Here is a 118,705-nt window from a genome sequence, read left to right on the forward strand (position 1 = left end):
GCGGGGGGCTGCCACCGGAGGCCTGGTGCGTGGAGGAGACACCGGATATACCGGACCATGGAGGCGCACTGGTGGTCTCGAGCACCGAGCCTGTACAATCCTACCTGGCTGGATGGTCCCCGTAGCCAGGCCAGTGCGGCGAGGTGGAATAGACAGCACTGGGCTGTGCTGGCGAACCGGGGACACCATGCACAGGGCTAGTGCCATGTACCCCGGCCCGAGGAGACGCACTGGAGACCAGATGCACTGAACCGGCTTCATGGCACCTGGCTCGATGCCCACTCTAGCCCAACCGATACGAGGCGCTGCTATGTAGCGCACCGGGCTATGCCTGCGCACCAGGGACACCGTGTGCCTCCCGGCATAACACGGTGCCTGCCCGGTCCACCTCTCTCCACGGTAAGCACGGGGAGTTGGCGCAGTTCTCCTGCCTCCTCATACCACCGCCGCTCAGCTTTAGCTTCCTCCAGGTCTGCCTTGGGATGGCGATATTCCCCAGCCTGTGCCCAGGGTCCCTTACCGTCCAAAATCTCCTCCGATGTTCAGGAGTCTTGCGATTTCGGCCGCTGCCCGTTACCATGCTGCTTGGTCCTTGATTCTGTGACGCTCGTCATTGGAGTAAGGTGAGGACCAAAGCACAGCGTGGTAAGTGTTCATCATATATTTATTAAACCGAGAACACTAAACAAAATAACAAAGGATAAACTAAACGAAACAGTTCTGAAAGGTGACATACACATAACAGAAAATAATCACCCACGAAACACAAGTGGGAAAAGGCTACCTAAGTATGATTCTCAATCAGAGACAACTAACGACACCTGCCTCTGATTGAGAACCATACCAGGCCAAACGCAAAACACAACATAGAAAAAGGAACATAGACAACCCACCCAACTCACGCCCTGACCATGCCAAAACAAAGACATAACAAAATAACTAAGGTCAGAACGTGACAGTGGGTATGACATCTCCGATGCACTTGCAAATGAACTCGCTCACTGAGTCAGCGTATACATCAATGTTATTGCCTGAGGCTATCCGGAACATATCCCAGTCCACGTGATCGAAGCAATCTTGAAGAGTTGAATCCGATTGGTCAGACCAGCATTGGATGGACCTGAGCACGGGGAGTTTCCTATTTTAGTTTCTGTCTATAGACTGGGAGCAACAAAATGGAGTCATGGTCAGATTTGCCAAAGGCAGGGTGGGGGAGGGCTTTGAATGCATTGCAAAGTTAGAGTAGCAATGATCCAGAATGCTACCAGCTCGTGTTGCGCATTCGATATGCTGATAGAATTTAAGAAGTCTTGTTCTCAGATTAGCTTTGTTAAAATCCCCAGCTACAGTTAATGCAGCCTAAGGATGTATGGTTTCCAGTTTACATAGTCCAGAGAAGTTCGTTCAGGGCCGATTAGGTATCTCCTTGGGAGGATGGGGGGGGGGGAACAATGCGGTCAGCATTTGATTGTAAGGAATTCTAGGTCAGGTGAATAAAAATACTTGAGTTCCTGTATGTTGTTGTGATTACACCGTGAGTCGTTAATCATAAGGCATACACCCCCGCCCTTCTTCTTACCAAAGAGATGTTTGTTTCTGTAGGCGCGATGCATGAAGAAACTAGGTGCCTGTACCAACTCTGACAACATATCCCCAGTGAACCATGTTTCCGCGAAACAGAGAATGTTACAATCTCTGTCTCTCTGGAAGGCAACTCGTGCCTTAATTTCGTCCATCTTGTTATCTAAAGATTAGACATTGGCGAGTAATATGCTCAGAAGTGGTGGATGGTGTGCTCGCCTTCTGAGTCTGACCAGTAGGCCGCTCCGTCTGCCTCTCATGCGGTGACCTCGTTGTTTTGGGTCGGCCTCTGGGATAAGATCCCATGTCCAGGGTGGAGGTCCGAACAAAGGATCCGCTTCGGGAAAGATATATTCCTGGTTGTAATGTTGGTAAGTTGACATCGCTTTATTATCCAATAGTTATGCCCGGCTGTATGTATTAACACTTGAGATTTTCTGGACTACAATGTAAGAAATAATACATAAAAAAACAGATAACTGCATAGTTTCCTGAGGACCTGAAGCGAGGCGACCATCTCTGTCGGCGCCATCTTGTAAGAATATGTTATATTCTACTCAATCCATAGACGTCATTAATGTCATTCAGACTGATTTAAAGTTGATACAACTGGATATGATAGCTGAGGTTCATAACTAGGTTCTGAACTAATATGTATACCAAACTTTTGGGTCCATACACAGATTGGCTAGATAGCTAGCTACACATCCATAGGCATACAATTATTTTTATCCTCCACTGCACAAGAAGCAAGAAGATAGTTAGCTAGCTATGTTATTTCAATTATCTGCATTGCATGGCATATCAGAAAGGCAAGCTTACAGAATTGTACATTCAATTTGTAGTAAATGCTTTAGCTAGCTAGATTCTTTACATCCACTGTTTTACAAGACAACAGCCTGTTTTGCTGGTTGTTTCAGGAGTCTCTAAAACATTAAACAACCAGAATTATAAGTTCATACTCATGTCACAACACCCATAAAGCTAGTCAGCTAGCTTCTTAAATCGCAGTTTTTGGTAATTAACTTTATGATTGACAAACTATTATGCATATTTTTATATCACTAACATATTCCTGTCAACTGTACATTTTTTGCATGATTCGTTGTTGTTATCACTTACATTTGCTAAAATCCTAGTATTTTTGTCAGTCATCTTGCTGAAGAAAGTCTCCAGCCTTGGGTCGCATAGCGTCAAATTCGTCATGGGAACCACTCGATATGATTGGTCATCTACTACCTTATACACACAAGTGTAAAGGGATAAAGAATATGTACATAAATATATATGAATGAGTGATGGTACAGAATGGCATAGGCCAGATGCAGCAGATGGTATCGAGTACAGTATATACATATGAGATGAGTAATGTAGGGTATGTAAACATCATATTAAGTGGCATAGTTTAAAGTGGCTAATGATACATTTTTTACATCAATTTCCATTGTTAAAGTGGCTGGAGTCGAGTCAGTATGTTGGCAGCAGCCACTCAATGTTAGTGGTGGCTGTTTAACTGTCTGATGGCCTTGAGATAGAAGCTGTTTTTCAGTCTCTCGGTCCCTGCTTTGATGCACCTGTACTGACCTCACCTTCTGGATGATAACTGGGTGAACAGGCAGTGGCTCGGGTGGCTGTTGTCCTTGATGATCTTTATGGCCTTCCTGTGACATCAGGTGGTGTAGGTGTCCTCACACTCAACGTCAACAAAACAAAGGAGATGATTGGACTGCAGGAAACAGCATAGGGAGCACCCCCCTATCCACATCAATGGGACAGTAGTGGAGAGGGTAGTAAGTTTTAAGTTCCTCTGCGTACACATCACGGACAAACTGAATTGGTCCACCTACACAGACAGGGTTGTGAAGAAGGCGCAGCAGTGCCTCTTCAACCACAGGAGGCTGAAGAAATTTGTCTTGTCACCAAGAGCACTCACAAACTTGTACAGATGCACAATCGAGAGCATCCTGTCGGGCTGAGCACTGATGGAGGGATTGTGCATTCCTGGTGTAACTTGGGCAGTTGTTGCCATCCTGTACCTGTCCCGCAGGTGTGATGTTCGGATGTACCGATCCTGTGCAGGTGTTGTTACACGTGGTCTGCCACTGCGAGTACGATCAGCTGTCCGTCCTGTCTCCATGTTGCGCTGTCTTAGGCATCTCACAGTACGGACATTGCAATGTATTACCCTGGCCACATCTCCTTGCAGCATGCCTAAGGCACATTCACACAGATGAGCAGGGACCCTGGGCATCTTTCTTTTGGTGTTTTTCAGAGTCAGTAGAAAGGCCTCTTTAGTGTCCTAAGTTTAGTGACCTTAATTGCCTGCCGTCTGTAAGCTGTTAGTGTCGACCTGTCCACAGGTGCATGTTCATCAATTGTTTATTGTTCATCATACAAGGATAGGAAACAGTGTTTAAACCCATTACGTTGAAGATCTGTGAAGGTATTTTTACGAATTATCTTTGAAAGACAGGGTCCTGAAAAAGGAACATTTATTTTTTTGCTGAGATTAGTTCCTCTATGCCAAAAGTCCTAGTCACTGTGCTGCCTAGGATCTGTTTTACAAGACTAATGGCTGCTCCTGTCTCACTCTACAATTAGAGGAACTAAATATTAGCTATGAGTAGTTATTGCAATTACAGTGATTTCAGAAGGTATTCACAACCTTGACTTTTTCCACATTTTGTTTTGTTACAGCCTGGATTTTAAATGGATTAAATTGAGATGTTATTTCTCTGGCCTACACATAATAATCCATAATGTTAAAGTGGAATTATGTTTTTTTAGGTGTTTACACATTTTTTAAAATGTAAAGCTGAAATGTCATGAGTCAATAAGTATTCAACCCCTTAGTTATGACCAGCCTAAATAAGTTCAGGAGTAAAAATGTGATTAACAAGGCACATAATAAGTTGCATAGACTCATTCTGTTGGCACTAATAGTGTTTCACATGATTTTTGAATGACTACCTTATCTCTGTACCCCACACATACAATTTTCCCAAAGTCGAGCTGTAACTTTCAAACACAGATTCAACCACAAAGACCAGGGAGGTTTTCCAATGCCTCGCAAAGATGGGCACCTATGAGTAGATGGGTAAAAAAAGCACACATTGAATATCCATTATGGTGAAGTTATTAATGACACTTTGGACGGTGTATCAATACATCCAGTTACTACAAAGATATAGGCAAATTTCTAACAGTTCCCAGAGAGGAAGGAAACTGCCATGAGGGCCAATGGTGATTTTAAAACAGCTAGTGTTTCATGGCTGTTATAGGAGAATACAAAGGATGGATCAACAACATTGTAGTTACTCCACAATACGAACCTAAATGACAGAGTGAAAAATATTCCAAAACGTGCATCCTGTTTGCAATAAGGCACTAAAGTAAAACTACAAAAAATGTGTCAAAGAAATTAATTTTATGTCCTGAATGAAACATGTTATGTTTGGGGCAAATCCAACTCAATACATCACTGAATACAAAAGGTCAAGAGAAGACCCAGATGCAGACAGTGTCGAAGTAACAGAGGTTTTTTACTAGATAAGAGGGCAGGCAAAACTACAGGTCAAGGGCAGGCAGAGGTCAATAATCCAGGGTGGTGTGACAAGTTACAGAACAGCAGGCAGGCTCAGGAGCAGGTCAGGCAGAATGATCAAGACCTGCAAAACTAGAAAACAGGAACTAGAAAAAGACAGGCATAAGGGGGAAAACGCTGGTAGGCTTGACAAACAAAACTAACTGGCAACAGACAAACATAGAACACAGGTATAAATACACTGCGGATAATGGGGAAGATGGGCGACACCGGTGGAGACAAGCACAAAGACAGGCGAAACAGATCAGGATGTGACAAATTGTAATCATGGTGGTGGCTGCATTATGTTATGGGTATGTTTGTCATCGGCAAGGACTAGGGAGTTTTTTTAAAATAAAAATAAATGGAATAGAGCTAAGCATAGGCAAAATCCTAGAGGAAAACCTGGTTCCGTCTGCTTGGGACACAACTTTCCCTTTCAGCAGCACAAAATACTGTATATACTGGAGTTTTTTTGGGGGGGTAGATTAGCTTTAATATTGCAAATAGATTGTGTCTTCCATCAATGTAATTGTCTGCATCATTTGCAATCCTCATATATATATTTTTTTTTAAATATCTAAAATGTATATACAGTACCAGTCAAAAGTTTGGACACACTTACTCATTCAAGTGTTTTCATTTATTTTTACTACTTTCTACATCGTAGAACAATAGTATAGACATCAAAACTATGAAATAACAAAAAAGTGTTAAACAAATCTAAATATATTTGAGATTCTTCAAAGTAGCCACCCTTTGCCTTGATGGCAGCTTTCCACACTCTTGGCATTCTCTCAACCAGCTTAATGAGGTAGTCACGTGGAATGCATTTCAATTAACAGATGTGCCTCATTAAAAGTCAATTTCTGGAATTTATTTCCTTAATTAAAAATCCTTGCTTTTTTTTTTTACTACCACAAAGTGAAATAGTAACAATTTTTTAATGTAATTTATAGAATACTGTAGCTAGCACACTTACTGTACAAATACAGTATAATGACACCTCAAGAAGGTTCCCTCAGCTTCAAAGGGCCAATCCGCAGTTAAAACCATAACGAAGTGTTCAGCCCACCTCTGATTTGGTAATAACATTAGGCATTGGCCTGGAGTAATATTACCACTCTGAAATTCTTAAACAGATCTAAAGATAAAAGGATTGACCATCCATGATTTCAAAATTACAATGTTAACAATGATTTGAGGCTATACAGTTTATGTTAACATATGCAATGTTTACAAACATTGGAGTAAAACAAGTTTATATTTTGGTTCTGAAAGGGTGTGACAGTTGAACTAAGCTCATGAGGCATAAGTTATATTCTTCAAGAATCAATGGGTATACAGTACTAGTCAAAAGTTTGGATACACCTACTCATTCATTGTTTTGCTTTTCTTTTTACTATTTTCTACATTGTAGAATAATAGTGAAGACATCAAAGCTATGAAATAACACATATGGAATAATGTAGTAACCCCAAAAAAGTGTTAGATTCTTCAAAGTAGCCAACCTTTCCTTTGATGACAGCTTTGCACACTCTTGGCATTCTCTCCAACAGTCTTGAAGGAGTTCCCACATATGCTGAGCACTTGTTGGCTGCTTTTCCTTCACTCTGAGGTCCAAGTCATCTCAAAGCATTTAATTGGGTTGAGGTCGGTTATTGTGGAGGCCAGTTCATCTGATGCAGCACTGCATCACTCTCCTTCTTGGTCAAATAGCCCTTACACAGCCCGGAGGTGTGTTTTGGGTCATTGTTCTGTTGAAAAACAAATGATAGCCCCACTATGCGCAATCAAGATGGGATGGCGTATCGCTGCAGAATGCTGTGGTAAAAATCACTGAGTTTCACCAGCAAGCACCCTCACACCATCACAGCACCTCCTCCATGCTTCACGCTGGGAACTACACATGCGGAGATCATCCGTTCACCTACTCTGTGTCTCACAAAGACACGCCGGTTGGAACCAAAAATCTCACATTTGGACTCCTCGAACCAAAGAACAGATTTCCACCGGTCTAATATCCATTGATTGTGTTTCTTGGCCCAAGCAAGTCATTTAGTAGCGGTTACTTTGCAGCAATTCGACCATGAAGGCCAGATTCATGAAGTCTCCTCTGAGCAGTTGATGTTGAGATGTGTCTGTTACTTGAACTCTGTGAAGCATTTATTTGTGCTGCAATTTCTGAGGCTGGTATCTCTAATGAACTTGTCCTCTGCAGCAGAGGTAACTCTGGGTCTTCCTTACCTGTGGCGGTCCTCATGAGAACCAGTTTCATCATAGCGCTTGATGGTTTTTTCTATTGCACTTGAAGAAACTTTCAAAGTTCTTGAAATTTTCCGGTTTCACTGACCATGTCTTAAAGTAATGATGGACTGTCATTTCTCTTTGCTTATTTGAGCTGTTCTTGCCATAATATGGACTTGGTCTTTACCAAATAGGGCTATCTTCTGTATACCACCCCTACCTTGTTACAACACAACTGATTGGCTCAAACGCAGTAAGAAGGAAAGAAATTCCACAAATTAACTTTTAACAAGGCACGCCTGTTCATTGAAATGACTTCCATGTGACTACCTTATGAAGCTGGTTGAGTGAATGCCAAGCGTGTGCAAAGCTGTCATCAAGACAACAGGTGGCTATTTGAAGAATCTCAAATATTAAATATATTTTGTTTGTTTTTACACTTTTTTTGGTTACTTGTCACACTCTGACCATTATTTGTGTTGTTTGTTTCTATGTTTTGTTTGGTCAGGGTGTGATATGAGTGGGCACTCTATGTTGCATGTCTAGTTAGTCTGTTTCTATGTGTTTTGGCCTGATATGGTTCTCAATCAGTGGCAGGTGTTTGTTGTTGTCTCTGATTGGGAACCATATTTAGGTAGCCTGTTTTGTATTGTGGTTCGTGGGTTATTGTCTATGTGAAGTTGCCTGTGTCTGCACTCGTTGGTCATAGCGTCACGTTCGGGTTGTTGTTTTTGTTTCTTCGTGTTCGTCCTTCAATAAAAGAACAATGTATTCTAATCACGCTGCACTTTGGTCTCCCCTCTACGACGATCGTGACAGAATAACCCACCAACAATGGACCAAGCAGCGTGGTAACGGCCAGCAGCAGCAGCGGCAAAGAACGCAGGACTCATGGACTTGGGAGGAGCTTCTGGACGGCGAAGGACCCTGGGCACAGCCAGGGGAATATCGCCGCCTCAAAGCAGAGCTAGAGGCGCCGGTATGAGGAGGAAGCACGACGGCGTGGCTGGAAGCCCGAGAGGCAGCCCCAAAAATGTATTGGGGGGGAGGGACACAGGAAGTGTGGCGAAGCCAGGTAGGAGACCTGCGCCAACTTCCTGTGCTTACCGGAGAGAGAGAGAGGAACCGGGCAGGAACCGTGTTATGCGGTGGAGCGCACTGTGTCCCCGGTGCGTGTGCATAGTCCGGTTCGGTACTTTTCATCCTTGTATCGGCCGGGCTAGAGTGGGCATCGAGCCAGGTGCCATGAAACCGGCTCTACGCATCTGGTCTCCAGTGCGTCTCCTCAGGCCGGCATACATGGCACCAGCCTTACGCATGGTGTCCCCGGTTCACCAGCACAGCCCAGTGGGGGCTATTCCACCTCGCCGCACTGGCCTGGCTACGGGGAGCATTCAACCAGGTTGTGCAGGCTCGGTGCTTAAGATCTCCAGTGCGCCTTCACGGTCCAGTCTATCCGGTGCCACCTCCACGCACCAGCCGTCCAGTGGAAGCCCCCCGCACCAGGCTGTCTCTCCGTCTCATCCCTACAGGTGCTCCCGTCTGTCCTGAGCTGCCGGAGTCTCCCGTCTGTCCTGAGCCGCCCGAGTCTCCCGTCTGTCCTGAGCCGCCCGAGTCTCCCGTCTGTCCTGAGCCGCCCGAGTCTCCCGTCTGTCCTGAGCCGCCCGAGTCTCCCGTCTGTCCTGAGCCGCCCGAGTCTCCCGTCTGTCCTGAGCCGCCCGAGTCTCCCGTCTGTCCTGAGCCGCCGCAGCCGCCAGTCAGCCAGGAGCTGCCCCTCAGTCCGGAGATGCCCCTCAGGGTCTTAGTCCCAAGGTCGGAGGCGAGGGTCGCCACTCTAAAGAGGCCCTTGAAGAGGGAAATTACTATGGTGGAGTGGGGTCCACGTCCCGCGCCAGAGTCCGCACCTTAGGGGAGGGAACTGTCACTCTCTGACCATTATTTGCGTTGTTTGTTTCTATGTTTTGTTTGGTCAGGGTGTGATATAAGTGGGCACTCTATGTTGCATGTCTAGTTAGTCTGTTTCTATGTGTTTTGGCCTGATAGGGTTCTCAATCAGTGGCAGGTGTTTGTCGTTGTCTCTGATTGGGAACCATATTTAGGTAGCCTATATTGTGGTTTGTGGGTTATTGTCTATGTGAAGTTGCCTGTGTCTGCACTCGTTGGTCATAGCGTCACGTTCGTTTTGTTGTTTTTGTTTAACTGTTCTTCGTGTTCGTCCTTCAATGTATTCTAATCACGCTGTGCTTTGGTCTCCCCTTTACGACGATTGTGACATTACTACATGATTCCATATGTTATCTCATCATTTTGATGTCTTTACTATTATTCTACAACGTAGAAAATAGTAAAAATAATTAAAAACCCTGGAATGAGTAGGTGTTTCCAAACTTTTAATGTAGCAACTGCAGATTTCCCCCTTAACCATTAGTCTCTATCTGTCTTAGCTTGTCTCCCTCATCAAAAACAGATTTGCTTGAGCCAAGATAATATCATTGGAATAAGCCAGTTAACCAATTAATTACTGGTCATGTACTAACTGATACATTTATATTGCTGACATTACAGCATTGATTTTGATCATGCCATGATGCTGGTTAATCAAAGGCACAATAGAAGCTAGGCGTTATCAGAGGAAGCAGGGGACATAATGGTATCAGCTGTGGAGATGCTCCCACACACCCAGTCTGGCCATACTGATATGAGTCCCTCTTGAATAGCTCAAAGAAGAAGTTGCCTTTATGCACAGATTTAGGACCAGCTTACCTTCTCTCCAACCTAACTTTCACCATTTGATGGTAGAACTTAATATTGTTTCAGATCAGTGCTTATACAAGCTAAGATGACAAGGGGGTATTAAACAAGTCTAGTCATAGGCCTACTTGCTTCCGAGTAAGTGGTTGTCAATCTAGCTAGTCACATTGGGTCGCATTCAAACTTGATACACTATTTGAACTTTATTAAAAATACTCCATTGCTTCCAAAATCTAGTAATATTGTACACTAACTCACATAAGAGTAATGTCTCATTGGATTATAGTAGCAGGCCTCAAAGTGTTCCATTTGGTAATTATGTATTATTCTTTGGTATTGTTGCAGGTAAAGCCTTTGGCTGTGTAGGGGGCTACATTGACAGTAGCACCACCCTGGTGGATACGGTACGCTCCTTCGCTGCAGGCTTCTTCACCACCTCACTGCCTCCAATGGTCCTGGCTGGGGCCCTGGTGTCTGTGAGGGTCCTGAGGAGCTCCGAGGGCCAGTTGCTACGCAGGGGAACGTCAAACCAGAGGAACGAGGCAGCTGCTCCTGGAGAAAGGACTGCCTGTGATCAAAGGTAAGAGATACTATAGCACTGCTACTACATCATTTATATCTATGTTGAGACAAGACACCATTGGATAGGTTGTGCATTATGGGTACTGTGGCACATCATGCTCCAATAACTACTACCAAAGATGATGGATAAATGAAAATGTCTTACTCAGGCTGTTTACCATTGGAAAAAATTGTCACACTTCCGGACTACTTAAGTGGTGGCTCTCCCATAGACACTAATGCAATAGAAACTGGGTATTGTCTACTTAGTTAAAAAAATTAGCCAGTGAGATGTCTCGCTTTCTCTTCCATCGCTGCTACTACTACATCATCCCTATAAGGGTAATGCATTTTCTATTACAACTACAGCCTTAAGCAGTGGATATGTGTCTGGTTAGACTGTAAACTCTCCTTCCAGACCCATATCAAACATCTCCAATCCAAAGTTAAATCTAGAATTGGCTTCCTATTTCGCAACAAAGCATCCTTCACTCATGCTGCCAAACATACCCTTGTAAAATTGACCATCCTACCAATCCTCGACTTTGGCGATGTCATTTACAAAATAGCCTCCAATACCCTACTCAACAAATTGGATGCAGTCTATCACAGTGCAATCCGTTTTGTCACCAAAGCCCCATATACTACCCACCATTGCGACCTGTACGCTCTCGTTGGCTGGCCCTCGCTTCATACTCGTCGCCAAACCCACTGGCTCCATGTCATCTACAAGACCTTGCTAGGTAAAGTCCCCCCTTATCTCAGGTCGCTGGTCACCATAGCATCTCCCACCTGTAGCACACGCTCCAGCAGGTATATCTTTCTAGTCACCCCCAAAACCAATTCTTTCTTTGGCCGCCTCTCCTTCCAGTTCTCTGCTGCCAATGACTGGAACGAACTACAAAAATCTCTTAAATTGGAAACACTTATCTCCCTCACTAGCTTTAAGCACCAACTGTCAGAGCATCTTACAGATTACTGCACCTGTACATAGCCCACCTATAATTTAGCCCAAACAACTACCTCTTTCCCAACTGTATTTAATTAATTAATTTATTTTGCTCCTTTGCACCCCATTATTTTTATTTCTACTTTGCACATTCTTCCATTGCAAAACTACCATTCCAGTGTTTTACTTGCTATATTGTATTTACTTTGCCACCATGGCCTTTTTTGCCTTTACCTCCCTTCTCACCTAATTTGCTCACATTGTATATAGACTTGTTTTTTTTACTGTATTATTGACTGTATGTTTGTTTTACTCCATGTGTAACTCTGTGTCGTTGTATGTGTCAAACTGCTTTGCTTTATCTTGGCCAGGTCGCAATTGTAAATGAGAACTTGTTCTCAACTTGCTTACCTGGTTAAATAAAGGTGAAATAAAATAAAATAAAATAAATATCCTATCTGTGTCAATGTCACCCCAGTCATGTGTCATTACTAGGGCCCTGCCTTTTTCTCAACTTCTTGTTCAGTGGGTAGTTTTTCCTCCTGCACCAAGAAATGTATTGTTCCTTCTCAAGCCACTTGTAAAATACATTTTTTTAAATTGCCACATCTTGTTAGCTGAATCAAGAAAATATATATCTGCGTACCACAAAGTAAGCTTCTAAGCATGTAGATTGTCTGTGCACCTCTCATCTAACTGGGTCATTTATATGAGTTCTGTTGGAAAGCTTTTTTTGACAATTAGACCCTAAAGGGGATGTTCATTTTCTAAAGATTTGATTATCTGACTTAATTATCTGATGTGTTAATTACCTAATGATTAGGGGGGTTTGGGAGTGCCTGAAAAAGCCTGCAGTGACACCTTGAGTATAATTGTAGGTTGAAGATGTTGTAGTAGGCCAGGTAGTGGAGAAGAATGCAGGGCCCTAGTCATTACTACTGTGTGCAAGAGGTACTGTATCATGCCAGCTTTGTTATTCCACAAGTATAAGCAGTGTATTCTGAGAGTATTCTGATTTGCTTTTTGTGATACGGAGTAACATAGCGTGTTAGTTTTTCAATTTAAGTAATCAGTTCATTCATTTAAAATAATATATTTTGTAAATAATTCAACAAAGTAATTTATTAACACTACCAGTAAAATAATACAACTTAAAATCTGCTATTCAGTTCTTTTGAAATGTTCTTATGTCCATAATGTTTCTTAACACCTGCATCATGCATCTGTTTTTAGTAACGCAAAAGTAAACACAGTAAATAACGTTGTAACGTAACAAGTTACTTTTAAAACTAACGTTACCAACATGGGTATAAAACTTACTGGTATAACTACCCCAGAAACAACATGGCATTTATTATCAAAGGATTTGACCACCCAGTGCCAGCCTGTTGACTATATGCTCTCTTGCCAACCCCTTATGGAATTCCATAATGAGTTGGCAAGAGAGCAGAAACAGACTGGCAGCCAGGCTGATCATTCTCTACATGACAATGATATGTAAGGACGTATGATAGACTCACTGAATATGTGTGTGTGTTGGTAACGCGGAGCTCAACTCCAAGGTGTGTGACATCTTGCTAGAGACACATCTACGTCCAGGCCATCAACTACCCGACCGTTGCCTAGGGTGAGGAGCTACTGTGTCTGGCACCCTCCCCTCACCATAACCCTGAAATGATGGAGTACTTTGTGTGTGAGTGACCAAGCCACCTGCTGCTACTGCTCTAACAGGGTTTACAATAGATCTGTGCCTATGTCCAAAAAGCATCTCCGCGTAGGAGTGCTGATTTAGGATGATTGACAGAGGCTTGTTTAGGTATGGCAAGAGGTGGGGCTGCTTCTTAACGGGCCAACGACTGTCTCCTGCACCTTCTGTGAACGCCCACTGCTCTTTGACCTGATGAGTAAGTGGGAGAAATCCTACTTTGGCAACATGGAGCCTCAATACATAACTGTCTCTGCATAGTAAAAACCAGAGAATGATTTACATTAACATTCCCATATATTAGCATCATTATCATTAAATTATCCCTCTTATTCCATACCAGGTTTCTTTCGAACAACATACGTATTATACAGACTACACATTCTAATCTTGTTATCTCATTCAGTATTTATTTTCTGTATTTGGTGTTTCTAAAGTAACCTGCCTTCCCCAAAATGGATATGAATACATCTACAGTGGGGAGAACAAGTATTTGATACACTGCCGATTTTGCAGGTTTTCCTACTTACAAAGCATGTAGAGGTCTGTAATTTTTATCATAGGTACACTTCAACTGTGAGAGACGGAATCTAAAACAAGAATCCAGAAAAACACATTGTATGATTTTTAAGTAATTAATTTGCATTTTATTGCCGTGGCTACGATCCACGGTCCGGAGCTTCCGGTGACGTTTCACAGTCCGGGGCCTCTGGCGACGATCCACGGTCCGGTCCCTCTGGCGACGATCTACGGTCCGGTCCCTCCGGCGACGATCCACGGTCCGGTCCCTCCGGCGACGATCCACGGTCCGGTCCCTCCCGGGATGACCCACGGTCCGGTTCCTACGGTGACGATTCACGGTCCAGAGCTTCCGGCGACGATCCTCGCACCAGAGCCGCCACCAAAGCTGCCGTATCTGTGAGCGGAGTGGGTACTTTGCCCCGCACAGGAGCCGCCCCCGACGTTAGATGCCCACCCGGACCCTCCCCTAATGAGGCCAGAGTCCGCTTCTTTGGGGAGGGGTACTGTCACGCCCTGACCATAGAGATCCTTTTATTCTCTATGGTGGTTAGGTCAGGGTGTGACTAGGGTGGGTTATCTAGGTTATTATTTGTCTATGTTGGCCTGGTATGGTTCCCAATCAGCGGCAGCTGTTTATCGTTGTCTCTGATTGGGGATCATATTTAGGCAGCCTTTTTCCACTGGGTTTTTGTGGGATCTTGTTTGTTTGTGTGTAGTTGCCAGTGTGCACTGCATTTGACTTCACATTTAGTTTTTGTTCTGTATTGTTTTGGTGAGTTTCTTTAATTAAACATGTGGAACTCTATGCACGCTGCGCCTTGGTCCGTTAATTCTACAAACGACCGTGACACCCATGCTTAAGTCAGAGCACTCATTAGAGAGAAAAGTTTGCATGTCTCAGGTCTGAATTTGCCCCTTAGAAAGTAAAACCTGCACATGGGCACTTTCTAAAATAACTATTTAACCTCACGGTGATATTTTGGTTGTATAGATTTCTGTATCAATTCTCAGATGCTGTGCTCTGGTATTCCGCAATTGTAAATGACAAATTATGATTTGTCTCAATGACATTGAAGCTGAATGAACTAAACACAATCAGTCTTTAACTTGAATGTAACAAATTGAATATAAAAACAAGTAATTGGTGTCGAAGACATTTGGTTTATTACACATGAATTCAAAAATACACAAAAATAAAACAAAAGTTGTTGTGTGTAGTTGCATCTTTACAGTCTTACTAGTTATGTAGTAAAATAGTCCAACGTAATTACACAGAAATAACCTGTGTTACTTGTTTGTTCCTTTGGGATTCTTTCAACCACCACAAGGCACCATATAGGCCAGGTATCAAGTATATTTAATTGAAGTAAGCACCCAGGAATATCCATTGTTTCCACGCCATTTCCTATTAAATGTCAGGAATGTGATTGCAAAATACTCACATATTACAAATAAATTCTATGACTTTTCCATGTTTACAAAAATACTACCCAAGGGAAATGCTCATTATTTATTCTATTAGCCCTCATTCTGAATAAGATATAAATGCAGCTTCCCCTTTGATATTCTAAATATTTTTGCGGTAGCAATCAACTGAGGTTTAGTGTACATAAAAACAAATTGTCATAGAGTTACTTTAAGTGAGCTTTACTTGGAATGGTTTCTTCCAAAGTACAGTACAATGGTATCTCAAGGGACAAAGGCACTACAAAGGTACACTAATCTAGTGTACAATGCAGGGGCTGCAGTGCTCCCGCTTGACCCTGGCCCTGAGCCTGCGCAGCTCCATGTGCTCACTGTCCACCAACAGGCCGCTCTCGGTCAACCTCCAGGCCTTACTGAGCTGCTGCTCTCCGTAGTGCTGCAGGGCCATACGCAGGAAGCACTCGGCCAGGCGGGACCTTCCCAGCCCGGCCTCCACACACTGCAAAGCCTGGCCCCGGTGGAGCTCCAGGGCCCGGCTGAAGTCGTCCAGGGCGGGCCCCTCGTGGGAGCACAGCACCAGGCTGCGGCCTCGCTGACACAGGTCATCTGCCCAGACGTGAGGCTCGTCTGGGGCTCCGGAGACTGTAGCGTCGGAGGGGTCACCGTGGCTCTGGATGACCCGGTCCAGGTCGGCCACAGCCCGTTCATGCAGGTCGAGCTGGGCGAGGCAAGCAGCCCGTTGGCGCAGAAACTGCGGTCGAAGCTCTGCCGCGGCTCGCACAGCCACAGTCAGAAGGGCCAGGGCTTGCTCCCAATGGCCACTCGCTGAGACACTGCCTGCTTCCTGGGCTGCTGCCTATGGTAACATAGACATAATTGTGTGAGTACATATTATGATGAGTTGACTGTTACATCTCGTAAGAGTTGATTGGTTTTTCTTGTAAGAAGAGTTGCTTTGTCTTGCGTGGGGGGAAAAAGTGATTATAAAACAGTTAGCAATCTGATTTGTCGATAGGTGTTTGTCTTTGTTTTTACTTGTGCCATGCGTTTCCTGTGAATCGGGGGAATGAGGGTCAGCATGAAGTCCAGAGTAGAGGGTTCCTTTTCGGTCAGCTTGCTCAACCTGGCGCCGCCTCCGCGGTAATTCTGCTGCCAGGCCTCCACCACGCCCACCCTGGCCTGAGCTGCAGCCTCCCGGGGATCCTGGCCAAACACCTGAGCCAGGTGAGCTCCTGCTGATTTCACCTCACCTGGATCACAGGGGCAGATATTTCAAAACAGCTACATGTACTAACTGTGCACAGCTTAGCACTTCCAGTTTACTTTCAGAAGCTACCATTCTTCTGCTGTACTTTTAAGTATCTTCAATCTACAAATGAATCTGATCCGGTATCATATAACAGCATCATCAAGAAAAGCAACTTTACAAAAATATACTCCAACAAAAACCTTCCTAAAAGTAGGCCTGCTTAGACACTGTCCATACTGTGTCATGTCTAGGGCAGAACAGGACAAAGGCTAAATCCCAAGTCGACCCATAAAACCTACGCCCTATGCACCTACGCCCTATGCACAAATCTCAGATTACTTCATAGGTGTAATCATAGGGCATATGGTCTAGGCTGGGATGGGCAAAAGTCATCCAAAAAGAGCACTCACTGATGATAGATAAGTGAGAGTCTGTCAGCCAAGTGCCAATCTCACCTTTGGCCAGTAGTATATCTACGTAGAGGAGATGACATCTGGTGTCTCGGCAGTCAGTCCTCATCAGGACTCCTCCAATTAGAAAGGCCTCTCGAAGCTCTTCTTCCTGGCAGGGGACGGACTTAGCCGCCAGGATCTCTGACAGATTGGTCCGGCAGTACTGCTGCAGCCAATCACAGACCAGTTTCCTTGCCTTATCTTTGAGCGATAGGATGTCTTTGGTCACGGCGTCCATGCTTATTTGAAGTGCTGCCAGTATATCCTGAGTGCATTCCTTGAAAACAAAGACATTTTTATAATCGTCTTGAGATTATCTGTCAATCAGAAGCTGTCAATGTGGATGTAGAGCCCTTAAAACAATTGCTTTAATGCTGATGCAAAAAGCAATATTAGCACTGCATGTACAGCAGGATAAGTATCCCCCATTTTTGTGTCCTAGTACCTTCTGTTGGTTTAGCATGAGATAGGTGAAGCCTCTTCCACAGAGGGCCTGTACATGGTCAGGGTGCTCTTTCAAGATGGAGCTGAAATCAAAGATGGCCGTCTTGCGTTGGCCCAACAAGACATAGCACCTGGCCCTTTCCATCAATGAGTTTGCTGCCTCACATCCTGCAAGTAGTAGACCTTACATTAGTTGTATTGCCTATAATGTCATGAATGTTAGTGTATATAAAATACACACTGAGTGTACAAAGAATTAGGTACACCTGCTCTTTCCATGACAGAGACTGACCAGGTGAAAGCTATGATCCCTTATTGATGTCACCTGTTGAATCCACTCAATCAGTCTAGATGAAGGGGAGGAGACATGTTAAAGAAGGATTTTTAAGGCTTGAGACATGGATTGTGTATGTGTGCCATTCAGAGGGTGAATTATTTAAGTGCCTTTGAATGGGGTATGGTAGTAGGTGCCAGGCACAACGGTTTGAGTGTCAAGAACTGCAACACTGCAGGGTTTTTCTCGCTCAACAGTTTCCTGTGGGTATCAAGTATGGTCCACCATTACCCAAAGGACATTTAGCCAACTTGACACAACTGTGGGAAGCATTGGAGTCAACATGGGCCAGCATCCCTGTGGGACGCTTTTGACACCTTGTAGAGTCCATGCCCCGACGAATTGAGGCTGTTCTGAGGGCAAAAGGGGGTGCAACTCAATATTAGGAAGATGCTCCTAATATTTTGTACCCTCAGTGTACATTGTACTATTATGACCTATTCGAAACATAACGACGAAGCTACACTAAAAAAGAGACCCTTTATCAAGTGTTTATGATTCAGAGATGCATCTACTGCAAACAAAATACAGTATAAACCTAATTTTAATCTGGCAGCATTACTTAATTTGAAACTTAATTTGGAAAATCTGAATTTTGTCAAGGGGGAGGTAAGTTTCTATTACAAAAGAGAATGGAGGATAAATGTCACAAAAGCAGGAATTCCTAACTATCATGGAGGAGCTTCCTATACAACAAAACATGTATCCAAAATTATGACCTATGCTTGACCAAATGACAAGAGCCAATCACCAGAGGCCATGATGGCGATGGACAGATAGGCCACGGCCTGCCTCAGGGTGCACTCGCCTTGCAGGCCCTCCAGGATGCGTTTGGAGGCAGAGTGGCAGTAGCCCTGCAGCAGCAGCCGGTCCTTTTTAGACGCCACGGCCAGCAGGGGGCGCAAGCAGCTCGTATCACCACACTGGATCAGCTTCTTCAGCAGCTGAAAGAAGAACAGACAAAGCATGAGCACAGAGTTAGTTGATAGCAGTCATTAGCTTTTTAGTTTATCATGGCAAATTTGGGAACATTTGTCCACAATTTCAAAATGTGCATATCATTCTGGATAGCTGTAACAGCATTTGTAAAGTGTGAATTTATACACATTTAAAAAGTATAATTTGAACACAATGTTACTTAGGGCCAAGTCAAGTGTATTGCTGGTGCATAATAACAAGTGACTTTCAGTATCAAAAGGTATTTTTGTAGTCATATTGGGGTCTCCTGACAAGTGTTCTAAAGACATCTTATACTGTAGGTAATATTTTTTTGAAATGTTAGGACGATTAGAATGACTGTTTATGTTGGAAACACCAAACATAATAGTTTGCCCTTTCACATAAAGCAATGTTTACATAATGATGGACCTGGTTGGCATCATAAAGGAAGCCCCGGTGCAGTTGTAGCAGGGTGAGGCGGGCCAGGATGGGTGCACGTGGGCTAGTGGGCCCAATGGCCAACAGCAAGCGATACGCTTCCTCCATCCGGCCCAGCAGGTACAGGGCATCAGCCACCAGGATCTGAGGAGCGTCAGCACTGGGCTGTAACTCCATCAGCAAAACAGCCAGAGAGTGGACTCCAACTGGTGTCCTGCCAAAGAGAGAGATTCAATCACGGTTCAATCAGGGTATCAGCCGATACTGAAATGACATTCATTAAAAAACCCTCACTGAAAGTCATGAAGATCTAATTGAATTCTAATTCAATAAAAATTATACAAATTGATACAAACTCTCTGACAGACAGGGTTTAAGAATGAAAAACGAATATAAGATCATTCAAGCACTGTCTAAAGAATAGCCAACTTGTGGGTTATAGCCTGATTCACGATGCAGCCTATTTTATGAGATCTTTCACATTAAAGTACCCCATGTGTGACATGCAGAAACACCAGTGTTAGGGAGTAGGGAACTACATGTAGTTCAATTAGTAATTAAACTACATTTTGCAGTAGCTTGGTGGAATTTGAAATAAATTCCAATTTTGGTAGTGTTTTCAGGAGTTAATTACTTTTTTGCCATGTAACTGTGTAGCTAACTACTGGAACTACACACAATTGTTTTTGCAAAAATAAGAAAATATGGGGGAAATATAGGCAATAAAGGTTTTTGCATTTAATAGACTAAATTACACATTCTGTTAATACCTGACCCTAGAGTGAACTGTTTCTTGCAATTTGTAGTCTGACATTTCATATTAAGATTTGATAATTTTTCCCCAAGTAGCTTGGATGTCGAACTACTTTTTCTAAGTAGCTTTAGTTTAGTGAACTATATTTTTATTGTATCTTAACTTCTTCTAGTGTGAAGTAATTGGTAGTTTGGTAAACAATGATAACAGAGTAGCTTCCTCAACACTGAGAAACACATGCGCTAGCTACCCTTCTTTGTAGCCATCTTTTGTCTGCGTAGGCTGTAGCTGTTTGGTCTGCTGGTGCTCTTGCTGTTCCAAGGGACTGAGGCTGGAGCTGTGATCTACGGTCCACTCCTCCAGCATGACCCTGGCCTGCTCCAACAGCACGGTGAGCAGCAGCCCGCGGCAGTTCCAGGGAACCAAGCAGCGTACGGTCAGCGCAGTGTCCTGGGGCTGCAACCTGCTCGCCGTCACATAGTCCAGGGCTGTGAGGTAGTGCAGGCCCCCCATCATGCGCAGGACGCCCCTGCCGCACAGCGCCCGCACACAGCTGGAAGGGTGGGGTGCCTTGTGCTCGATCACCGTTTGAAAGTCCTCCAGGGCCCCCTTGTGGTCATCTGAGAGAAGACGGGAGTAGCCGTGCAGCACCTGCACTGTGTTCTGGTAGCTATGCTGAGTGTGGGAGTTTGTGTGGGTCGCCAGCTGGCTGCAGATGGAGAGGGCCTCTCGGAACTCGCCCCGCAGGAGGAGGCACTCGGCCAGCCGCACCCGCAACTCTCTGCTGCCCCCGTTGGGCTCCAGGTGGCACAGCGCCCAGAGCTGGGCGATCACTGGGTCCAGCAGCTCCACGCCCTCAGAGGACCGCAGGTCAAGACGGACCAGGACTGTCTCCCTGTACCCCAACAGTCCTCTCTCTGCCTGCTGACGCAGTTGCATGCGGGCTGCCGCTCCTGTCCCCTGGTCCACGAAGAGCCTCTGGAACTGCAGTCGTGCTGTGGCAGGGTGGACTCCAAAAGCCTCACCAAGGTCCCGGCTTGACTCCGTGGCTCGCCCCCCTGTGGAGAAATGGGCGGCCGCTCTACCGGTCAAGAGACTGGCTCTTCTTTCTGCTGGCATCCCCTTAACCACCTTGCCTGTACCTGACTTTGGTTGTGATTGTGAATGATCCTGCAAGGCAACAGAATAAACATCTGCGCTCTCTTCGAACTTGCCTAATGAAAATAAGAAGGTTGCTTGCAGCTCTTGCACATCTGTGTCACCTGGCGAAACAGCCATTAAGAACTCAAGGAATTCAGAGGCAGCTTCTGCTACAATGCCGATGACCTCACTCGCTCTCTCCCTAGACTTCATTTCAGTATTTTTTGGCAAAATCTGCTCAGAGAAGGCCTTCACTATCTTGGGCAGGTGCTGAGCTTGTCTACCCTTGACCAGTCTTACAGTCTCCAATTTATTGTCTTGGAAAGCCTTGAGATAAAGCCTAGGGCCTTTGGGACTGTAGGGGTCTGAGAGCAAGCAGGTGAGGGCTCTAGTTAACTCCAAAACCACACAAGTGGAACCCTCTCGACATGGGTTTTGCTTTCCTTCGAGCAAAGCTGAGCAGCGTACAACAATCTCGTCACAGCCCTGACCGGCACCCTGAAGTATGGACTCCATTTTGAAAAGAGAGGCAGACACATTGTTTGGGCTCAGTGTTGATAGGAACACAGCTGCCAGGCCTTTGTTGAGGCCCTCCATGGAGGCCTGGATCTCCCCATGACCATTGAGCCAGGTCTCCAGAGTGGAGATTACCCTAGCCAACCTGGAACCCCCTAGGCCTCGCATGTGACCAATGGTGGATCCAGCATGGCTCTTGAAGGCAGATATGTACAGAGCAGTGGCTTTCCCCAACTCTCCAGTCTCTAAGAGTTTGTCTCCTTCTTGGCACAGGTCCGCCCCTCCTATCCCAGCAGGTCCCAGGGCTGTCATGATCACGCCCCCCTGCTCTCCAGTGATTAACACTAGTGTTCATATGGCTGTCCACAATTGGGGGGAAAAACACATGTTATATAGAATCATAGTTTAAAATGAGAGATTATTTTTTATTAAAATACCACAACAAAATTGACCAGAATAACCAATGTGAACTTGAAATATGAGAAGTCAAACTTAGCATAAGTAGCCAAGCTCTTAGGGCAATAACACAAAGAGCTGTACCGCAACTATAGTAACACTATAGTGGCTCTAGTTCCGCTAATACAGTAACACAATTGAGCCTGTCAAATTATCTCCAAAATATTTCAAAGCTATATGTTAAAGTTGAAATGAATGATAAAGCACACTCTTAAAGGGGCAATCAGCAGTAAAACATGTTTTACTTATTAATTAATTATATGTACCCATTCATTATTGAAGAATATAACTAAGAATATAACTTAATATAACTTAGCTAGTTCAAATGTCATCCCCCATCAGAACCCAGAATATAAGCTTGTTTTATTTCAATGTTTGTAAACAAAGTAAATGTAAACAAACACTATATAGCTTCAAAACATGGTTAAAACTATAGTTTTGATATCATGCATGGATGGTCAGTCCTGCATCCATAGCTCTGTCTATGAATTTGAGAGTGGTTACATTTCTCCAGCCCTATCCCTCATCTTTTTACAGAAAAAAGGTCAGGGATCTGCTGTTGTTACCACTGCTGATTGCTTCTTTAAAGTTGGATGACTGAGAAATATACATTTGGCTTACCTTTACCTTTAATCATTTTGCGAGCTCAACTTTCTGTTTTATGAATAAGGTACATTTTCCCCAGAGAAAAATGTGTGTCAAGGCAAGCTTGCTCAGTCCCCTATGTTTGTTACAACCCCCACTGTCTTCCTAGGTTTTCAGACAGTTCACTTTGTTTATTTGTTACTTGTAGCTGCTGTCTCTGCAAGCTACATAAGTTATATACAAAAAAGGAACTCTAGCATTAGCTAGCTATTCTTTATAGTAACTGATATATACTTTGACCTACATTTCCTCAGTGTGTTAGCTAACCAATTTGTTGGCTATTAAAATTCAATAGGCAAGAGACTCTCAAGAACACAATACACATTGCTGTGCACTGGCCCCATTTTTGTAATTCAATACAGCGCAGCCAACTACTGGTATCAAGTAAACTACTGTCACTAGTTTTGAGAAAGTCTTACAAATGTACTTCTAAGCATAGTGCATGCTAATACAGGCTAATATTAGGATGATTATGTCTGTAATAAACGCGCGAGCCAGTACTACCTATTGTTCGTGGCAGCGTGTTTCCGTGGTTACTATGGAAACCAAACGCTCTGACTGCTGCACATTTCCAGCATAGATGAGGTTGTACAAAGATTTAATCCATTGATTTGAACGCCTCCGTCGTCCGTTCAAATGTGTAAGGTTTCTCATTTCCGATTGCCCTGTTTTTGATGTAGATAAGGCGTATTTTGCCATTGAGATCTGGAAAGTATTTGCGTGGGCTGCTTGCTTCTTTCTCACTGCTAGCATCTGAGATGATTAGCATCTTTCTGTTCAGCCATGCTTTGTCTGTTTCTGTTCTTCCTTCTTTCTGCCCATGAAGTCGTGCGATCGCCTTCTGTTATAACCAACAGACACAGCCAGGGTTGCCAGGTCTAGCTAAATGTCTAAGCCAATGAACACACAAAACCAGCCACAAGGCTTGAAAACGTTTTTATTTTTTTCATTGCAGCAAAAGAGGAGTTGCCACATTTATCCAATAGGTGTCTCCATAATGACAATCTACACTGATTGCAAAAAACATTAAAGGACACCTTAATATTGAGTTGCACCCCCATTGCCCTTTGAACAGCCCCAACTCATCTGGACATGGTGTCAAAAGTGTTCCATAGGGATGCTTCACCATCTGGCAGTCTGACGGACTAATCTGGGTTTGGCGAATGCCAGGAGAATGCTTCCTGCCCCCAATGCATAGTGCCAACTGTAAACATTTGGTGGAGAGAAATAACGGTCTGGGGCTGTTTTTCATGGTTCGGGCTAGGCCCCTTAGTTCCAGTGAAGGGAAATCTTAATGCTACAGCATAAACTGACATTCTAGATGATTCTGTGTTTCCAACTTTGTGGCAACAGTTTGGGGAAGGCCATTTCCTGTTTCAGCATGACAATACCCCCGTGCACAAAGCAAAGTCCACACAGAAATGGTTTGTCAAGATCGGTGTGGAAGAACTTGACTGGCCTGCACAGAGCTCTGACCTGAAAAACAGCCACAGACCATTATTCCTCCTCCACCGAACGTTACAGTTGGCACTGTGCATTGGGGCAGGTAGTGTTCTCCTAGCATCTGCCAGTCCCAGATTTTACTGTCTGACTGACAGATGGTGAAGTGTAATTACTCATTACTACAGAGAATGCGTTTCCACTGCTCCAGAGGCCAACACTTTACATGTGGTTTTTATATTTTTGTTCAGTATAGTATGATATGTTACCTTTTGATATGGTTACATAAGACAGAAGGTTACCTAAAGGTGTAATATGCAGAAATCGCTTCGCCATTTCCTGGTTGGTTGCTAAAATTCAAAATGGTTTGCCTAATTTCAGTTTATGTGAAAAAACAAGCACTCATTCTGTAGAGAATCATTGTACCATCTAAACCGCTATGAAAATTATTTTTCAAAACCTCAAATATAGTATTTTCAGCTGTATGAAGCTGAAATAGTGCACATAGAACAGATCTACCGCTTCTTAGATTTGCTTTCAATGTGAATGGCAGATCTATAACTCAACATTTCTATGTGAATTTGGTCAGGTTGCCCAAAAAAGTTACATATTGCAGCGTTAAAGCAAAAACATATTGTACATTTAGCAAATTTCTAACATATCATACAAATTGTAATTCGTAACATATAAGAAAAATTACTCTCATGGACATGTATGTGTCGGTTGTTTTGCTCTAGGACGCCCACAAGCGTCACAGGACTCGTCTGAAGGTTCCCTGGTGCCAGTTGAAAAAATGAATTGAAGTACAGTACCAGTCAAAGGTTTGGACACGCCTACTCATTCTAGGGTTTTTCTTTATTTTTACTATTTTCTATATTGTAGAATAATAGTGAAGACGTCAAACCTATGAAATAACACATATGGAATCACGTAGTAACCCAAAGAATGTTAAACAAATCCAAATATATTTTATATTTGAGATTCTTCAAAGTAACCACCCTTTGTCTTGATGACAATTTTGCATTCTCTCAACCAGTTTCATGAGGTAGTCACCTGGAATGCTTTTCCAACAGTCTTGAAGGAGTTCTCACATATGCTGTGCACTTGTTGACTGCTTTTCCTTCACTCTGCGGTCCAACTCATCCCAAACCATCTCAAGTGGGTTGAGGTTGAGTGATTGTGGAGGCCAGGTCATCTGATGCAGCACCCCATCACTCTCCTTCTTGGTCAAATAGCCCCTACGCAGCCTGGGGGTGTGTTGGGTCATTGTCCTGTTGAAAAACAATTGATAGTCCCACTAAGCGCAAACCAGATGGGATGCATATTGCTGCAAAATGTTGTGGTAGCCATGCTGGTTAAGTGTGCCTTGAATTGTAAATAAATCACAGACAGTGTCACCAGCAAAGTTCCCCCACACCATCACACCTCATCCTCCATGCTTCATGGTGGGAACCACAGATGCGGAGATAATCCGTTCACCTACTCTGCGTCTCACAAAGACATTGCGGTTGGAACCAAAAATTTCAAATTTGAACTCATCAGACCAAAGGACAGATTTCCACCGGTCTAATGTCCATTGCTTATGTTTCTTGGCACAAGCAAGTCTCTTATTATTATTTTTGTCCTTTAGTAGTAGTGGTTTCTTTGCAGCAATTTGACCATGAAGGCCTGATTCACACAGTCTCCTCTGAACAGTTAATGTTGAGATGTGTCTGTTACTTGAACTCTGAGGTGCAATCTGAGGTGCAGTTAATTGCCAATTTCTGAGGTTGGTTACTCTAATGAACATATCCTCTGCAGCAGAGGTAACTCTGGGTCATGAGAGACAGTTTCATCATACCGCTTGACCGTTTTTGCGACTGCACTTGAAGAAACTTTCAGTTTCTTGACATTTTTCGCATTGACTGGTCAAATAGCTTGTAAGCTTAAAGTAATAATGGACTGTCATTTCTCTTTGCTTATTTGAGCTGTTCTTACCATAATACTTTTTTGGTTACTACATGATTCCATGTGTTATTTCATAGTTTTGTTGTCTTCACCATTATTCTACAATGTAGAAAATAGTAAAGATAAAGACAAACTCTTGAATGAGTAGGTGTTTCCAAACGTTTGACTGGTACATTCAGTCAATAAAGAATTTGAGAATCATTCATTGAAACCATGAGCTGTATTACCTGCTCGGGCTCTAGTGGAGTCACAGTTTCGCTTTGCATTGGCAAAATATGTGTTTCATGATTGCTGCTGCTTGTTCCACTCCGAGAACGTTTCTTTGTGCTTGATAAGCATATGATTTGTCACCGAGATTGTTGTAATCTCTGCTCGGCATCAGACTAATTTTGTGCTTCAGTTGCTCTTCTCTACTTCGATAAGAATTCACGAACTGGCATTCATTCTACCAGCAGGCAGCGCTCTGACTGATGTGTAGCTACTTTTCTCCGTAAAATGCAAGATTAACTACAAGCAAACCATTATTAGGAAATGTAGCTGGTTACATTCTTTATATGATAAAGATTGGAAATATGATAGCCATGCATCATTTTTGGATAAAAAAATATTGTTTTTATATTGTAAGCTCATTTACTTGAGTGCAATGTTCCCTTCTATTTTTTCAGCACTGAGCAAATTTCAGGTCTGCTGAGCACAAACTTGAAAGTTGTGAAAATTCTGTGCAATTTCCAGCTTACTGTGAACACCGAGGCTGTACTCGCTTTAAGTTAAAATTTTAACATTGGCCAAGTAGGCTACTGTGGCTATTTATTCATAATGTGGGCCTAATGTGGCATACCACCAAAAACAATGAAGAAAATGCATCCCATAACATTTTAACATGGAAATAGCTGTTCTATCATTCAACCTACAATAGCAGCCAATGTACGGTGTTCAATGTAGGCCTACATTCCATTATACTTTTTGGAGAAAAAACATGCAGGGCTTGACAGTAACCTGTTTATCCACTTGTCCTTTAGATAAGGTGACTGAAAATGTTGTGTTTGATGCAAGAAACTACTATAGAAAATAAAATTCATTTTTATTCCCATAACATTATTACAGAGAATCAGACAAATAATGCTACCCTCTGCCTATTGGTTATTTAGCTTATTCAAGCCTGTCTCAAAATACAACACTGCCTCTGTAAAACAAAAAAACACTCTTTGCCTGACTCGCTTTTCAAAGATGTCTAGAAATGTCTAGACGTCTTTTGCTCTTCTAGGAAGCAATCACTCCCCTTTTGCTAACTACAAATGCTATATAACTGGGCTAATAATTCACTAACTAGAAAAGGATAGGAACATAATGTGCACAAGTGGCTACATGCAGCTCTCACTTTTATCTCAAAACAAGTGCATCTACTCACAACTGCTCATGCTGTAAACACAGTCCAGTTCAAAGTAAATGGCACAGATCCATATATGGTCTATTTGCATATAGGTCTACTGCAACTCTAATTGGTTATGCCACACCGGTCTGAGTAGAGTACGGGCTGAGTCGTGTGTGACAATGCAATGGAATCCTACTCCGATGCGTTCTGCCTAAAACCAAAACTCTTGCATAGTTTGTTTTGTTTCGATATGTTGCATTGAAAGTGACTAATATTGCGTTGATTCGATCACAATCGACAGAGTAAAGGGAATAGTGTTAGTGGGAATAGTGAATAGTGGGAATAGTGGGAATAGTGTTAACAGAAAACTCTAGAACAGTGGTCACCAACCTTTTCTGAGTCAAGATCAGTTTGAGTCAAAATGCAAGCCGAGATCTACTGCTCATATTTTTTTTTAACACAACTTAAAAAACATAAGCCTATGTAACATTAACAAATTAATAACAGTACTGTAGCAATGAGGTTTGTGCAGTAAACTATAGGCCCAATAAATTATCATTGCAAAAATTGTAGGCTATATCAACATAATCTCACACTCAATTCGTGCAAATATGTACAAAAAGTACTTCAGCATATTTTGTGTGTTTTTCTGCATTTTTGTGTGTCTTAATTTGTTTGAAAAGACACATTTTTGTGCCACTCAATTCGTAGGAAAATACAAAAAAATTGTGCAACTTCACAAAATACATTTTTGTATTTCGGAATAAACTTCGGATTAATCTTTTGAAAGTTATTAGAGCAATGCATGATGGGCAATGATGTTCTAAACTAACTTTTGTGTTCCACATTTATTTACAGTGCATTCGGAAAGTAGACCCTTTGACGTTTTCCACATTTTGTTACGTTACAGCCTTATTCTGAAATTGATTAAAATTTTGTTGTTTTTCTCATCAATCTACACACAATACCCCATAATGACAAAGCAAAAACAGATTTTAAAAAAAAAATGTTAGCAAATGTATGAAAAAAAAATAAAAAATGAAATACCTTATTGACATAAGTTTTCAGACCCTTTGCTATGAGACTCGAAATTGAGCTCAGGTTCATCCTGTTTCTATTGATCATCCTTGAGATGTTTCTACAACTTGATTGGAGTCCACCTGTGGTAAATTCTATTGATTTTGACATGACTTGGAAAGGCACAAACCTGTCTATATAAGGTGTGTATAAATCATCATTGTAAAATAAGAATTTGTTCTTAACTGACTTGCCTAGTTAAATAAAGGTTAAGCAAAAAATACAAAATAAGGTCCCACAGTTGACAGTGCATGTCAGAGTAAAAACCAAGCCATGGGGTTGAAGGAATTGTGCGTAGAGCCCCGAGACAGGATTGTGTTGAGGCACAGATCTGGGGAAGGGTACCAAAATATTTCTGCAGCATTGAAGGTCCCCAAAAACACAGTGGCCTCCATCATTCTTAAATGGAAGAAGTTTGGAACCGCCAAGACTCTTCCTAGAGCTGGCCGCTCGGCCAAACTGAGCAATCAGGAGAGAAGGGCCTTGGTCAGGGAGGTGAACAAGAACCTGATGGTCACTCCACAGAGCTCCAGAGTTCCTCTGTGGAGATGGGCGAACCTTCCAGAAGGACAACCATCTCTGCAGCATTCCACCTATCAGGCCTTTCTGGTAGAGTGGCCAGACAGAACCTACTCTTCAATAAAAGGCATATGACAGCCCACTTGGAGTTTGTCAAAAGGCACCTAAAGGACTCTCAGATCATGAGAAACAAGATTCTCTGATTTGATGGAACCAAGATTGAACTCTTTGGCCTGAATGCCAAGTGTCACTTTTTTTATTATTATTATTATTATTTTTTACCTTTATTTAACTAGGCAAGTCAGTTAAGAACAAATTCTTATTTTCAATGACGGCCTAGGAACAGTGGGTTAAATGCCTGTTCTGGAGGAAACCTGGCACCATCGCTACGGTGAAGAATGGTGGTGGCAGCATCATGCTGTGGGGATGTTTTTGAGTGGCAGGGACAGGGAGACTAGTCAGGCTTGAGGGTGAGATGAACAGAGCAAAGTACAGAGTGATCCTTGATTAAAAACCTGCTCCAGAGCGCTCAGGGCCTCAGACTGGGGCGAAGGTTGACCTTTCAACAGGACAACAATCCTATGCACACAGCAAAGACAACACAGAAATGGCTTGTCCATGAGTGGCCCAGCCAGAGCCCAGACTTGAACTTGATCGAACATCTCTGAAGAGACCTGAAAATAGCTGTGCAGCGACGCTCCCCATCAATCCTGACAGGGCTTGAGAGGATCTGCAGAGAAGAATTGGAGAACCTCTTAAATTACAGGTGTGCCAAGCTTGTAGCGTCAAGCGTCATATTTTTTTGCAGGTCTCTGTTTCCCCACATTTATTGATTAATTAATTTCCAATCGTGAAATGTATCCACATTCCCCTATCAAATACCTTAATCGATACCACAAAAAAAGACAAAAACAGAGTTTTACTCCAATCTGGCAGCCATCATAAAATCTGACATAGCACCAGTATCCCAAAGAATTGTGCAAAATAAGTATTTCGGTGATAACTTGGTTGATTAACAATATTGGGTTAACACGTTTTTTGTTTTTATATAAATACATGTACGACGTAAAAAAAGTCAGTCCATTGCCCAAAATGCATTGCTCCAATAACTTGTGTGTATTTTCACAGGAATTAAGCCACACATAAACACACAAAATCTGTTGAAATACTTTTTGTACATATTTCCACGAATTGAGTATGAGATTGAGATTAACAGAAGAAAGGAAGACAAAATAAGGACAGAAGAAAAAGGAAAAGAAAAAGGACAACAAAGTGAAACCTCTAAAGAAACAAGAGACCATAATACAAGAAACAGCACTATAGAGAGATAGAACAACAACAACGCAGCCACTGCCAGCTAGCCTACTTCAGCAGTACTGTATCATTTGAATTATTTTAGTCAATAAGATTCCTGCTACGTAAACTTAACTTTCTGAACATTCGAGACGTGTAGTCCACTTGTCATTCCAATCTCCTTTGCATTAGCGTAGCCTCTTCTGTAGCCTGTCAACTATGTGTCTGTCTATCCCTGTTCTCTCCTCTCTGCACAGACCATACAAACGCTCCACACCGTGTGGCCGCGGCCACTCTAATCTGGTGGTCCCAGCGCGCACGACCCACGTGGAGTTCCAGGTCTCCGGTAGCCTCTGGAACTGCCGATCTGCGGCCAACAAGGCAGAGTTCATCTCAGCCTATGCCTCCCTCCAGTCCCTCGACTTCTTGGCACTGACGGAAACATGGATCACCACAGATAACACTGCTACTCCTACTGCTCTCTCTTCGTCCGCCCACGTGTTCTCGCACACCCTGAGAGCTTCTGGTCAGCGGGGTGGTGGCACCGGGATCCTCATCTCTCCCAAGTGGTCATTCTCTCTTTCTCCCCTTACCCATCTGTCTATTGCCTCCTTTGAATTCCATGCTGTCACAGTTACCAGCCCTTTCAAGCTTAACATCCTTATCATTTATCGCCCTCCAGGTTCCCTCTGAGAGTTCATCAATGAGCTTGATGCCTTGATAAGCTCCTTTCCTGAGGACGGCTCACCTCTCACAGTTCTGGGCGACTTTAACCTCCCCACGTCTACCTTTGACTCATTCCTCTCTGCCTCCTTCTTTCCACTCCTCTCCTCTTTTGACCTCACCCTCTCACCTTCCCCCTCTACTCACAAGGCAGGCAATACGCTCGACCTCATCTTTACTAGATGCTGTTCTTCCACTAACCTCACTGCAACTCCCCTCCAAGTCTCCGACCACTACCTTGTATCCTTTTCCCTCTTGCTCTCATCCAACACTTCCCACACTGCCCCTACTCGGATGGTATCGCGCCGTCCCAATCTTCGCTCTCTCTCCCCCGCTACTCTCTCCTCTTCCATCCTATCATCTCTTCCCTCTGCTCAAACCTTCTCCAACCTATCTCCTGATTCTGCCTCCTCAACCCTCCTCTCCTCCCTTTCTGCATCCCTTGATTCTCTATGTCCCCTATCCTCCAGGCCGGCTCGGTCCTCCCCTCCTGCTCCGTGGCTCGACGACTCATTGCGAGCTCACAGAACAGGGCTCGGGCAGCCGAGCGGAAATGGAGGAAAACTCGCCTCCTGCGGACCTGGCATCCTTTCACTCCCTCCTCTCTACATTTTCCTCTTCTGTCTCTGCTGCTAAAGCCACTTTCTACCACTCTAAATTCCAAGCATCTGCCTCTAACCCTAGGAAGCTCTTTGCCACCTTCTCCTCCCTCCTGAATCCTCCTCCCCCCTCCTCCCTCTCTGCAGATGACTTCGTCAACCATTTTGAAAAGAAGGTCGACGACATCCGATCCTCGTTGCTAAGTCAAACGACACCGCTGGTTCTGCTCACACTGCCCTACCCTGTGCTCTGACCTCTTTCTCCCCTCTCTCTCCAGATGAAATCTCGCGTCTTGTGACGGCCGGCCGCCCAACAACCTGCCCGCTTGACCCTATTCCCTCCTCTCTTCTCCAGACCATTTCCGGAGACCTTCTCCCTTACCTCACCTCGCTCATCAACTCATCCCTGACCGCTGGCTACGTCCCTTCTGTCTTCAAGAGAGCGAGAGTTGCACCCCTTCTGAAAAAACCTACACTCGATCCCTCCGATGTCAACAACTACAGACCAGTATCCCTTCTTTCTTTTCTCTCCAAAACTCTTGAACGTGCCGTCCTTGGCCAGCTCTCCCGCTATCTCTCTCAGAATGACCTTCTTGATCCAAATCAGTCAGGTTTCAAGACTAGTCATTCAACTGAGACTGCTCTTCTCTGTATCACGGAGGCCCTCCGCACTGCTAAAGCTAACTCTCTCTCCTCTGCTCTCATCCTTCTAGACCTATCGGCTGCCTTCGATACTGTGAACCATCAGATCCTCCTCTCCACCCTCTCCGAGTTGGGCATCTCCGGCGCGGCCCACGCTTGGATTGCGTCCTACCTGACAGGTCGCTCCTACCAGGTGGCGTGGCGAGAATCTGTCTCCTCACCACGCGCTCTCACCACTGGCGTCCCCAGGGCTCTGTTCTAGGCCCTCTCCTATTCTCGCTATACACCAAGTCACTTGGCTCTGTCATAACCTCACATGGTCTCTCCTATCATTGCTATGCAGACGACACACAATTAATCTTCTCCTTTCCCCCTTCTGATGACCAGGTGGCGAATCGCATTTCTGCATGTCTGGCAGACATATCAGTGTGGATGACGGATCACCACCTCAAGCTGAACCTCGGCAAGACGGAGCTGCTCTTCCTCCCGGGGAAGGACTGCCCATTCCATGATCTCGCCATCACGGTTGACAACTCCATTGTGTCCTCCTCCCAGAGCGCTAAGAACCTTGGCGTGATCCTGGACAACACCCTGTCGTTCTCAACTAACATAAAGGCGGTGGCCCGTTCTTGTAGGTTCATGCTCTACAACATCCGCAGAGTACGACCCTGCCTCACACAGGAAGCAGCGCAGGTCCTAATCCAGGCACTTGTCATCTCCCGTCTGGATTACTGCAACTCGCTGTTGGCTGGGCTCCCTGCCTGTGCCATTAAACCCCTACAACTCATCCAGAACGCCGCTGCCCGTCTGGTGTTCAACCTTCCCAAGTTTTCTCACGTCACCCCGCTCCTCCGCTCTCTCCACTGGCTTCCAGTTGAAGCTCGCATCCGCTACAAGACCATGGTGCTTGCCTACGGAGCTGTGAGGGGAACGGCACCTCAGTACCTCCAGGCTCTGATCAGGCCCTACACCCAAACAAGGGCACTGCGTTCATCCACCTCTGGCCTGCTCGCCTCCCTACCACTGAGGAAGTACAGTTCCCGCGCAGCCCAGTCAAAACTGTTCGCTGCTCTGGCCCCCCAATGGTGGAACAAACTCCCTCACAACGCCAGGACAGCGGAGTCAATCACCACCTTCCGGAGACACCTGAAACCCCACCTCTTTCAGGAATACCTAGGATAGGATAAAGTAATCCTTCTCACCCCCCCCCCCCCCTTAAAAGATTTAGATGCACTATTGTAAAGTGGCTGTTCCACTGGATGTCTTAAGGTGAACGCACCAATTTGTAAGTCGCTCTGGATAAGAGCGTCTGCTAAATGACTTAAATGTAAATGTTAAATGTAATTGTGTTGGATATATGATCACACTTGTAATAGTTTCTGTTGTTGTATTACTTGTGAGGCACAGCTGAGTGAGCATACATTTAAATAATGTGCTTTTTATTTTACTGGGCTGATGATGCCTGTATCTGATGGAAGGAGAGAGCAGCAAACTGAGTCAGCCTCTCAACATCCCGCCGCTCTCCCTTTCCTCCACTGACACTGACCAAAGGCACACCATCTTCCAGTTGTTGGAGACACTTGAGTTTGCACTGCATTATTTCTGCCTCATGCACAAATTCATGCTGTTACTCCTATGAACAGAAGACCCAAGTCGCTAATAATAACAACAACGCAAGCCTTTAGATACACTTTCCTACTCATTCATTACTGCCGCAGTGCTTGTTGTAGCACCCCTACTCTGTGCTGTATTTGTCTTTACACAGAAATCTCACAGTATCAATTTTGCTGTAGTTTTCTTTTATGCCTACGATCTGCAGACATCCCGAGACAAATAAAAAAAAATAGGCACACATGGCTTTATCAATGTTTTTTTTTACAGAAATGTTTGGCGATTGACTCAAGCATGCACTTTCACACAATCGTGACAAGACTGAGAGACCAGACATATGCTCCAAATAAAGGACAATGACACAATTGACATAAAACGGGTAAATATACTGAACAAAATATAAACGCAACAGATGTTGGTCCCATGTTTCATGAGCTGAATTAAAAGATCCAAGAAATGTTCCATATGCACAAAAAGCTTATTGCTCTCAAATTGTGTGCACAAATTTGTTTACATCCCTGTCGTTTTAGAGAATTTGGCAGAACCTCCAACCGGCCTAACAACCACAGACCACGTGTAACCACACCAGCCCAGGACCTCCACATCTGGCTTCTTTACCTGCGGGATAGTCTGAGACCAGCCCCCCAGGCAGCTGATGAAACTGTGGGTTTGCGCAACCAAAGAATTTCTGCATAAATGGTCAGAAACCATCTCAGAGAACCTCATGTTCTCATGCTCGTCGTCCTCACGAGGGTTGTAACCGACTTCAGTGGGCAAATGCTCACTTTGTGCACAATTTGAATGCACAGAGATACCGTGACGAGATCCTGAGGCCCTTTCTTGTGCCATTCATCCGTCGCCATCACCTCATGTTTCAGCATGATAATGCATGGCCCCATGTCGCAGGATCTGTACAGAATTCCTGGAAGCTGAAAATGTCTCAGCTCTTCCATGGCCTGCATACTCACTAGACATTTTACTCGTTGAGCATGTTTGGGTTGCTTTGGATCAACGTGTACGACAGCGTGTTCCAGTTCCCGCCAATATCCAGCAACTTCTCACAGCCATTGAAGAGGAGTGATCCATGATCTCGCCATCACGGTTGACAACTCCATTGTGTCCTCCTCCCAGAGCGCTAAGAACCTTGGCGTGATCCTGGACAACACCCTGTCGTTCTCAACTAACATCAAGGCGGTGGCCCGTTCTTGTAGGTTCATGCTCTACAACATCCGCAGAGTACGACCCTGCCTCACACAGGAAGCAGTGCAGGTCCTAATCCAGGCACTTGTCATCTCCCGTCTGGATTACTGCAACTCGCTGTTGGCTGGGCTCCCTGCCTGTGCCATTAAACCCCTACAACTCATCCAGAACGCCGCTGCCCGTCTGGTGTTCAACCTTCCCAAGTTCTCTCACGTCACCCCGCTCCTCCGCTCTCTCCACTGGCTTCCAGTTGAAGCTCGCATCCGCTACAAGACCATGGTGCTTGCCTACGGAGCTGTGAGGGGAACGGCACCTCAGTACCTCCAGGCTCTGATCAGGCCCTACACCCAAACAAGGGCACTGCGTTCATCCACCTCTGGCCTGCTCGCCTCCCTACCACTGAGGAAGTACAGTTCCCGCGCAGCCCAGTCAAAACTGTTCGCTGCTCTGGCCCCCAATGGTGGAACAAACTCCCTCACGACGCCAGGACAGCGGAGTCAATCACCACCTTCCGGAGACACCTGAAACCCCACCTCTTTCAGGAATACCTAGGATAGGATAAAGTAATCCTTCTCACCCCCCTTAAAAGATTTAGATGCACTATTGTAAAGTGGCTGTTCCACTGGATGTCTTAAGGTGAACGCACCAATTTGTAAGTCGCTCTGGATAAGAGCGTCTGCTAAATGACTTAAATGTAAAATGTAAATGAGTGGGACAACATTCCACAGGCCACAATCAACAGCCTGATCAACTCTATGCGAAGGAGATGTATCGATGACCAACAGATGCATATCTGTATTCCCAGTCATGTGAAATCCTTAAATTAGGGCCTAATGAATTTATTTCAATTGACTGATTTCCTTATATGAACTGTAACAGCAAAATCTTTGAAATTGTTGCATGTTGCATTTATATTTTTGTATAATTAAATAAACCACAACTTCATTATCACAGCGCAGTTTGTGAGCTCTCCAAACGTGTACACTACCAGAATGAGAACGGTATGCAGTATTAATATATTGAATAAACCGAAAAGACCATAACCAAACATTCTAGATTAATGGGGAAGTGGCAATGAATAACGGTAGCCTACATTTAGTACTGCTGATACTTTTGATACATTGTGGGGAATTCATAAACATTGACAAACCGAGAGAGTGAGCATGGAGAGCGACCTAGCGCTTTGTTGCAACACAGTATTTGAAAACAATGTGATCTCTGGTTAAGACCGATTTTTGACGTCTGTTCGAATACTCATGTCCATCCCTACTCAGTTGTCCTATGAAACTGTGGTGATGTCATTGGTTGTGGCTCTCCACTGCAGCTGCTCCAGACAACCCTGCAGCTGGTAGGCACAGCCAGCCAGGTCCATGTAGAGCAGGGCTGAGTATACGTCCTCCAGACTTGCAGTCGGGCCCTGGCTCCACAGCCGCAGCATCTGGTACTGCCTCTCAATAGAGCCCAGGCCTGGCTCCAGCTCCACACGCTCCAGCTGCCGGTCGGTCAGGGAGAGCACGCGCAGGAATTCCTTCCATCGCCGCAGAGGCACCTCCTTGATGATGGCATATAACACCGTCGCGGGCCAGTGCTCCTCCTGGGTGTCCTGGCGAGGGACTGAGGAAGAGAGGGGGAAGGGAGGAAATCAGGGCCAATATTCACAAAGCGTCTCATAGTAGGAGTGCTGATCTAGGAAAAGGGTTCCTGTGTCCATGAAATTGTATTAATTATTATCTAAAAGGTAAAACTGATCCTAGATCTGTGTTCCTACTCTGAGAAGCTTAATACGGGCCCAAAATGGTAACCGGTCGGAGAGATTCTTGTAAAGTAAATTCTTGTAAAGGAAAACTATACCTAAAAACAAAATGTTTTTCTTGTCAGCAATCAAGTTTTCAAGATATGTAATGTTCAAAATAAATAACATGATGCTAAATGCATCATACAGGGATTATTTGTGTATTTTGAAAGTTACATATCTTGAAAACTTGATTGCTGAAAAGAAAAACATTTTGGGACAATGTTAACAGTGGACTAATGAAACGGATATCAAAAGATAGTTTTTAGGTGGAATTTTCCTTTAAGTGAGCAAAGAAGTAATAGAGAGTTTGGGCAAGATTCAATCAATGTAATCAGGTCATGTATGAGGAAACCTCTTTGTGCTGTGAGGGTGCGTTTTAGGAGTGAGAAAGTGCTTTAACTTGTCTTGCTTGTGTAAATTATGAGACCTGATAAGTGTGATGCTCATAGTTTATTTCTAACAAGCATTTTATTATTTCGATTTGCACACTATGCACACTCCTAGTCCAGGAGATTTGTTTTTGAGGGGGAAGTCGCAGTCTGGACCCCAGTTAACTGTTGTAAAGGAAATGACACGCAAGCTGAACTATACCACGCACCATAACCTTACAACAACAACACAGGAGACTCTGAAGTTGACAAGCATGTGGAATTTTCATGTAAACTAGAAGTGGCCATACTATTTCATCTTAAAGATAAAAAATAAAAAACTTAAAAACGTGGCCTTAAATTTGAGGTTAGAAGATCAAAAACAGGATGTAAAGTCTCAGGACAAACCTTTACATGTATCCTATTTTGTCACTGAAACTACTGTAACCAACAAGCTTTGATGCTTGGTGTAGATACTTCTGTGCATATTTTCAGTGGAACGGATGTTGGAATCAGGGTGTAATTTGCAAGAAGGATAAAGGCAACAACCTTACATGTTAAAGGCCGATCAGTTGAAGGCTGCTTTTTGCTATTTGATTTGCCAATTAATCTGAACCTCAGATTCTTTCTGATTCATATCACCAAAGTTTTGCCGTTTCCACCTACACATGCACCCACATTTCCACGTGACTGACAAAAGATATGTTTTATGTTGACACGCTGCTGCATTTAAGGAAAGGCGGTTGTTTTGAGTACACAACAGCACATATTCTACCCACATCAAAGTGACAGGACAGGTAGTACTATGCTGTAGGGTACACACCTCAGAAATGTGCTCGATGGGATTTGCTTTTGCTTCTGATATGCGAAACACCTACATTATATCATATGCGTTTATTATAAATCCAAGCTTATGCACCCAACCTTAAAGTCATATTCCAGGCTCCTTTTCACTTAATTAATCACCTGATTTACTTAACCCTTTACACTCGTACCCATATACGGGTTGAAAATGGCAGATTTAGGCACTAATAAGCACCTAAATTGGAACAAAGTGACTGTACAGTAACATACTATACATGATGTCAGAGGTCTGGGCTCTGCACTTCACAGCTCTGTTTTCACTGAAAGCTGTTCTGATCTTGAGCACCGCACTCAACAAGACGTTGCCCCCATCCCTGAATTGCCTTGTAAAAGCCTAACACTGTAAGATCATATTTTCTGACCGCTAGTCATGTTGGTAATAGGATAAGATTTCAAATCATGCCGACCTGATCATTGTGTGATGGTGGGGATTCAGGGTTGTATTTCAAAACAAAACATCTACAAGTGTGCCTGCTCTAGTTCCTCAACAGCACAGCTAGGAGAGCTAAAAAAAAAAGTACCTTATACTTCAAGACTTTTCTTTGAGTCATAAAAGTGCATTGAAATTGCTTAGGAACTGTGCACACTTTAGAGAGGTTTGTGGCCACTTGGAGACACCAGTTACTCCTCTCATTCAAACCCTTATTTGCACCTACCCCACATTTTCCAGGAATAGTCTTATTTTGTTACGGAATGTATCTAGAGTATTTTCAGATTCCGCTGTCTACAAATGTGGCAAAGTACACTAAATGTAAAATGCACATAAAATCAACAGCGTGATGTTTGGATTCAGTTGTTAGGTTCTTATTTTTCAGAGTAAATAACTCACGGACACTAGAGAAGTTTTAACCAAGCTTGAATTCTTCCCAAAGGTTCTGTACAGCTGTAATTCAGACAACCCAACATTTTTCCCATCCAGATACATTGGGGCAAAAAAGTATTTAGTCAGCCACCAATTGTCCAAGTTCTCCCACTTAAAAAGATGAGAGAGGCCTGTAATTTTCATCATAGGTACACTTCAACTATGACAGACCAAATGAGAAAGAAAAATCCAGAAAATCACATTGTAGGATTTTTAATGAATTTATTTGCAAATTATGGTGGAAAATAAGTATTTGGTCACCTACAAACAAGCAAGATTTCTGGCTCTCACAGACCTGTAACTTCTTCTTTAAGAGGCTCCTCTGTCCTCTACTCGTTACCTGTATTAATGGCACCTGTTTGAACTTGTTATCAGTATAAAAGACACCATAGTATAAAAAATCATAGTTGAAGTGAACCTATGATGAAAATGACAGGCCTCTCTCATCTTTTTAAGTGGGAGAACTTGCACAATTTGTGGCTGACTAAATACTTTTTTGCCCCACTGTATATGATTTAGTATATCTAAAGACATGATTAAATCAAGAATAGGTGACAATATTAGCCTATCACTTGTGAATTATATTGAATCATAGTCGCACACCTCATGTAGCCTAGACCATAGGCCTATATGATTTAATAAAGTGGGCAAATAACTTGTCATAATTAAGCACATTAATCCACTTTACAAGGGGTGTAGAGCCTAACTGGCATATATAAGCAGTGTGTGAGTTTCAAGTTTGGGGAAGATAATTTTCACCATAAAAATGTCTTTTTTGATAATGGTGTTTTTCGCCAATGGAACATCCGCGCTTATAGCCTACTACCATGTGCGCATTGCTGCGCTTATAATGGGAAGAAAGCCTAATAGTTTATCAACATTTTAAGCTACAGTAAATTTTCTGATCTGTTGCGTCAGCCACATTGCATAAAAACGTTTTTGTTGATGCTAGTGGTTGCATTAATTTGGGATCTATCGCATCCCACAACTGTCCCAGACTATGTTTGGAATATTTTTTTATTGCACAGAATAGGTCAAATTTTGTACTATGGGGGATAGCAGATTGACATAGGCTAGTGCTCTTGCTGTTCGTTAGGCCTACTCATCTTGTTGGCTGACGAAAAGTAAATGTGGACAGTTCTTCCAATATCTTCAATATGCACCTCGGGAATTGGATAAGGACACGCAGTTACATTCCCAAAGTGTCTGTCTTAACTTGTAGCCTGTGAGAAAGATCTGATCACATGACAGAGAGCCTGTGCGTGAGAGATGCTTCAGATTGTGCAGCACTCAGAGAGAAGGGCACAACACAGCACTCTGGGCTGCAAACGGCATGGATTTGTTTAGGGTGCATTATGGCCACAAAGGGGATGCCCTCGTGAAATTTGAGGCATTATCAAGTGCTTGTCAAATTGTGAATTAGAGACTTTTGGAGTGTGTACAGCCTGCGCAAAAAAACAAACAAAGCAGAGCTCATGCCTTTCAAACAACTTTTTTCAAATCATCATTAGAGTCTCATCATGCAGCCTTACAATACATTTAAAAAATCTAAACATATATCCCAATGTTTGTAGAACAACTAAAGTTACATTAATAACTCAAAATTAAGCATATAGGAGTATCTATTTCTTTGTTTACCGCTCAAGACAGAATAGCCGAATGTGCGCACTCCCTCAAATCGTTTGGAGAAAATATTTGTTCAATTATATTTTTCCTTCTATAAAATAATTCCATGGAATTACAAGCAAATCTTGTCTGCTAAATGAACTAGTGTAGCCCAAAGCCATTTGGCATAGCCACATCAGGACCTAACATAAGGACAACTCAGAGTGTGCTATTCTTCTCTACTTCATATCATGCTTCTTTAGACCTGTCTAAAATAAATAATGGATTTATTGAGAAGGTGTAGGTTATATTACATGGGGTTTACATGTGTGGAAGCCAGGAGATGCTAAATATATTTATGTTAATTAACGGTCAATTACCGTGAGGCAGACAGTTATTTGCTTGACAATCACCGACTGACGAAATTTTGTGACCGCCACAGCCCTAGTCACATCCCTCCAATAGAGTTCCAGGCACTAGTATAATCTATGCCAAGGTGTTTGTTGGTGTTTCCTTGATTTTGTCAGTTTTGAAGATAGACAAACTACATCAAATACTTACCTCTGGGCTCTCTGTCTGGCAGCAGGGGTGTGGCAAGGGGGTCAAACTCAGTCTTGGCAGCACTGTGAGCGAGTGTCATCATGGGAATCCCTTCAGTAATGTTCAGCGTCTTGGAAGGGACAGCAGACAGACAAAACTCCTTAGGATCTGTCTGGCTAAGCTGAGCAGCAAAGTGTCCATACACACATACAGTATAGGTATAGTAACATATCAAAAGAGATACTGATCATTTGCGGAACTAGATTATTCTTTACAGGTTTACAATCAGACAAAGACAAATTATATATATTGATGCAAACATAGCCATGCTGTACATTCCAACTCTAAATGTAATGTAGGTTTTGCACCTGCTAGTCAGGACTGGCCTACAGGTGAATAACATATTTTTGCTCATGTTCATTATAGTTTGTATCATCTGCTTCCTTTCTAACACTATCGCTGATCATTATCCAAATGTAATGTAAGAAACTGATACTAACCAGTGAAGTTGGGTAGTTTTGCTGATGATGAAGCTGATCTGTTTGAGTTAAAGACAGATGTTATCAGTTTCCTGCACCAACTGTTGCAGTGAATAACTTGTGTATTCACACAAGAGCTCTTTAAGATTAAACATCATTTTAAAAAAAAAAGAAGAAAAACAACCAAATTTGAGGTTTTAAGTCCATAACAATGCTTAAACAGCATTAGGAGACCGCTTTTGAGGTCTGGGAAAAATCTAAGAAATGTATATTTTTGAGTGTAGTTACCCTTTAATTCATGTGGGCAGGCACCTAGCACTGTTGTTTGGTTAGCGGTGTTTCTGTCGCACGAGATGGAGTTTTCAAAACAAATGACCACTGGATTGATGAAAATAATAAAGATATCATTCGGCAAGGTAGGCTAATTTGAATCTAGATAACATTTCATTGAAACAGTTTTTGGGAAAGCCTTTCCATCTACCACAAGATGGTTAGGCCTATCACTAGCATCACTATATTTGTCCTGTTCCTTAATGGTTTGAAACCTGGACGTTTTACCTCATTATGAGGCATGTCTTACCTTGTTTCAAAGTATCCTATAGCCAAAATCCTACCATAGAAACATGGAGGCAATTATTTTCTAAAGACTTCCTCATATGCATACAGTACTCTATATATTTTCTTTAAACTTTCTTTCATTGTCTAGTAGCCAAAGTCCTTATCCTAGTCATATTAGCAACCCAGGAGAGTTGTTGCATCTTTAGATCGCCCCTCTTTCTAAATGTCTAACAGATATTTCCATATATGTCCATGAAACCGCTTGCAGGTACGTACGCATTTAGAATGGAGTTTTCCGCGAATTGCATTTTAGAACATTCGCTGTGTGCACATATTTGCGGCTAAAATGTGAAGAAATAATAGTTGATCAATATTTTAAGCTAAACATTCTGATCTATTCCATCAGCCTTATTAATTGAAATGGCGTATACCTCCACTACACTACTACACCACACTTTAGATCGCCCCTCTTTCTAAATGTCTAACAGATATTTCCATATATGTCCATGAAACCGCTTGCAGGTACGTACGCATTTAGAATGGAGTTTTCCGCGAATTGCATTTTAGAACATTCGCTGTGTGCACATATTTGCGGCTAAAATGTGAAGAAATAATAGTTGATCAATATTTTAAGCTAAACATTCTGATCTATTCCATCAGCCTTATTAATTGAAATGGCGTATACCTCCACTACACTACTACACCACACTACGATACGCATCGTGGGGATTAAGAAGTGAGTATACACAATGCAAACTGACAAATAAGTGGGTATACAGCATATATATACCCTCCACTACACCACTGCTGCTAATAACATGATTAAAGTTGGAGTGCTAAGAATTACGCAGTCAAACACAAACGCAGTCACACACAACTAATAACACACAAATAATTATACATTTTCATGTCTTTATTGAACACACCGTGTAAACATTCACAGTGCAGGGTGAGAAAAGCATGTGAACCCTTGGATTTAATAACTGGTTGACCCTCCTTTGGCAGCAATAACCTCATCCAAACGTTTTCTGTAGTTGTGTATCAGACCTGCACAACGGTCAGGAGGAATTCTGGACCATTCCTCTTTACAAAACTGTTTCAGTTCAGCAAAACTCTCGGGATGTCTGGTGTGAACCGCTCTCGAAATCATTCCGCACCATCTCAATTGGGGTTTAGGTCAGGACACTGACTGGGCCACTCCAGAAGGTGTGTTTTCTTCTGTTGAAGCCATTCTGTGATTTGATTTACTTGTGTATTTTGGGTCGTTGTCCTGTTGCATCACCCAACTTCTGTTGAGCTTCAATTGGCAGACAGATAGCATTACATTCTCCTGCAAAATGTCTTGATAAACATGGGAATTCATTTTTTCCATCAATGATAGCACGCTGTCCAGGCCCTGAGGTAGCAAAGCAGCCCCAAACCATGATGCTCCCTCCATCATATTTTACAGTTGGGATGAGGTTTTGATGTTGGTGTGCTGTTAGTGTTGTGTTCCTTCCAAACAATTCAACTGTATTTTAATGTGTCCACAGAGTATTGCACTGTGGAACATCCAGGTGCTCTTTTGCGAACTTCAGAAGTGCAACAAAAAAATGTTTAGACAGCAGTGGCTTCTTCCGTGGTGTCCTCCCATGAACACCATTCTTGTTTAGTGTTTAACGTATCGTAGACTCGTCAACAGAGATGTTAGCATGATCCAGAGATTTCTGTAAGACTTAAGCTGATACTCTAGGATTCTTCTTAACCTCATTGAGCATTCTGCTCTCTGCTCTTGCAGTCATCTTTACAGGACGGCCACTCCTAGGGAGAATAGCAACAGTGCTGAACTTTCTCCCTTTATAGACAATTTGTCTTACTGTGGACTGATGAACATCAAGGCTTTTAGAGATACTTTTGTAATGCAAGTCAACAATCCTTAATCTTAGGTCTTTTGATGCAAGTCAACAATCCTTAATCTTAGGTCTTCTGAGATCTCTTTTGTTCGAGGCATGGTTCACATCAGGCAATGCTTTATGTGAATAGCAAACTCACATTTTGTGAGTCTTTTTTATATTGCAGTGCAGCTCTAACCAACATCTCCAATCTTGTCTCATTGATTGGACTCCAGGTTAGCAGAGTCCTGACTCCAATTAGCTTTTGAAAAAGTCGTTAGCCTAGGGGTTCACATACTTTATCCAACCTACACGGTGGATGTTTAAAATAAGTAATCAATATAGACAAGAAAAATACAATAATTTGTGTGTTAGTTTAAGCATACTCTGCATGTCTATTGTTGTGACTTAGAAGAAGATCAGATCACATTTTTTTTTGTTGCCAATTTATGTAGAAATCCAGGTTAATCCAAAGGGTTCACATACTTTTTCGTGCAACTGTATATGTATTACTGTATATATCATTTATATCAAAGTACCACCCTAAGGGATCCAATCTCAGTAGGCCATTGGTTACAGTGTTGAATTCACAAGCAAGTCAACTGGGTTACTGACTGTCTGAATATTTTATCATTACCGTTGGCTGAGGTGTCCCTTGTAGGCAACTGGAGTTCCTTTTCAGGGTTTGCGCAACAGCCATGTTCCCTCCATCCTCCCTTAGTCAGTACCAGGAGACTGGCCATTAACAGAGTGGTGACCAGGAAAACCAGAAGGACATACATCATGGTGTGGAGGAGATGATCTGTTGAGGATACAGATAAGCATTAATTGGCATTTATTTCATACCACAAAAAATAACTCTACTATCTGACTACGTTTAAGAGGGATCAGAAGAATGTAGGGTGGAGAGCTAAAAGATTCAACTACAGCAAATTGTTGGCATGGAGGAGAAATTATACTTACTGGAGAGAATTTTACATCATAGTAATCGCCAATATGATGCACTAATGCTGTACTATGATTAATGCTATCAAGTAACACCTGCAATAGTTACCATTTGAGTTGACTTACATTGTTATGTCAGTTATCATAAGTGTATTATAATTGTAAAAAGTGTTTTAAACTACTTGGTTCTGCTGGTTGTGTCTCAAGGCTGTCTGAGTGTTAACAATAGGTGCTATGTAAGGATTATGAAAGCTTATGAAGGCTTCATGAAGTCACTGAAAGAACTGAAAGATCTGTGGAAGCAAAGGTATTGGTGGAACTCACAAGTGTCTGTATTTTTGATGAAGGTGGGGTTGGATTTTGGATTTTGGAGATTGGGGGTTGAAGTAGCCGTGCACTCTTTCCTGAAATATGACGACAGAAAAACACAAGGTCACTCACATTAAAACCAGAAGGGATTTCCCAGACAACTATTTCACATTGACATTCATAACTATTTGTTTGATATGACACCAATAACATTTTTAAGTGAACATTTAAAGAAGGGACAAAGAAAATGACATATGGATCAAATGTTTACAAACTGTTAATGAAAGGTTTGCATACAGATGTTTTTTATATGTTGAGCTTTTGCGTTGAACAAAATCCTTTCTATAAATATATAGTGCCTTGCGAAAGTATTCATCCCCCTTGACATTTGACCTATTTTGTTGCATTACAACCTGAATTAAAATAGATTTTTATTTGGATTTCATGTAATGGACATGCACAAAATAGACCAAATTGGTGAAGTGAAAAAAATAACTTGTTTAAAAAAAAAATTAAAACTGAAAAGTGGTGCGCGGATATGTATTCACCCCCTTTGCTATGAAGCCCCCAAATAAGATCTGGTGCAACCAATTACCTTCATAAGTCACATAATTAGTGAAATAAAGTCCACCTGTGTGCAATCTAAGTGTCACATGATCTATCACATGATCTCAGAATATACACTGCTCAAAAAAATAAAGGGAACACTAAAATAACACATCCTAGATCTGAATGAATGAAAAATTCTTATTAAATACTTTTTTCTTTACATAGTTGAATGTGCTGACAACAAAATCACACAAAAATTAACAATGGAAATCAAATTTATCAACCCATGGAGGTCTGGATTTGGAGTCACACTCAAAATTAAAGTGGAAAACCACACTACAGGCTGATCCAACTTTGACGTAATGTCCTTAAAACAAGTCAAAAGGAGGCTCAGTAGTGTGTGTAGCCTCCACGTGCCTGTATGACCTCCCCACAACGCCTGGGCATGCTCCTGATGAGGTGGCGGATGGTCTCCTGAGGGATCTCCTCCCAGACCTGGACTAAAGCATCCGCCAATCCTGGACAGTCTGTGGTGCAACTTGGCGTTGGTGGATGGAGCGAGACATGATGTCCCAGATGTGTTCAATTGGATTCAGGTCTGGGGAACGGGCGGGCCAGTCCATAGCATCAATGCCTCCCTCTTGCAGGAACTGCTGACACACTCCAGCCACATGAGGTCTAGCATTGTCTTGCATTAGGAGGAACCCAGGGCCAACCGCACCAGCATATGGTCTCACAAGGGGTCTGAGGATCTCATCTCGGTACCTAATGGCAGTCAGGCTACCTCTGGCGAGCACATGGAGGGCTGTGCATCCCCCAAAAGAAATGCCACCCCACACCATGACTGACCCACCACCATACCGGTCATGCTGGAGGATGTTGCAGGCAGCAGAACGTTCTCCACGGCGTCTCCAGACTCTGTCACATCTGTCACATGTGCTAAGTGTGAACCTGCTTTCTTCTGTGAAGAGCACAAAGCGCCAGTGGCGAATTTGCCAATCTTGGTGTTCTCTGGCAAATGCCAAACGTCCTGCACAGTGTTGGGCTGTAAGCACAACCCCCACCTGTGGACGTCGGGCCCTCATACCACCCTCATGGAGTCTGTTTCTGACCGTTTGAGCAGACACATGCACATTTGTGGCCTGCTGGAGGTCATTTTGCAGGACTCTTGCAGTGCTCCTCCTGCACCTCCTTGCACAAAGGCGGAGGTAGCGGTCCTGCTGCTGGGTTGTTGCCCTCCTACGGCCTCCTCCACGTCTCCTGATGTACTGGCCTGTCTCCTGGTAGCGCCTCCATGCTCTGGACACTACGCTGACAGACACAGCAAACCTTCTTGCCACAGCTCGCATTGATGTTCCATCCTGGATGAGCTGCACTACCTGAGCCACTTGTGTGGGGTTGTAGACTCCGTCTCATGCTACCACTAGAGTGAAAGCACCGCCAGCATTCAAAAGTGACCAAAACATCAGCCAGGAAGCATAGGAACTGAGAAGTGGTCTGTGGTCACCACCTGCAGAACCACTCCTTTATTGGGGGGGGGTCTTCCTAATTGCCTATAATTTCCACCTGTTGTCTATTCCATTTGCACAACAGCATGTGAAATTTATTGTCAATCAGTGTTGCTTCCTAAGTGGACAGTTTGATTTCACCGAAGTGTGATTGACTTGGAGTTACATTGTGTTGTTTAAGTGTTCTCTTTATTTATTTTTTAGCAGTGTATATACAGTTGAAGTTGGAAGATTAAATACACTTAGGTTGGAGTTATTAAAACTCGTTTTTCAACCACTCCACAAATTTCTTGTTAACAAACTAAAGTTTTGGCAAGTCGGTTAGGACATCTACTTTGTGCATGACACAAGTAATTTTTGCAACAATTGTTTACAGACAGATTATTTCACTTATAATTCACTGTATCACAATTCCAGTGGGTCAGAAGTTTACATACACTAAGTTCACTGTGCCTTTAAACAGCTTGGAAAATTAATTCCAGAAAATTATGTCATGGCTTTAGAAGCTTCTGATAGGCTAATTGACATAATTTGAGTCAATTGGAGGTGTACCTGTGGATGTGTTTCAAGGCCTACCTTCAAACTCAGTGCCTCTTTGATTGACATCATGGGAAAATCAAAATAAATCAGCTAAGACCTCAGAAAAAGAATTGTAGACCTCCCCAAGTCTGGTTCATCCTTGGGAACAATTTCCAAACGCCTGAAGGTACCATGTTAATCTGTACAAACAATAGCACGCAAGTATAAACACCATGGGACCATGCAGCCGTCATACCGCTCAGGAAGGAGACGCCTTCTGTCTCCTAGAGATGAACGTACATGCAAAAATTGCAAATCAATCCCAGAACAACAGCAAAGGACCTTGTGAAGATGCTGGAGGAAACAGGTACAAAAGTATCTATATCCATAGTAAAACGAGTACTATATCGACACAACCTGAAAGGCCGCTCAGCAAGGAAGAATCCACTGCTCCAAAGCCGCCATAAAAAGCCAGACCACGGTTTGCAACTGCACATGGGGACAAAGATCGTACTTTTTGGAGAAATGTCCTCTTGGCTGATGAAACAAAAATAGAACTGTTTGGCCATAATGACAATCGTTATGTTTGGAGGAAAAGGGGGAGGCTTGCAAGCCGAAGAACACCATCCCAACCATGACGCACGGGGGTGGCAGCATCATGTTGTGGGTTGCTTTGATGCAGGAGGGGCTGGGGCACTTCACAAAATAGATGGCATCATGAGGAGGACAATTATGTAGATATATTGAAGCAACATCTCAAGACATCAGTCAGGAAGTTAAAGCTTGGTCGCAAATGGGTCTTCCAAATGGACAATGACCCCAAGCATACTTCCAAAGTTGTGGCAAATTGGCTTAAGGACAACAAAGTCAAGGTATTGGAGTGGCCATCACAAAGCCCTGACCTCAATCCTATAGAAAATGTGTGGGCAAAATTGAAAAAGCATGTGCAAGCAAGGAGGCCTTACAAACCTGACTCAGTTACACCAGCTCTGTCAGGAGGAATGAGCCAAAATTCCCCCAACTGATTGTGCGACGCTTGTGGAAGGCTCCACGAAACGTTTGACCCAAGTTAAACAATTTAAAGGCAATGCTACCAAATACTAATTGAGTGTATGTAAACTTCTGACTCACTGGGAATGTGATGAAAGAAATAAAAGCTGAAATAAATACTATTACTCTGACATTTCACATTCTTAAAATAAAGTGGTGATCCTAACTGACCTAAAACAGGGATTTTTTACTAGGATTAAATGTCAGGAATTGTGAAAAACTGAGTTTAAATGTATTTGGCTAAGGTGTATGTAAACTTCCAACTTCAACTGTATATAAACACACACCTGTTCTGAAAGGCTGCAACACCACTAAGCAAGGGGCACCACCAAGCAAGCGGCACCATGAAGATCAAGGAGCTCTCCAAACAGGTCAGGGACAAAGTTGTGGAGAAGTACAGATTGGGGTTGGGTTATAAAAAAATATCAGAAACTTTGAACATCCCACAGAGTACCAGTAAATTCATTATTTAAAAAAAATGAAAGAATATGGCACCACAAAAAACCTGACAAGAGGGGGCTGTCCACCAAAACTCACAGACCAGGCAAGAAGGCAATTAATCAGAGAACCAACAAAGAGACCAACGATAACCCTAAAGGAGCTGCAAAAAGCTCCACAGTGGAGATGGGAGTATCTGTCCATATGACCACTTTAAGCCGTGCACTCCACAGAGTTGGGCTTTACAGAAGAGTTGGCAGCCATTGCTTAGAGAAAAAAATAAGCAAACACGTTTTGTGTTCGCCAAAAGGCCTGTGGGAGACTCCCCAAATATATGGAAGAAGGTACTCGGGTCAGATGAGACTAAAATTGAGCATTTTGGAAAATCAAGGAGAATGCTATGTCTAGCGCAAACCCAACACCTCTCACCACCCTGAGAACACCATGTTTTTCAACGGCAGGGACTGGGAAACTGGTCAGAATTGAAGGAATGATGGATGGCGCTAAATACAAGGAAATTCTCGAGGGAAACCTGTTTCAGTCTTCCAAAGATTTGAGACTGGGATGGAGGTTGCCCTTCCAGCAGGACAATGACACTAAGCATACTGCTAAAGCAACACTCGAGTGGTTTAAGGTCAAACATTTAAATGTCTTGGAATGGCCTAGTCAAAGCCCAGACCTCAATCCTTGAATAGGCAAAAATTCAGTGGTGAGCTGTGCCAAGCTCATAGGGACTTGCACCTATAATTGCTGCAAAAGGTGGCTCTACAAAGTATTGACTTTGGGGGGTGAATAGTTATGCACGCTCAAGGTTTTAGTTTTTTTTGTCTTATTTCTTGTTTGTTTCACAATAAAACATATTGTGCATCTTCAAAGTGGTAGGCATGTTATGTAAATCAAATGACACAAACCCCCCCCCAAAAATCTATTTTATTTCCAGGTTGTAAGGAAACAAAATAGGAAAAATGCAAAGGGGGGTGAATACTTTCGCAAGCCACTGTACACCCACCCCCTCAATCTTAGTGTCAAATCTATGACTACCGGTAGTTATGATTTTTACTGAAATCCAAAGGGTTGAAAATGTATCTTGTATCTGTGATACGTGGGTGTGCCTTTAGAACATTGATTCTCAGAAACCCGAGAGTACCTCACAAACATAGGATGTTCAGGAACTTCAGATCTTATAAAGCTCCGCTTTGAGGGGAAGTCCTCAACCCACTGACCTCAACGCATGCCATTACAAGATCTGATTGATCTTTCAGCAGCATCCAACAAATAACTGTGCTTCCTTGTTGTGTCAACAACAGAACACGTTCATTCTCTAGTACACTGCAATAAAACCCATGGCTGAGTCATTTCAGGGATATCAAGTCTACATCAAAATAACTATGGGTTTTGAGGGGTTTTGCTAAATAGTAGGGATGCATCCCAAATGGCAACCTGTTCCCTATATATTGCACTACTTTTGACCAGGGCCCATATCAAACGTTGTGCACTATATAGGGAATAGGGTGCTAGGTCTCAATGTGAAACAATGTAAATGTGTCTGAGGTGATTTGAAAAAAAATCTATGATGTTCTATGGTCATTGCCAGTGTCAAAATGTTATGGTTTGGTGAGATTGGAAAGTATGTGAGCATTACTCCTTGTTACTACAGAATATTGTATTTTCAGAGCTAAACAAAAACAGTGGTGCATATGTTCAGTTTACTAAATGTATAAATATTGTAGAAGCTGGAATCTGGTGGTCGTACGCTTGGCATGGTTGGCATCGCTTCAACTCGTCTTTGTTAATGTCTGACTTACACACGGAACCTGAAGGGAAAATACAGGGACAATTCTGAGAATAGACAGTATCATGAACACATTTATCGTGAACACATATTTGTTCATTCAAAAACATTGTTTCTCTTATTCCTTCCAGTTTTGACACTGCTTACATTTTAACATGTTATTTTAAAACATTCAATGAATGTCATGGAGAAAACTAAATGAGGCCTTTGGTCTTTGGTCAAGTAAAACCTGACCATTTCACTAATCTGTCACTCTTTGAGAGGTGAGGGGATAAAATTAACATACATTCTATACACTGAATATACAAAACACTAAGAACACTTGCTCTTTCCGTGACATAGACTGACTAGGTGGATCCAGGTGAAAGCTATGATCCCTTATTGATGTCACTTGTTAAATCCACTTCAAGCAATTTAGATGAATGGGGAGGAAACAGGTTAAAGAAGGATTTTTAAGCCGTGAGACAATTAAGACATTGATCATGTATGTGTGTCTTTCAGAGGGTGAATCGGCAAGACAAAAGGTGTAAGTGCCTTTGAACAGGGCATGGTAGTTGGTGTCAGGCATAGGGCTGTTGCAGTGGCAGTATTACTACCACATCGGCGGTCATGAGTCATGAAGGCAGTCAAAAAGTCCACGTGACCATTTAGTCACGGTAATTAGGTTTCTCCAAGCTCTGATGCTGCTGATGGTCATTAGTAGCCTACCAAACTTGCTAACTGGACTCCGCACTCTATTGTCCCTTTAGTCACGCTGACATCAATGCATTTGAAAATCTAATCAAACACTTCAATAGGCTATGCAATTGCGTCATAAAACAGTGATGGCCTCTACTGAAAAGAGGAGGATCTATAGGCTAGGCCTACTATATTTATTTTTCAACTTTCCTAATATTAAGCACATTGCATATATTTACAACAGGAGTAGAGCCTACCTGGCTGGCATGAAAATAAACCACAGGGAAAACGTCCTCCATTCGCTATAGGTGACATCAGTGGTGATTTTAGCATGTAAATCTTGGTGTGTTAAAAATATACAGTGGGGAGATGCAATAAAATGCAAATGAATTACTTAAAAATCATACAATGTGATTTTCTGATAATTTTTTTAGATTCCGTCTCTCACAGTTGAAGTGTACCTATGATAAAAATAGCAGACCTCTACATGCTTTGTAAGTAGGAAAACCTGCAAAATCGTCAAGTGTTTCAAATACTTGTTCTCCCCACTGTATATAATTGTGGGATGCCTGCCAGAAAATACACTATACAACACTAAACAATACGTGAATTGCACTATAACGGTGACAAACTGTGCCCACAAGCTGTTCGGACCTACATAAATCTGTTCCAACAGCAGAGCCCCAACAGCAGTCCCAACACCTTACCACTGCTACACCTGGCTATCAGCGGAGCCTTGTCGGGCAGCGAAACAGTTCATTCAGCCTCATTTACTGCCTTTAAAAAAACATAGCTGATGTGGCTGACTTGCTTATTGAGATGTGCAATCTATGGCATTAGGGGACGAAAAGTGGATAAGAGGCTATCCGTAATTTCGATTAAGATATTAATGAGCGAGCTAGGACGGATGTAGTCAATAACTATTTGTTCAGCACTTTTTAAATGTACAGTGACAGAATTCAGATCATGGGCCGGTTCTTACAGTATTCTCCCTGTACATCAAGTCAGAACCGTAGGATAAATAAAGGGGGCATATAAGCAGGCAATGAAAGCTCTTACAATATTCAATGATTACATTTCTCTAAAACAGATTGTAGGCTACATGTACACCACCAAGTCAGAACAATGGGATAAGTTATGAGGGGGAAAGGGAACAAATTATTAGGGTGAGGCACATTGGCTACTAACAGCTTACAACACAATATGCACTTAGTATTACTTTCTTAGCTACAGTATACATATCTCCTTGGCATATTACATCATTTATGTAGCAGCATACAATACATTTTTGGACTCACCAAAGCACTGCTGTGCTCACTTGAACAGGAAGGTGGCGCGGCAGTCCTTCATGGGCAAATTTTGTCATCAAACTTTGTCATCAAAGTCTGGCATTCTCTGGATATATGGTGCTTTCAAGACAATTGGGAACTCAGAAAAAAACATGGTAGAATCATGATGACGTCAGTGATCTTCAGGTCGAAGCACTAGAAAGAAGCCCAAGTTCCCGATTTACAATTCTGAGTTGGATGACCTGTCAGAAAGTATCTTCCCAGTTGGAGCTCATTTTTCCAGAGTTCCCAATTATCTTGAACTCACTGAAGTCAGATTTGGTTCCGAGTCAACAATTGTTTCGAGTGCGGCAGAAATCATGCTTCATTGACAGCATGACCGATGTTGAATGTTCATCATTTTAAGCTTGGAAAAGAGACTTGCTTGCTTTGCAATGCTTGCAGTTAGCCACTGATTCCTTCCGAACCACTCATTGTTGAATTTGCAATTTCCAACTTGTGTAATGTTTATGTCCAAAGCCTGATGAGCACCAATGCGTTTGATCTAAAACTTCTCTTCATATGGCAAGGATCAAAAGTAGATTGCCGATTCATGATGATGACTGCTAACTAAGATTTTGAAAGAATGATGTTTGCATGATCAGTCCAATCAAAGCTGTACAGTGTTTCTTCTGACACATTGGTGCGGCTGGCTTCCAGGTTAAGTGGGCATTGTGTCAAGAAGCAGTGCGGCTTAGCTGGGTTGTGTTTCGGAGGATGCACGGCTCTCGGTCTTTGCCTCTCCCTAGTCAGTATGGAAAACTCAGCGATGAGACAAGACCGTAACTACCAATTGGATACCACGAAATTGGAGAGAAAATGGAGATTTAAAAAAGAAATAAAAATAAAAAACTACTGTAGATAGAACATGATTTGACGTCATTGTATTTGTGGCCAATGACCTTCAGCCTTCTTGGATGGGCACTTCTAATGTAACTCTATGGCGATCTCTACCCCCAGACATTACCAACACCTACAGCTCCGTATTTTTCACTGGCTGCCCCCCACCAACGCAGAAAGCACTGAGCTTGGCTGAAGCATCTGCATTTTGGAGCTACCTTACGCATAAAGCAAAAAAGAGACCATGCAGCTTTATTTACTCAATGTATTATTAGAATTTTTGGGGACATTGTTTGCAAAGTGATATGTGACATGTACAGTTGTCAAAATAGCATGCAAAACAGTCAAGCCCCCCTGCCCTGAATGACAGGTCGCCACTGGATGACATGTATTTTTTTCCCACTGCCCCTGTTTTGAGACAGGTGCATGATAATGTTCCATTCTTACTCAAAACAAATGTACAGTACAGGCAAGATTAAAGCAATAATAGTCTGATGGATAACAATATTAGCCTTTCACATGTGAATTATATATTATCACTGATGCCCAGCATAAGAAACAATGCCTTTTTTTGCGACTTTTTCGAATCATAGTTGCACACTTCATGTAACCTAGCCCAATGGCCTATTAAAATGGCCAAATAACTTCTTAAAGCACATTAAGCACGTTAATCCGCTTCACAAGAGGTATAGAGCCTAACTGGTATATATAAGCAGCGCGTCAGTTTCAAGTTTGGGGAAGATCATTTTCACCATAAAGATGTACTTTTATAATAAAACATTACATGCATAATCACATTTTTTTTTGTCACTTTTGATATTAAACATTAGCGCTTAAATCCTACTGCCGTGTGCGCATTTGTGCTGCTCTTATAATGTGAAGAAATAGCCAAATAGTTTATCAACATTTGAAGCTAAACATTCTGATCTGTTGCGTCAGCCTCGTTGCGTAAAACGCTTTTTTTTATGCTAGTGGTTATATTAATTTGGGATCTATCGCATCCCACAACTGTCCCAGACTATGTCTGGAATATTTATTTCTAGTCTAGTATAGGTCAACTTTTGCACTATGGGGGATAGTAGATTGACATAGGCTAGTGTTCGTTAGGCCTACTCATCTTGTTGACGAAAAGTAAATGTGGACAGTTCTTCCAATATCTTCAACATGCACCTCGGAATTGGATAAGGACGTGCGCAGTTGCATCCTCAATGTGTCTGCCTTCACTTGTAGCCTGTGAGAAAGACCCAATCACGTGATGGAGAGCCTTGTGAGTGAGATGAGAGATCCTTTCTAGCAGGCAGCATTTAGGGAGAAGGGCCACAAAAGGCATGGATTTTTTTAGGGTGCATTATGGCTACACAAAGGGGATGCTGCCAGTGTCACGCCTTGGTCATGGTATTTTGTGTTTTTGTTATATGTTTGGGTAGGCCAGGGTGTGACATGGGTTTATATGTTGTTTTCGTATTGGGGTTTGTATAGTTGGGATTGCGGTTGAGTAGGGGTGTTGTTAGGCTGGGCTGCCTGAGGCGGTTCTCAATTAAGAGTCAGGTGCTTCTCGTTGTCTCGGATTGGGAACCGTATTTAGGTAGCCTGAGTTCGCGTTGTATTTCGTGGGTGATTGTCCCTGTCTTTGTGTATTCACCAGATAGGCTGTAATAGTGTCACGTTCCGTTTGTTGTTTTGTGTTGTATAGTTATTTCATGTATCATGTTTTTTTCTTCATTAAAGTAAAATGAGTAACCTACACGCTGCATTTCGGTCCGACTCTCTTTCCACAAACGAAGAACGCCGTTACAGCCAGGAAATTCGAGGCATTTTCAAGTGCTTCTCAAATTGTGAATGAGAGACTAATGAAGTGTGCACAGGCTGCGCAAAAAAACCTAATCAGAGCTCATGCCTTTCAAACTACTTTTTTCAAATCATATTAGAGTTGTATCATGCAGCCTTATAATGTAGTAAAAATCTAAACATATATCCCAACGTTTGTAGAACAACTAAAGTTACATTAATAACTCTAATTAAGCATATAGGAGTACCTATTTCTTTGTTAACCCCTCAACACAGAATAGCCGCATGTGCGTACTCCCTCAAATTGTTTGGAGAAAATATCCTTTCTATCTTACTCAGCTTTGTTCAATTGTATTCTTCTTACTATAAGATAATATAACAATGCCATGAAATTCTAAGCAAATCTTGTCTGCTAAATGAACTAGTGTTGCCCACAGCCAATTGGCATAGCCAGTTTAGGACAACTCAGAGTATGCTAGTCTGTTCTTCTTAAATAGACAACATTTTCTTCATATCATGCTTCCTTAGACCTGTCTAAAATAAATCATGGATTTATTGTGAAGGTGTAGGCTATATTACACAGATTTATTAGACTTTTTAAAATGTAGATGTTCCAATGGTCAGTATCAGTGGCTTATGGTGTGGAAGCCAGGAGATGCTAAATGTGTTTATGTTAATTAACGGCTTTTAAGAACTGCAACGCTGCTGGGTTTTTCACGCTCAACAGTTTCCCATGTGTATCAAGAATGCTCAACCACCCAAAAGACGTCCTGCCAACTTGACACAAATGATGGAAGCATTGGAGTCGACACGGGCCATCCCTGTGGAACGCTTTCAACACCTTGTAGAGTCCATGCCCCGATGACTTGAGGCTGAGGGGCGGTGCAAGGCAATATTAGGAAGGTGTTCCTAATGTTTGGTATACTCAGTGTATAGATACAGTATATACACTGAGTGTATAAAACATTCGGAACACCCCAATCCCGTCAATTCGTCTGAGCAGGGACTCTACAAGTTGCCGGAGGCGTACCACAGGGATGCTGTTCTATGTTGACTCCAACCTGTCTCCTCCCCTTCATCTATACTGATTGAAGTGGATTTAACAAGTGACATCAATAAGGGTGCAGTGAAATGTGTTGCTTTACATGGTCAGCCACAGTAGTGCGGCATGCCTGGATCAAACTAGGGTTAAGAGCTTTGCTTAAGGGCACAGCGGCAGATTTTTTTACCTTGTCGGCGTGGGTATTCGAACCAGCAACCTTTCAGTTTACTGGCCCAACACGAACCACAAGGTTACCTGCCGCACTATTATTGAGGCATTATTGAGGCTGCAGGGAATGCAGCAGGACTATATCCAGTTTGCAGAACATTTTGAATGTCATAAAAGAGTTATACTTACAGAGACTACAGTTTTTGCATTTGGAGCATGATTCACAGTACAAGTCCTTGTTGAGGATCGTTGGGTAGAATCCCTCTTTGCAGCCACATACAATGTCACTCTTGGGCTCACAACCTTTCTTCTCCTCTTGAGATACTAGGACAAAAAAACACCGAAGATACTGTCTGTCTCACTCTCATCGCAAAACATAAACACCCAAGGGGAAAAATATACACTTTCTTCTTACACGTATGCACGCACACACACGCGCGTGTATGAACAATCATTATTGCACTGCGGTTCAGAAATGGACACTTGAATATGAGTGAAGAATGCATACCTCCTATATCACATTTTCTACAGCGATGACAAGTTGACAGGTCATTTACTATCGCTGTGAATGTCTGGCCGATACATTTTCTGCATTTGGAGGTATTCGTTTCTCTGTGAAAGCCTGAAAGACATGTTGAAATACGGTACAATGTATATGTATCTTCACCACTGTAATTTATTGCCTAAAATTATCCACTGTTTAACATCAAGATTGTAAACATAGTTACGGCAAAATACAATATACTGTAGTTTGGAACTAACAAGCTCCACTGCTGTTCATTCTCAGATTCTAATTGTATTATTCAGTGTTGCTTACCTGCTGGACATTTGTTGCAGCTACTTTCCGGGTCCTTTTTTAGCATCTCCTCTGTGCAACTCTGTGTAGAGTCGAGACAGGCTAGAGTCAAAACCTGGCAGACAAAGGCGAGACAGAGGTTTGTTAATGATGGTGGCGCATGTTAGTGGCTCTTACCGTTGTACTGATATTCCTTTACATAAATGTGTATATTTTGATATGACCTTACGAATACTCTGATTTCAACATCAAACATGTAGGATACTTTGATCATTGGGAACACTTCATAAGTGGCCAGTCAGAATGCCTACATTGTAATTGTAACAGTGTAAAAACACTGTCATGTAAATATTGCCTTCCACGTCACTGCCTTGCTAACACGAACGACAACTATTGTCACCAAGCATCATCATATATGAAATAATTGTCTGTCATTACAAAAATAAAATAATCTGCTACAATATCACTTTACGTATTGGTTATGATGGCGTTATATAAGCGTTATGACAGGCCAATAACAATTCATAAATTAAAAAAAACAAACATTTTTTCTTAATTAATGTATAGGAATTTCTAACAATAAAACTCTAATATACATTAAAAACAAGATTTTTATGATTACAATAATACTTACCAACACACAGAACCACATTTTGAAAATAAGTGAAATGATTAAGTGTGGGCAGTCATTTGCTTCTCTCATTTGAAATCAATGAACGTTCTTATCTCAATCATAAAACATAACTTAAGATAAATATTAAAAAGCCTGTGACGTCCAAAAATTACAAAGTGAATCAACACAAAATGTTTGCGGCATTGTAGCTAGCAATCTGCCAATTTCCTAGATAGAATTCAACCAAAAAAACTAAGCTGGCTCTTGATACTCTAAGAGGAGTTAGAAGTAGGTCAAAGGAAGTCTATAGTGTCAGCTCTTTCAAGACTTCGGAGAACTGGTTAGGCGACAGGAAACCCTGTCAAAAAAAAATGCCTATTTCCATTGGTGGTACAACCATACGTAAGCAAGCAGTTCTACTTAATTTTGTAAAGCTGCCATTTACTGTACATTCGAAAAATACAAAAAAAAAGATACTTATCCACAATAATCTGCTGTGTGATGACACACAGTAACTTAATTTGTATGAATGGAATGACCCTTGCCTAGGTAGACTTGTTGCCAAGTTAGGCCAAGTGGGAAACCCAGGTCCAAGACCTGAAAGAGGGAGTTGCACTGTCACGATTTGCTACACTGGTGTCAGAGCGGGACGGTGCACATGACGCCATCGGAGAAAGATGAAGGGGGATACTAGTCAGTTGTACAACTGAATGCATTCAACTGAAATGTGTCTTCCGCTGAATCAGAGATGTGTGGACATCTTAATAGACATCCACGTCTTCGGCACCCGGGGAACAGTGGGTTAACTTTTATCTCCCTCACCAACTTTAAACATCTGCTATCTGAGCAGCTAACCGATCGCTGCAGCTGTACATAGTCCATCGGTAAATAGCCCACCCAATTTACCTACCTCATCCCCATACTGTTTTTATTTATTTACTTTTCTGCTCTTTTGCACACCAGTATCTCTACCTGCACATGACCATCTGATCATTTATCACTCCAGTGTTAATCTGCTCAATTGTAATTATCCGCCTACCTCCTCATGCCTTTTGCACACAATGTATATAGACTCTTTTTTTTCTACTGTGTTATTGACTTGTTTATTGTTTACTCCATGTGTAACTCTGTGTTGTTGTCTGTTCACACTGCTATGCTTTATCTTGGCCCGGTCGCAGTTGTAAATGAGAACTTGTTCTCAACTAGCCTACCTGGTTAAATAAAGGTGAAATAAAAAAAAAGATATATATTTTTTAAACTGCCTTGCTCAGGGGCAGAGTGACAGATGTTTACCTTGTCAGCTCAGTGATTCAATCCAGCAACCTTTTGGTTACTGACCCAACGCTATTATACGCTACACTGCCGCCCCAAAGCTTGTACACATTACCGCCTTTAAAAAAGAAATATATACATATATATACTTTAATTTATTGAACTGCATTGTTGGTTAAGCACCTGTAAGTAAGCATTTCACAGTAAGGTCTGTTGTATTAGGCACATGACAAATACAAATTGATTTGATAGTGAAGCATACAATCTCTCCCAACTGGGATAACCCTATTTGAGCAATGGTTAGTGAGTGTGCCTACAGGTTAGGAGACCCAGGTTCAAGTTGCCCTGTCACCGTTTCCTAGTTCACTCACTTCTGACACCAGCGTAGCAAACAGTGATAGTGCAACTCCCATTGCTTGGTGTCCCAGCCTGTGTGTCAAGCCAGCCACGATTCAGGAGTCAATTCTCCACTGATAAACTTGCATATTACAGGGATACTGTGTGCAATACTAGACTAAATAATTTCATTACTCTAGTATCCCCAGGAAGGCCATCTTCACTGTCCTTGGACTGTATGCTATCCAACATTTTAATGATCAAACAATTCTATAATAAACAATAGTCACTAGGCTATAGTTACTAGTGGAACAGATAGTATGGAAAAAGTCAAGTGGCAGTGTAAACAGTTTTGATAAGCTCAAGAAGTCATTAATGTATGTATCAAAAAAAAGCTTGACACATTCTCAAAATGATGCTCACTTTTTTAGTGCGGTGTAGTTGGCTTTATATTAAAGATTTTGGACTTTGCTAGTCAATACCTCTTCAACGGAACATGTCAAGGTGATATAAATGTCATATATTAAACCAGCTGACGATGTAGAACAAGTTACACCCACTGTTTTTGCTGTTCCGTTCCGTTTTCAAAAAAGTATTTTATGTTAATTTCTATGGCTGATTCTCCCTGTAGTCTAAGCTAAGGGACCATCTTAAAAGGGAAATTGAAACTTATTGTTAATGGAAAAACTTCAATTGTAACCACATGACATTGAAATCTCAAACCAACTGTAATACGTCCAGGGACCTCTCCAATCCATGGCAATTAGTTTTGTATAAAAATAAAAAAACTTCCTAAAAACCTCAATAGCTTCAACCCCATATCACTTGCCTGAATACAACCAACTGTTATTGCTTCAGGGACCTCGTCTGTACAATCTCTGGCAATAACTTGTTTATTCTTTGACATTGGCTGTTTAAAATAAATGTTATATCATTATGTAAAAAATAATACTTGTTTAAAACTTCAATAGCTTCCACCACATGTTACTTGCATGTATTCAACAAACTGTTATTGGTTCAGGGACCTCATCAATACAATGAAAGACAATTACTTTTATATTTTTGGACTTTGGCTATATCCTATGGATATAATTTAATTATATGTAAAAAATACTTATTTAAAACTTCAACAGCTTCCACCCCTAAGGACATGAATAAAACCAACTGTTACTAGTTCAGGTACTTTGTTTGTACAATCTACGGCAAATACTTTTGTATTTTTTCTATTCTGATATTTTCTATGATATTGGACGGACTTTAAATTAAAAACACTTCCTTAAAGTGTCAATAGCGTTCACCCCACATGTTATTGGTTCAGGGTCGCTGAACAATGTCAAATTGATTTGAGAGCAATATGTAATGTGTTTGAGAAGCTATATTGACATTTTTCAATAAACTGCGGCTAATGGGCAAAAGTAACTATGACCCTCTTTAGATAGCCAAATGGTGACATGCTGCTTTGAAACGGCCAGTGGAGCGAAAGCTGGACTCATTCATACAAGTCATATAGGGGGGAAATAATTGAAGTTAAGGAAGTACTTGTCATGTACAAAAAATTGACATGGTCAAAAAGCCCCAAAAGTAATTTCAGTGGATTGGAGGGAAGAGGTCCCTCAACCAATAACAGTTGTATTCATATGCAAGTCATATTGGGTTGAAGCTAAGTTGTATGGAAGTATTTTTCATGTAAATTCATAAAAAATAGCAAAGTCAAAAAGTACAAAAGTAATTGCTGTGGATTGGACAGACGAGGAACCAATAACAGATAGTCATATGGGGTGAAAGCTATTGATGTTTGAAGGAAGTGTTTTTAATTGAAGTGATATGGGGTAGAAGCTATTAAAGTTAAGTATTATTTGGCATATAATGAGACAAATTTAATTTCAATTGCCAAAGTAAAAAAATACAAAAGTAATTGCAATAGATTGTACAGACAAGGTCCCTAAACCAATAGCAGTTGGTTGTATTCATGAAATTCATCTGGGGTTGAAGCTATTAAAGTTAAGAAAGTATTTTTGAAGTAAATTAAATGTATTGAAAATAGCCAAAGTAAAAACAGAAAAGCAATTGCCGTAGATTGTACAGACAAAGTCCCTGAACCAATAATAGTTGGTTGTATTTATGTAAGTCATATGGGGTGGAACCTATTGAAGTTTTATGCAAGTATTTTCTTTTTACATATAATGATAAATATTTCATTTAAAATAGCCAAAGTAAAAAAATACAAAGGTAATTGCCGTAGAAAGGTCCCTGAACTAATAACAGTTGTTTTTATTCATGAAAATGCTTAGGGGTAGAAGCTACTGAAGTTTAAAGCAAATATTTGATTTTTTACATATAATTAACTTAAATTAATTGAAAAGTCATGAAATACTAAAGTAATTTCCGTAGAGCAATGTTTCAGCTACATTTGAACTCCAAAAACAAAACACCATACCAATTGCAAGAACAACTTGTAACTTGTTCACTATCGTCAGCTGAATCGGAATGTCATTTATATCAATTTTGCACGCACCGTTTAAGAGGTATTAATGATCAAATTACGAAACTTTAATATACATAAAAAGTACACGGGACTGTCTATTTTAGTAATGTCGCAAGTGACACAGGCGCGTTTGGACTCCTGGACATGATCAATGTTTGTGCGTTGTCGTTTAGCATTATAGCCACGCTAAAAACTATTGTTTTTGATGGATTCAGATTAAAAATAACCAGCCTTCAGTCAGTTTGCAGCAGCTAGGGTGTAGCGGCACCCAGAAGTGAACAAAGCGACCCGGAAGCGCTGAACCAATTGGAGGCAGGCAGAAAGAACATCAACATTTTATAAAGCCAGACAAAATCTGCAATCGGGACATCAGGTCTGTCTGCAATTATTTGATGTTATTTGTAAATGTATTTCTGAAAGTCGATAACCTGCAAATGTATGCATTGTGCAGATATGTATGCATTGCCCCTCGGTTCGTCAAAAAGTTGCAACGTTCAACGCATTTTTGTTAAGATTGGGATAATGTATTTTAAAATATCTGTCAGCGTGCGGTTGTGACCTTTACGCATAGATGATGTTGATTTATTAAAAAATGTAGGTGCAATGCTCGGGCATTTTACCTATTTCCGTGTTATTTTGCAGGGCATGGTTGTTGTAGGAAGTGTCCGTTTTTTAAGAGGTGGAGAGGCCGGGCTATTCTAACCTGCAATTTGTCGTAAACAAACATTCATGTTTTTGACATAAACACACCTTTGTGTCAAGCGGGCTCCTTTTAGGAGCAAAAGAAGATGCTCCTAATATTGGGATCTGCAGAATATGGCGTCTCGCCTTATAAAAATGAGTCAGGCTGCCATTTTTGTTTCTCTTTTGTCTGGAATTTTCTTTAAATAAAACTGTCTTGAGTGGTATTGTATCGGATGGTCGCATCGTCAAATTATGTCACTGAATTCCAGAAAGGTCGAAGGGCACACGTGTTAGCCTAACAAAAGTCTAGACCACCAAAGCAAACATGTTATGAGGGAAAAGTTGCCAAAATTACCCTACGTAACTCATATTTTACTGGAAATTAATTTTGGTAAGAAATAATTAATACAACGATGACATTTAACCTATTCTGATTTCTGCCCAAAAATGTGTGCTCAGCCATCTTTAGGCACAGTTAAATAAACATTTAGGACTGGGATAAAGAATATTGAGAGTAGGCAAATAGAAAATGCCTGACAGGTGTGAACAGTGAAAGTTTTCATCTTTGACTGCATTCTTATCATGTCTTGAATGGTAGGCCTTTATTTCACTGTGTAGTTTGAACTGAACATAATAGGTTTTTTATACAAAAATGCTACCCACAAACGTATTATTGGGACTGTGTGTGAATTGTTCTGTTTATTATCTAAATACCACAATAAAAGTATTATATGAATACTTTATTATTGACATGTTATATTTTGTAGAAGTATTACTTTTATGTAACATAAATAATGTAACAACTTTAGTTATAAAATGCACACAATAACCAAATTCACACAGTCACAAAAATGCAATTGCATAAGCCATATAGTACAATACTGCTATGTTGGTCTTGGGAGGTGGACCTGAGTATGCGTCCTATTAACGTTATTGTACTTTTTTCATTCTACTACTGTAACTTTACTCTGATTTTAAGAAACAATGTATCTTAATGTTCAGGTAGGGATCCATACTTCAGAAAACAAAGGCAAATATGAGGTATTCTCTAAAACAAAGAGTCACCGGAATTAAAAAGTATATGGACATATAAACTGACACTGTTTTAATCTAAGTAGTTTTAATAACATCTGTCAAAAATGCTTTGTATATTTTGTATTTGAAATGTATAGAATACTGCAGTAAAATGTGTGTTTCTGTCTCAGGATGGCTGAGCCTCGATTCAACAACCCCTACTTCTGGCCTCCGCCTCCTTCCATGCCTAGCCAGGTAAGGACATCTTCCTTTTTTTCTGTTCTTCCATCTAGGCTGATATTATGCATCTCATTATTTTCTCAGACGTATTTCAATCTTAAGAATGTCCATATAGGTATTAACCCAGCAACAAAAGTAGGACTATAATGGGATCATCTTTAGCTTGATGGTTGATAAACTGGAGCTGTTTTCGGTTGAGCGTGACCGTTTAACCCTTTCAGCTGGATAACCTGGTGCTCATCAACAAGATCAAGGAGCAGCTGATGGCTGAGAAGATCCGACCCCTGCACCTGCCGACCAATTCAGCCCCCTCTCAGCAAACCCTGCTGGTGGCCTCCTCCCCCTTGGATGGGGGGCAGCACAGCATGCTCATGCCCAAGTCCCAGCAGGGCCAGCATCACCCCCAGGGCTCGGTCCAGCAGCCCGACATCGCCCTGCACGCCCGCACAGCCTCCAGCTCTGTACCAGGTAGGTACTGTAACAGTGTTTGCAATCTGCTGTCTGCTCACAACATAGGTGCACACTGGAGACACCACTTGGCTCTGGTGATGCTTGAGACCTGTTCAATGGTGCATCTCAATAGTCTTAAGGGGTTTTGCCTCCGCAACTCCTCTGCCTTAATTTGAGAACGCATAGATGAAAGTCATATGGTGGATGCCTACCAGTCCAGTTTGAAATAATTCCCATTTTATTATTGAGCATTGTAAGATTTCAGGATGGATGCTGAGTAGAAATTGGTGCTATTTATAAAGTCATTTTCTCATTTGTCCCTCAGTTAGATCAGTTAATTGTATTGCCTTCAATCTCTGATGCAGAAGTGAATATGGATGACAAGTCAGCAGTGAAGGTTAAAGGACTGTGGGATGAGTGGCACATGCGACAGATCGTTGAGCAGCCCTCTAGAGTCAACCATCGGTCAGGTAATAACCACACCCCCTTTCTCATGGGAAACATATTTGTACAACCATTAATGAAAACATTCAACAGCCATGTACTACACGCCAAGGGACCAGACAAGAGCCAAATACATTTCAGTTAGTTTGCATAAAAGCTCAGTCTCTCAGCAAGCTAAATCGCTAACTTTTTGCATGGCTTATCATTTGTAAGTCTTCATGTGCCCATACACAGGTCTGGCCCCTATGTCCCGGCCGGACAGCCACAGCACTTCAGAGGCCCTCACCCCCACCTCCAGCAGCCAGAACCGACTGGGAGGGACCCCATCGGTCAACATCATCTCTGGGCTGGCCAGCGGCCCTGGCATGGAACAGATGAAGAGCGGGGGCCTGGCTGGACTCCTCGGCCCACCACCCAAGACTCCCCGTGGGCGGAAGAAGATCAAAGCGGAGAGTGGAGGGCCTCTGCTGGTCGTGCCCTACCCCATCATGGCCTCTGGCGCCGACCAGGGCTGTATCACCTTCCCTGCCAAAGAGGGCAAAACCTACAGGTATGGTTACTTCAACAACAAAAAGTTTTAGTTTCGCTTAGTTTAAAGTCTTATCTCTTAAATAAATCACCCATTTTCAATGTTTTTTGACCTACTTGAGATATGTTATATGCACATATCAGTAACACTTTACTTTAAGGGGGTACATACAGTACAGTAAGGCATTCAGTCATGACACCTTATTGGGTGTTGCAGTATCATTCGTAACAGAACCTTCATCCGTGACATAAGATTTGACTCAGTCCCATTTTCTTGTATCCAGATGCAAAGTGTGTCCGCTCACCTTCATGTCAAAGTCAGAGATGCAGATCCACTCCAAGTCCCACACGGAGGCCAAGCCCCACAAGTGTCCCCACTGCTCCAAGTCCTTTGCCAACGCATCCTACCTGGCCCAGCACCTCCGCATCCACCTGGGAATCAAGCCCTACCACTGCTCCTACTGCGAGAACTCCTTCCGCCAACTCTCGCACCTGCAGCAGCACACCAGGTCAGTTGAGTTCACCTTCATGGAATAGAAAGCGATGGAGAGAAAAAAGTTGTCCACCACAATCCACACCATATGAAAATGTCTGTCTGTCTCTTCACAATGACATTGACAACATTAAAAATATATTTTAAACCGGAGCATTCCATTGATGTATTGCTGGAATGTACAGTAGCTTTCCATCATTAACACTGACATTGGGTAGTACTGTGGAATGTATGTATCCATTATTTTACAACTGTCATAATATATAGTATGTTTACACCATATTTCACCATATGTTATTTCGTAATTACATTATATTTTCTGCTGTACTTGCTCAATAAACCATAATATTTCAGTTAATTCTCTCTCTAACATGCATCTATCATCATCCGCATGTGTCTTAGAATCCATACTGGTGACAGACCCTATAAATGCGCGGCCCCTGGATGTGAAAAGGCCTTTACCCAGCTCTCTAACCTCCAGGTCAGTAGTAGCTACATCATAACAGGATTATTTACTAATCTTTTACAGTCCTTCTCCCAGTCTTGAATGTCCCGACCCAGCCGAGGCTGCGGATCCGTTGGTAACCACTTCGTCCTGCCCCCCTGAATCCCTTTCGCCCAGAGCTTGAAGATCCAAATCACTTTCTGCACGTGTTTCTATACCTCTACTTGATGCACACATTTTTGTGGTTACCCTCCCTTCAATTTCTCATTGTCAATCGTGAATGATAAATCCTGTTTTACCACTGAAATGTCCATGCAGCATCTGCATACCAACCATTTGATCTCAATCAGTTTCATGGGGATATGCATTTAGATCTTCTTGAGTTATATCGTGTTGTTTGCGAAGTAGCCTACAAGGCTGTTTTGAATAATGTACAGTGAGGGAATTTTAGAACAGAGTGTGTTAACAAACTGTAGCATAGCCTAGCTGTGTTTAGTTTCAATCGAAGCACATATTTTGCATAGTGGCGCACACTGTTGAGTTTGGGCCACATGAAAAAAAATGCGACCATTAGCGCAATCATCTTTAAAAATAGAAATTAGGTGGTGTTTCTTGGCTTACAGTAACATTATACTATGCTATTATATTTGGTCATGTTATTAAGCAATAAGGCACAAGAGGAAGTGCTGTATCATGAATACAGTCACAGGTAAATGGTGTTGTTTAGCCCGACGGGATACAGCACTGCCTCAAGTGCCTTATTTGCTTTTATAAAACTGTTACCAACATGTTAAAATAGTAATGTATTACATATTTTGAATGAATTCATAGAATTTCATTCTTTCACCAGAAGATATAGTCCGGACAAAAGTTTGGATATTTTGGGCATGTTGCTACATGCTACATTCGTTATTATTTTTTATTTTTTTTTCATATTTGCTATGCCGATGCAGAAGAACTGGTCATCCGTTCTAAACAAAATGGTTGCCATGCAGGCTGGATACATCATGTTCTTGTCACTTGCTAGTGACGTTGATAATGACGTTGAATTTGAGTGAATTTGACTGGCTCAGAAAAAGTTGTCTCTTGTCGCCTGGGCACCGTTCACTCTATGTATGGTACTACAGAGATCGAAATTCTAAAGTGAAACATTTTTTTAGAGGTCGGACAGGCAGACAGCGAGGATTATATTAACTGTACCAAACTAAATGCTAGGCTGGAAGCAAGGGGAAATAATGTTTGAGTTGAGATGATTCGGACAGCAGCATGAACATGATATTCTTATGGAGGCATAGTCATACTTTTCAGATGGGAATTTTAGCAGGCATAGCTGTGTCTGTGATGGCCAATATAGCACTGCAAGGAAACGCTGCTCGTGCAATCAGCATCCAGGATCCAACCAGTTTATAATGATTGATTCAGCTTTGATCTAACTTTATTAAACAAGCACCATTCGTCAGAGTAGAGCAGAGAATCCCGCACATGTGCATAATCTCCGGGACCTTTAGCTGTCGGGAAGAGGGGTCCAGAAAAGTTGGGATCCACAAACACTTCGTAACGTTAAAGGTGGTACATGTAACAATTCAACCTGAAAGTAGTCCTAAATAGCAATGGTATACTGCCAAATTAAAATAATAAAATTCCATGAGAGATTATTATTCAAAAACGTCAAGGAAAAATGTATAACAATAGACCTAAATTGGATATCATTGCTGAAAATGTCAAGCAACAGTCTACTCAACCATACCATAACAACTTTACTGGAATGCTCTGAATGATAGTTATCCTGCAATGAGTGACTAGGTTGCTCTTACCTCTTCTCTCTCTCTCTCTCTCTCTCTCTGCCCCACTCTCTCGCGCTATGTAGTCCCACCAGAGGCAGCACAACAAAGACAAGCCGTACAAATGTCCCAACTGCTACCGTGCCTATTCAGATTCAGCATCGTTACAGATCCACCTGTCAGTGCACGCCATCAAAAATGCTAAGGCGTACTGCTGCAACATGTGTGGCCGGGCATACACCTCAGTGAGTATTCTAACCCACTGTTCAGTATTAGGTGTTTGTAGTAGTGTCAGCAAATACAAGGCATTGCTATGGTCCTGGTCAATTGTAGTGTCTGTAAACATTTGCTCAAGCCGGACATTATGATAACTAAGCACGATTTAAGCTCACCCCATGTAGAAATAATCTACAGTGGTAAAATAATATTGTGAATATTAATTGCTTCCTGACTTTTACAACATGTGCATGCACGAGTTGTAACTGCATTTTGGAACCAGGGTTGCCAACATGCTTTTGTGTCGGGGATACAAACTGGTTTTGAGTCGTCCATTTTGTGTCTTTGCAGGAGACCTACCTTATGAAGCACATGTCAAAACACACGGTAGTGGAGCACCTAGTGAGCCACCAGTCCCCCCAGAGGACTGAATCCCCCAGTATCCCAATACGCATCTCTCTCATCTGAATTCAGCATTACTGTATGTTGTTGTATTCTTTTTCTATGGAAGGCTGACGTTTAGGGGCCCTGCACATAAGTCCATCGACCCAAGGCCTACATATGCATCACATGACACCTGACATTCATTTACAAAACCTTGTTCCATTTTTACACAGATTGGGTCGGTTAAAATAAAAACGAGCATAGCACCTTCTTTGCAAAGGTTTATGTCAATGGGAACAAATGTCGGATAATGTCTCGTGTTGGACACAACTGAGCACTTACAAAGGCTTTATGCAAACGGTCTTATGCATTGGCCCTTAACATTTTAATGTTACAAAAAAATTATTCCATTCCATTTATTATATATTTTTTCAATATTTTTCCTTATACCTAAACTAAATGGATTCATATTTTCTGGGTGTGTTCTGGCGACATCCAAAGATCATTTTAAAGCGCTCTCAGGCCTTGTGGTTTTGGATCCAAATGTTTTTCTATCTTTTCCGATGGAAATGCAAAAATATTTACTTGAGGCAGCTAAGAGTATTGACTGTGTCTAATCAAAAGTCTGATGTTTTTTGGTGATTTTTTTTTTTTTGTTCAAGCAAAGTTTACAGGGTCAGACTTCAAAAGCAGCATTTTAGAGAAAAGCAATTGGAACTATGTAGACAATTAGATTGTCAGGTTGTTTCTCATGGTGGAATGGTGAAACAGTGCACCAAAATGTAAAAACAAAATAATGAATGTTTACCGTTTCATCAAGATCAGTTCAATTGTCATGGTTAATATAATCAAGATCATATGGGTTATATGATCAGACACTAATTAATTCAACTGAATTGTTCAAATCAACAGAACTTTTCAGACGTTTTCCTTGTGGCCAGGTATTACATATGTGAGTTGGTGGCTTTGCACCTACGTGAGGCTAGTCAAGATTCATTGGGAAAACAAGCTAACATTAGCTAGTGCGTCAGCTTTATGGCTTTACTTGGTACTGCCCTCAATAGGCCTACACAAAGCTATCAAGATGAGCATTACAAATGTTATGAACAGTCATGTCAGCTTTTGTAAAGTAACTTCTGATGGTCATCATAACATAACACAAGCTGTTGTTAGCAAAGGTGATAGAAAAGGAGAGTAATGCTTTCTGTCATGATAGTTCTAAGTCACAACCTCTTATGTTGACAAGTTGGTAATGTGGTTAGGTCTATGTTACTAGAGTAAACTACATTTCTATTCTGAATATATTTAGAGAAATATATAGCAAACATACATTTATTGGAGGTGAAATATTTTGTATTTTTATTGACTTCTACTTTGTTATACTCTCACTGGTGTCACATTACACTTCACAATCATATCACCAAGTCAAGTTAAAGCTATTTCCCAGCCTGGTTACAGAGGCCTGTGCTGCTTTAAAAAAAAAGAGAAGTAAATTACATAGTTTAAACATGACAATGATATTTGAAAGTACATGGTTGGACCAAATAGTTAGCCAATATTAACCCTAATCCCACTACATGCAGGATTGTTTTATCTTGATTTGTGAAACTAATTCTCAACAGGTTTACATTTTAAAGTGCAGTCAGTATGAGTTTGTTCAAACCATATAACTTCATATGATGGTAGTGTTACTGCAAGTGTTTCTTTCATCATGGTATGCACACAGTATTGTTGTATTTTTACTGTAATTTTACCTTCTGGTTGCTCTGGATGGTAATAGTAGCCTGTATTCTTCAGGTTACTTAGGACAAGGTGCTAAGGCTAGATGTTTATTTGAGATGGAACTGAGAATATTGTTAAATACATTCATAGTATGTTTTAAAAAAAATACAATACAAGCCACTGGCCTGGAAATAAACATTTATGCCAACAGACTCTGCCACTTCAATTTACTCTCTTCCGAGAAAAAAATTGGTCAATGTACCATTTCATAACGGTTTTGTACAGGTATGTTTATGTATGAACTTACTGTAATGATTTGTATTTCTGAATATTGATACTTTTTATAAATATTCATGTTTTATATCAGTTATTTACGTATAAGCCTTAACAATCTTATCATTGAACTACCATTTTATTTCCATATTCAGTATTGTGTTCTTCAGTATTTGGTCTTGTAAACATTTTGTTATTTTTCCGGATGGAATATCCAAACTGTAATCTGTATATGAATTAACTGTTAACCTATATTCTCTATGAAAAGATAGTGCAGATTTATTACACCTTTTCTTGTCTTGCTTTGTGATTTCATATAAAGTTTCTAAATAACTCAATATGCACACACAAGACAGAAGTAAAACTAAGAAGATCCATGTTTAAAAAAATAAAATATCTTTACCTTGTTTAATAAACAGACTGTTATAAACACACTTTAAATTGTACTGCATAACTTTGATGAATAATTTAAAACAAAACCATTTGGTATTCTCCATTCAATATTTATCAATAATTTTCTTCCAGGATATGCCCTGGGGTGTATTCACTAGTAGGAAAACAAAAAGAAGCAAACCACTAAAATGGGGAGCGAATAATCTGAATTTGTCCAATAAGAAACCCCTGTTTTTGTTGACAAAACGTTTCCTACTGTTGGGCAATTATGATTACACCCCAGGTGTGCTTAAACTAAACAAAAGTATCAAATACACATGGGAAGATTCAATTACCTTTATTTATGAAAATACAGTTGAAGTCAGAAGTTTACATATACCTTAGCCAAGTACATTTAAACTCAGTTTTTCACAATTGTTGACATTTAATCCTGGTAAAAATTCCCTATCTTAGGTAAGTTAGGATCACCACTTTACTTTAAGAATGTGAAATGTCAGAATAATAGTAGAGAGTGATTCATTTCAGATGTAATTTCTTTCATCACATTCCCAGTGGGTCAGAAGTTTACATACACTCAATTAGTATATGGTAACATTGCCTTTAAATGGTTTAATTTGGGTCAAACATTTCGGGTAGCCTTCCACAAGCTTCCCACAATAAGTTGGGTGAATTATGGTCCATTCCTCCTGACAGAGCTGGTGTAACTGAGTCAGGTTTGTAGGCCTCCTTGCTTGCACACGCTTTTTCAGTTCTGCCCACAAATGTTCTATAGGATTGAGGTCAGGGCTTTGTGATGGCCACTCCAATACCTTGACTTTGTTGTCCTTAAGCCATTTTGCCACAACTTTGGAAGTATGTTTGTCCATTTGAAAGACACATTTGCGACCAAGCTTTAACTTCGTGACTGATGTCTTGAGATGTTGCTTCAATATATCCACATAATTTTCCTCCCTCATGATGCCCTCTATTTTTGTGAAGTGCACCAGTCCCTTCTGCAGCAAAGCACCCCACAACATGATGCTGCCACCCCTGTGCTTCACGGTTGAGATGGTGTTCTTCGGCTTGCAAGCGTCCCCCTTTCTCCTCCAAACATAACAGTGGTCATTATGGTCAAACAGTTCTATGTTTGTTTAATCAGACCAGAGGACATTTCTCCGAAAAGTACGATCTTTGTCCCCATGTGCAGTTGCAAACCGTAGTCTGGTTTTTTTATGTCGGTTTTGGAGCAGTTGCTTCTTCCTTGCTGAGCAGCCTTTCAGGTTATGTCGATATAGGACTCGTTTTACTGTGGATATAGATGCTTTTGTACCTGTTTCCTCCAGCATCTTCACAAGGTCATTTTCTGTTGTTCTGGGATTGATTTGCACTTTTCGCACCAAAGTACGTTCATCTCTAGCAGACAGAATATGTCTCCTTCCTGAGCGGTATGATGGCTGAGTGGTCCCGTGGTGTTTATACTTGCGTACTATTGTTTGTACATATGAACGTGGTACCTTCGGGCATTTTGAAATTGCTCCCAAGGATGAACCAGACTTGTGGAGGTCTATAAAAACAATTTGGAGGTTTTGATTTTCCCATGATGTCAAGCAAAGAGGCACTACGTTTGAAGGTAGGCCTTGAAATACATCCACAGGTACACCTCCAATTGACTCAAATGATGTCAATTAGCCTATCAGAAGCTTCTAAAGCCATGACATAATTTTCTGGAATTTTCCAAGCTGTTTAAAGGCACAGTCAACTTAGTGTATGTAAACTTCTGACCCACTGGATTTGTGATACAGTGAATTATAAGTGAAATCATTTGTCTGTAAACAATTGTTGAAAAAATTTGTTGTGTCATGCACAAAGTAGATGTCCTAACTGATTTGCCAATTCTATAGTTTGTTTACAAGAAATTTGTGGGAGTGGTTGAAAAACAAGTTTTAGTGACTCCAACCTAAGTGTATGTAAACTTCTGACTTCAACTGTACATATTCTTCTTATCTGTACATCAGTACCTAAAAAAATCACAGGTTATTTCACTGAACTTTTCAAATAAATTGCACGTCTCAGATTAATATGATTGTACATAGTAAGCATTATGTAATCCCTTTGTGGTTAAAAGGATTCTACTAGTCTTTATCACCCAATTTCTTTAAATCTGTAGCGGGAAAAAAATGTACTTATCAAAAGCTGTCTGTACTCTGAATATGGTATTTTCTAAGCCTATAAAGCAGTCACTATCATCTACAAGATATTGTCACTCCCACAAAAGTGGCATGAAACAAGCAGTTCTCTCTTTTTAATGGTACCGTACCTAAAAAAAATCCTGACCTTTTAACTTCTTTGGGCTAGGAGGCAGTATTCGGAAGTTTGGATGAATGAGGTTGAAATGACTGTCTATGGGAATATCAATGGAATTCCTCCCAGATTGCAGTTCCTAGGGCTTCCAGTAGATGTCAACAGTCTTTAGAAAGAGTTTCAGTCTTGTTTTTTCACAAATGAATATAGTTTTTCTAGGTGGCTCCCATTTCGGCTGTAGTATTGTGGCGCGTGTGGATAAGAGCGAGCACTTCGTTATTTATCTACAGTAATGAACATACTATTTGTCTTACATATGATTGTTTATTTAAATATTAGGGTACCTGAGGATTGATTAGAAACATTGTTTGACTTGTTTGGACGAAGTTTGTTCACTTTTGAGATTCATTTGTATGCATTTTGAACGAGGGAAACCGTTGGATTACTGAATCAAGTGTGCCAACTAAACTTTTATTTTTTATTATATTTCACCTTTATTTAACCAGGTAGGCAAGTTGAGAACAAGTTCTCATTTACAATTGCGACCTGGCCAAGATAAAAGCAAAGCAGTTCGACAGATACAACGACACAGATTTACACATGGAGTAAAACAAACATACAGTCAATAATACAGTATAAACAAGTCTATATACAATGTGAGCAAATGAGGTGAGAAGGGAGGTAAAGGCAAAAAAGGCCATGGTGGCAAAGTAAATACAATATAGCAAGTGGAATGATAGTTTTGCAATGGAAGAATGTGCAAAGTAGAAATAAAAATAATGGGGTGCAAAGGAGCAAAATAAATAAATTAATTAAATACAGTTGGGAAAAAGGTAGTTGTTTGGGCTAAATTATAGGTGGGCTAAGTACAGGTGCAGTAATCTGTAAGATGCTCAGACAGTTGGTGCTTAAAGCTAGTGAGGGAGATAAGTGTTTCCAGTTTCAGAGATTTTTGTAGTTCGTTCCAGTCATTGGCAGCAGAGAACTGGAAGGAGAGGCGGCCAAAGAAAGAATTGGTTTTGGGGGTGACTAGAGAGATATACCTGCTGGAGCGTGTGCTACAGGTGGGAGATGCTATGGTGACCAGCGAGCTGAGATAAGGGGGGACTTTACCTAGCAGGGTCTTGTAGATGACATGGAGCCAGTGGGTTTGGCGACGAGTATGAAGCGAGGGCCAGCCAACGAGAGCGTACAGGTCGCAATGGTGGGTAGTATATGGGGCTTTGGTGACAAAACGGATTGCACTGTGATAGACTGCATCCAATTTGTTGAGTAGGGTATTGGAGGCTATTTTGTAAATGACATCGCCAAAGTCGAGGATTGGTAGGATGGTCAGTTTTACAAGGGTATGTTTGGCAGCATGAGTGAAGGATGCTTTGTTGCGAAATAGGAAGCCAATTCTAGATTTAATTTTGGATTGGAGATGTTTGATATGGGTCTGGAAGGAGAGTTTACAGTCTAACCAGACACCTAAGTATTTGTAGTTGTCCACGTATTCTAAGTCAGAGCCGTCCAGAGTAGTGATGTTGGACAGGCGGGTAGGTGCAGGTAGCGATCGGTTGAAGAGCATGCATTTAGTTTTACTTGTATTTAAGAGCAGTTGGAGGCCACGGAAGGAGAGTTGTATGGCGTTGAAGCTTGCCTGGAGGGTTGTTAACACAGTGTCCAAAGAAGGGCCGGAAGTATACAGAATGGTGTTGTCTGCGTAGAGGTGGATCAGAGACTCACCAGCAGCAAGAGAGACCTCATTGATGTATATAGAGAAGAGAGTCGGTCCAAGAATTGAACCCTGTGGCACCCCCATAGAGACTGCCAGAGGTCCGGACAGCAGACCCTCCGATTTGACACACTGAAATCTATCAGAGAAGTAGTTGGTGAACCAGGCGAGGCAATCATTTGAGAAACCAAGGTTGTCGAGTCTGCCCATGAGGATGTGGTGATTGACAGAGTCGAAAGCCTTGGCCAGATCAATGAATACGGCTGCACAGTAATGTTTCATATCGATGGCGGTTAAGATATCGTTTAGGACCTTGAGCGTGGCTGAGGTGCACCCATGACCAGCTCTGAAACCAGATTGCATAGCAGAGAAGGTATGGTGAGATTCGAAATGGTCGGTAATCTGTTTGTTGACTTGGCTTTCGAAGACCTTAGAAAGGCATGGTAGGATAGATATAGGTCTGTAGCAGTTTGGGTCAAGAGAGTCCCCCCCTTTGAAGAGGGGGATGACCGCAGCTGCTTTCCAATCTTTGGGAATCTCAGACGACATGAAAGAGAGGTTGAAAAGGCTAGAAATAGGGGTGGCAACAATTTCGGCAGATAATTTTAGAAAGAAAGGGTCCAGATTGTCTAGCCTGGCTGATTTGTAGGGGTCCAGATTTTTCAGCTCTTTCAGAACATCAGCTGAATGGATTTGGGAGAAGGAGAAATGGGGAAGGCTTGGGCGAGTTGCTGTTGGGGGTGCAGTGCTGTTGACCGGGGTAGGAGTAGCCAGGTGGAAAGCATGGCCAGCCGTAGAAAAATGCTTATTGAAATTCTCAATTATGGTGGATTTATCAGTGGTGACAGTGTTTCCGATCTTCAGTGCAGTGGGCAGCTGGGAGGAGGTGTTCTTATTCTCCATGGACTTTACAGTGTCCCAGAACTTTTTTGAGTTAGTGTTGCAGGACGCAAATTTCTGCTTGAAAAAGCTAGCCTTGGCTTTTCTAACTGCCTGTGTATAACGGTTTCTAGCTTCCCTGAACAGCTGCATATCACGGGGCTGTTCGATGCTAATGCAGAACGCCATAGGATGTTTTTGTGTTGGTTAAGGGCAGTCAGGTCTGGGGAGAACCATGGGCTATATCTGTTCCTGGTTCTACATTTCTTGAATGGGGCATGTTTATTTAAGATGGTTAGGAAGGCATTTAAAAAAATATCCAGGCATCCTCTACTGACGGGATGAGATCAATATCCTTCCAGGATACCCCGGCCAGGTCGATTAGAAAGGCCTGCTCGCTGAAGTGTTTCAGGGAGCGTTTTACAGTGATGAGTGGAGGTCGTTTGACCGCTGACCCATTACGGATGCAGGCAATGAGGCAGTGATCGCTGAGATCTTGGTTGAAGACAGCAGAGGTGTATTTAGAAGGGAAGTTGGTTAGGATGATATCTATGAGGGTGCCCGTGGTCAAGGCTTTTTTGGGATATAAAGAAGGACTTTTTTGAACAAAAGGACCATTTGTTATGTAGCTGGGACCTTTAGAATTGCAAACAGAGGACGATCTTCAAAGGTAAGTGTTGAATTTATTATGGATTTATTATGGATAAATGAATAAACAATATCCCCATTTGAAATAGAATTGTATCTAGGTGAACTTATACTCTGTTGTTTAAGTAATAGACAATATGAGTTCATAAGAAGAAATTGTGTGACAGGACAAGGAGTAATAAAATGTTAATGAACACCATTCCAACTAGGCAGGAACAAATGGGTTGTGGACTGTGTAAACACATAAGGTCATTAGCCTATGGTTGACCCAACTGAAACTTAGCTCTGAGGTTTTTAGATAAGGCAGTGAGTGCATTCCTAGGGTTTCTGTTAATTAAAATTGTCAGTTCAGTAGTGATCGATAATGTTGAGGGGTCAAAAGTTATCTGGGAGTGTGTTAGTAAGTTAGAATGAACTTTTCACCTTACTTTGTCCCGGTCGAGAGGAGGGGATTCGGTTAAGGCTGTGAAATGATGTCCTGATCTGTATATAAACTGATGCATGTGTTTAAGTGGTAGCGCGCTCCGAGAATAAATTCTATTACCTATTATTTAAAGACTGGTCTGCGTCTATTTTATGCAAACGAGAAATCTTACAAATTCTCATAAAATAGATTAAGGGCTTTCAATTGATGAAAGCACATTGTCATAATTAAATTATACTAACAGTAAGTGATTTATTTTATCGGCATTTCTGCCTCTGCTTGTTTGGAAAATGTTTAATGCTTTTGTATGCGGGCCGCTGTCCTATGCGGGGGGCGCTGTTTCGGGCAAGCAAGTGGTTCCCATTCAAAGCAAAACAAACTTTTGTAAGTTCTTACAATAAAAAAGAGATGCACAGTACAGCATTGCCCACCATATAAAACATTGTTTTAGTATAGAACATAATATGTCCACAGTTATAGTATAGCCTACACCAGAGTACAAGCTTGAGAATCCAGATTATAGTGGTTTGTGTGAAAATTGAAGGACTGCTAATTAACGGCCATTTGAAAGTCAGCATTCTGCTCCTTCTCATTTAGCCTTCAACACACATACACATATTAGGAAGACCTTCCTAATATTGAGTTTCACAGCCCCTTTTTGCCTTCAGAACAGGCTCAATTTGTCGGGGCATGGACTCTACAAGGTGTCGCCTTTGGAAAATCTACATTTAAAAAAAAAAAGTCGAATCTATTAAATAAACAACATCACAATAAATCCATTACATATTTTAGGCACGTCTAAAAAAAACATCATGATATGAAGAACATTTATTTCAGAAGAACAGAATACCAGTTGGCCTACTGTACATTATCTGTGCCATGCCACAGGCTGTAGGCTTACTCATTTAGCAGACAAGATATGCTTATATATCCTGTGCCATTATTTTATGTAATATTATTTGATAGTTTTTCCCATTATGGAGCAAGTGTGCGTGCATGTGTAGTGGCTATGTTGAGCATAAGTGACACACTAGATTTAGAGTTATTTAGCAACTTTAGTTGTGAATGAGAAACCTTAGAATGTCTCACATATATGACTGCATGATGTACTATAGGTTGATTATTCGAGAATGTCGCGAAAAATCTTGCCTCAGGCTGCACGCACGCTTCTCTCAACAAGTGATCATTTCACTATACAGTGTATACAAAAGTATAGTGGATTAGGTTATTTCAGCTACACCTGTTGCTGACTGGTGTATAACATCGAGAACACAGCCATGCAATGTCCACAGACAAGCATTGGCAGTAAAATGGCCTTACTGAAGAGCTCAGTTTGTCAATTTTTTTGCCCTGCGGTCAACTTTTATGTGCTGTGAAGTGGAAACGTCTAGGAGCAACAACGGTTTAGCCGCGAAGTGGTAGGCCACACAAGCTCACAGAACGGGACCGCCGAGTGCTGAAGCGTGTAGCACACAAAAATCGTCTGTCCTAGGGTTGCAACACCCACAACTGAGCTCCAAACTGCCTCTGGAAGTAACGTCAGCACAAGAACTGTTCATCGGGATCTTCATGAAATGGGTTTCCATTGTCGAGCAGCCTCACACAAGCCTAAGATCACAATGCGTAATGCCAAGCGTTGGCTAGAATGATGTAAAGCTCGCCACCATTGGACTCAGGAGCAGTGGAAACGCGTTCTCTGGAGTGATGAATCACACTTTACCATCTGGCAGTCCGACGGACGAATCTGGGTATGGTGGATGCCTGGGTTTGGAGGATGCCTAACACTACCTGAATGGTCTGGGGATGTTTTTCATGGCCCCTTAGTTCCAGTTAAGGGAAATCTTAACGCTACAGCTTTGGTTTTTCCATTTGTGTTTTGAGGTTGGACTTTAGCACGTATAGCTCATTAGCACGTAGGGTGCACCGATTTGGTATCACCTCGTTAGTCCGTATGTGTTACACCTGTGCTGGTTGCCATCTCGTTAGGGGCCCAGGTGCTATTTAAGAGTGACTGACCCAGTGCTCCTTATAGATGTGGAGGGTTAACCCCTTTTAGTTGGTGCTCCCTATTTTTTTTTTTATGAAAGGAAATCCTTTCTGATTTAGTTTTGCTCCACCTTTTTGGTTTGCTTCTTGTCCTTTAAGTAGGTGTGGATTTTTCTTTTGTTTGTGGGCAAATATAGTGGGTGTCTTTTAGGTCCCAGTTGTTGCTAGTCAACTTTCAGTGAACATCCCCATGAATGTTTTTCAGAACCCCAACCTGTTTTGTTTGTTGTCAGTGACTTTTTGTTAGTTCCCCTTTCTGTTTGAGTGATAAGTTTTAGTTTTCTTGCTGGGAAACGTAACAAAATGGGGGCTTGTCCCTACCATCTTGTTTCCCTTGAGTATGGTAGTCACCAACTCTGAAGCTCTGCTGTGCCCAGTGTTCAAAATACACTTTCGTGGTAGAGTTTCTGTCACTGACATCCACCTTGAGGGGTTATAATTGGTAGATTGGTAGATTGGTAGAATAATTTTGAAAGTTGCATAAACACACCGGCTAATAAAATAAAGCCATGGTCTTGAAGTTGGAAACATTTGTGGAAAAGCCTACATGGAAGATGGTAGATAAATGTACAAAGGTGAATATGCTTGTCATTGTAAAGCATTATGACATCAAGGTGGCATCTGGCGATCAAAAAGCAGTAGTCAAAGAGTTGATTGGTGCTGCTTTGGTGGAGGAGGAAATCCTTTTGGAGAGGGAGGTTGATGAAATGGGTCCTACGGGTGGTAGAGGAAATACTGTAGACGTGCAACTAAGGGAGTTGGACCCAAAGGCAAAGTTGGAGCAACAAACATTTGAGATGGAGCACCAGGAAAGGGAAAGAGAACGTGAGGAGTGCTTGGATCAAAGGGAAAGATCAGTGTGCAGCCAAACAACAAGAACGAGAACGTGCAGCCATACTAGAACAAGACAAATGTACGCATGTCATTAGATTAAAAGAGATCGATCTGGAAGCACTACGAATCCAGTCATGCCATCCTGCATCCTCAACTGAGTTTTTGATCTTGGTCAAAACAGCCGACTTGTATCACATTTTAACGAAAAGGAGGGAGGTGGGTGTATATGGGTGGGTGTATATTTTACTCTGTTTAAGCAGATTGCCACATCCCTGAAATGGCTACGAGATATTTGGTCACTGCTGACACTTCAGCAACTGATTGCAGGTACAAGGCATGGAGATGGGTTGCATGGAAGTTCCTTTGTATAATGTGGAACTTCAGTCTGATCTTATGTCTGGTTCCATTGGAGTGAGGCCTATTCTACCGGTGAAGTGGTTTGTAAGGAACCCAGAGTGGAGGAACTTGATGGGTTATCAGAAAAGTACCCTAGAGTGTACCCAGCGTGTGCAGTTACACATGCTCTGTCTAAGAAAGTCGCAGGGCACAAGTCCAGTGTTGAGAAGGATGTCAACAATCCTGATTTCGTTAAACCTCCTGAGTTGACCTCTTCTATGAAAAACCCAAAGGTGAGTGAGTTTGTAGGACCGCTGGAGGAAGAGAGGGTCACTACAGAAGCACCTGATTGAGGAACAAAGTAAAGATGTTTCCCTCTCTCCTCTTTTTGCTGAGATACTTCAAGAGGAGGAGTTGGATGAAGTCCGTGTGGGTTACTTTGACAGAGATGGTGTTCTAATGAGGAAATTGCATTCTCGCGCCACTTCTGGGCAAGACAATTGGCCCAGTATATCTAAAATTGTCATTCCAGTTACACTTCGAAAAGAGATTGGCTAACGACAGTAGTGTAGCAGGCCATCTTGGGGTCAACAAAATACATGTTTTAAAATGACAGCCAATTGATTGGTCGAAAGAACAGATGATTTTCAGGTCCAGCAAGATTTTTTTTTTAGTAAGGGACAGGCCTAAATAAATCAATCGAATATACACCATTGTAAAAAATATATTTTTCCATTATTCATTTTAAGCAGGTCTAAAGCAACATAATATGAAGAACATGTATTTCAGAAGAACCGAATACGAGTTGGCCTACTGTATGTTATCTGGCAATGCCATAGGCTGTAGGCTTGTTAATACAGCTGACAAGATATGATTATAAGTCCTGTGCCATTATTTTATATTCTATTGAACTGAGCTGAATAAAATAGAAAGTATATTTTCCCATTGCAGAGCAAGAGTGCACGCATATGAAGTGGTCATGTTGAGCTTTAAAGGGATCATTTGAAACAGGTCTTGTACGCTAGATTTAGTTATTTGGCAACTTTAGTTGTGAATGATACAAACCTTAGAATGTCTTAAGGGCTGCATGATGCGAATATAGGCTATTGATGATTTGAGAAAGTCGCAAAAAAGCTTGCGCTCTGTTCCTTGCCTCGGGCTGAACACGCTATTCTCTCATCTTTTCACCTATCAGACAATTGAATCTTGTCTTTACTAATATGTAACATTTGTTTCAATTTAGAATAGCCCATTATTAAATGGGCAAGAACCGGGGCAAGACAAAAAAAATACACTCCTCAAAAAAATAAAGGGAACACTTAAACAACACAATGTAGCTCCAAGTCAATCACACTTCTGTGAAATCAAACTGTCCACTTAGGAAGCAACACTGATTGACAATAAATTTCACATAGTGTCCAGAGCATGGAGGCGCTACCAGGAGACAGAACAGTACATCAGGAGACGTGGAGGAGGCCGTAGGAGGGCAACAACCCAGCAGCAGGACCGCTACCTCCGCCTTTGTGCAAGGGGGAGCAGGAGGAGCACTGCCAGAGCCCTGAAAAATGACCTCCAGCAGGCCACAAATGTGCATGTGTCTGCTCAAACGGTCAGAAACAGACTCCATGAGGGTGGTATGAGGGCCCAACATCCACAGGTGGGGGTTGTGCTTACAGCCCAACACCGTACAGGACGTTTGGCATTTGCCAGAGAACACCAAGATTGGCAAATTCACCACTGGCACCCTGTGCTCTTCACAGATGAAAGCAGGTTCACACTGTGCACATGTGACAAACGTGACAGTCTGGAGACACCGTGGAGAACGTTCTGCTGCCTGCAACATCCTCCAGCATGACCGGTTTGGCGATGGGTCAGTCATGGTGTAGGGTGGCATTTCTTTGGGGGGCCGCACAGCCCTCCATGTGCTCGCCAGAGAAAGCCTGACTGCCATTAGGTACCGAGATGTGATCCTCAGACCCCTTGTGAGACCATATGCTGGTGCGGTTGGCCCTGGGTTCTTCCTAATGCAAGACAATGCTAGACCTCATGTGGCTGGAGTGTGTCAGCAGTTCCTGCAAGAGGAAGGCATTGATGCTATGGACTGGCCCGCCCGTTCCCCAGACCTGGATCCAATTGAGCACATCTGGGACATCATGTCTCGCTCCATCCACCAACGCCACATTGCACCACAGACTGTCCAGGAGTTGGCGGATGCTTTAGTCCAGGTCTGGGAGGAGATCCCTCAGGAGACCATCCGCCACCTCATCAGGAGCATGCCCAGGCGTTGTGGGGAGGTCATACAGGCACGTGGAGGCCACACACACTACTGAGCCTCATTTTGACTTGTTTTAAGGACATTACATCAAAGTTGGATCAGCCTGTAGTGTGGTTTTCCACTTTAATTTTGAGTGTGACTCCAAATCCAGACCTCCATGGATTGATAAATTTGATTTCCATTGATCATTTTTGTGTGATTTTGTTGTCAGCACATTCAACTATGTAAAGAAAAAAGTATTTAATAAGAATATTTCATACATTCAGATCTAGGATGTGTTATTTTAGTGTTCCCTTTATTTTTTTGAGCAGTGTACATCATACTGTATGTATGCACTGGAATAATCAAATAAAATGTTATTGGTCAAATACACATTTAGCAGATGTTATTGCAGGTGTAGCGAAATGCTTGTGTTCCTAGCTCCAACAGTGCAGTAGTATCTAACAATCAAGGCCGGCCCTCCCATTAGGCAGACGCCTAATTTGGGGCAGCATTTTGACAATTGGCTACTACACTGCCGACGGCACCCCAGCCACCAGCTCATAGTGTTGCTGCAGTTCCCACCCCCTCCCCATTTTCGCTTCTCCCGAAGTTCACTCCTACTATCCTCCGTAGGTGTGTGTGTTTATATAGGATTATCCTATTGTTAAACCTTAATAAAATGAACCTGCATGATTGTTTTTTTTTATGTTTGTGTGTGACGAAGATGATTAGTCATTAAGGCAGTAGCTTAACCTAGCCTGTCAATGTTAGCTAGCTATTAACTTACTAGTGGATATAATTTTAGCTATCAGTAAGCGAATATAAAAAACAGGAAAGAAATTCGCTGCTGAAATGTATCAGCGTGCAGCAATGTCCATCAGCCGGTGTGGAGAATGACAAGCCTCCGAGGACGGGCCATTACTTCGCCGAGAACAACGAGCCACCGTTCGCTGATTCTAGCAGCGAAGAGGGCACACCAGAGGAGTCAGAGCCATGCACTTCCACCGATGATGACACCTCTATGGCTGGAAAAGAACCGTTGGTTGCACCAGGCCTAGCCACACCTCCAAACAATGCCGGCGAAACCCTACTATCATGGACCCGGACTCAGATTCGTCACTCCCCGTCCCCGATGACAGTGGTGGGGCTGCTGCTAAATCTGACGCCCAGACAAAAAACATAACATCTGTTTTTCAAGCAGAAATTTGCATCCTGCAGCACCAACTCCAAAACTTCTGGGACACTGTAAAGTCCATGGAGGATAAGAGCACCTTCTCCCAGCTGCCCACTGCACTGAGGCTAGGAAACACTGTCACCATCTATAAATCCACAATAATTGAGAATTTCAATAAGCATTTTTCTACGTCTGGCCATGCTTTCCACCTGGCCACCCCTACCCTGGTCAACAGCCCTGCACCCCCCACAGCAACTTGCCCAAGCCTCCCCATTTCTCCTTCACCCAAATCCAGATAGCTGATGTTTTGAAAGAGCTGCAAAATCTGGACCCCTACAAATCAGCAGGGCTAGACAATCTGGAACCTCTCTTTCTAAAATGAATGGCAAAAATCACTGAAGCTAGAGACCCATATCTCCCTCACTTTTAAGCATCAGCTGTCAGATCAGCTTACAGATCACTGCACCTGTACATAGCCCATCTGTAAATAGCCCATCCATCTACCTCATCCCCATTCTGTTATTTTTTTTTTCTCCTTTGCACCCCAGTATCTCTACTTGCACATTCATCTTCTGCACATCTCTCACTTCAGTGTTTAATTGCTAAATTGTAATTATTTTGCCACTATGGCCTATTTATTGCCTTACCTCCCTCATTTGTACACACTTGTATATATACTTTTTTCTCTATTGTGCTATTGACTATGTTATTCAATTCTCGGGCCGACTCTTTTCTCTGTATACATCAATGATGTCACACTTGCTGCTGGTGATTCTCTGATCCACTACTACGCCTCTACCTCTACACCATTCGGTATACTTCTGGCCCTTCTTTGGACACTGTGTTAACTAACCTCCAGACGAGCTTCAATGCCATAACTCTCCTTCCATATCCTTCAACTGCTCTTAAATGCAAGTAAAACTAAATGCATGCTCTTCAACCGATCGTTGCCTGCACCTGCCCGCCCGTCCAGCATCACTAATGTTGTTGTTTGTCTCGCACTGCTTTTCTTTTGTCTTGGCCAGGTCGCAGTTGTAAATGAGAACTTGTTCTCAACTGGCCGACCTGGTGAAATAAATCTAAATAAATAAATCAAAATAAAAGATCCTGGTGAGTGGCCAAAATATATGAATGGTTCTTTACGGGATATGTTAGGCCACATCACCATAAGGAGGGGAATGTCCAAAGAGATGAGGGGCAACGAAAGTTTTCAGTGGCCCACTACAATAGAAGGACGGCGAACGGGGAGATACTTTCTTCAAAGGAGTGCAAATCTGTGCTGGTAAGGGATGGAACCAGGGACTGGAAGAAACTGTGCCACCTCAGCTTGCATGAGAAGTCGCATGACCACCTAGATAGTTTCCAGAGGTGGAATGAGCTGGAGATCAGGCTGGTCTCCAAGCAAACTATCGACGCACAAGCCCAACGGGCTATTGACGGAGAGACTACACTGGCAGCAGGTGCTGCAGAGGCTCATAGCCCTGATACGTGTAATATCAGAACATTGCGTTACGTGGGACCACCGACAGGCTGAACGAGCCAAATAATGGGAACTTTCGGAAGTTTGTGGAAATGCTGGGTATCTTTGACGTAACCATGAAGGAGTACTCAATTATGAGAGATTATTCAATTATCTATCACTTTTGTGTTTTTTTAGATTTGAATAGACCACATCCTAATCTCTCTCTCACTCTCTTTCTCTCCCCTCTATCTCGCTCTGTCTCTCAGATTATTTGATTTTTGGACCATGGACAGCTACCGAGATAACATCACTGCAACACAGAAGAGGAAAGTATCCACTTTAGGCAAATTCGATATGTAAATAAACAAAATTCGTTAAGGCTGGGTAATTGACATAAAGAACTGCAGCAACACTATGAGCTGGTGGCTGGGGTGCCGTCGGCAGTGTAGTAGCCAATTGTCAAAATGCTGCCCCAAATTAGGCGGCTGCCTAATGGGATTGGGCCGGCCTTGATTGTTAGATACTACTGCACTGTTGGAGCTAGGAACATATAAATATTAGGATGAGCAATGTCGGAGTGGCACTGACTTGAAAACAGTATGTAAACATGATTAAAGTGACTCGTCTTCCATTATTAGTGACCAGTGATTCCATGTCTATGTACATAGGGCAGCGTTGAGTAACCGTGTGGTAGCCGGCTAGTGATGGCTATTTAGAAGCTGTTTTTCAGACTCTTGGTCACAGCTTTGATGCACCTTTACTGACCTGGATGATAGCGGGGTGAACAGGCCGGGTGGATGATGATCTTTTAGTTCTTCCTGTGACATCTGGTGCTGTAGGTGTCTTGGAGGGCTGGCAGTGTGCCCCCAGTGATGAGTTGGGCAGACGGCACCACCCTCTGGAGAGTCCTGCGGTTTCTGGTGGTGCAGTTTCCGTATCAGGCGGTGATACAACCACTGATTATTATTATTTTTGTTATTATTTGACCCTGCTGGTCATCTATGAACGTTTGAACATCTTGGTCATGTACTGTTATCATCTCAACCCGGCGCAGCCAGAAGAGGACTGGCAACCCCACAGAGCCTGCTTCCTCTTTAGGTTTCTTCCTAAGTTCCTGACTTTCTAGGAGTTTTTCCGAGCCACGGTGCTTCTACATCTGCATTGCTTGCTGTTCGGGGTTTTAGGCTGGGACATCGGATGATGTAAAAAGGGCTTTATAAATACATTTGATTGATTGACCTAGCTGAGCAAACCATGGCAAAGTTGAATTGCAATCATAAACCCAGATTTCAGTCTGTAGCCTATGCCTATTGAAATTACAAGTCAATCTCGCAAATGGGCCATATATAACGGTTTTTAGCCTTAAACATCTGGCACATAATAACGGCACAATTGCCAGATAATGGCCTAACATTAGTTTTTTGCCTAGAGATTGAGATCCTCTGTCCAACTTTCATCCCTAAAACTCTCACTTTGGATTGATCTATAGTTATGCACATATGGAAAATATATTTATTTACAATTATAACTGTGTTGGAGCCCTGAATGCTGATTGGCTGAAAGCCAAAATCATTTTACTGTTCTAATTATGTTCATAAGCAGTTTATAACGGCAATAAGGCATCACAGGGGTTTGTGGTATATGGGCAATATACCACGGCTAACGGTTGTATCCAGGCATTCTTACAACATATTCAAATTCCTTTATTATGGCACGTCATAGCTCGCAATAATTATTATTTTGATGAAAACCAAATGTATTTTCTAAAGTTGTTACAAGTTATGCCAATATTATGCCAATATTAATTAATATTAATATGAATTGGCTGGATAGCTTTCTGGATAAAGGCTGTATTGGATAAATGTGGCAACTCCTAAATTTGGGCTAGTTTTCAGGCCTTTTGGGCAGGTTTTGAGTGTTCATTGGGCTAGACATTTTTGCAAGACATGGCAACACTGTGGGTAGGCTACTTTGGTCATTTTGACGTGATCTTCCCCGCAAACTCTGTAAACCATGGGCTCTCCAACCCTGTTCCCGCAGCTACCCAGTGCTTAATCTGGGAAACCAAGTGAAATCTGTCCAGGAACATCGATAGTAACATGTTTTCAGAACAAAACATATTTCATTAAACTGTTGACATTCACCCTCTCTGCGCGCTGGAGAAAGACTATTCAAAATAAATAAAATCTCGGCAAAATCTAAATTTGTTTAATTTAGGCTAGACCAATTATGTACCAAAGATATCTTAAATCAGTATTTTTTAAATGTTTTTCCGTTATGTTTAGCGACACTAACTATTTTAAATCTGTTTTTTTTATATGCATGCACATGGGTGTTTTCAATTAATCATCACCTTAAATCAAATAAAATTGTATTGGTCACATGATTAGCAGATGCTATGCGGGTGTAGCAAAATGCTTGTGCTTCTCGCTCTGACAGTGCAGCAATATCTACCAAGTGATGTCTAACAAATTACATAACATATACCCAATACACACAAATCTAAGAAGGAATGAATTAAGAGTATATACAGTTGAAGTCGGAAGTTTACATACACTTAGGTTGGAGTCATTAAAACTCATTTTTCAACCACTCCACAAGTTTCTTGTTAACAAACTATAGTTTTGGCAAGTCGGTTAGGACATCTACTTCGTGCATGACACAACACATTTTTCCAACAATTGTTTAAAGACAGATTATTTAACTTATCACAATACTGTATCGCAATTCCAGTGGGTCAGAAGTTTACATACACTAAGTTGATTGTGCCTTTAAACAGCTTGGAAAATGTAGAAGCTTCTGATAGTCTAATTGACATCATTTGAGTCAATTGGAGGTGTACCTGTGGATGTATTTCAAGGCCTACCTTCAAACTCAGTGCCTCTTTGCTTGACATCATGGGAAAATCAAAAGAAATCAGCCAAGACCTCAGAAAAAAAACTGTAGACCTCCACAAGTCTGGTTCATCCTTGGGAGCAATTTCCAAACGCCTGAAGGTACCATGTTCACAAGTATAAAAACCATGGGACCACACAGCCGTAATATCACTCAGGAAGGAGACGTGTTCTGTCTCCTAAAGATGAACGTACTTTGGTGCGAAAAGTGCAAATCAATCTCAGAACAACAGCAAAGGACCATGTGAAGATGCTGGAGGAAACGGGTACAAAAGCATCTATATCCACAGTAAAACGAGTCCTATGTCGATATAACCTGAACGGCCGCTCAGCAAGGAAAAAGACACAGCTCTAAAACTGCCATAAAAAAAACTGCCATAAAAAAGCCAAACTACGGTTTGCAACTGCACATGGGGACAAAGATTGTAATTTTTGGAGAAATGTCCTCTGGTCTGATGAGACAAAAATAGAACTGTTTGGCCATAATGACCATCATTTATGTTTGGAGGAAAAAGGGGGAGGCTTGCAAGCCGCAGAACACCATCCCAACCATGAGGCACAGGGGTGGCAGCATCATGTTGTGGGGGTGCTTGCTGCAGGAGGGACTGGTGCACTTCACAAAATAGATGTCATCATGAGGAGGGAAAATTATGTGGATATATTGAAGCAACATCCCAAGACATCAGTCAGGAAGTTAAAGCTTGGTTGGCTTAAGGACAACAAAGTCAAGGTATTGGAATGACCATCACAATGTCCTGACCTCAATCCTATAGAAAATGTGTGGGCAGAACTGAAAAAGGGTGTGCGAAGCTAGGAGGCCTACAAACCTGACTCAGTAACACCATTTCTGTCAGAAGGAATGTGCCAAAATTCACCCAACTTATTGTGGGAAGCTTGTGGAAGGCTACCCAAAACGTTTGACCCAAGTACTAAATACTAATTGAGTGCACCTGCACTGTGATAGTCTCAGAGGTCCAATAAAAAGCGCAGAGAGCATCATGAAGAACAAGGAACACACCAGGCAGGTCCGAGATACTGTTGTGAAGAAGTTTAATGCCGGATTTGGATACAAAAAAAAATCCCAAGCTTTAAACATCCAAAGGAGCACTGTGCAAGCGATAATATTGAAATGGAAGGAGTATCAGACCACTGCAAATCTACCAAGACCTGGCCGTCCCTCTAAACTTTCAGCTCATACAAGGAGAGGACTGATCAGAGATGCAGCCAAGAGGCCCATGATCACTCTGGATGAACTGCAGAGATCTACAGCTGAGGTGGGAGACTCTGTCCATAGGACAACAATCAATCGTATATTGCACAAATCTGGCCTTTATGGAAGAGTGGCAAGAAGAAAGCCATTTCTTAAAGATATCCATAAAAAGTGTCGTTTAAAGTTTTCCACAAGCCACCTGGGAGACACACCAAACATGTGGAAGAAGGTGCTCTGGTCAGATTAAACCAAAATTGAACTTTTTGGCAACAATGCAAAACGTTATGTTTGGCGTAAAAGCAACACAGCTCATCACCCTGAACACACCATCCCCACTGTCAAACATGGTGGTGGCAGCATCATGGTTTGGGCCTGCTTTTCTTCAGCAGGGACAGGGAAGATGGTTCAAATTGATGGGAAGATGGATGGAGCCAAATACAGGACCATTCTGGAAGAAAACCTGATGGAGTCTGCAAAAGACCTGAGACTGGGACGGAGATTTGTCTTCCAACAAACCAATGATCCAAAACATAAAGCAAAATCTACAATGGAATGGTTCAAAAATAAACATATCCAGGTGTTAGAATGGCCAAGTCAAAGTCCAGACCTGAATCCAATCGAGAATCTGTGGAAAGAACTGAAAACTGCTGTTCACAAATGCTCTCCATCCAACCTCACTGAGCTCGAGCTGTTTTGCAAGGAGGAATGGGAAAAAATTTCAGTCTCTTGATGTGCAAAACTGATAGAGACATACCCCAAGCGACTTACAGCTGTAATCGCAGCAAAAGGTGGCGCTACAAAGTATTAACTTATGGGGGCTGAATAATTTGGCACGCCCAATTTTTCAGTTTTTGATTTGTTAAAAAAGTTTGAAATATCCAATAAATGTCGTTCCACTTCATGATTGTGTCCCACTTGTTGTTGATTCTTCACAAAAAAATACAGTTTTATATCTTTATGTTTGAAGCCTGAAATGTGGCAAAAGGTCGCAAAGTTCAAGGGGGCCGAATACTTTCGCAAGACACTGTATAATGTGCTATAGTGATGGCTGTTTAGCAGTCTGATGGCCTTGAGATAGAAGCTGTTTTTCAGTAATGCGTTGGGCAGACCGCACCACCCTCTGGAGAGCCTTGCGGTTGTGGGCAGTGCAGTTGCCGTACCAGGAGGAGATACAGCCCGACAGGATGCTTTCAATTGTGTATCTGTAAAAGTTTGTGAGGGATTTAGGTGACAAGCCAAATTTCTTTAGCCTCCTGAGGTTGAAGAGGCTCTGTTGCACCTTCTTCACCACACTGTCTGTGTGGGTGGTCCATTTCAGTTTGTCAGTGATGTGAACGCCAAGAAACTTTCCACCGTCTCCACTGCGGTCCCATCGTTGTAGATATGGGGTGCACCCTCTGCTGTTTCTTGAAATCCACGATCATCTCCTTTGTTTTGTTGACGTTGAGTGTGAGGTTGTTTTCCAGGCACCACACTCACAGAGCCCTCACCTCCCTGGAGGCTGTCTCATTATCGTTGTTAATCAAGCCTACTACTGTTGTGTCATCTGCAAACTTTATGATTGATTTGGATGCGTGCTTGGCCATGCAGTCATGGGTGAACAGGGAGTACAGGAGGGGACTGAGCCCGCACCATTGTGGGGCCCTAGTATTGAGGATCAACGGAGTGGAGGTGATGTTTCCTACCTTCACCACCTGAGGGCGGCCCGTCAGGAATTCCAGGACCCAGTTGCACAGGGATTCAGACTCAGGGCCTCAAGCTTAATGATGAGCTTGGAGGGTACTATGGTGTTGAATGCTGAGGTATAGTTAATAAACAACATTCTTACATAGGTATTCCTCTTGTCCAGATGGGATAGGGCAGTGTGCAGGCGATTGCATCGTCTGTGTATCTATTGGGGCGTTAAGCAAATTTAAGTGGGTCTAGGGTGGCAGGTAAGGTAGAGGTGATATGATCCTTAACTAGTCTCTCAAAGCACTTCATGATGACAGAGGTGAGTGCTACAGGGCGATAGTCATTACGTTCAGTTACCTTTGCCTTCTTGGGTACAGTAACAATGGTGGCCATCTTGAAGCTTGTGGGAACAGCAGACTGTGATAGGGAGAGATTGAATATGTCCGTAAACACACCAGTCAGCTGGTCTGCGCATGCTCTGAGGACGCGGCTAGGGATGCCGTCTGGGCCGACTGCCTTGGGAGGGTTAACACGTTAAGTGTTTTACTCACATTGGCCACGGAGAAGGAGAGCCCACAGTCCTTTGTAGCGGGCCACGTCGGTGGCACTGTGTTATCCTCAAAGCGTGCAAAGAATGTGTTTAGCCTGTCCAGAAGCAAGACGTCGGTCTCAGCGACATGGCTGGTTGTCCTTTTTCAGTCTGTGATTGTCTGTAGTCCCTGCCACATACAGTGGGGCAAAAAAGTATTTAGTCAGCCATCAATTGTGCAAGTTCTCCCACTTAAAAAGATGAGAGGCCTGTAATTTTCATCATAGGTACACTTCAGCTCTTTGGTCTTGGCCATAGTGGAGTTTGGAGTGTGACTGTTTGAGGTTGTGGACAGGTGTCTTTTATACTGATAACAAGTTCAAACAGATGCCATTAATACAGGTAACGAGTGGAGGATAGAGGCGCCTCTGAAAGACGAAGTTACAGGTCTGTGAGAGCCAGAAATCTTGCTTGTTTGTAGGTGACCAAGTACTTATTTTCCACCATAATTTGCAAACAAATTCATAAAAAATCCTACAATGTGATTTTTCTGGATTTATTTTCTCATTTCTCTGTCATAGTTGAAGTGTACCTATGATGAAAATTACAGGCCTCTAATTTTTTTAAGTGGGAGAACTTGCACAATTGGTGGCTGACTAAATACTTTTTTGCCCCACTGTATGTCTCGTGTCTAAGCCGTTGAATTGCGACTCCACTTTCTCTATACTGACAATCAGATAGTTTGATTGCCTTACGGAGTGAATAACTACACTGTTTATATTCTGCCACATTACCAGTCACCTGGTTCGCGCTTTCAATTTTGTGCGAATGCTACCATCTATCCACGGTTTCTGGTCAAGGTAGGTTTTAATAGTCACAGTGAGTGCTACATCTCCTATACACCGTATCCGGTGTAACTCGGTAACTCAGTCACCGTATCCGTGTATGCGTCTAAATTATATTTGCAAGCTACCCGGAATATATCCCAGTCCACGTAATCAAATCAATCCTGAAGTGTGGATTCCGATTGGTCAGACCAGCGTTGAATAGTACGAAGCACGGGCACTTCCTGTTTTAGTTTCTGCCTATAGGACAGGAGGTGCAAGATGAAGTCGTGGTCAGATTTGCCGAAAGGAGGGCGGGGGAGGGCTTTGTAAGCATTCCGGAAGTTTGAACAGCGATGGTCAAGAGTCTTAGCAGAATGAGTTGTACAGTCCATATGTTAATATAACTTTGTCAGCCTAGTCCTTTTTGTTTGTTAGTCCTTTGTTAAAATCCCCAGCTACAAGAAAGGCAGCCTCGGGATATGTGGTTTCCAGTTGGCATAAAGTCCAGTGATGTTCTTTAAGGCCGTCGAGGTTTCGGCTTGAGGTGGGATGTAAACGGCCATGGCGATGACTGAGGAGAATTATTTTTGGTGATAATGTGGTCGGCATTTAATGGTGAGGTATTCTATGTCAGGTGAACAGAAGGACTTTGTAATGCTCCGGGTGTCGTGGGTGTGGAGTCAAACGCAGCAGACAGAGTGCAATGCTGTGCGTCTTTAATAGCACCAACGCACCACAGGGTGCTCACAATAGTAACGGCCCCAAACACAGGGAATGAAAATGTACAACGGAAAAATCACGACCAGGCACTAACACGTACCTCTACAACAGAGCCGAAGGTTACACTGAAATAATCCCGCACAACAACCAGGCGGGCCGGCTGTCTAATAAAGACAAACTAATCATACATAAACAGGTGCTACCAATAAACATACAAGGAGGGGGAGGAAAGACAATCAGTGGTAGCTAATAGGCCGGTGACGACGACCGCCGAGCGCCACCCGCCCGGGAAGGGAAGCCACCCTCGGTCGGACTCGTGACAGACTTGAGTTCCTGAATGTTCCTAGAATTACACCATGAGTCGTTAATCATGAAACACACCCCTCCACCCTTCTGCTTCCCGGAGATATATTTATTAATGTCTGCGGGTTGTACTGAGAAGTGCTTTCCATTTTGTTGTGTTAGGCTTTGAAACAACATCCACAACAACCATGTTTTCCATTCAGTTTCACCTTGTGGTTGAACTTTCTTCAAATTGATCAATCGCAGTGTGGTGAATTTTAGAAGAACATACTGTTTTGATAAGTGTTTGTAATTTTTCGATTACATTTTCATTGATGCCAGTGGTTAGAGGGACAATAGAGCCCTGAGTAACATGCAGCCTAATTAAGGAATAAGGGACAAGGGGGTGTGGTATATGGCCACTATACCACAGCTAAGGACTGTTCTCACACGGAACCCAAACCGGCTGCGCATGTTTTCTTTTCTATGTGTTTGGCCTGGTGTGGTTCCCAATCAGAGGCAGCTGTCTATTGTTGTCTCTGATTGAGAACCATACTTAGATAGCCTTTTCCCACCTGGTGTTTGTGGGTAGTTGTTTCCTGTTTTGTGTTTTCACCTTTCAGGACTGTTTCGATTTTAATTTCTTACTTTCACTTTGTTATTTTGTATTTTCTTGTTCTGTTATAATAAATATTCATGGACACTTACCACGCTGCATTTTGGTCCGATCCTTCCTACTAATTATCCGATGAAGACGAAGATCGTTACAGTATCGGGCCAAAATGTTATTAATTCTGATTTAAATAGACGCTTTAAAAATGGTTATTTATAGCATTGTTTTTTTCTAATTCAAGCATTTGTATCCTTATATTTTAGGATTATAATTGGTTTGGCATGTATTCATTTTCGTGAAGGCTGCGGGGTGTTTACCAGGTTAATTTGCCATTTTAAATAGTATGCTTTATTTGAGTTTAATCCTTAGTTGATTACTCTCTTCAAAAGTAAAAGATCCTATTCTTGCTTAAGTTCAGAAATGTTTTTTTTCTAAGATAGTGATTTATTTTTCTTTCATTTGAATTTCATTTGAATTTCTAACTCCGATGTAACTTTCACCTAGTATGAGATTATCATTCCACTAATGTTTGCCTTAAAAGCATCTCAAATTGTGTTAGGGGTCGGTTTTTCTCTGTCCTCTATGTCTACATTTTAAATGGTAAATGTCTTTATTTTTTTGTTTACATATTTATTCTTGAAGATGCACTACTGAAGATTCATTCTCCATATTCAGTCGCTAAGTGTATTTTCTGTTGGTGTAGTTAAGTGTTGTTGTTACACATCGTCTGCCACTGTGAGGATGATCAGCTGTCAGTCCTGTCTCCCTGTAGCGCTGTGTCATGACGTTGGCCTGGGGGTAGGTTTATGACAGTCATAAATACCTCTTCCCCCCTTTTTCCTCTCTTTACCCTACTGATGTTACATTTGCAAACCGTTTGGTTAACATAGAGATTCTGGGAACACCAGAAGGTGGGGGGAAATGAACTATATTCTGGTAATCCGACCAATTGAACATATGCGGTGGTACTTAATTAATATGATGTCAGTTCGGTTGTCATCTGAGACATTCTCATCAATGATAAGATGACATAAACACTACAGTGGAAAGTCTACACATCAGAGTTATCGGATTCACATGGAATTGTTGTTCAAATAAAATGTTTGAATATGAAATTATTCGTGATGGGATGAAATGTGATTTTAGCTTCTAAAATGTGAGATTTGGGTTTTCAATCAGTGGCCCACCCCTGTGAAGGGACATGGGCTTTAAAACTTTTTAAACACGCCCTCCTCTCCCTTCCTATATAAAGCCTTGATGAGAATGTAACCTCCTGTTCCGAGGATGTGGGGACGACGGTCCGATGTCAGAATGGTTCAGATAAAAACTACAGAACGAAGCCCACATCAGCGTGAGCTTTGGTTGCGAATGGTATGAACTTTGAACTCTTATTCACTACAGAAGTGATACCTCCTAGCTGTTGAGTTAGCAACCGCAGCTGCAAACGCAGGTTTAGGAAGGAACAGACGGAGTATCCCGTCTACCGCACAACGACGTTACTACAACGTATTCAATTTACCAGCAGAGACATTCTTCAAAGGACTCGGTTGGGCAACATGGCCTTCCATCTACCACCAACCCGAATCGCAGCGCAGAGTAAATATTTATTGCATTTTCCTTTTCCAAATGGGCGGTAATTTAGAATGCATAAGATACTGTATTTACGATAGCATAGCTTCGCCCTTTGTTCCTTAGTCTTCCCGCTCTTTCACTCAAACCCAGCCCCTTTTCTTTTGTGTAACCAGCTGTCATATCTGTTCCGCCCGCTAGGGATGTTTTCCTTTATGACGTAATTTGTAATTAAGTTATGATTTAATTATGTGTATGTGTAATTCTGTGTGATTAGTTAGGTATTTAGTAAATAAATAATTAAACCCAATTTTGTATTGCTGATTCAACTTGTGAGCCAGGGTTCGTGCAGATAACCAAGAATTTACAACTTTCAGATGAGACTGAATTAAGATGACGATTAATATTGACTGCTATTGATGCAAAATATTACTAGGTCTTTAAGAGTTTATTCGGAAGATAACAGCTCTATATTTTGTGGTGCCCCGACTCTCTAGTTAATTACATTTACATGATTAGCTCAATCAGGTAATATTAATTACAGAGAAATTATTTTATAGAATTGCATGTCATATCACTTAATTCGACATAGCCAAAGACATTACATAATTGGTGGACAAAGAGCCAGCCGATTGAAATTCGGGAGATATAAGCTTGACCAGCAATATATATCTCTGTCTCTCTCGCGAGTAGACAAAGGCGCATTTCGTTGTTGCCGCGTGTTCCGGTTAAAACATTGTCAAAAAACGCCGAAAAGGGTTTGAACATAATACATTATAAGTAAAACCTTTCCCTTGCCAAGGGAATCCTATGTGCTGCATTTTCAGGCACAAAGGAGGGTTTAGCTTGCATGCTAAAGCTAACAAGGGAAAATAGCCATTTTGTTTTCTTGTGCTACGTTGAAATTCCCCCGCCTTTCGGAACGGAAGTCCCGCCCCGGGTAGTTCCGTTTGATTTCAGCGTGTGAAATCATTGACCGCTGACGTGTGCCCAGGATATTCATTCATGAAGAATTATTCAGGTCACACTCAAGTCATTACTTATGATATCCAGGTGGATATCAATGTCTTATCCAATTGAACGAACAAGTGTAAATCTGGCAATTTACATTCTGAAATAGATATTTTAAATAATAGCCAAATTGAATGAGTTTTCTAAATAAGACATTGTAAACTTTTTCTAAACTAACCTAGATGAAGAAACTTCCCAGGTTAATTAAAGTTTAATTCCCAAATAGCCTAAACAGGTCTGATTTGTCACTAAATTGATCAATCAGTCAAATTAGTTTTTTTGCAAAACCATTCAGTAATCCAGTACTGACAGAAGCCCCGCACCAGCGGGAATCCCATGTCGCTTCGGTCTTAGGGAGAAGTGTACCACAGTGTTGAATGTTCCCAACATTTGATCTACTGTTTACATTAATGATATCCAATCAATGGAGATTGTATGGATTATCGTCTCATTCAATTTAATAAGTTAAATTGTTGAACATAACTTCATGTTCTTCCAATCAAATGAGACACTTTAAACTTCTCATATTAACCTAGATGAAGCAACTTCTCAGGTTAATTAAAGTTTAATACCCAGATAGCCTACCCAGGTAGGATTAATCATTGGCATTGATTTAAATAATTCAATTTGCTTTTGCAAATTCATTCACTTCCAACTTCCACATTACTGGTACAGTACTGATAGTTCGTCAACATCTATAAATAGATTAAACTTGTCTTTGCTGCTTCCAATGAATTCCAAACCCAAATTTGAAAGTAAATAGGAAAAATTATACATTTTTCTAATAATGTGCAAGCTATCAAAGGTGGTCACTACTCCTCCGCTAATTAGTGAAACTCCACCCATAAAAGGATTGATCTCTGACCTCAGCAGCGATACCAACCCTAATTATGCCATTCGCAAAAAAACAGCCGACATTTCGAACGCTCTCCAAAATCAACCATCAAACACAGGCTTTGTGACGGTTCTCCCCACTTTTGCACTGATGTATCGCCATAGAAATGTGGCATCGGTCCAATACCACAGTGCACAGCTGAAGCACGTGCCAGACATGCCTAACACGAGAGGACAGGTGGAGAGAACTGAGCAACTATTGACAAAAGCAGGAAATTAAAACATTCTGCTAGTCGAGGAACTGCGTTTTGAAATCTGAACAATTAAAAGTAATTGCAAATACTTATGAAGATGAACGAGCACAAACTCTTCAACAAAATCATTGTCTCCAGGAACTCGATTTAGCCAAAACTAAATACGATGTTGCCCACTCCAAACTAGATAAATCTATTGAGTTATCTACAAACAGGAGCGCGCAATTTGATAACATACGGGGAGCTTTGTTGAACGTTACTCAAGAGTACCACGGCTCTACTAAAAATTCTGCAGACCAAAGACAATCAATTGATGAACACAATGACTAAGTTGGATGAAAAAATCAGCCGAACTCATTGAAGTCGCTGACCAAATGAATGATGAGAGAACTCGGGTGATGAAGATGGAAATATTGATTTCCAAGCAAGCGGAAGAAATCTCATCACTGAATCTCTCGCTCATACTCAAAACCTCTCTGCAAACCATGACCGATAAGTTTGAGACCGAAAGCAGCAAGTGTGACACTTAGTGTCCAAAATCAGTACTCTAAGCTCTCAAGTGGACTCAAGTGGACAGAATACCATCCTTAGGTACCATCTGGAGGAAACCCAGAATGGTCACGCTCCACAGCGTGACTACCCATCCAAGCAACCGGAGCCCGGTACTCAAAGGAGTGAAGACGATACGTTTCAGACATTGCCTCCATCATGTGTCCCTCAGTCTTCTCCTCTCTGCCATTCTGCACTGAGTAATATGGCACCTCTTGGCCAAAAAAGCAAAAGCTTGGCTTCTCCTCTTTGCCTTTTGGCCCCACTTTCCCCATAGGATGAAGCCGACCCTCTCCGCCCGCTTGACGCGGAATACCTTGACAAACTCGGCAAGAATTTCTCCACCTTTGACACGTTGGATGGCTACCCGAACGCTACGGGTTCTGACAGGGTTTACCTGTTGAAGTGAACGTCGAATAGACACGTGACGAGGTTCATTCGCCTACAACAGCAACACGTTCTAAATTACTACGCTAAACTTGCCACAGCTTTGAAATTAGAATTCAGTGGTTCTGCGACTCGCAAACACGATAGTTCACTGGCTAACACTGTCAAACAAGCTCGGAACGAACACCCACAAGCTTACTATCATAGGCTTCGTTCAACTCACTGAAACAGGCATGGAAAACCTGTTACCATCAGGTAATATTAATTACGGAGAAATTATTTTATAGAATAGCATGTCATATCACTTAATCCGGCATAGCCAAAGACACAGCAGCTGTTTTAGGCGTCTCACATGGCAATTTATTGTCCTGGCCACATCTGCAGTCCTCATGCCTCCTTGCAGCATGCCTAAGTCACATTTGTGCAGATGAGCAGGGACTCTGGCATCTTTCAGAGTCAGTAAAATTGTCCTAAGTTTTCATAACTGTGACCTTAATTGCCTACCGTCTGTAGACTGTTAGTGTCTTAACAACCATTCCACAAATGCATGTTTATTAATTATTTATGGTTCATTGAACAATCACGGGAAACACTATTTAAACCCTTTACAATGAAGATCTGTGAAGTTATTTGGATTTTACGAATTATCTTTGAAAGAGAGGGTCCTGAAAAAGGGAAGTTTCTGTTTTTGCTGAGTTTATATTATTTAGTATATGTAAAGACAAGATTAAATCAAGAATAGTGTGATGGGTGACAATATTAGCTTATCAGTTGTGAATTATAACTGGTTATAATAATTGTAATATTACAATAATCACTTGTGAATGATGCCCAGCGTTAGTCAAGAAACAATGCCTTTTCGTTGCGCCTTTTCGGATCATAGTCACACACCTAATGTAGCCTAGCCCATAGGCCTATATGTTTTCATAAGGTTTGTAATACAACTAAAGTGGCCAAATTACTTATTAAAATTAAGCACATTAATCCGCTTTACAAGGGGTGTAGAGCCTAACTGGCATACCTAAGCAGCGTGTGAGTTTAAAGTTTTGGGAAGATAATTTTAAACATAAAATTTGTGGTCACTTTTGATAATGGTGTTTTCCCGCAAATGTAACTTTTGTGCTACATAATAGTTTATGAACATTTTAAGCTAAACCTTCTGATCTGTTGGGTCAGCCTCATTGCGAAAAAAGTATTTTTGATGGTAGTGGTTGTATTAATTTGGGATCTATCGCATCCCACATTACTGTCCCAGACTATGTTAAGAATATTTACTTCTCGCACAGAATGGAATAGGTCAACTTTTGTACTATGGGGGATAGTAGATTGACATAGGCTAGTGCTTTTGCTGTTCTTTAGACCTACTCATCTTGTTGGCTGATGAAAAGTAAATGTGGACAGTTCTTCCAATATCTTCAATATGCACCTCGGAATTGGATAAGGACACACAGTTGCTCCCCGATGTGTCTGTCTTCACTTGTAGCCTGTGAGAAAGAGCTGATCACTTGATGGAGAGCCATGTGAGTGAGAGGTACTTCGGAGCACACAGCACTCATGGAGAAGGCATGGATGTTTTTAGGGTGCATTACGGCCACACAAAGGGGATGCCACCGGTAAATTCGAGGCATTATCAAGTGCTTCTCAAATTGTGAATGAGAGTCTAATGTAGTGTGTAAAGCCTGCGCAAAAAACAAACAAAGCAGAGCTCATGCCTTTCAAGCAACTTTTTTCAAATCATCATTAGAGTTGAGTCATGCAGCCTTACAATGTACAATCAAAAAAATATAGCCCAACGTTTGCATAACTAAATTATTATCTAAATTATGCATACAGGAGAACCTATTTCTTTAACCGCTCAACAAAGAATAGCAGCATGTGTGCACTCCCTCAACTTTTATTCAGCTTTGTTCAATTGTATTATTCATCCTATAAAATAACAAAATAATGCCATGGAATTCTAAGCAAATATTGTTTGAGAAAATGAACTAGTAGTAGCCCACAGACATATGGTTAAGCCAGATCAGGGCATAACATAAGGACAATGCAGAGCATTCTATTATTCTGAAATAGACTACATTTTCTTCATATCGTGTTGTCTAAAATAAATAATGGATTTATTGTGAAGGTGTAAGCTTCAGTTGCAAGAAAAAGTTTGTGAACCCTTTGGAATTACTTGGATTTCTGCATTGATTACTCATAAAATGTAGTCTGATCTGAGTCACAATAATAGACAAACACAATCTGACTAAACTAATAACACACAAACAGTTGTACTTTTCTCATTTTTATTGAATACATTGCGTAATCATTCACAGTGCAGGCAGGAAAAAGTAAGTGAACCCTTGAATTTAGTAACTTAGATCCTCATTTAGCAGCAACAACTTCCACTGTAGCTGCTTATAAGACTTGCACAATGTTGAGGAATTTTGAACCATTCCTCCCTACAAATCTGTTTCAGTTCATTAATATTTCTGGGTTGTCTTGATTGCACGCAAGTGATGCGTGTTAATGTTCAAACCGAGCATCGGGGCACTTAACAAAACTCCCCGTACAGAAGACTCCTTCGTCCAATGACTCATGTGTAATGTAATGGAACTGGGAGACATGATCAAGGGCTAGAAGTAGGCCTAGCTAGCAGTAGTCGACATAGCTAGGCCATAAATTACTTTAAATAATTATTGGCATTGGTTTAATGTCAGCTCGCCAACATAATAATCCACATCTTTATGTGATATATATGGCTCTTGTGTTAAACAAGAGCAGCAGCAACAACAACTTGCCAGCAGTGTGCAGCTCTTGAGCAATGGAGCAATGGAAAATAAATCTTACCAGTTTCAACACTAGGTGCCACTAGTGTCTACAAAGTTATTACTAGATGGTCAGAGAATACTAATATCAAACTTCTGTTGGCCTCAGGCAGAATGTGGTACGGGGAACAGCTGGAAAGCAAGTTAGATCTCCTGAAGGAAGAAGAATGTCAAGTGAAGACAAAGTATGCCTAAGCCATACCATGTGGTCTCTGAAAAAGTGCACCATTATGTAATAGCAAGGCCTTCTGTTTCTTGTTGTATATATGCTACATTTAAAGGCACAATGTTGAATTTGTTCTTCAGACAAATGGCAGTCCACACCACTTTCTTTGTTTGATAAATCTCTCACATTTGGGAGAGTAGGATACTTTCTAATACATAGCCTAGTGCTTGTTGACAGGCTTCCACTCGGCCTGGCCTAAGCTTTAAAGGGATGAGCCACTAAAGCAAGTTATATCCCCCGGCTCTGCCTTTTTAAAATGCATTCCTCTCATGTGATGCAAATGTTATGAATCAATGGAGCATTCTACACATCCTGCAAGTATGCTTCAAAACAAGATAAAAAACTAACTCTAGGGCCAGCTGTCTGACTGTGTCCGGATTAATAGACTCGTTTCCCTGCCAAGTGGTTGCATAAGCACAGCCAAACACCTTTGAGTCTACAGACTATGAATGAGAAAGTACAAGTCTGTGTCCTTAGGAGCCCCTTGACTCTTGTGTGAGTGCAGTCAGTGCGCCTCGTGAGCCAACCCATACACTGTGTTATTGCCATGACGTAGCTGCACTGCCTTGAATCCAGACCAGTAAAAAAACTGTGGAATGAACAAGCGCCACAGAAATAAACCACGGGGAAACTCAGACAGTTCCAAAGCATCGGGAAAATAGCAAGATGCACAAAATTATAGACCTGTTATGTAATGACATACAATTTAGGATGCCTTTAGATGAATTGAAAGATACTACACATGGCAGAATTCAAGTCATAGGCCTATGCCTTCTTATTAAAATGTTAGAGATGGCAATGTGACTTTATACATGCGCACTGATGTGCATGAGCCTAATATAATCCAGTGTCCCAAAAATGAATCTGTAGACAGACCAACTGAAAGCAAGTAATATGAGCTACTACGTTGCTAACATTCTGTGTGATTTGCACAGTGGGGTCAGCTAGGACAAAGGGAAGGGAGCCCATTTTTTAAATTGGAATGCAGCCTATATCTTTTTTCTTCTTCCAGTGACACAGAGCACCAGCAGGCAGACTGGGTACAGATCCATGAGAAGACCTTCCAGCTGCTCATCTCCATCCGCAGCCCAATGCCCTTCCACAGCCTGCAGGTGGACAGAGACCACCACCGCACCCAGATACTGCACAGACAAGTGAGGAACAGACACTCACCGGGGTCTTATTCATTATGGCACTCCGCAGCAATAATTATTTTGTTGTTGTTGAGAAAACGAAAACCAACGGGTCTTATTGGACAAGTCCAGTTTGTCGGAGTCTCTCCCTGTTTCAGTCATTTTCTACTGTTTGCTGTCTAATATGAACCTGGAGATAGTTGGCCCCTTAATCAACGTTTTGTCAGAAGAAAGAAAATCGGTATCCCTCGATCTCAAATGATGTTTGAAAAAATGTCTGACAATGTGATTTTGGGTGGGAACAACTCAAAGAGAATCTGTTTGAGGGGAAGTACCAGCAGTACCAGACTGTCCGCCACTAGCTTCACCGCAACCTGGGTCGCCTCTACACCGCCACGGACAACCTGGAGGGATCGCTGTTGCACTTTGCCAACGACATGAGTGTCAAATCAAATCAAAGTTTGTCACATGCGCCAAATACAATAGGTAGACCTTACAGTGAAATGCTTATTACAAAGCCCTAACCAACAGTGCCATTTTTAAGTAATGCAATGCAAATAGTCCGGGTAGCCATTTGAGTACCTGTTCATGAGTCTTATGGCTTGGGGGTAAAAGCTGTTGAGAAGCCTTTTAGTCCTAGACTTGGCACTCCGGTACTGCTTGCAATGCGGTATCAGAGAGAACAGTCTATGACTAGAGTGGCTGGGGTCTTTGACAATTTCTAGGGCCTTCCTCTGTCACTGGGCTGTACGCACTACCCTCTGTAGTGCCTTGCGGTCGGAGGCCGAGCAGTGTCCATACCAGGCAGTGATGCAAGCCGTCAGGATGCTCTCGATGGTGCAGCTGTAGAACCTTTTTGAGGATCTAAGGACCATGCCAAATCTTTTCAGTCTCCTGAGGGGGAATAGGTTTTGTCGTGCTCTCTTCAGAACCTTCTTGGTGTGCTTAGACCATGTTAGTTTGTTGGTGATGTGGACACCAAGGAACTTGAAGCTCAACAACCTGAGGTTGTTGTCCTGGCACAACACGGCCAGGTCTCTGACCTCCTCCCTATAGGCTGTCATTGTCGGTGATCAGGCCTACCACTGTTGTGTCATCAGCAAACTTAATGATGGTGTTGGAGTCGTGCCTGGCCGTGCAGTCATGAGTGAACAGGGAGGACAGGAGGGGACTGAGCACGCACCCCTGAGGGGCCCCTGTGTTGAGGATCAACGTGGCCGATGTGTTGTTACCTACCCTTACCACCTGGGGTCGGCCGGTCACAGGAAGTCCAGGATCCAGTTGCAGGGGGAGGTGTTTAGTCCCAGGGTCCTTAGCTTATTGATGAGGTTTGAGGGCACTATGGTGTTGAACTCTGAGCTGTACTCAATGAATAGCATTCTCACATAGGTGTTCCTTTTATCCAGGTGGGAAAGGGCAGTGTGGAGTGCAATAGAGATTGCATCATCTGTGGATCTGTTAGGGCGGTATGCAAATTGGAGTGGGTGTAGGGTTTCTTGGATAATGGTGTTGATGTGAGGCATGACCAGCCTTTCAAAGCACTTCATGGCTACAGACGTGATTTCTACGGGTTACCTTAGTTTTTCTTGCGTACAGGGACTATGGTGGTCTGCTTAAAACATGTTGGTATTACAGACTTGGACAGGGAGAGGTTGAAAATGTCAGTGAAGACATTTGCCCGCAGCGCAAGCCCGCAGTACACGTCCTGGTAAGCCGTCTGTCCCTGCGGCCTTGTGAAAGTTGACTTGTTTGAAGGTCTTACTCACATCAGCTGCGGAGAGTGTGATCACACAGTCGTTCAGAACTGCTGGTGCTCTCATGCATGTTTCAATGTTATTTGCCTCAAAGCAAGCATAGAAGTGTCACTGGGCAGCTCTCAGCTGTGCTTCCCTTTGTAGTCTGTAACGGTTTGCAATCCCTGCCACATCCGATGAGCGTCGGAGCCGGTGTACTACAATTCGATCTCAGTCTTGTATTGACGCTACGCCTGTTTGGTGGGTCATCGGAGGACACAGCTGGATTTCTTCTAAGCTTCTGGGCTAGAGTCCCACTCCTTTAAAGCGGTAGCTCTAGCAGTTAGCTCAGTGCGAATGTTGCCTGTAATCCATGGCTTCTAGTTGGGTACGGTTACGATGGGTACAACTTCATCGATGCACTTATTGATGAAGCCAATGACTGATGTGGTGTACTCAATGCCATCGGAAGAATCCCGGAACATATTCCAGTCTGTGCTAGAAAAACAGTCATGTAGCTTAGCATCTGCTTCATTTGACCACTTTTTTATTGACCGAGTCACTGGTACTTCCTGCTTTAATTTTGGCTTGTAAGCAGGAATCAGGAGGATAGAATTATGGTCAAATTTGCCAAATGGAGGGCGAGGGAGAACTTTGTATGCTTCTCTGTGTGTGGAGTAAAGGTGGTCTAGTGTTTTTCCCTCTGGTTGCACATTTAACATGCTGATAGAAATTTGGAAAACAGATTTAAGTGTCCCTGAATTAAAGTCCCTGACCACTAGGAGTGCCGCCTTTGGATGAGTGATTTTCTGTTTGTTTATGGCAGAATACAGCTCATTAAGTGTGATCTTAGTGCCAGCATCGGTCTGTGGTGGTATGTAGACAGCTACGAAAAGTACAGATGAAAGCTCTCTAGGTAGATAGTGTGGTCTACAGCTTATCATGAGATATTCTACCTCAGGTGAGAAAAACATTGAGCTGTTGTTTACAAATATATGTAGTCCACCCCCCTTGTCTTACCAGACGCCGCTGTTCTATCCTGCCGGTACAGCGTATAACCAGCCAGCTGTATGTTGATGATGTCGTTGTTCAGCCACGACTCCTTGAAACACAAGATATTACAGTTTTTAATGTCCCGTTGGTAGTTTAATCTTTCTCGTAGGTCGTCGATTTTTATTTTCCTATATTTGCTTGTTAGCTAGTAGAATGGAAGGCAGTGGGGGTTTATTTGATCGCCTACAAATTCTCAGAAGGCAGCCCGATATCCGTGCTCTTTTTCTCCGTCGTCTCTTCACGCAAATGATGGGGATTCAGTTCTGTTCCCGGGAAAGCAGTATGTCCTTCACATCGGGCTCGTCGGATTAGTTAAAGGAAAAAAAAGCTTCTGCGAGTTTGTGGTAAGTAATCGCTGTTCTGATGTCCAGTTATTTTCAGTCATAAGAGACGGTAGCAGCAACATTATGTACAGAATAATAAAAAAACAAGTTACAAAAAACACATTCGGTTAGGAGCACGTAAAACGTCAGCCATCTTCTCCGGCGCCATGATACAGTGAGTGTGCATGTGGGTGTGCTTATGTGCTTGTGTGTGGTTTGTTTTGAACACCCATGCAGATGAAGCTCTGCATATGAAGCGGACCAGATGCTTGGGGCCATGCTGGAGGTTCAGAGAGCAGCCTCAGGCAGGGTATGGCCCAGCACGCCCTAGTGGCCAACTCTCTGGCAATGCTGTGGTTCCTGGGTTGATCCCCAGACAAGGTGAGGTGTGATGACGACAAGTGCCCTGGATCTGGTGGTAACTGGTGACACCCTGACATTTCCCTGTTTCCCTCCACCGTGTGCTACCAATGAAGCGCTGTCTAGAGATGGGATTTGCTTCTATTTTGTAAAGCCTTAAACACTATAGCGCTTGCGGGATTTATCAGGACTTGATGCCACTGCCCTGATACTCTAACTCCCCTCCCCGGGGAAATTCTCTCTGATCTCGCAAGCATAATAGGACTTAGTGGGGAATTTGGGTGTTTGCTCCTATAATTTTGGGCAGGCCTGGCCATGTAGTGTCCATATCTATGAGAAAGGGCATACGAATGGAGAGAATTATTTGCAAGGTGGAGTTTAATAGGTGACCTAGTGAAGGGTGTGTGTGTGTGTGTGTGTGTGTGTGTGTGTGTGTGTGTGTGTGTGTGTGTGTGTGTGTGTGTGTGTGTGTGTGTGTGTGCACGTGCAAACCCTCCTTGGGTTTACGAATGCTACCGGCCATTCTCTTTCATGTTGGTGTTACGTTCCCCAGTTTATGTATTGTAGTTTGTATATTTGCATGTGTTTATTTTAGGAAATGGCTTCCTGAAATCCCTGATTGGTCGACTCCATGGCTAATTGGAGAGCTGACCCCGCCCCCTCGTCAAGACTCAGCTGTCTCCAATTACCCATTCAATCTGAAGCGATATAAAAGCCAGTGTTCTGTTCAGGAGATTTTGTTTTAGAAAGATTTGCTGGGAGGTCAAGAGAGATTTTCTGGGAGGTCTTTGCAGAGAGATTTTGATAGAGGTTGATTTTGCTGGGAGTTCATTACTGAGAGTTGGTATGTTTTCTGAGTTTGTTGCTCAGATAGAGCTTATTTGATGTCCTTTGTTTCTTAGTTTGTTTGTGAAATTGTTTAATATTCTGTTTCATTTGTTCCCAGGGGAGAAGGGGAAGGCACCTAGGGAGTGCTTAGGCAAGAGGCCCGCGGGCATACATATACCCGTAGCATATTCGCTGTCTAGGCACACTAGGTAAGACCTGGGCGGACCACCCCCTGTATTTTGGTTAGGGCACCAGGTGGTGCTAAATTAGGTAAGTAGTGGGTAGGCAGGAAAGATGGGAGAGGGGGGGCTTTGAGATTTACTTTCTTTGCTTTGGTTCCGTCCAGCCCCTTTTCCCCATATTACCGTGTAAAGGAATAAAGTCCTTGTAAACGGTACCACATTCTGCTTGTTGTCATTTTTACTCGCACCTACAGTCCATACCTTTTTCGCTTCACAGAGAGTTTAGTTGTAGCAGGGTGTTGCGTTCCCTCTTCATAGAGGCGTGCGTAACAGTTGGCAAAGCGATCTATGGCTCTGTCATACAGTACACTTTTAATTTTTCTTGTCATAGGCTATCTAGCTAAAATGCTTGCTAGCCTGACTTCCTCGCATGGGCAACAATGAACCAGCTAAGTTAGATAGCTAGTTGATGTGAACCTACTAGGCTACTTGAACTTCAATTGTCTCATATTCGTTGATGGTTAGATCAGAATCGCCGTCATAATCATTGGACTGTACAGAGAATTAAGTCAAAACCCCTGTCTCCATCCATGGTTTAGGAAATTACTGATTTAAGCAAGATAGCTGCTGCAGGACATCAACACAAGCAGACCATAAACAGACAGGTTTTTCTGAAAATTATTTTTTGGAAAGGAAGTGATTTGATTGGTCTGTAGCCAAATCAAAACTGGCCTCCCCTGGGGAATGTTTTGCTGCACCAGGACGACCCACAGTTGAGCTTAGATCAACATTGATTGTCCAGTTATTTTATAAAAAAAAATACTTAAGGTGGGCCAAATGCTTTTTTTTTGCAAATGTGTAAAAAATAATAAACTGAAATATGACATTTGCATAAGTATTCAGACCCTTTACTCAGTACTTTGTTGAAGCACCTGTGGCGTACAGCAGGTCAGCCACCAGGGGGAGAATCGAGGCCTGGTGACAGACGGAGTCGACATCACGAGGCGATGGCTCCCTCTGCTGGACGTGCCAGGTCTCGACGGGCTCTCCGGCCAGGACTAATTGGGTCTGATTGTGGTTGGTGAGCAATCAAGGGGCTGATTGCTCACCAGCTGGACGAGTCCCATAAAGCTGCCAGAAGGGCAGCACACAGAGAGGGGACTGGGGGAAGAGAGGTTACTCCTGTGTAGTCGTGCTCAGTCCCAGGGATAACGGAGGGAGTTCAGTTTTGTTCCCCACAGGATGCAGCAAGACCTGGAGCCAAGAAGATGGTATCCCAGAGAGGGAATCCTGGGGGAGACCTATTCTTTTTGTGGGTTATTCAAATAAACATCCTTGAATCCGAGCTAATCCAACCCTGTCCGTGTCTGATCTGTGTAAAATGTTTTGGCCAAACCCTCTGGTCTGCCACACACCTTTGGAGCACCTTTGCATCGAGTCTTCTTGGGTATGACGCTACAAGTTTCTCCCATTCCTCTCAAGCTCTGTCAGGTTAAATAGGGAGTATTGTTGCACAGCTATTTTCAGGTCTCTCCAAAAATGTTTGAATGGGTTCAAGTCCGGGCTCTGGCTGGGCCACTCAAGGACATTCAGAGACTTGTCCCAAAGCCACTCCTGCGTTGTCTTGGCTGTGTGCTTAGGGTTGTTGTCCTGTTGGAAGGTGAACCTTCGCCCCCAGTCTGAGGTCCTGAGTGCTCTGGAGCAGGTTTTCATTATGGATCTCTCTGTACTTTGCTCTGTTCATCTTTCCCTCTATCGTGACTAGTCTCCCAGTCCCTGCCGCTGAAAAACATCCCCACAGTATGATGCTGCCACCACCATGCGTCACCTTAGGGATGGTGCTAGGTTTCATCACTTTCATGGTCAGAGTCCTTTAGGTGCTTTAGGTTTACCAAGGAGTGGCTTCTGTCTGGCCACTCTTCCATAAAGGCCTAATTGGTGGAGTGCTGCATTGATGGTTGTCCTTCTGGAAGGTTCTCCCATCTCCACAGAGGAACTCTGGCGCTCTGTCAGAGTGACCATTGGGTTCTTGGTCACCTCCCTGACCAAGGCCCTTCTCCCCTTGATTGCTCAGTTTGGCCTGGTGGCCAGCGCTAGGAAGCGTCTTGGTGGTTCCAAACTTCTTCCATTTAAGAATGATGGAGGCCACTGTGTTCTTGGGAACCTTCAATGCTTCAGAAATGTTTTGGTACCCTTCCGCAGATCTGTGCCTCGACACAATCCTGTCTTGGAGCTCTATGAACAATTCCTTCAACCTTATTGCTTGGTTTTTGCTCTGACATGCACTGTCAACTATGGGACCTTATATAGACAAGTGTGTGCCTTTCCAAATCATGTCCAATCAATTGAATTTATCACAGGTAGACACCAAGTTGTAGTAACATCTTGAGGATGATCAATGGAAACAGGATGCACCTGAGCTCAATTTCGAGTCTCATAGCAGAGGGACTGAACATTTATGTAAATATGGTATTTCAGTTTTTAATTTTCATACATTTGAAAAAAAAAAATCTAAAACCTGTTTTCGCTTTGTCGTTAGGGGGTATTATGTGTAGATTACGATAAAAAAAAAATCAATTTTAGAAAAAGGCTGTAATGTAACAAAATGTGGAAAAAGTCAAAGGTTATGAATACTTTCTGAATGCGCTATAGCATAACTCCTGCAGAATTATACAAACATTAAATTTTTTCTTGGGAAGAGAGTGGAGAAATATGATTTATTTCTTTTAGCATTTTTTTTTGGAAAATGTAAGGTTCAGTGTAATGTGTTAACTTTGAACACTGTTCTACAAGCAGACAGTATTTCAACCACATAAAATATGCACCGAAGTCTTCACGCTTTCAAACCACTTGAGCCACAGACTAAAAATAAGTGTCATTATGTTGGAAAAATTGTGCACAACATTGCATAGGTCTTAATTTCACGATTTGGACATGAATTTGCTTTCCAGATCTAATAAACATGTGGAAATGTGAGCAGCATTTTGTATTCCTAGTTGAATTAGTTAGGGAGTGTAAACAAAGTACAAACTTTTTTTTACATTTGAATTTCAATAGCTCATTGGTCATGTGACCTACTTGTCTCAAACAAGGTCCAGAATGTCCACTGACTACCCTACTATATTGCACACCCTTTAGTTTGTCCATTTTCATCTCACAAGATTTTACATTAATTTTTTTAAATGTAACATTTCAATAGCTCCTTGGTCATGTGACCTAGTGACTTCAAGCAAGCTTCAGAATGTCCACTGAGTGGCCCTACACATTGCACACCCTTTAGTTTGTCCATTTTTTAGCCTACAAAGTCAACAACGCAGCCACTGCCAGCTAGCCTACTTCAGCAGTACTGTATCATTTTTAATCATTTTAGTCAATAAGAATAGCAGCACTGTAGAAACTATTACCCTCAACTGAACGACTTGATTAGTGTAGTGTTAGCTAGCTACATAGTTGTCTTTGCTGTCTTCGTATCCAAGATAATTGTGTAGTTTTTAGAGTGATTATCTTAATTTACCGAGGTTAGCTAGCCAGCTATTTGTCGTCCTTAACGTAGGAGACACTGCTAGCTAGCCAACAGCTAGCCAACGTCTACCGATTAGAACTCAACAACCCGGTCGCATTCCGCCTCGCTCCACAGGTAGTATCACATTTTCATTTCATTACAGTACAACGGTTTGATTTGTTTGATCGTAGCTAGCTACATAGCTAGCTACATAGCTGTCTCTGTATCAAAGATAATTGTGTAGTCTAGAGCGATTTTCTAGGTTACCTAGCCAGCTATTGTCGTTCTTTTAACGCAACGTAACGTAATCAACACTGCTAGCTAGCCAGCTAGCCCCCGAATCAACAACGCAGCCACTGCCAGCTAGCCTACAAAGTCAACAACGCAGCCACTGCCAGCTAGCCTACTTCAGCAGTACTGTATCATTTTTAATCATTTTAGTCAATAAGATTCTTGCTACGTAAGCTCAACTTTCTGAACATTCGAGACGTGTAGTCCACTTGTCATTCCAATCTCCTTTGCAATAGCGTAGCCTCTTCTGTAGCCTGTCAACTATGTGTCTGTCTATCCCTGTTCTCTCCTCTCTGCACAGACCATACAAACGCTCCACACCGCGTGGCCGCGGCACCCTAATCTGGTGGTCCCAGCGCGCACGACCCACGTGGAGTTCCAGGTCTCCGGTAGCCTCTGGAGCTGCCGATCTGCGGCCAACAAGGCAGAGTTCATCTCAGCCTATGCCTCCCTCCAGTCCCTCGACTTCTTGGCACTGACGGAAACATGGATCACCACAGATAACACTGCTACTCCTACTGCTCTCTCTTCGTCCGCCCACGTGTTCTCGCACACCCCGAGAGCTTCTGGTCAGCGGGGTGGTGGCACCGGGATCCTCATCTCTCCCAAGTGGTCATTCTCTCTTTCTCCCCTTACCCATCTGTCTATCGCCTCCTTTGAATTCCATGCTGTCACAGTTACCAGCCCTTTCAAGCTTAACATCCTTATCATTTATCGCCCTCCAGGTTCCCTCGGAGAGTTCATCAATGAGCTTGATGCCTTGATAAGCTCCTTTCCTGAGGACGGCTCACCTCTCACAGTTCTGGGCGACTTTAACCTCCCCACGTCTACCTTTGACTCATTCCTCTCTGCCTCCTTCTTTCCACTCCTCTCCTCTTTTGACCTCTCCCTCTCACCTTCCCCCCTACTCACAAGGCAGGCAATACGCTCGACCTCATCTTTACTAGATGCTGTTCTTCCACTAACCTCATTGCAACTCCCCTCCAAGTCTCCGACCACTACCTTGTATCCTTTTCCCTCTCGCTCTCATCCAATACTTCCCACACTGCCCCTACTCGGATGGTATCGCGCCGTCCCAACCTTCGCTCTCTCTCCCCCGCTACTCTCTCCTCTTCCATCCTATCATCTCTTCCCTCTGCTCAAACCTTCTCCAACCTATCTCCTGATTCTGCCTCCTTAACCCTCCTCTCCTCCCTTTCTGCATCCTTTGACTCTCTATGTCCCCTATCCTCCAGGCCGGCTCGGTCCTCCCCTCCCGCTCCGTGGCTCGACGACTCATTGCGAGCTCACAGAACAGGGCTCCGGGCAGCCGAGCGGAAATGGAGGAAAACTCGCCTCCCTGCGGACCTGGCATCCTTTCACTCCCTCCTCTCTACATTTTCCTCTTCTGTCGCTGCTGCTAAAGCCACTTTCTACCACTCTAAATTCCAAGCATCTGCCTCTAACCCTAGGAAGCTCTTTGCCACCTTCTCCTCCCTCCTGAATCCTCCTCCCCCTCCCCCTCCTCCCTCTCTGCAGATGACTTCGTCAACCATTTTGAAAAGAAGGTCGACGACATCCGATCCTCGTTTGCTAAGTCAAACGACACCGCTGGTTCTGCTCACACTGCCCTACCCTGTGCTCTGACCTCTTTCTCCCCTCTCTCTCCAGATGAAATCTCGCGTCTTGTGACGGCCGGCCGCCCAACAACCTGCCCGCTTGACCCTATCCCCTCCTCTCTTCTCCAGACCATTTCCGGAGACCTTCTCCCTTACCTCACCTCGCTCATCAACTCATCCCTGACCGCTGGCTACGTCCCTTCCGTCTTCAAGAGAGCGAGAGTTGCACCCCTTCTGAAAAAACCTACACTCGATCCCTCCGATGTCAACAACTACAGACCAGTATCCCTTCTTTCTTTTCTCTCCAAAACCCTTGAACGTGCCGTCCTTGGCCAGCTCTCCCGCTATCTCTCTCAGAATGACCTTCTTGATCCAAATCAGTCAGGTTTCAAGACTAGTCATTCAACTGAGACTGCTCTTCTCTGTATCACGGAGGCGCTCCGCACTGCTAAAGCTAACTCTCTCCTCTGCTCTCATCCTTCTAGACCTATCGGCTGCCTTCGATACTGTGAACCATCAGATCCTCCTCTCCACCCTCTCCGAGTTGGGCATCTCCGGCGCGGCCCACGCTTGGATTGCGTCCTACCTGACAGGTCGCTCCTACCAGGTGGCGTGGCGAGAATCCATCTCCTCACCACGTGCTCTCACCACTGGTGTCCCCCAGGGCTCTGTTCTAGGCCCTCTCCTATTCTCGCTATACACCAAGTCACTTGGCTCTGTCATAACCTCACATGGTCTCTCCTATCATTGCTATGCAGACGACACACAATTAATCTTCTCCTTTCCCCCTTCTGATGACCAGGTGGCGAATCGCATCTCTGCATGTCTGGCAGACATATCAGTGTGGATGACGGATCACCACCTCAAGCTGAACCTCGGCAAGACGGAGCTGCTCTTCCTCCCGGGAAGGACTGCCCGTTCCATGATCTCGCCATCACGGTTGACAACTCCACTGTGTCCTCCTCCCAGAGCGCTAAGAACCTTGGCGTGATCCTGGACAACACCCTGTCGTTCTCAACTAACATCAAGGCGGTGGCCCGTTCCTGTAGGTTCATGCTCTACAACATCCGCAGAGTACGACCCTGCCTCACACAGGAAGCGGCGCAGGTCCTAATCCAGGCACTTGTCATCTCCCGTCTGGATTACTGCAACTCGCTGTTGGCTGGGCTCCCTGCCTGTGCCATTAAACCCCTACAACTCATCCAGAACGCCGCAGCCCGTTTGGTGTTCAACCTTCCCAAGTTCTCTCACGTCACCCCGCTCCTCCGCTCTCTCCACTGGCTTCCAGTTGAAGCTCGCATCCGCTACAAGACCATGGTGCTTGCCTACGGAGCTGTGAGGGGAACGGCACCTCAGTACCTCCAGGCTCTGATCAGGCCCTACACCCAAACAAGGGCACTGCGTTCATCCACCTCTGGCCTGCTCGCCTCCCTACCACTGAGGAAGTACAGTTCCCGCTCAGCCCAGTCAAAACTGTTCGCTGCTCTGGCCCCCCAATGGTGGAACACACTCCCTCACGACGCCAGGACAGCGGAGTCAATCACCACCTTCCGGAGACACCTGAAACCCCACCTCTTTAAGGAATACCTAGGATAGGATAAAGTAATCCTTCTCACCCCCCGCCTTAAAAGATTTAGATGCACTATTGTAAAGTAGCTGCTACACTGGATGTCATAAGGTGAATGCACCAATTTGTAAGTCGCTCTGGATAAGAGCGTCTGCTAAATGACTTAAATGTAAATGTAAAATTTTCATCTCACAAGATTTTACGTGAATTTTTCCAAATGTACAATTTCAATAGCTCCTAGGTCATGTGACCTAGGGACGTCAAGGTTCAGAATGTCCACTGAGCGGGGCTACACATTGCACACCCTTTAGTTTTTCTACTTTCATATCAAGCTTTGCAGGCCTTCATTTCACATGGGTGTTAAAAATGTTTTTGAAGTTAACAAATATTCCAGCCTCGCAATAACTATCTTTCACATGGACACTGAAAAGATCCGCAAATGGCTGTATGTGGTATGGATCAAGGACAGGAGAGGTGTTTGAACAGAGGTGCTTAAAGGAAGGCGCACATGTAGGCCTCGTGAAAAACAATGTTTCATATGCTCTTTTTAATCACAGTAATAGGCAGGGATTTGTCAGTCAGAATGAGCTTGATGAAGGTGAAAGAATCATTTTCATAGCATCACCTTCATATACTGTACATTAAGACAAATCCTTCTACGTTGAGTATTAGAACTCAGTTTCCATAACCTGATAATGACTTGATATTTGAGTGTGTTCACAACAAGCCACCTACAGGCAATAGTGCATTTGAGGGTTTGTCTTTCTGATGAAAATAGTTATTTGATGCATGGACTACTATTTCTAACTGGAAAAATACATTCCTACGTCTTTGGTGAATAAAATCCTTTTTCCAAAATTGATTTAAGTACATTTTTGTGAAGAGGTATGAGGGTTGTGATATGGGTCATTTAATAGCAAAACCATTTAATTAAGGGATCAATACATTTCTATATTGCTTTCCCAGTATCTGCATGAACCATCAGGCCAATTGTTTTTGGTTGACCCTACTGGACAGAAAGAGAAGGAGGAATCGGAACACGCTGCATCCAAATTCAGGTCTTAGTTATTCCATTGTACTGGATCTAATACATATTAGCATTTTACCTACATTCATAAGTGTAATAATATTTTATGACATACTGTCAAAAAATCTCTTGGCTCTGTCACTTTCAGACATGCTTAGAGCAGACTGAAAGGGGAAGGGTAGCTCTTGACTTGAACTACAGGGGTTCTCTGTAAAGAGAGAGTAATCCAAAAGGCACAGACACACGCCTTGACTATATACTAATTACTGTCCATGAGTAACCTCAACCTTGTGGGTCTGTGGGTGTTTGGGCAAATAAAGTGCCAACTCAATTCTACCAGTGACAAGTCTCTCATGCCCCTATGAACGGGGACATAGGGCAATAGTTTTTAATCTAAACCAGTACACTAACCCCTAATTGGGTCTCTTTTCTTGACACATAGTAGCAGTTTACCAGATGAGAGGTCAAGAAGATCAAAAAGTAGAGTTTTGTAAGGGCGTCCTGTGCTGGCCACATTGTCATATCCATTCTGGATTCTGAGTGGTAAAATCATAGCTGAAAAATGCCTCTATGTACAGTATGTGTATACATTTTCCCCCAAGACAGAACTGCCAAAGGGGGTGGAGTTGCAATCTACTGCAGAGTTCTGTCATGCTATCCAGGTCTGAGCCCAAACAATTCGAGCTTCTACTTTTAAAAATCTACCTTTCCAGAAATAAGTCTCTCACTGTTGCCGCTTATTACAGACCACCCTCAGCCTCCAGCTGCACCCTGGACACCATATGTGAATTAATTTCTCCCCATTTATCTTCAGAGATTGTACTGTTAGGTGACCTAAACTGGTATATGCTTAACACCCCGGCCGTCCTACAATCTAAGCTAGATGCCCTCAATCTCACCCAAATTATCATGGAACCTACCAGGTACAACCACAAATCCGTAAACTCGGGCACCCTCGTAGATATCATCCTGACCAACCTGTCCTCTAAATACACCTCTGCTATCTTCAACCAGGATCTCAGCAATCACTGCCTCATTGCCTGAGTCCGTAATGGGTCCGTGGTCAAACGACCACCCCTCATCACAGTCAAATGCTCCCTAAAACACTTCAGCCAGTAAGCCTTTCTAATCAACCTGGACCGGCTATCCTGGAAAGGTATTGACCTCGTTCCGTCAGTAGAGGATGCCTGGTTATCTTTAAATAAGCATGCCCCATTCAAAAAATGTAGGACCAGGAACAGATATAGCCCTTGGTTCACTCCAGACCGGCCTGCCCTTGACCAGCACAAAAACATCCTGTGGTGTACTGCATTAGCATCGAATAGCCCCCGCGATATGCAACTTTTCAGGGAAGTTAGGAACTTACCGGCAGTCTCAACAGCCTTGGTTTCTCAAATGACTGCCTCGCCTGGTTCACCAACTACTTCTCAGATAGAGTTCAGTGTGTCAAATCGGAAGGCCTGTTGTCTGGACCTCCTGGCAGTCTCTATGGGGGTGCCACAGGGTTCAATTCTCGGGTTGACTCCTTTTTCTGTATAAATCAAAGATGTCGCTCTTGCGGCTGGTGATTCTCTGATCCACTTATACGCAGACGACACCATTCTGTATACTTCTGGCCCTTCTTTGGACACTGTGTTAACTAACCATACAATTCTCCTTCCGTGGCCTCCAACTGCTCTTAAATGCAAGTAAAACTAAATGCATACTCTTCAACTGATCCCTGCCCGCACCTGCCCGCCCACTCACCTAGCATCACTAATCTGGACGGTTCTGACTTAGAATATGTGGACAACTACAAATACCTAGGTGTCTGGCTAGACTGTAAACTCTCCTTCCAGACTCATATTAAGCATCTCCAATCCAAAATTAAATCTAGAATTGGCATCCTTCACTCATGCTGACAAACATACCCTCGTAAAACTGACTATCCTACCGATCCTTGACTTCGTCGATGTCATTCACAAAATAGCCTCCCAACACTCTACTCAGCAAATTGGATGAAGTCTATCACTGTGTCATCCGTTTCGTCACCAAAGCCCCACATACTACCCACCACTGCGACCTGTATGCTCTCGTTGGCTGGCCCTCGCTTCATATTCGTCGCCAAACCCACTGGCTCCAGTTAATCTATAAGTCATTGCTAGGTAAAGCCCCGCCTTATCTCAGCTCACTGGTCACCATAGCAGCACCCACCCGAAGTACGCGCTCCAGCAGGTATATTTCACTGGTCACCCCAAAGTCAACACCTCCTTTGGCCGCCTTTCCTTCCAGTTCTCTGCTGCCAATGACTGGAACGAATTGCAAAAATCACTGAAGCTGGAGACTCATATCTCCCTCACTATCTTTAAGCATCAGCTATCAGAGCATCTTACAGATCATTGCACCTGTACACAGCCCATCTGTAAATAGCCCAACTACCTCATCCCAATATTATTCATTTTATTTAGATTTTTTATTTTTTTGCTCCTTTGCACCGCAGGATCTCTACTTGCACATTAATCTTCTGCACATTTATTACTCCTTGAAATTGTACTTATTTCGCCACTACGGCCTATTTATTTATTGCCTTACCTGACCAGCAAACCCACTGCAGTCTACCTCACTAGCTCACTCTCCATCCCTGCTTTGGACAATTAATAGCATGACTCTTGTACTTTGCCGTTTTCCTTTATGGTTGATATTAATGACGAAAGGAGATACCATCTGTCTCTCTCCTATTGTGTACCGCTGTTAAATACTGTAGAAAAATAAAAAACAGGGACAATAAGTACTTAGAACTACCAATTATTATAGATAAATATTAAAGAAAAGGGTAAACACAACACTGGACTGAACCCCCTAATTGTCAAATTAATCTTAATGTACAACAATATAGAAGATGCATGACGAGGTTATGCAATATGGGTGTATATCCACTGCACGCTTCTTAGGTGTGTAATTGACATGACCAAGGAGCTATTGAAATGTGAAACTATGAAGAAATGTACATTACACCGCATGATTTTACAGTACACAAACAAGAGTGTGCAATATAGAAGGGTACATTCTGCACCATGTTTGAAATCAGGTCACAAGACCAAGGAGCT

The 118,705-nt window shown here is 42.5% G+C and overlaps 3 protein-coding genes across 9 annotated transcripts; 1 reads left to right on the top strand and 2 right to left on the bottom strand.

The window, feature by feature from the left end:
* Positions 1-15,040: 15,040 nt before the first annotated feature.
* Positions 15,041-23,547, bottom strand: ttc34 (tetratricopeptide repeat domain 34). Of its 3 annotated transcripts, XM_029622764.2 has the most exons (8): positions 22,668-23,547; positions 20,185-21,949; positions 19,160-19,394; positions 18,555-18,747; positions 17,471-17,637; positions 17,029-17,302; positions 16,360-16,574; positions 15,041-16,180 (listed from the first exon to the last, which is right to left on the bottom strand). In XM_029622764.2, exons 2-8 carry the CDS (start codon positions 21,900-21,902, stop codon positions 15,623-15,625), a joined length of 3,360 nt encoding a protein of 1,119 aa, XP_029478624.1. In that variant the 5' UTR covers positions 21,903-21,949; positions 22,668-23,547; the 3' UTR covers positions 15,041-15,622. The 3 variants fall into 3 exon arrangements, with proteins under 3 accessions (XP_029478624.1, XP_064861617.1, XP_064861618.1); XM_065005545.1 differs by having other exon boundaries at positions 20,185-23,547; XM_065005546.1 differs by having other exon boundaries at positions 19,172-19,394; positions 20,185-23,546.
* A 12,390-nt stretch (positions 23,548-35,937) lies between these two features.
* LOC115102626 (tumor necrosis factor receptor superfamily member 1A-like) lies at positions 35,938-58,733 on the bottom strand. 2 transcript variants are annotated; one of them, XM_029622762.2, is made up of 11 exons: positions 58,441-58,733; positions 57,828-57,921; positions 57,519-57,632; positions 57,200-57,334; positions 51,128-51,188; positions 45,326-45,405; positions 44,694-44,858; positions 41,916-42,005; positions 41,649-41,686; positions 41,170-41,278; positions 35,938-36,728 (listed from the first exon to the last, which is right to left on the bottom strand). In XM_029622762.2, the coding sequence occupies exons 1-11, from the start codon at positions 58,507-58,509 to the stop codon at positions 36,394-36,396; spliced, it is 1,290 nt and encodes a 429-aa protein (XP_029478622.1). In that variant the 5' UTR covers positions 58,510-58,733; the 3' UTR covers positions 35,938-36,393. The 2 variants fall into 2 exon arrangements, with proteins under 2 accessions (XP_029478622.1, XP_029478623.1); XM_029622763.2 differs by lacking the exon at positions 41,916-42,005 and having other exon boundaries at positions 58,441-58,732.
* On the top strand, positions 41,978-71,620 carry znf362b (zinc finger protein 362b). Of its 4 annotated transcripts, none has more exons than XM_029622759.2 (9): positions 41,978-42,043; positions 64,402-64,465; positions 64,672-64,918; positions 65,266-65,370; positions 65,558-65,894; positions 66,157-66,381; positions 66,768-66,846; positions 68,678-68,836; positions 69,159-71,620. In XM_029622759.2, the coding sequence occupies exons 2-9, from the start codon at positions 64,403-64,405 to the stop codon at positions 69,273-69,275; spliced, it is 1,332 nt and encodes a 443-aa protein (XP_029478619.1). In that variant the 5' UTR covers positions 41,978-42,043; position 64,402; the 3' UTR covers positions 69,276-71,620. The 4 variants fall into 4 exon arrangements, with proteins under 4 accessions (XP_029478619.1, XP_029478618.1, XP_029478620.1 ...); XM_029622758.2 differs by lacking the exon at positions 41,978-42,043 and adding an exon at positions 62,779-62,885; XM_029622760.2 differs by lacking the exon at positions 41,978-42,043 and adding an exon at positions 62,779-62,885 and having other exon boundaries at positions 65,579-65,894.
* Positions 71,621-118,705: the final 47,085 nt, after the last annotated feature.

The sequence above is a fragment of the Oncorhynchus nerka genome, linkage group LG20 (assembly GCF_034236695.1).
Source record: "Oncorhynchus nerka isolate Pitt River linkage group LG20, Oner_Uvic_2.0, whole genome shotgun sequence".
In the NCBI taxonomy this organism is placed as follows: domain Eukaryota; kingdom Metazoa; phylum Chordata; class Actinopteri; order Salmoniformes; family Salmonidae; genus Oncorhynchus; species Oncorhynchus nerka.

Bases quoted from the DNA above. Each gene is read 5' to 3' on its own strand.
- ttc34 (XM_029622764.2), bottom strand. From the start codon at position 21,902: ATGACAGCCCTGGGACCTGCTGGGATAGGAGGGGCGGACCTGTGCCAA. The intron at 19,395-20,184 runs GTAGCTAGCGCA...TCTCTTTGGCAG, and splicing joins AAAGATGGCTACAAAGAAGG to GACACCAGTTGGAGTCCACT. The intron at 17,303-17,470 runs GTACTAGGACAC...TTTGTTTTCAAG, and splicing joins TCATGCTAAACCAACAGAAG to GAATGCACTCAGGATATACT.
- LOC115102626 (XM_029622762.2), bottom strand. From the start codon at position 58,509: ATGAGAGAAGCAAATGACTGCCCACACTTAATCATTTCACTTATTTTC. The intron at 57,633-57,827 runs GTAAGCAACACT...CATGTCTTTCAG, and splicing joins CTGCAACAAATGTCCAGCAG to GCTTTCACAGAGAAACGAAT. The intron at 45,406-51,127 runs GTACGACCACCA...GTCATATTTCAG, and splicing joins CGATGCCAACCATGCCAAGC to GAAAGAGTGCACGGCTACTT.
- znf362b (XM_029622759.2), top strand. From the start codon at position 64,403: ATGGCTGAGCCTCGATTCAACAACCCCTACTTCTGGCCTCCGCCTCCT. The intron at 65,371-65,557 runs GTAATAACCACA...ATCATTTGTAAG, and splicing joins TAGAGTCAACCATCGGTCAG to TCTTCATGTGCCCATACACA. The intron at 65,895-66,156 runs GTATGGTTACTT...TCTTGTATCCAG, and splicing joins AAAGAGGGCAAAACCTACAG to ATGCAAAGTGTGTCCGCTCA.